Here is a 110,013-nt window from a genome sequence, read left to right on the forward strand (position 1 = left end):
CATTGTTAGTCTTCCAACTTTTTCTTTCTAAAGATGTTATATATCTCAATGTAAATTTTAGAACTGGCTTTTTTAATTTCTACAAAAAGACATGCTGGGATTTTGACAGGGATTACATTGAATCTATAGGTCAATTTGGGGAGAAGTGACACCTGAACAATATTGACTTTTGACATACGAATATGGTATGCTTCTCTAGTTATTTAGGTTTTTAATTTTTCCTAGCAATGTTTCATAGGTTTAACTGCCTAGGTATTTTCACTTTGCATGTTTAAATGTTGCATATTTTTAATGCAATTGATTGTTGACAGTATATATAAATAGCTGATCTTTGTGTTATCTTTATTACTCGTCTTGTGTTCTGCAACTATGTTAAATTAACTTATTAGTTCTAGTAACTTTTTTTAGATTCCACTGGATTTTTTTTTAGACAGTCAAGTTTATCCTCCAAACAAAAAGTTTTATATTCCTACTTTTACAATCTATATGCCTTTCATTTTTTCCCCTTTTCAATGGTTATTAACTTCCAATGAAATATTGAATACAGCGATACAGACGCTCCTGTACCATTCAAGGTGCAATTAGCTGTAGGGTTTGTTTTTGTTTTCATAGATATACCTTACCAGGATAAAGATAATCCCTTTTATTCTTAGTTTGGTGGGAAATTTTTATAAAAGATGAATGTTGGATTTTGTCAAATGCTTTTTCTCACCTGACCACTAATATCACTTGTCTTATTCTGTTTGGGCGGTTACAATAAAACGCCAGAGGCACACTTTTTCTCTTTTGTGGTGCTGGGGATTGAAACCAGGACCTCATGCATGCTAGACAAGCACTACCTTTGAGCCAGTTACCGAGGAGGCTGAGGCAGAAGGATCACAAGTTTAAACCTGGCCTTGACAACTTACTGATCTCCTGTCTCCAGACAAAAATTAGAAAAGGTTGGGAATATAGTTTAGTGGTAGACTGCTCTGGGGCTCCATCTCTAGTACTGGAAGAACAAAACTGAACAAAGCAAAACCAAACCAAACCAGAGGCTGAGTAGTATATAAACAAGAGATAACACATTTTCTAGAGTCCTAGAGATGAACAAGACTTGGTCTGGTGAAGGCCCACTCTCTGCTCATAGATGGAAGCTTTTAGCTGAGTCCTTACATGGAAGAGAAGGAAACTATTTGTGTGACCTTTAATAAAGGGCACCTGTTCTGTTCCTGAGGCTCCACCTTCATGATCTAAGCCTCTCCCAAAGGCCCCACCTCCCAATACCATCACACTGGTGATTAGATTTTAATGTAAGTCGGCAGACCCATTCAGACTATAGGGTCACTGCCACCCAAAGTGGCTATTGCCACCCTTATGGAATATACTGGCTCCTGTGGATTTTTGTTTTGTTTTCTATTTTGAGACAAGGTCTCACTAAATTGCTAAGGCTGATCACACTTGTGATCCTCCTGCCTCAGTCTTCCAGTGGCTGAAATTACAGTCATGCTCTACTACGACTGGCTGGCTCCTGTGAATTTTAAGGCCACTTTAGAGTCCAAGTGGGTTTGCCTATAGCCACCCCCTTCCCCACCAGTCTTTGCTAGCCAACCTTCTAGAAGCATAGGTTAAGAAACTGTTTTTGTTTTTTTTTTTTAATCCTCTCATATTTTACCTCTGCAGTTTCAGGGTGATTAGCAACTAAAGACACAAAAATTGTTTCTTTGGTACAAACAGGTTTGACAATACTTTTATTCTCAAATTTAGTATCTAAATTTACTGAGTTTGTGAAAGTCTCTTGACATAAAATAGATAACATGCATAATAACTTTTAGTAATACTGAGATTGAAACTGTTTTGTCTATGCTGCATCATAGCTGAAACTATCATTAGAAAGGTAGAACAATAAGTGTGGATAACATGAGGAGAAGGAAAATGCAGATATGTTCTTTTATTCATTCTTGCCTGGTCATTAAGTGAAAGTCAAATTCTGGTTTTCATTTGTTTCTGGTAAATACTTAGGAATACAAATGCAATTTTTTACTGGCAAAAAGAAAAAAGGTCTGTGGGCTAAATTACTTCTGAAAACTATTTACATAATGATTTCCTATTTGATACCTTTATTTTCTTTGTGCAAATTTTACAAATTTTAGTTAGTTACTTAAACAAACTTCTGCCAGAAACCAAGACAAGATCGTTAATCTCATCTGCCAACAGGGAAGCAACATAAGAAATTGAAATTTCCCTTCTTAAGGCAACAGTCAGGTAAATACATTAAGCAGTCTGCTAAACCATCTTCTCCAATCTAAGCAGGATAACTAAAGATATTTGCTGAATTTTAATGTCTCAAATTCTTGTTTTGACATCCCATCTTCAGGGCATCATGTTTTGTAAACAGTCTGAACTCAAGTAAAACATTATCTCTTTGAGATTTAGAATTTCTCTCAAGAAAACATGTAAATTTTAGTAGCCAGATCATTTTCATCTTTGCAGATTACAGAAGTAGAAATGAAGCTAGTGCTTTAATAATGCTTTTAATTATGTCCAATCTATTTACTAATGTGAGAATTTGCTGAAGAATTGAATAATATATTGCTACCTAATACGCATAGACTTTTACTCTCTCTCACTATTGGATCAACATTCACTAAACCGTGCAATGATGTCAAAGTAGGATTTTGCAGTATATTTTGTTTGCCTTAGCCAACTTTTAATCTAAACTATTGGGGGAAAGTCAGCACTCATCCAATATGTCTGCATGCTTTTGACTAGTTAACATGTTAAGAAAGGGCTGTGTTGTCCAACTATTAGATAAGCTTTCTGGCAAAGAAAAAATATTTGTCTATGAATCTGTGGGTGAAATGTTTCCAAAAAGAAATTATAAATGGCTCCTATTTTAGGTCTCTTCTATTATGAATGACAGGTTTAACATTCTTAGAACCTTAAGAATATAATGACTACGTCTTTAAAAGCCTTTAGGGATTACTGTACATTAATGAATCAGAGTCAGTAAATTATCTAAAATTAATCTTTCTAAACAGATTTGCACCCTTTTCAATTTGAAAGCTAACTTCTGAGTCTCCACTTCAGCAACTCATATCTGAAGAGCCTACATCTGTAAAAACATTTCTAATGAAAATACTGACAACCCCCAGAGAAGCAAATAAAATGAGATTTAAGTATATAGCAGCTTTTCCACAGTTACATTCCTAACAATAGTGGATTCTAATTTGATGCCAAACAGAGGTTATATAACAAAATCAGAGAGCATGATCAATCTAGTTCTTTTGATCTCAGTGAAAAATTGAGGTACTTAAGTAGTTCTGTCTCTATTTTCCCATTTTCATCAAGATGGATGAGTTACATCTTTGTCTTCCAAATCATGGAAGCAGAGGGTCTACTGGTTACCAAGAAATATCACTGTTCTCTAGAGCAGGTAACAGAAAAAGAACACTGTAGAGTCTGGGTTGCCAGGGCAATACTGTAACTGCCAAAATACAAATATCAAAGAAGGATTTAAATTTTCATGTCACAATTAAAAATTACTCAACTCAGACTTCAGTCAACGTTCTCAAATACACTAACAATGCCACAACCAACAGTGGCACTACCTACCACCAACAAAAGATACTAAGCCTCATTTAATTTCAGACTTGGTTAAAGGTGCTACACACATGTAATGAAGCATCTTTGACACCATCTTCAGGTTGGCCTGACAGGCAACCCTTTGTACAGAAAATATTCAGCATGAAAATGCTGGGTAGGCGGAGTTGAGGCAAGGTTTAAATCAACTTTCTTTCCCATTGTGGTAAAACATACAATGTTAAAGTTATTTTTTTAACCATGTTAAGTGTATAATTCAGTGGCCTTAAGTACAAACAGTGTTTTGCAGCCAGTTCTATCCATAACCCAGAACATTTTCATCATGCCAGATAATCAGTACCCACTAAGCAGTAACTCCCCGACTCCCCACCCGCTGGTAACCTCTATTCCATTTTCTGTCTCTATGAATTTAAAGCAAAATAATTCAAAAAAGCAAGATAATCTAACAGAACCCCTTACATTCAAAAAGATGTGACCAGTCATAACACAAATTCATAAACCTATCAGTGAGGCCAGGAAGCCTATTTGTCCTAGCACCCCAGTCATCAAAAATTTTTGTCTATTTTGACAGGCAGACCATAGATGATCTTTTATTTATTTCTTTATGAATTTACTAGATACTGTCATACCTGTTTGGGTTTTACATACACTGATTCAACGGCCTCAGGATTAAAAATTGTCCAAAAGACATTGTGCCCATAACTGAATGTACATGCACTTTTTTCTTGTCATTATTCCTTAAATGATGCAGTATAACTTTTTACATAGCATTTACACTGTATTAGGTATTATAAGTTTCTTTTTAAGAGATGACTTAAAATATATGGGAGGATGTGTGTAAGTTATATAAAAATACTGCATCATTTTATATAATGGACTTGACTATTTGTGGACTAATCCCCCATGAACACTGAGGGACAACTGTACTGAGTGCCTACACGTGGCAGGCACTATCTTAGTTCTAGAATACAGCACAAAGCAAGACTTGGTCTCTGCCCTCACAGGACTTGCGTTCTGGTCAACTGTTTCCTATTACCCACAAACTCTCTAAAATGTGGAAAAAGTATGCAATTTTGATAAGATACCAATGGCATGGCATTTGCTTTGTATCAGCAATACATTTCCAGCATCAGATGTCTCAGAAATGTTACAGCAGAAGTTTATCTACTTTTCACTATTATTTTTGACCAACACTTTCGCAAGTGATAGATAAAACAGTTGAGCCTATTTTTAATTGATGGTACATGTTATGACCTTATGTTGGCCTTGCAGATCTATTTAATTCAACATCTGAAAATCATATAAATTTAAAAATATGAAAAAGTTATATAAAATATTATATAGTATAGAAACTAGTAAAATTATACTTTTCTTTTGGATTCCTTTTATATGAAATGTCTAAAATAGGCAAACCCATAGAGACAGAAAGTAGCTTAGTGGTTACTAGAAATAGAAGTAGGAAAAATGGGGAGTTACTGCTAATGAGTACAGAGGATTTATTTTGGAGTGATGAAAATATTTTAGTGGTAATAGTGGTAATAGTGAACAACCTAGTGAACATACAAAAAATGAAAGTATACAAAAATACTTAAAATAGTGATTTTAAGTGGTATATAAATTATAACAACGTTTTAAAAAATCATATTAAGTAGCCAGTGAACTAGACATGATAGTAGTGAAACCATGTTTTTAAAGTCCACATATAAGCTACCAGATGGCCTGACCTATAGACTGTAAGAACCAGGTGAGTGCATTCTGAATTGGCTGCAGACAACTAATATGTACTAGAACGGTCTGTGAATTCAGATTCAGGCTGGGAAGTATCTGCATGGGGCAATATGTAGGGGAGAAAAATTGTCTCATTAGGCTAGACTGCCGCCTCCTCAGTTTATGCAGAGCCCCTATATATATTTAAACCATACACAAACACCCACATCTGCTTGCAGCAACACTGAACTCAAATCCAGACAGAAATTGGTGGATATCCTGTGAAGGAACTCTTAGTTTAATGTGGACATAGCACTGTTTACACTTTGCAGACACGATACACCTCCTCCCATGTAGTACATGCCAGCCTTAGATGTGGTAACTTACAGATTTTATACATGAAAAATAATCATAGAAATTTTAAAGGCGAATTTTATTTACCTTAAAATATATGATAAAAGGTCTCCTGTTACATGTAGTACTTAAGAAATTTGTTTACCACCTCCCTATCCAGTGTGGGTCATACTTGTTAACACTCAGGCATTGACAGCAATTTGGTGTAAAATTGTAAAATGCCACTTACAACTAGAATGGCTATCGCTGGAAAACTGCAAAAGGTTTTTATAAATTTCAGACACTCCTAATTTTAAGACATATAATAAGTATCTGTAATGTAATTACTTAAGAATAAACAAAAATACAGTGAGTTGAAACAGGAACAGCCAAGCACTTTTCCCAGTGTATTTAGAAACAAAATCAAGACTACTCAAGAGTTTAAAGGTGCATACAATTATGATTTTATTTGTTAAATTACAATAGCCAAAAGATGGCTTTACAGAAGGCAAAATAAACCACATGTACACTTTAGAAAAGTCCTTTTTGTTTCTTTAAATCTAAGGCCCCCTCTAGTGTTTGAAAAGTTACAAGCATCACACAATACAAATGAAGGGTAAACATTCAACAGTATTTACCAAGACCTTTCAAAACAAAAAATACTTTGTTCCATTTATGTGGCCCCAAAATCAATGAGAGAAAATATCTAACCATAATTAATATTTCAAATTCCTGCTATGATTGATTCATTATTCTCTCATTCAGTAACTTCTTTTATTTATGGCTGGGTTGTTTTTAGAACATTAATACACTGTTAAAAAGGGGGAAAATCTAATATGCATATGGACTTTAATTTCTCAAACAAGAAATGTACTTTGTTGAAATCACAGAAAAGTAATGTTATCAAATGGCTGATTCTGCTTTTACTGAATATTGGTAAATAATATATACTTCCTAGAGTATATACTTATTATCTGGCAATCAGAATTTTTAAACTACTTAAGACCCAACCTAGTCTGTGAATTTGCTAGCAAATCTTTTCAGTACTGTGTAAAAGAAGGTGGACAGTGTTGCTTTAAGGGCATATGTTGGCTCTGAAGAATATGGTGTAAAGGAACTCTTAAAAATTTATACAGACATGACACTACATAAATCCAATGACTTAATCTCATGTGCTTTTGAAAAACTGATTAAAATTAGAGGGAGTAAAAAATAGTTTAGTTTCACTGTTTTTATAGCTAAAATATTTGTGTCTGTTTCCATATTCTATTAGAGAAGACTTAACAGCTCATATTTCTATCCCTGGAAAATAAAATCTCTAACAAAAGAAAATAGTGCAATCTTGAGCAGGAGACTGACAGAGAAAAATAGCTATTACTTCATGTTCTTAGATGTTGAATACACTGAAAACTTGAAAATTCAATAGTTCAAACAAGTTTAATCATTACTAACTGTATTTAAACAAATGAATAATGTCACCCAATATGTCATATGGCTTCTCGGCACTGATAGCACTTGTTTTCAAATTTGTCATTTGCAGATATTACAAGTTAAGAAAAAATGGTCATCTAAAATGACCTACATTTACAAATGCCTCAACTTTTAAGATATTTACATTCAAATTGGAACAGGACACAGCATTGTTAAAGTGCAATGTATACTCTTTTGGCGCATTATGAAAAAAATATATATATAAAACTGGAAATTACTGCAGTCATTTCTCCAAGAACAAACTTAGTGAAAAGCTGTTTTGAAAGTTAGCCATCAGATTATAAACTGAGAAACACTGAAAAGTCATTTAAAATGACTATATAAAATGCAATTACAAATAAAACCAGTATGGGAGAGGTAGCATAAAGTTAGTTAAACCAAATAAATACTATACAGTAATATACAAAAATTATGCTTATAAAAATTGAAAATAGCATTTTAAAATACCAATTTTCCTCACTTTTGAGGATTTTACAATGAAATTAAAATTTAGAACTGGAGTCTTTATAAAGATTTTCCAAATGTTATTAATTACTGGCATTGTTTTTAGCCAGAACCTCTCTGATCTGTCGGTCGAGTTCACTTATTATTCGATCTTCATGATTATACACACCCGTTCTCATCAAAGTATCCCTTTCTTCTATTAGACGAGTCAAATAATCATCCAAACCTTCTTCCAGCATAGAGCCATGTGGAACATCCATTTTTCCACTTGCAATCTCTTTGGAATCCTGGTACTGTTTTTGTTCTTGTTGTCTTAACCTGAGAAGTCAAGAACAAATGCTACTCTAGAAGGCAAAAAATAGTTTCAATTTCCTTAACAGCACTATTTAAAAACAAGATGATTCAATGATAAAGCTTTAGTAATAATTTTAGAAAGAAAACAAAAATCAATGTATCAGCCAGGGGTGGAGGCGCATACCTATAATCCCATTGGTTTGGGAGGCTGAGGCAGGAGAATCTCAGGTTCAAAGCCAGCCTCAGCAAAAAGCAAGATGTTAAGCACTCAGTGAGACACTGTCTCTAAATAAAATACAAAACAGGGTTGGGGATGTGGCTCAGTGATCAAGTGCCCCTGAGTTCAATCCTCGGTATCAAAAAAAAGAAAAGAAAAAAAAAAAAAAACAATGTATCATTTGGCTAGTCAGAGTTAACATATTTATAAAAGGCAGTTTAAAAAAACAAGTTTCAAATTCTAGAAATCTTACAGCTGTATAAAAAACAATCTGCAACAATCTCATCAAAATATAATCAAAATAAGTAACATTTTTCTGTATTTTTACTTTTAAAAATGTACATATGTACTTTAAAAATGTTTTCTAAAAAATTAACAATATATATGCAATGATGTATACTATTTTCCCCTTATTTTTATAGTGAATGTTTTTCTACATCATTAAGTTTTCTTCTAAATGGCTTAATAATGTTCCATCATCTAGATGTACCTTTAATCATCCTTTATTATCTTTAGATTGTAATTAAAGCTTTGTTGTTTGAATATTAAATTTTTCTCTAAATCCAATCAACAAAGTTATTTATACCAAACAGTTTTGGTGGATACGGCCGTGAATCAAGAAGAAAAGGCCATACTATCATTGAGCTTATATTTAATTACTCAGAAAGTTAAATTCTATAAATGTCAGATTCAAAGGACATATACACTTGAAAGTTCTATATGGATGTCTTCAAGTTATGTTTTTAATGACTTCATTTGGAGATGAGGACAGGAAGCAGATGCTGCTCTAGAATCTGGGTATTTCCAATAGAATACTGTTGATCACATTGCCTTGAAAATGGGGAGATAAGAGAGGGGAAAAAAAAAAACAAGGGGGAGAAATGAATTACAGTAGATGGGGTAGAGAGAGAAGATGGGAGGGGAGGGGAGAGGAGGGGGGATAGTAGAGGATAGGAAGGCAGCAGAATACAACAGACACTAGTATGGCAATATGTAAATCAGTGGATGTGTAACCGATGTGATTCTGCAATCTGTATACGGGGTAAAAATGGGAGTTTATAACCCACCTGAATCAAAGTGTGAAATATGATATGTCAAGAACTATGTAATGTTTTGAACAACCAATAATAAAAATTAAAAAAAAAAAAAGAAAATGGGGAGATAATAATAAACCAAATTTGGGTATGGGATATATTTTAATTTAGAATGTGTAGTTAAGATTCACTTTATAGTTCTCTAATAATTGGCTACAGAAGGTTGTAATTTCAACTATTCCTAAAATCCATCTTGATAAGATAAAGCAGTTAAATCTAAGTCTCTGCTGTGATACGATCTTCAGAATAAATAAGCCTAAAAGAAGCAAACCCACTTCTGAATTTGCACAAGGGGTTGGGGGGAGGGAGGAAACTGCTCTAAAAGAGCAAGAAGACTGGACTCCAGAGGACATGACAATGGGCAACAACTCTGAAACATGCAAATCCTACAGTTCCTCAGGAAAGAAAAGGAAACTGAAGTATACAGTCCAAGGACACCAAATATCTTCATCTGTTCTCACAGAAAAAGTCTAAATAGGGAGGGGCACTGTTAATAAATGATTAATGAGATACTGGTACAATTTTTTTTCCACTGATTTTGAGCAATGCATGTGGATGGGTAAGGGTAGACATCTGAACAGTTGTTTCCTCTATCTGAATTCTTATAGCCACCTTTGAGAAAGGAGTTCTTTAGGCAAATTAACAACACCCAATGCCACACTATGTACCACAAAATTTAACCACTTACCACTTCTGTTTATGAATAAAGGACAAATGCAATTTTTACAAAACTGATAGATTATCTCTATCAAATATTACTAAAATGAAAAAAAAACACAAATCATCAGTCATGATCATAATGGAATTTTAGAACTTTGTAGCTCAAGAAACCATGAAAATTGGAAACTTGGATAACATTTCTGACAAAAGTGCTATGTCTGGATTCCACTCACATACTTCCTGCCACAAAGAACCTTCTGCTTTGTAGACCTGCTCTGCTAGAAAGTTCCTTCTTGTATTGAACTTAGCATTTTCCTTTATACTTTTATTCTGCCCAAGAGGAAAATCCTACTTACCTCTTTCTAATATGGTAGCCTTCCAGATAATTGCCTAATAGTTCCCGTCTCCAAGTTTAGTACCCTTCACTCTTCTAACCAACTGGATGACATTACATAAAACTGCTTGCTACCCTGGCAACATTCCACTGGAAGATTTCTAGGTAGCTGATTTCCTTGAGAGTGTGTGTTACATTGGTAAACACCTTAAAGAGGATTTTTGCAGTGCTGAATACTGAACACTATTTCTCTTACTGATCTTTGGCAGCCAAGTCATACTGTTAGTAGTGGCCACTTAAATCCCCCTAGGCTTCCTCATATGAACTGTTTTACTGTCTTGCCTATCATTTAGGTGATTTTTCTTTTAATGTGTACAAAAGACTCAAGTCTCTAATATATTTAAATTGTTAATTTCCCTATATTCTAATTTATGAAGACATTAGTAATATTTAATTTGTTATGATTTTCAAACTTGATAGGCAAAAATGATATCTTCATGTAAGCCATTAAAACAGTGCTTAGCACATAGCAGCTTTTGGGTTCCATATTATACATGACAGTGAAGCTTTGGAAACAAGGATTATGTTATAGTTCATTAATCTACAACATCTTCCAAGTCTACAACATTGTAGACACAAAATAAATATTTGTTAACAAATCTATGTCAAAGACCATTGCACTATTTTCCCCATGAACATAGCTGTATCAAATCTATTTAGCTCTCGTATTGCCATTCATAGCACTAACACTTTAAAATTATTTTTGTGTGACTATTTCAAGATTATTGCTAACATTGACTAAAAGGAGTTTTTAAATATAAGACATTTCCAATTTAATTATTAACATCAGTGATATAATAGCTCTTATTTATTGAGTACTTACTGTGTGTCAGGAGCTGTTTTAAGTGCTTTATGTATGCTTGTCTCACTTTTTAAATCTTTAAGACAATACTTTGAGAAATCTATAATCCCCATTAAAGATGAAAGAAAATAAATACTTAAATAACCCTTTCAAGGTCATGAAGCTAGTAAATCTTAGAGCCAGAGTTCAAATCTTATTCAAGAGACAGTATTTTTAACTACTATTCTACACTGTTATTCTCTGTAGTATCATTTCATCTTAATCACAACTTTAACAGCGTTTCATGTTAAAAAAAAAAAGTTACTAAGCAGCAGCACAAAAACTATTTACAGTAGCTACCCCTTATTCACTGTTTCAGCTATCCATGGTCAACAATGGTCGGAAAATATTAAATGCAAGAGCCCAGAAATAAGTAATTCATAAGTTTTAAACTGCATACTATTCTGAGTAGCATGATAAAATCTCAGGCTATCCAGTTCATCTTGTCTAGGGACATGAATCATCCCTTAGTTCAGTTTTATTTACTACCTGCATATTACTATCCTTCCTAGCTGTCAGACCCACCATCATGGTAACCAGTATCTATGTTCAGTGAGTGCTACACATAAGCCTAGTTCTACCACAGTTCTCATGCTATCTACCTCACTTCATCTCATCACGTAGGCACCGCGTCACCCACATCATCACAAGAAGGATGAGTATAGTACAACAAGACACTTTGAGAATGAGATCACATTCACATAACTTTCATTATGGTATGCTATCACAATTGTTTTATTAGCTATTGTTAATCTCTTTACTAATTTATAAACCTTACTGTAAATATGCATAGGAAAAACAGTATATGTAGGGTTTTGTACTATCTGCTGCTTTAGGCATTTCCAGTGGGTGTGTCCTGGGATGTACATCACTTGGATAAGGGTACACTACTATATAGTCTCCCCTCCTACCCCATGTAGCTGTATAGTCTTTCTAGAGGGCAATTTGTGTAGGGGATGCTTTTTAGCTTAATCTATCTAGTACATTTATTTATTTATTTTAATATTTATTTTTTAGTTTTAGGTGGACACAATATCTTTTTTTAATGTGGTGCTGAGGATCGAACCCAGTGCCTCACGCATGCCAGGCGAGTGCGCTACCACTTGAGCCACATCCCGAGACCCATAGTGCATTTATGTTACAACACAGCACACTTTGTTGGCTTGGACTGCCAAAGCAAAATACCATTAGACTGAGTAGTTTCAAAAACAAATTTATTTTCTCACACTTCTAGACTAGAGTTTAGAAGTCCAAGATCAAATTGTCAGCATGGTTAGTTTCTAGGGGGCCACTTTCTTGCTTTGTCTTCATATAATACCAGGAGAGGGGGAGAAAAAGATCAAGCAAGCTCTCTAGTGTCTCTTCTTATCAGAGCATTAATTCCATTATGAGAGCCCCATCTCTAAATTCCATCAAATAGGAGGCTTAGGGCTTCAACATATGAATTTTGGGGGACACACTTATACACATGTATTTGATAAAAGTATCTATCCCATATCTTTATGTGTAAAAAATGCAATCACTACAGAAGTGGGTTCAGGGGTTTATTCAGAAGATAAATGAATAAATATCAATTTCAAAGGGTGAACTCTAAGTGTCAAGCTTATAGGGCTCAATCTGAACCACTGTTGTTTTCTTTTATTCAACAAATATTTATTTGATGTCTACAATGTTATAGACTTGAAAGATGTAAAACATTTGTGAATTATAACACCATCCTTGCCTTCCAAAAATTTGCCACCATATATATCATTGAAACCAAAGAAATGCTATGTACTATACACTGTTTTGGTGACTTAAAAATACGATTTTTGCCTGTCACTTTGAAGACCATACAAAATTTTATCTTACCAATGTCTTAATACACTTTATGTAGGATCTACTTTATTCTTGAGGAATCTAAAGTTATTTGGTTCCTGGACTGAATGACCCAATTAAAAAGTTATCCTATTAGAACTTTTGTTTTTGTAAGAGAAAAATAATCTTTTAATCATATACCTGTTCAATTCATTTCTTATATCCAACAATTCTTGTCGTTCAGTTTTTACCGTATCTTTTTCCTCAGCAGCCAGGTACCGCAGTCTCATCTGTTCCAATTCCTCTTGCTGTTTTTTAAGACGAGCCATTTGAGTTTCTTGTTCTCGCTTGAAAGAAACAAAGAAAGAAGCCAGACACCTAATATCAGGAATATATATATTTCATGTGACTTTCACTTGTGATTATAAACCAATTTGAGAATAATGCATGATGCAGTCATTCATTGCCAACTCTGAGTCATATACAATCTAGAAATGCTCACGTTCTTTCTAAATACCCTTGTATTTCTTTTTGTTATCGTAATAATTCATGGCTCAGTTGGTGAATGAGGTTAGCTGAATATCATAAATAAACAGGAGTTGAATTGCTACAGGGACCAGTGGTAAGATCAGTATCTTAGAAATGGTTAATTATACAAAGATGTACCTAAAAAAATTTAATAACTGTCCCTGATCATTAATTCCAGTCCCATCTCAGTTAATATGGCTTTCTACTCTTTTCTCTAGGCTCATACGGAAATCTATATACATAGATTTTTTCTTTTTAAACAAAAATGGAATGAAACAATATAACTCATCTTGTATATTTTTTTTAAAAAAAATTAATAATTCTTCCAGATGACTAGATAAAATATTTAATAAATATGTAACATTCCACAGAATGGATAGTCCATGACTTATTCCACCCATCTCTTAATAACAAACTTTCAGTACTACAAAAAATGATGCAATAAAATACCCTATCATCTAACATAGTTAGATCATAAATCTACATATTTCTTTAGAGACAAGTGCTTTTCCCTCTTAAACCTCAGGAAGGAGGGCTGGGTCAATAGGTATGGCTCATATTTTTTGTAGAAAATTTATTTACTGGATTATAACAAAGAACAGCCAGAGCACAAGTGTATGTTTTGCTAATTTTTCACAAAATGAGCCACTCACAAAATCACCATCCAAATGAAGAGAAGGCCAGAAGTCCCTCTGTGGTTTTCCTCCCTGTCACTCATCTCTCACACCTTCCCAAAGATAATTACTACCCTAATGCTAACATCACGTTTTGACTGCTTTGAGTTTTATATTGAATTATACCATATATATTACTTTGTGTTGGGCTATTTTCACTTAACATTGTTTTAAATTCATTTCTATTGTTCTGTACAATTGATATTCACAGTATTATGTAGCATTCCATTGATTAAATATATAATTTATTCACTGTAGTGCTTAAGAACATTTGGGAAGTTTCCAGTTTTGAATTACAAATAATACTGATGTGAAGATCACAATATGTGTTTTTTGACACACATGTTGTCTGCATTTCAGATTGGGTACATACCTAGATTCAAACTTGTGGGACAGAAGGCATGAAAATTTCAGCATTAGTGTATATTGCCAAATTGTCTCCAAAGTAGTCATGCCAATTAATATTTTCTATGAATGTTCAAGTGCTCCCTACTTTTGCCAACACTTGGTAATGTCTCTCTCTCTCCTTTTTTTTTTTTTTTCATTTATGTAGTGATAATTCACTGAGATTTTATCTTACATTTTTTCAAAGACCATTGAGATTGAACTCATTTTAGTAATTTTAATGGCATTTGAATATCTTTGTTTATAAAGTTCCTATACAAATGTCTGGCACTTTCCCTATTTGGTTGTCTATTTTGTGTTCTTTTCTGAGGCACTCGGGACAGAACTGAGAGCCTTGTACATTCTAGGCAAGTACTCTTAACACTAAGAATATACACTACTGGTGGAAATTGTTTTCCAAAATGGTTGAGCCAATTTTCAGTCAGCGAATATTAAGTGAAATTTAAAAAGTGAACATATGCTATTTCCAGCAATTTTTTTAAAATATAAACACTTTAACTCATATAAGAAATATTCAGTGTTATCTTAATATAAAAAAGCCTAGAAAAAACATTTGCATTAAAAGGCTGTATGAAATGTAGTATAATTAAATAGAATGATTCCAGAAAGATTAAAAACATGCAAAATTATGCATCAGTTACAGTATACTTTTAATATGTCTTGTATTATAAAATTAAAGGCAGATTTATATATAGTAAATAGTAAATTCAGGATAGTGGTCACCTCTGCAAAGGAAGAAGACACAGTTGAGAAAGGCAACAGAGAGCTTCCAAAACATTCATAATGCTCTCTTGCTTTAAGTAGAAGGTTGGTGGGGGAGGGCATAAGAATCCTGTCTTTGGAATGTATTTCTCTTAAGAAGTTAATTATATGAAAAGAAAGGGGGCTGGGGATGTGGCTCAAGCAGTAATGGGCTCGCCTGGCATGTGCGGGGCACAGGGTTCGATCCTCAGCACCACATAAAAATAAAATAAAGATGTTGTGTCCACTGAAAACTGAAAAATAAATATTAAAAAAAATTCTCTCTCTCTCTCTCTAAAAAAAAAAAAGGAAAGGAAAATATCTGGACAAATATACAAGAAATTATTATCTCTGTCTGAAGAGGAGATAAGAGTTTTGGTGACTTTTATTATGGTGCTGCAAAATTTATATTTTTAAAAATGAGCAAAAAGAATGACTGCAAGCAGCAAATGGAATAAAAGTCAATTATTTATAAATTTTTTTTTCACAAAACTTGAAGCATTTTTATTCTAATATGCACACACAAAAATCTTTCAAGTGCTCTGAATTTTTAATCAGGCATACAGTATTAATAATCATAATACATGCAAAAATTAGAGGTTAGTGAAAGAAACCCTCTCCAGGTGCTCTGGGTTAAAGGCTCCTCAATCAAGTGAGTATAATCTTTATTTTGCCTTGGCTGCCTATAAATCCAGAAAGGAGATGTAAACATACATACACTAGACTAAACAGCGGCTAAAAAGTGGCCACTACTTGCTCTCCCACTCACACATACCATGTAAGTCTGTGGGAAAAAACTTACAACTAAACTAAGGAACTCAAGTAAAGTTTTCTGAAAATAACCCAGAGCTGACAAGTCAGTAGGAGGGCCTGGATGGTTTCAAGACACAGTTTTTAACCAAGACTTGGACCTCCAACTGTTTTCTTAAACAAAGATTTACATCCTATCCTTGGCTAAATTACTTATAAATTAATCAAATTAATTACTCTGAGTGGATAAGCAGGAGGCTGGACAAGATAGTGCTGATGTCAGTCGATGAAGTCTGTGTTGTTTTAACTAAATATATCAGCTTAGTTTTAAACAGATCTACTGTGCACAAATATGGTAAAAGACCCACATCCTACCCAAAATCTTAGTTCTGTTTTCTGTCCTGAAAACAAACATACCTAGTTTTACTATACCTGACATAATAAAAATATTACATTTTCTGCAACAACAAATTCATATTTTATTAACAATGATTCGTTTATTTTAAAAAGTAGAGGCTTTTATTCTGCTTACAAAACCATATATTAATGTATCCAGAAATGTTTTTTAGGTTAATATGTAACTAGTTAGAATGTATGGACTAATGCAGATAATCAACTCAGGTATTTGTAGATCAATTTAAGCACTTGTTTGATTTTAAAATATTTCTAAGTCCATTTTTATAAAGAAAGAAAACTAAACTGCCCTCTAAATGTCTAACAAGTAGAACTTTTATCTTGGTCGCAAGATACCACACCCAGAATGTAAGGATATCATTTCCTTGTTTTCTAAATCAGGACTTATTTTATGTTATACTTATTTATATTTTACAGCTGCTGCTGTTCCAGTTACAAAAGAAAAGCTTCACAAAGCTTACAACTTGGAAACACAGACTTTTATGGTTATGAATCAGAAGGAAAATTTTTTCTAAATGATTAAAAGGTCATGATTTTTTAATTCACAAATTGACTATACTAGGTCACCTTTGAGTAATGGAAATCTCTGTTTAAACATTCTTTTGGCAATGGGCATCAAGAATTAGATCTTATTTCCAAGCTTTACCAGCTGGGTTTTGTCATTAACATTTATTAACAATCTAAGATATAGCTTTCACCGTCTAATCCGTATTACACAAATGTTTTGTATGGCCCTCCAGAGGGTTTTGATGTGACAAATTACTGGCAGAGATTATAGCCCCGTGGCTGTTCACCAGAGGCAATGTAAAATTAACATGGTACTAATCCAATTTAAACAAAAAGTTGCACAAACAGTTCTATGAACAAAAGCAGATAGACAATTCCAATTTTATATTCAAACACAATAAATGTATTTTAATACAAAATATCTAGGGAAAAATTTAAGTAATTTACACACATATGAAATGTGCCAATTTGATGAAGTTATTAATTTAATTTTCCAGAAGCAGAGGCAGTACACAATTCATTCTGGAAATCCTAAGGTGCATTACTTTTCTCCTTAGATTAATGATTCCTAGTGACCTAAACATTTGTTTACAATGTTGTTTCTAAAGCAGAAATTTTGTGGGATAAGGAATAAAACTGATCAATGAGAAAACAATTAAAAACATTGAACTCAAAGACTGAAACTGTTACTGTTATTTTCTTCCATGGAGTACTGGTATAAGTTTTGGAGAACCACTAATTTACATTGTTTTCTTTCCTTAATATATTTATAGTAACTGAGGAGAAAGAGGACATCTAAATTTTTGTGACATCCTCTCTCATTAGGAACAAATAGCTAAAAATTACCAGTGATTTTTGAGCTAGAGGGTAGAAAATAAATAGAATAAATAAAAATTGGACCAAAGGGAAAGATCTAGAAGATAACAAAATGTATAAGGATGCATATGTCGGAAAGGAGTTTTTGGCAGGGAGCCTTTCATACTAAATTTCCTTTTAAGAGAGACTACTACCTCAGTATCCCAGTGTAAAGTAAGCAAAGAGCCATGAATTTCAGTGATTCTACTCAAACATTATTTACTTATATTTTCAAAACTACCTCAGTGGTGAAACCAGTGTAATCTATAACATGTACATGTGAACAAGATTTAAAAATCCATTAAAGTAAAAAATTCTTGCATTGATATTTCTTAATAAGAAATGTCAAATTATGAATGAAATTGTTCAATACTATTAATGATTATTCATTTCTCCAAAGGAAATACCTTAACACCTAATACTGTTCAAACTATTTTAGTAATGCCTTATAATTAATTACCATTGTATTAGTCCCTTATTCACTACTCAACTTCAATGGCAGAGACTATCTTCTGCATCTTCCCTATCCACTCTGTTTTAAAATTAGAAATTATTTCCTATGGTAAGTATTATTTCAAACATCTTCTCCTTAAGATGTTTGTCCTTTAGGTTTGAGTGGCAAATGAAGGGATAACTTACTTGTTTTTAATCACACATGCTAACACCATCCTATTATATTCTTGTTAAATAACAATCCTTCCAGCAGAGCTTTAAGTTCCAAATGGGAGACAACAGCTATATCCATCACATCAAGCACTGTGCAAGGTCCATGTGAGACTCTCAATAAGCACTTGTTGAATGAATGATGAAAGGAAATGAACAAAGGAATTACCTATATTTGTTCTTTAGACTTAATATATATCCTTCTATATTCAAACATCAGGAAATTCACCTAATGACACTCTTGCATATCTACACATTTAGACCCCAACATGGTTTTTTCTTCTTAAGTTTTCTGTAGAACATCTATCAAAACTACCATCCAAACTACTGTTATTACTCAAACTATATCCTACCCCATTTTCTTATCATATTGTAAAACAACATCCTCTGTTCTCCATACATAGTATTGTTAATGCCTATCATTTCTTTGAATAGCTACTTGATGACAAAGTCCTCTAATATTTGTTCTGTCCATCAATATCCAAAAGCTACCATGACTTAGGTCCCCATGGACTAAAAGCAAGACCACTGCAAAACAGATTTATGGCTCTCTCTTCTTTAACAATAATTACCATTTATTGAACCCATACTATGTTATCAAACACTGTATTAACTGTTTTTAAAGACTGCTAATTTAACTCTGTGAACAACCTATGAGAAAATTTCATTGAGGAGACTAATCAGAGACAATAAGTAATCTAAGTCACAGAGCTAGTAAGAGACAAAGCCATAGTTCACCCCAGCTCTGAACTCTGGGGCCATGTTTTTAACTACTATACATGCTGCTTCTGATAGATTTTGTATCCTGTTACTTTCACAGCTGTTCTCATCCTATATTACCTTGGTCCTAATTCCAAAAGGACTCCTCCTGATTATACTAGATGTGACCTAAATATCTTAGCATCATGACATTATACTAGCTTCTCCCTTAAACTCACTTCAGTTTTCACTATCAGAGCTAACAGTGGATACCATTTTCCTTGATAAGATATGCCAACTCATGACTACTTATGCTTCAATATTCTTGTCAGAAATCTGTCTTCCATGGCTCCTATAGACCAAGACATGATATTATGAAAGAGAAAGGGCCTAGATTCTAGTTAATGACTTCAATCCTAGCTCTATCACATAGTATCTGTGTGATCTTATATAATTCCAGGTCTCAGTTTCTTCATTTATAAAATCAGAATAATAGTACCTGCTACATATATCTTTGTCGTGATTACATTTAACACAGGGCATGTAGCCCTTAATAAATAAATACTAAATGCTCTACCATCATTATATTTACTGTCTCTAGTTGCTATATTCTTCATTAGCTTTCCATATTTCTCCTTAAACCTAGGAATTTTAGGGTCTATCAGCACAGCTTCAAATATCACCTCTGCAAAGGATTCCATCTTTTTTCTTAAGCCCATTCATACTCAACAATGGATGAGTATTTCTTACTGCTTGCAGAATTTTTCTGTGAAGATTAAAATGTCCACATTTGCAAATCTTATCTCCTTCCCATACTACAATTAGCATCTTAAGTTTTTAAGATGGAAACTCTTTCCAGACACTATAGCTTGCACTCTTGGCATTGTCTTTGGCAAGAATCTTCTTGTTGCATTCCTTCTTGTTATCACTTAAGTTCAAAGCCTTATTACCTGAAATAAATTCTAAAATGGGCCCTCCTGTTTTATAAGAACAGGCTTTGTTTCCCCGCTTCAGATGTTTTTGCTAAGATCATTCTATTCATTATATTTATATCCTTCCCCCTACTTTTTTAAGTCACATTCAATTTCTCTATTTAAATCCTAGCTACTCATCTCTTCAGGTCCTTGTCTACGAAACCATTCCTAAGTCCTATTTAAATAAATGTACTTTTACCTCTCTGAGTACTTTTTAAGATTTTTCTCAGGGATCTTACTATTGGGCCATAATGTTATAATTGTTTCTTCCTTAATATTAAATTCCAAGCTCCCTGAGGGAAAGACCTATGTCTTAATTATATCTTTGTATCTACTATTTATACCTTTATATATATGACTGCCTTTAATACAAAAGGTCTTCCGTACTACACACATAATGCCCATTTTTAGTCTTGTCAGCATTAAAATAATATATGTTGAGCACCCTAAATCTTTAAAAACCAAACTTCAACCTGAAAATTTTTCAGAACTAAGATAATACAGCTTGACAGTACTCTGTGAAGTTGGATATATATATATATATATATATATATATATATATTTGTAGTATTTGATAGTTATAGAGACATATTAAGAAAAATACAAACCTGAAAAACATTATATACCAAATGTCATTCAGTATAAAGCTAACATTAAAGAACAACAAATTTAGAATAAATTAATTATTACCGATCCTTAAAAGTTTTAGGTTAAGTAAACTTGATTCAAAGTAAGAATATTGCTCACATTTTCTTTAACCTTATGCATTTGAAGAAATTATCCCTAAAATTAAGAAATTAAGATTACTTTCTTATGAAGCTAACAGTACTTGTTGTCTATTAGCAGGAAGAAAATAGTATATAAGAATAATTTAGGAAACTACTACCAATTAAACCCTTAAAATTAGCAAAATTTCCCTATGATCCTGTTTCTTAACCAAAGTACTATAGGACTGATATTTTAAATATCTTGTAAGATTTGCAAAAATATTAAATGTAAGTTATCTTAAGTTGTCCCCTTCCCAAAAGCACTCCCAGAGAAAACATTAGGTAGTACTAAGGAGGAGTAAATCAAACTAAAAAAAGTATTCCCAATTTCTTCTGGAGATAAGCATAGTTGGCAATTAAAAATAAATAAGATTTAAAAGTTTCAGTTTATAGGCTTTTTCTTCCTTTGGAGATGACCCACATTCTCCCTTGAATGTGTATTCCTTGCTTCACCCTAAAAGCTTCTCTCTCTTGAAAGAGCCCACACTCTCCCTTGAAATGTGCCTCTGCTTTCCTAAATAAATCTCTATGTCTCCGAGGGGGAGGGGGGAGCTTCAGTTTTTAGTTATTGAGCACTTTAAATATAAAAGCCCCTAATCTCAAAAAAATAGTACTAGATATTCAAATGTAGACATCTGAACATAAAAGATGTTGCCAAACATACAAACTTGTAAAGAAATGAGAGGGAAAAAGACATAAAAAGAATAAGCTATAAACTACATACCTGTTTAAGTCTGGCAAGTTCTTTCAAAGCTCGTCCCCACTGCTGCTTGTAATGCAGTTTAGACTTGGTTGCAGATTCCAACTTTCTTTCAAGTTCAACCTAACAGTGATTAAAATCATATCAAGTGAAACACTATACCACTGTGTACAATCACTGAAAGATAATATATACAAAGAGTCTGGCTTAAGAAAAGAGTTTATATAGTGTAACATACGACATCATCTAAAACTGTTACATAATTTGCTATAAATATTATGGCACATGAACATTTTCTTGTTTAAAATATAGTCTTACTTTTATTGCCTTACAGCCTATACTAAAAAGAACTGAATTAGTTTTAACCTCCAGACGGTTACTATAACTGTATTTAAACATGTATATTACAATGAGTAAAAATTAGACTCATTTTTTTAATATAAAAAGCAATTCTAACTGTCCATATTCCAGTTTAGATAGCATTCTAAATCTTAGAAACCAAATATTCCTTTTGGATGCCTATTATTATGTGGAATTTGGTCTTATACTGAAGAGAGCCAGTAGAGATTTTTTTATATTTTGGCAAAACCACCAACACTGGAAATAGTGAAATATTTTATCACAAAGCAATACTAAGAAAGAGTATAAATCAAAAAAATTTTAAGAATGTTAAACCCAAGAGTAAGAAAAATGTTCCTTAGTAACACACATATAACTTTTATTTTCTATTTTTCCTCAAATATATAAAGAAAAACACTACAGTGATTCAATTTAAAAATATGGTTATTTATATTGCAGCAGGCAATCTGTTGTGCATGAACTGAAGCCAACTTGGCTAAGTTTTGGAATGTACTCACTCAGTGTTTCAAACCAAGTACCAAACAAATTCATGTAGCCAAAGAAAGTTTTACTATTAAGTGATAATGTAATAATCTGCTTGGATTTCAGTAAAACATTGTCACCCTGAACTGGTCAAAATTTTTTCTATGAAGTCTATTAGTTTTTTTCCATACATACAACTCCTAATGTTTCACAAAAAAACAAAAAACAAACAAAAATGCTATAAAAATTCCAACTTCATAAAATTCATATGAAAACAAAATGAAAGAAAAAGCAGACTGCCAAATTCCCTTCACAAAAAAGACCAACATTCTCTGCAGTAATATATGACCACATGAAGTCAAGGTCTTTTCTGCTTTACAAATCCTTAGTGCTTGGATTAGATGTGTTGACATTTCACAACTAGACTCAAGATTCTTAAGTTGAATAATATTGCTGAGATTATTGGAGATAATCTCTTCCACTTCTGCCCCAAAGATTTATACACATGACTTGGTAATTTAACAACAGGCCATATCTCAGAAGAATAGAAAAAAATCTTTTTATAGCTGTAGGATAAGAGTAATATTTGATAATAAAAGATCATGAATCTTAGACAAAGATCTAACATCCTGAATGGGTACAAGGATGAATTCCAATGGACCACTTCCACCTGAAAAAATTTGTCTGGGTAGGCTACCAGTTTTACCATAAATATTTTAAAAATTCACATTTGCATAGTTATTTATACTAACTTAAAACACATGTATGGTTGTACATATAACTTTTTTATTCTTGAATAAAATACCTGTAGCTAGCAAATCTGAGGCACAAACCTAATTAATTTCACCAAATCAGTGATTCCAAGCTTTTGCTTTTCTTTAAAGATATAGGTGCCTCCGTGATTCTAAATATATGGCCCCAATTCCAGAAAAATGCCCATAACCAAAATTTTATACAATTTCAGAGCATTCAAAGATCTTGAATTAAGAACCCTATTGTAAACAGATTTGAGACTTCTGGAAGGCTTTGTTTTTATTTTTTTTATCTAAGGTTTCCTTGGTCCATAACTGAGGTAATGTTCTCTTGAAAGGAAAATCTGGCTCAACACCTAGAGTCAATTCAGACATTACTGAAGACCAAATGCATAGACCAGTATTTACTGGTTCCAACTTCCTTGTTGATATTTCCACAATTCCAGCTCTCTACTAGAGGTATGACATTGTTTTTGTCTCTCATTTTCTATTCCCAGGTCCAATCTGTCACAAGGAACTACAGATTTCTTTCTTTGAATATTTTCAAATTTTATTCCTGGATATTCCTACTGCCACTTAGCCTACACTTGTCTCAACTCATCTTGACTAAATGAGAAAGATTTCTTATTTCCCAGCTTCAAATCTACCTACAAATACTGCAAGCCACTATAAGATCAACTGTCTATTAAAAAATCTACTATAGTCACTATTTGTCTATGGTATTAAACACACTTTTCTGCCTAGGACTCAAGGTACATCAAAATATAATTTCCATACTATCTGTTCACCTTCTAAGTATTCCTTCAAACCCTCTACTCCAACCAGGAGTTGTACCTTCCCCATCCTATCTCTTCCTGAGCCTACCAATTGCTTTCCTTCTCTTCTTGCCTAAATCTTAAGGCTCAACTCAAATTTCTACCTCTACATGAGGTTGTCTTAAAACTACTAGATAAAGAACATCAAATAGTTTCTTTTATGAATTGCAGAGTTCTATAACATTCCTCTGTAATCTGATCATTCATGGTCATTTACTCTCCTTAGTCATCTCTCTAATTACATAATAAATTAAAATGAATTTCCAAAAGAATAATACCCTTTCATTCTCTTTTATCTTTCCCATTTGCCTGAAGAGTGGGCATATAGTAGATAACAAATATTCTTGAATACACTACATAAATTTTAGACTAATTAAAAATCTCTACATTCTTTCAGTATGTCTTCTCTTTTCAACCTCATAATATTCTATTGTTATATGCATTCCATATTTTTAAAAATCCCAATTATTTTCAAACTATGTAAAGAACAATTTCTAGGTAAAAGAAAAATCAAACTATTATTTACTTCTTATATTATCAAAGTAATCAAGGATTGCATTTAGTAAAATTATATCTTTTTAAAATTTTTTTTAGTTGTAGATGACACAATCTTTATTTTTATTTATTTATTTTTATGTGGTGTTGAGGATCCAACTCAGGGCCTCATGCATGTGAGGCAAGTGCTCTACCACTGAGCCACAACCCCAGCCCCATAAAATTGTATCTTAATATTAATTAAGATACAATTAATTAATATTAATATTAAGATACAATTAATAAAATTGTATCTTAATATTAATATCTTAATGTTAAATTATTTTAGACTCTTTCACTAAAATTGGGAATATTTGTGTTATATTAAAAAGAAGAGGCAATCAGAAAAGAAAAAAGCTATCAATCAGACACAACTAGAAAGTACACAATAACTCAGATAGTTTTTCACTTAGGTCTTCTTTTTTGTGTTTTAATCTCTTTGTTACTATTTAAGAAATGAGATTCTGCCCTCTTCTGGCTCCAAAAAGATTTACAAAAAAAAAAAAAAATTCAGAAGCGTGGAAAAGTCTTGTTTTATAGGCATTATTAAGCATACTTGATGAATTAATTCATGAGGTCTAATGTAGAATTAGTTCAATTATGCATTTCTCTCTCAATAAGTTCATGGTACTGGTAACACTTTTAATATGTTTAATGATTTTTATCCTCTTAGTAAAAGAGTGTAGTTAGAAAAAGAATTTTAATTTTAAGAATCATTTAAAATTTATTTCTATGGGGTATATTATATGCAGTTCATATTCAGGGATGACTATCTGGTCTCTGAAATTCCTCAAGATAAAGTAGGTATCAAAAAATGTTTTCCATTTTACACATCTTGTAAGAACTGATGAGACAGTATCTAATAAGTATTTCAAATATTTCTGATGAATACTACTGGAAATACATCTTCATAAAGAAATTCTTTAATACTTGATTTTTTTTCAAAAGAGGGTGGGAAATATTGAGCTGGACTCAAGATCACTGGTAGAAAAATACAGACTGCCAAAAATAAAGGAAGCAGTTGTCCAAAATATTTAAGAAAAAAAATCTACCAGCTTTGCAATTAAATGAATGTGGGAATAAAAAGATCCAAAGACAACTTGGCCGCTGATCGGCTGCAGAAACTTTTAAGTTCAGAAACACTAGTAGAAAATAGCAGGGAAGGTGACCGACTTTAGTTTTGGACATTCTGGGTTATCTTATAGAGTTCTGACCTCAAAGGGTTCAATAGGTTGAAACTATTTTCCTAACAATTCTAGGACATTAGCTATCTTTTCCACTTACATTCTTTTATGAGTATACAGTGGAGTTTTCCAGAGGCTATATGTTGTATAATATAACAACAGATTGAATACAGAGCAGATATAACAATTCAGCTGTCTTCTATTATCCAGCTAACTAAAAAGATCAGTAAAAAGTAACACAATGTCACTCTTCTCACAAGCTTTTGTTTTAGAAAATAATTATTTTAAATGAAAATGATCTATGCTGCTAAAACAGGGTTTTTTAGATGAATAAATATTTTTAAACAATTCTAAATTTTAATTTTTAATACAGTAGTTACCAACACATACAAATTGCTTTGGAATCATCAATATTTTTTAATTATTAGCTATCTGTCGGTAGGTAAATTTTTTTTTTTTCTTAAAGATGTATAATGGGCCCTCAGTGCAAAAAGTTTGAGAACTGCAGTTCTAAGGCATTCATGAAAAGATTTTGAGTAGGCAATTCAGAGATAGGTCTTGTCCTCTTATACATATTTTCTACATGCTAGTTGAATCTTCTTTTTAAGTATAAAGATCAAGTTACTCTCCTACTTAAAACTCTTCAATGGTATCTCATTATTTAAATTTTATGTTTGTAAGTAAAAAATAAACAATATTCTAGGTTCTGTGTTATTTTGCAACTCTAAACTCATTTGATTCTTTTACCAACCTTATTAACACAATTTTAAAAGTATGGAAAAAAGTACAGAGAAGTAAAAGAATTTGCCCAAGGTGACACAGTTACCAAGGTGGCAGAACCAGATTGATGCAAATCTCTACTGAATTAAAAACAAAACTTACACTTCCCATGCCTTTACAACAAGTATTTTAAATCTCACTCTGTACACCGACTGTCCCCACCCCCAGTCCCCCACACTTTAGGCTGGACTTCTTCACTCAATGCAGGATAAGTCTCACCCCAATGTCTTTGCAGGTGTTCACTGGACACACTTCCCATACCTCTTTACTTTACTGGCTTCTCCTCTTCTCACAGATCAACATATATACCTTGTGAAAACCTAGGTTGTCTGTTGAACATTACACATTTTTAAATGCTTAGAGCCCATGTGTGGGAAAACCCAAATACAAATTAATGGTAGAATCTGGCTTCTAACCACGGAAAACAAAATAGGATCAATCCCTTCATCCAAACAGAGCTAGAATGCAGGTTCCATGAATACTCCTATCTAGGACACAGAATCTAGAGAGTAGTGATATACAGAATATTCACAACGGCAACCACAAAAAAGTTTTCAGCAAGCAGTATGATCTTGTAACATTGGTACACTTTATGCTTGAATATAGCCCTTGCTGCTCTGCCACTGACTTATTTTTAAAATGGACATGTTTCTTTCTCCTTTTCTCTCCCTGCTCTTTCCTAATCTCTCCCCCTCACTAATCTCAGGGGAAACAGGATTACCTTTCTTCCTCATCATACGCAAAGTTATCTGTCCTTCAGCACACACACACCACAGGAATGAAGTAATTTAGACTTTGGGGATGGTACCAGAAGATCTCAGAAATGACTATCTCCCAAATTAACAAGTGAATTACAACTCTCAACAGAGAACACTTGGAATGTAACCTTTAAATCAACTCTTTATAAGCCGCCTGCTCCCCTAGATGGGAGAATCACAGTCTCTGGGACAGGAATCCTCTGTGCATCTCCTTTGCTACCAAAGCAATAAACCTTCTTTTTCCTTTTTCTCAAAACTAGTCATCATTATTGGATTGTCTATGGGGATAAGGACCAAGCTTTTGGTAACAACATTAGAATGAGAAGATTCAGGATTCCATGACGAGAGAGTGATAGCAATTCCTAACAGGGGCATCCTAAGCAGACCATTTGAGACAGGAAAGATACTGACTGTGACTTGCTTCTTGTGACTTGCCCATATTGTGAGACTTGTTCTTCATTCACTTGACAGTTTGTGAATTTCTTTATTTCTAAAGTTAGTGCTGCTTGCAATCAAATATTCTAATTAGCATAAGCTATAACCGATGTAAACCAACAAATTAAAACAATGTCATATGCCTTGAATTCACTGATGTGTTATTTCATATTAGAACAATACAGTGAAACATTACATTGTATACACACATATTACTCACTAATTTTATAAACTGATTACTTGGATTAGTGTCAAATATTGACATGGGTACCTTTTCCAAGGTGAGAAGATTTATTTCAGACTGTAGATGGATTTCTGGTTTGTTGCTTTGCTGATCCTTGAACTGTTGAAAGTCTTTCTCCAAAATCTTATACTTATTTTCAGCATCATTAAGCTGTATTTAAGAAAAAGTATTTGTAGCCACTTAAAGACAATCATAAGCAAAGTTTAATATTATAGAATTCAATAATATTATAGAATTCAAGTGTCTTTTTCTCCTTATTCTAAAGCATATCCAGAGTAGAAAATTTGGAAAATACATAAAGTATAAGGAGGACAATGAACATCTTCAATAATTAAAAAAACTGTATATCAACAGATTAAAAACTTTTTATAAGTAAAAAATTAAGAATCAGAGGGCTAAATAACTGAAGCAATGCCAAAGAGCTAGTGAACTAATCAGTAGTGAAGGCAAAAATAGAATTCAGATCATTTCATTCCCCAGAATAAGACTATAACAAAAGCAGTCAATACTTGTAAATTAATAGAGAGGTGGGGGTTGCCTTAGCACTACAATTTCCCTATGAACAGTTTCAAAAATATGTTTAAAAATTGAGGGTGTAAAGATGTTCTTTTAAAATCTGAGTTTTTTAAAAAAAATTTTTAAAGCATTCCCCCCACTTTTTTTAACTTTTATTTTCTAAATTTATTTTTATGTGGTGCTGAAGACGAAGCCAGTGCCTCACACATGATGCTAGGCTCTACCACTGAGCTACAACCCCATCTCAAATCTGAGGTTTTGTAATTAAATGTAAATAATGATCATTAAAGTCATTTTGGGGAACAAACTAAATGACTCCATCATTAGATATAACCTATTATTTCTTTCTTCAGATTTAAGACACAACAGACATTGAAATACTGAGAAAATCTGTAGCAAAAATGGAACTCAAATCATCACTGATAAAATGTTCTAATCAGGACATATCCAGTATCTTTAGGTAATGAGTTGTTCCATACATGAATAGTTTCCATGTAACTGAAGTTTAACTCTTTCAACATCAAAAGTTGAATAGAAACATTGTAAAGTATCTCCCTCATTTTTTTGTTTTAAACAAAAAACATAATAAACTTAATACTACATTTGGTAGTTTCTTCACCATTCATGGTATTATCATAAATAGCTGTTGTTACTATCAGGTTGTAAATCAACAAACTATTAAAGCATGTTGGGTTCTTTTCCTGTTGCCAAGTAGTCCACCAATTACAATGATTTTGAGTTCTGGTACCTGCTTTTTTCCACTTAAACACAGATACTTTATCTTCAATAGCTCTCACTGGTAAGTGTGTTTAACTGACTCTTCTACCTGTCTATTTAGAATTGCATATTTAATATGTTACCTAGTCAGAGTGATATCCTAAAAAGTTTTCCTTGTACATAAGATGTGAAATGTATATAGTCCTGGACTTGACAATTTGAACATCCTGGAAATTTCCTGTTTACCCCCTCATTCTTAGAATACTGATTCGAGAACAGAGGTGTACCCTGAGTAATTTTTCCACAATATTAGTTCTTTCTATGAAGGATCCTCTTACAAAAAATGTAAACTAATTATACCTGTCTTGGACAGGGCACAGATGTACTTTCCAAGGACTTTCCTGATGATTCTAATATATAGTAAGAGCTTTTGTTCTAGACAGTTAAACATTCCTGATAAGTAGAAGAGAAGCATTACTGGTGAATCCTATAACAGCTGCCCACTTTTACAACTTTTTCACCTTTTAAATTAGAACTCCAAAGTAACAATCAAATTCATATTTACAACTACGTAAATAATGTATCTATAACTGATTCTGAGCTGCTATGGAAACTACTCTTCATGCTAGAATGTACTGAAGACTTTAAAGGCATCCCTCAAACATACTAATTTTTACTGAAAATTTCCAAGAAATATAAAACTTAATTTTCAATAGCTTAGTCTTTTTCTCTATAAATATTTATTGAGTTCCTGTCACTGGTGACAACTGACCTGGATTCCAGGCATACGTCTATAAATCAAAACAGTTTTTATGGAGCCAATAATCTGACAGTGATTAAATTATCATACTTATGAAAATCAGATCTGATATATAATAAAAAAATAGGAAAGTAATATTCCATTAGAACATATAACAAAAACTTGACCTAGATTGGGGAGTGGGGGTCAGTGAAGATAAGTGATACTTTAGATGAAATCTAGAGTTCATGGGGCCCAGAAAAAGCAGCACACATAAATATCTTACCAGGGAAGTAAGGATCAGTGTGGCAAGAAGGAACACAACAGAATTGAAAAATTAGTAGATGAGATTCAAGACAGGCTGGTACAAACTATGCAGATACTTGTGGGGCAACGTAATGATTCTGATCTTTATCCTATGAACAGTAAGGAAACACTGAAAGGTTTTAAAAAAGAAGGGTTTTATCATCCCCAAATTTCAAAACTATTCTGGCTGTCACATAAGATTAGATGAGCCCATCTCTGAAATACAGAACTCTTATAGGAAGAAGGTCAGGTATAAATGGGAAGATCATGTAGGATTTAAAACATCCTTTAGGGGCTGGGGATGTGGCTCAAGCGGTAGCGTGCTCGCCTGGCATGCGTGCGGCCCGGGTTCGATCCTCAGCACCACATACAAACAAAGATGTTGTGTCCGCCGAAAACTAAAATAAATAAATATTTAAAAAAAAAAAAAGAGTAAATGCTGAGGCTTGCAATTCTTTAAAAAAAAATAAATAAATAAAATAAAACATCCTTTAAGACATCCAAGTAGAGATGTCCAAAAGATAATGTAGTATATGAGACTCAAGGGTATAGGAAAGGTTTTGAATATAAATTTGAATGCCCCAAATGTACCTACAGATTGTCTCTGAAGTCAGATTATTTAGTAGAAAGTAAGTCCTGAGCTTGGACAATGTTCAACATTTAATAACTAGATAAAGAAAGATCAGCCTGAGAAACAGCTTTAAGGGACACCAGAAAAGTGGAGGAAAATAGAGTGGTGGTATAGAAGTCAGGAAGAGAACATATAAAAATAAGGACAGTAGTGTTGATCATGTTACTAAGTTTTAATAAGATGAGAAATGAGAAATGCCCACTAAACTTAGTGACTCATCCACCAGTGGCTTCTCTGACAAATGGGGACAGAAAGCCAAGTGGGATGCGTTAAGAGGTGAGGAAATGGAGAGGACATAGACAATTTATGAAGTCTGATTCTCAACTAAACTCTGTCCAGTGCCACATTAGTATCTACATTTACTAAGAGGAGATTTATCAGAAAATCATTTTATATTAGAAGTCACCCTAAAATACAGTAGTTCCTCACAAAGTTATAAAGTCAGGAAAAGTCTTCCAATATAGCCTTAGCTTTAACTCAGAAAAACAAGATCTAGGGCTGGGGATATGTAGCTTAGTGGTAAGAGTTTGCCTGGTGTGTGTGAGGTCCTGGGGTTCAACCCCTAGCACTACCAAAAAAAAAAAAAAAAAAGAAGAAGAGGAAGAAGAGGATGAGGAAGGAGGAGGAGGAGGAGAAAAACAAGATCCAACTTAAAGTAAATCTGAATCACAGTGTAATAAATATGATAAATAGCTCAAACCACAGTAAATGGTATCATTAGTGAGCTAATAAACGCTAAGTGTAAGATGATGACAACCTGCTGTTGAAGTCGGTGCTTATCCTCTTCTAGCTGCTTGATCTTTAACCTTTCCAGCTCTACTTGGTGAATACAGTCTTCTTTGGCCCTACGGACACAGTCCTGAAGTTCTTGCATGTTCCGTTCACGTTCTGATTGTAGTTCCTTTTTCTCTCTTTGAAGCTAAAAACAAAAGCATCTCTAAGAGGCTGGCCTGTTGGAAGCTGCATTATACTGTTGGATAGTCTATTATCCATATATTTAGTCAAATGTTCAGAATATTTATAAATCATCTCTTTTAGTTATCAATTAATGTTTATACTGATTTTATAATTTTTGATCATCATTTAATACTAATAAGTAAATAAAAAATCCTTATACAATTTGTATAAATTCAGCTGACAAGGCCCTAAGCACTTACAATTCCCACTGGAATAAAGTCCTATTTTATTATATAAACAAATGTGCTCAAATTTAATTTCCTTTATTAACAACTTCAGACTCCCTGCCTAATCACTCAGAGGATATATTTAAAATTAAACAACTACAAACAAAGATGTTGTGTCAGCCAAAAACTGAAAAAATTAATATTAAAAAATTCTCTCTCTCTCTCTCTCTCTCTCTCTCCCTCTCTCTTTAAAAAAAAAATTAAATTAAATTAAACAACTAAATCATCAGGAAATTACAGAAACTATATAATGGCAAGGTTAGGGTAATTTGCTAAGAAAATTTTAAGAAACACTATGGTTAGAGAAGGGACACACAAATTTAATGGGAGAAAATTCTAATCATTTTTCAAGGGTAAAACTTAGTTAAGATCTAAGAAAAGCTAATTTAGCATAATACTAACACAAGCTCTCATGCTTCCTTGGGATATAATCTTTAATGGACAATAAAGAGGAAAATTCCCTTCTCTCTGGAAAAAAAATTAGAATTATATGCTCCCATTTTATGCTACATTTTCTTTTTCTAGGCAGTGTAACTATCCATTCCTTCTACATAATTTTAACCAAAAACCTTCAATATTGAAGAAGTCAGCTAAAGTTGAGTAAAATAGTTAACTAGTTCAAGTCACACTTTTGTATCAGTTCCTAACATTCTAACACATCAAACATTCTTTACCTAGGTGAAGTTTTCCCCACAATGTCTGAAGAACAATTTCCATGAAATATAGTAAGTATAGAGCAAAAATAAGTAAATGGTATGAATTTCATAGACTATGAAATAAGAATATACGATAGATGAATGAAATACCTCTGTTTCTGCACTGGCAAGCTGTTGTTCTCGTTTTTCTAAGTCAATTAGGGTTTTTTGAAGTTTTCCTTCTAAAATGCTATATTCAGCCACCTAAAATACAGTTAAAGAAAAGTTACCTTAACACTCTCTCCACATTCAAAGCACACACAAATTAAAAAATACATATCGTTTCACTGAAATACAATCCGAAAATAGGAAATAGTCAAACTACAGGAACCAATCCAAAGCAGAAATTTCTTCTACCCTAAGAAGGGGAGACCATTTTGTTTATGTTTGCATATCTACAGTGGTATTCAGTTTCACAAGGAAGCCCACTCTTCTACTGGGCAAAACCAGACTACTAGTAAAATCTTGTGCTCAGTCAAAACCTAATTCCTTAAAATCTTCTAGTGTTCCTTTGAAGCCCTCTCCACGTATACTCTCTTGTCTTAGAACTAATCCATTTGCTAGTGAGATCAGCTAGTAAGGTACACAAGTTAGTTATATTCATTCAAATCTGACTTTTTATTACATTCTAGTCAAAGTTCCTGATTAGGCCCCTGGACTAGTACCAATTTCTTTAGAGATAAAGACTACCTTTAAGGAAAGTCCTGTTCAGGATAAGAGGCCTACCTGCTTGACCTATACAGGATGCAGGATTCTCCTGGTTTTTCTTCAATTTAGGCTGATTACTTTTTATGAGAATTTTCAAAACCAATTTTTCTCCTCTTTTACTAACTAGTATCCAGGTCTAAAGCCCCATCCCAATCTTCTCTTTCTAGTTGACAATAAATCCCTGATTTGACACTCCTTAGAAGCCTACCCTTTAATCCTATTTTTCTATCCTTGGAAAGAGAAAAGAAAATGTTTCAACACACATTTGAGCATGGGGACAGCCATCATCATACATCTCTTCCTAGTTTTTTTTTTTTTCTTTTCCAAGATAAATACAAGTTTCAACAATTATTCATAGGTTATAATTTCTACATTATCTACTATCTTGAATTTAATGCAGAGTTGAGGTTCTTTTTTTTTTTTTTTTTTTTTTTTTGGTAGGGGGGTACCAGGGATTGAGCTCAGGGTCACTCAACCAATAAGTGACATCCCCAGCCCTATTTTATATTTTATTTACAGACAGGGTCTCACTGAGTTGCTTAGTGCTTAGCTGTTGCTGAGGCTGGCTTTGGACTTGAGATCCTCCTGCCTCAGCCTCCTAAACTGCTAGGATTACAGGCATGCACTAGTGTGCCCACTTCAAAGTTCTCTACTAAGTACTAAATGTGATATACAGATGTAACATCACTAGTTCAGAGACCAAAGACCATGTATTGCTAAAGACTAGGTTGACCCTTATGCATGGTGGCACACACCTGTAATCCCAGTGAATCGGTAGGCTGAGGCAGGAGTTCTGCAAGTTTGAGGCCAGCCTCAGCAAATTAGCAAAGCATTATCTATGCAACTTAGTGAAATCCTGTTTGTTTCAAAATAAAAAATAAAAAGGGCTGGGGATATAGCTCAGTAGTAAAGTGTCCCTGGGTTTGATCCCTTGTACAAGATTAAAAAAAAAAAAAAAAAAAAAAAAGACTAGGACAACCAAAGTCGGTTGACTTATCTAAAATTGCCTTTGCTAATTAAAGATCTCAGTTACACTGTTAATTAATATCAAAAAGTTCCTAGTGCTTGTTTGTAAATCTGGCACAAGCACAAGCACACTCATTGTCCAAATGACTCTCTTAAACTAACTGCAGAATGTGACACCTTCATTTAATGATTTAGGCCTAATAAACCAAAGCATCAGGATTATTTCTATATTAACTCTGTGAACTCTACCTAAAAATATGTTAAGCATGTCTTCCATTCTTCACCAAATCATTAATACAAATACCTAAATATTTGTTTTTCAGAGTGTTGTCTCAGGATGCCTTCTCTTGCACAACATAACCTCACGGATGATCTCATCTTCCTACTACCATCACATACACCAAGAACTTCCAAATTACATTACAAAATCAAACCTCCCTCCTGAATTTCAGTTTTACAGACCTAAATACCTGTTGAATATATCAATATTTTTCTTATATCTTAAACTCAAAAATGTATAAAAACCTGAAATCATAATCTTTTTAACTAATATTTATTGTATATCTAGCATATGTAGGGCAAAATAAAATTGAGTGGAAATGATATTCTAAAAATGATATTCTCAGGGAAGGCAAACTATATGTAAGTGTGTGAATATTTAATATAAGTTTAATAATATGCTATTAAAAATAAATCAGAATTGAGAAGACAGTTATAGAGAGATAGAAGAGGGACACTACCTTAGATAAGGTACAGAGAAGACCTCACTGAGATTATTCTAAGCAGACATCAAAATTATCTTTGAAAGAAGAGAATCCATAGATCCTGATGAGAGGGGTGGCTTAGCATGTTTGAAGAATTACAAGGAAGCCAGTAACAAGACTAACCGGAGGTGGAAAAGGAAGCTAGGGTACAGATCACATAAGGCCTTGGAGGTCCTGGTAAGAACTCTTTTAAGTTTTATTGTAAAGTGTGAATGTCAGTAGGATGAGTTTCGAACAGAGGAGTATATAATTCTGTCTTAAATTCTAAAAGCTGTACTCTTGTGCCAGGATAGATAAAATAAGGATTAGGGGCCAGGAATAAATGAGAGCTACCAATGTTAAAAAGTAACTAGTATTCTTAGAAGCAAGGCCATGATGGCTTAAACTAGGGAAACAGTGATGGAGGTGATTGTAAATGGTTACTTTGCACAATACATTCTGAATGTGTAGCCAACAGGATTTGCTAACAAACTAAATGTTCAATAAAATAGTCAAAAGTTACTTGGTTTGTAGCCTAAACAGTTAACTAAAAGTTTTGTCATTTATTAAGATGGAGAATCAACAGGAGCAAATTTACGGAGGACATAAGATAAAAACTTTAATTTTAGACATATTAAATTTGAGATGCATACTAGACAGCAAACTGGCAATATAGTGAAGGCAGTCATGTAATGAGCTGCACAGTCCAGGAAAGAAGCTGGAGATGGAAGCAGAGGGGAGGGGGTGGGTGTGTATAATGTATATGATTTGATGTATGCAATGCTGATAGAGTGGAGAGCAAAACAATATTTAGAAGTTGACTCTAACATGAAAATTGGGAAGGGGAGATAAATCAGCAGAATATAGGAGAGTACAATCAAGAAAGACAAGTAGAGGAAGCATTTAAGAATGGAAGAGATGAAACTGGATGTTATTTGGTAAGAGAAAAATTGTGTGAACTGATTAGAGAATGAATTCACTGAAGAAGAAAGGATTGTAGAGCAGCACCAAAGACCCCTCAGTTAGGCTTGAGGATGTAAACCATTAACATCATCTCTTCTCCACCCATTCCTTCTTCTCCATAATCCTATAGCTGTTATCTTACAGTCTTCATTTTCATTTATAAATAGTTCTCCCATTTTCCCAGAATTTAGTTTCACATTCCTTTGTTCCATCCACTATTCTTTCATCAGAATGACTGTTTGAAATAAAAAATGTGATCATGTCATTTCTTTATATAAAAATTTTCATTAAAAAAAAAGTTTCTCAAATTGCTACCTTGAGAAAGGTTCAGATCATCATCTGAACCACTGAATATGAAAAATTAAGTAATTATCTTCTCTTGTCTTCTAAAACAGTCTACCAGCCTAGATGCACAAGAGAAAGTTAATTCATTACCGACAACATATGCCTAAGGACATGAGGGTTTCATTCTCTCAGAGAACCCTGACTGGAAAAGCCTATAGTTGGATGTGGGGAGAGGGAAGGACAGGTTGAAGGGTCAAGATCTAAATGATCTTATTTTCTACTTCTACTACACACTATTTTCTAAATGCAGACCCTATTTCAAACTTTTCTGCCTTTGTTCAAGGGAATGTCTCTATTTGGAATGCCCTTTGGGTCCACTTGGTGATATCTACTAAATTTCACCAAAGTGAAAACATGATCTTAAACACTTAAGTCATATGCTCCCTTATGTATGAATGATGTACTCCTTTGTGAGTACATGATAACTATCTTTAGTCACATGTAAGAGTTAAACACTATCTCAGCTGTTTCAAAAGGCAGAATAGGAACCAAGTGTGCATATAACTCCTTCAGGTAAACTTTCAAAACATTAATGAAGTAAAACATTGTCTCAAAAAAACCGTAGTTGAAAAAATAAAAATAAATTAATAGAAAGGGTTCAATCATTATGGACATAAACAAATGTTATAGTGAGAGTCTCACAGAATTTGGCTTCAAAAAATTTCATCACACTGAAGAAAAAATTGTTTCTCTCTATTGACTTGAATTTTAAAGACCACATCATATGTTAACACATCCTAGTTCACAATATTCTTTCAATATAGGGCACTTTAAGATAAAATATTCAATAAAGTACTTAGTCTCAAAATGCACTTAGGTTGAAAGAACATGGTAAATTCAAATCTACCTTTTCAATGACTAATATCAATTAGTTCAATTATTTATTAAGCAAGCATCATGTTTTCTGACTAGAGTTACTAATGGGCCAGGAGATCAGTAATTCAAGCTGAAATGGTCAAAATAGTTATATACAAGGAAACCAAATAAAAACTTCAACTAAAAAGATCATTTTGTCATTATTACCAAATGACAATGAACTTGCCTTTTAAACTTCTTTTTTTATTGCAACAAAAAGTCCAATTATGGCTTTTGACAAATAATAACAATTTTATTAACTTTTCAAATTGGTTTATCATTTGACTTTTACAAACCTCAATACAAAAAAAAATTTTAATATAGAAAAAAATGATTCAAGAATCAACCTGCTTAAGCTTATGAAGACAAACAACAATAAGTGTTGGCGAGGATGTGGGGGAAAAAGGTACACTCATACATTGCTGGTGGGACTGCAAACTGATGCAACCAATTTGGAAAGCAGTATGGAGATTCCTTGGAAAACTCGGAATGGAACCACCATTTGGCCCAGCTATTCTTCTTCTCGGACTATACCCAAAGGACTTAAAAACAGCATACTATAGGGACACAGCCACATCAATGTTTATAGCAGCACAATTCACAATAGTTAAAACTGTGGAGCCAACCTAGATGTCCTTCAGTGAATGAATGGATAAAAAAAATGTGGCATATATACACAATGGAATTTTAATCAGCATTAAAAAAGAACAAAACCATGGCATTTGCAGGTAAGTAGATGGTGTTGGAGAAGATAATGCTAAGTGAAGTCAGCCAATCCAAAAAAAAAAAAACAAATGCTGAATGATTTCTCTGATATAAGGAGGTTGACACATAGTGGGGTAGAGAGGGAGAGCGTGGGAGGAATAGATGAATTCTAGAGAGGGAAGAGGGGTAGGAGGGTAAGGAAGAGGGCAGGGGATTAGCAAGGATGGTGGAATGCGATGGACATCAATATACAAAATACATGTTATGAAGACTTGAATTGGGTATCAACATACTATATATACAAACAGAGATACAAAAATTGCGGTGTATATGTGTACTAAGAATTGTAATGCAAAAAAAAAAAAAAAAGTAGAGGGAAGTGAAAGGAGGGAAAGGCAGGGGATGTGGGGATAAGAAAGGTAGTAGAATAAAACAGACATTATTACTTTATGTGTATATGTGACTGTATGACCAACATGATCCTACAATATGGATACTCAGAAAAATGAGAAATTATATCCCCTCTATGTATGATATATCAAAGTATATAAGTATATTCTACTGACATGTTTAACTAATTTAAACAAATAAAAAATTAATTAAAAAAAAGAAATTAAAAGAGACCAATAGGATGGAGGAAAAAGGATTGGAGTGAGGTAAGAAGAGAGGTTACTGGGGTACTGGAAAGTGAAACTGATCAAATTACATTTTTTATGTATGCAAAAATATGTCACAATGATACCCATCATTCTGTATAACAAATATGTACCAATAAAATTTGTGAAAATTCCAAAAAATAAAAAAAATAATTAACCTGCTTAGTTTTTAAAGGATAGTGAAAATTTCAAAACATTAAAATATTGTCTAGTTCCCTTTGATTTAATTAGTATAACATGAGTTCTGTACCTATTATTTAATATGAAACTCATATTTATATTAATTATAATTAATCATAATTATAATTATAATTAAGTAATATGAAACTCATATTAAGTAATAAAAAACTAGTCTAGTATTTAAAATATATGTGAAGGATTTTAATTCTCATTTTTGTTATCTAAACATTACCTTAAAATGGAGTTTCTGAAGTAGCCTTCTCTTCTTTTAGCTTTTTTCAAACTTTGTTATTCAAATTTCTAATGACTGAGAATTAAGTTAGAAAAAGCTGAAATGGTATTTTGAAAGTCAAAGGCCCAGAGGACTCTGTTTCCCCAAGAGTTCTCCTCTATAAACCCAGATTGAACAATAGGCAGCACAGGACTATGATCCCTAAGAGACAGGAGGCAAACCCTACAATAATTATAGTTTACTGTCTGGGGGCAGTTTCTGGACTGAAGCTCAAGAAAGGGCAACACCTGCCATCTTGCTGAGTAGAGGAAAGAGACTGCAAAGGCAGAGGCAACTGGAATTTGTGAGAAGAGGAAGATGCAGAGAGAGTAAACAAAGGAGACCTGCAGAGTCATCCCCTGAAACCTGAGGTCGTGTACTGATTAACCACTTATGAGAGTATTTTTGAAATCTTAATGTTGAAATATTTGAAAAAAGTCTCACTGTCAGGGTTGTTTCATTAAATAACTTGAGTGTAAATGGACAAATACTGAACTTCTGCTACTGGCATAAGATTGGACAGTCTGACGATATCCTTTTTTAAGATGTGGTTTAGTTCATGATTTATTTCTAAAAATAGCTCAAAAGTTTTAGAGGCTTTTAATTAACTTTCAGGTTATAATATAATTTTTACATACACTTTTAAATGTGCTATTTTCTTTTTCATAAAGAGGCATGCTTTTTCTCTAAAGTATTCATTTTATACAATTTATATATATTTTTGAATTGGTAGTACCTATGTAAATTTCAAAATCCAAAAAGTACAAACATCTTACAGTGAAAAGCCTCCCTCCTGCCCTAACATATTCATTAATTTCTTCCATTCAACACATACCAAGGATAATTAATTTATTCCTTTCAAATATTATCCTCAATGTAGATGCAAGATATTATCACTAATATTCTTACTTCTCCCCTTCAATTGTAATTGAAATTATTACCTTTTTTTTCACTAGTGATTCTCTTTCTCGGTCCCTTTTTTTCCATTCCTCTGCAAGAGCCTGCATATGAGCCAATTCTTTCTGCTTTAGCTACAAAAAGAAAAATCAAGTCACCTCAATAACCTCCAAATATTTAAATGAATCAATTGTTCTAAGTTAACTAATACTGATCAATAATTTATTCATTTATTTTTGCCACAGGCATTTTATATATTATTAAAAAAACAAGCCATGCACAGAGGTGCATGCCTGTAATTCCAATGGCTCAGGAGGATATGAGCTCCAATCCTGCCTCAGCAATAGCAAGGTGCTAAGCAACTCAATGAGACCTACAAAATATGCTTGAGGCATGTAATATCCATATCAGTAAAGTATAAAGTAACATGAGTTCTGTTTCCTAACCCTTGTCTGGAGACTGAAGGTACCACATTCTGGGTATATTAAATAAGAATTTGAGATTAAAGGAATAACTGTAATTCTTAACTTTGCCCAACAATAACAGACAAAACTGAGTTACATCCTTCTGAGTAGCCTCTGCCAAACTGTTCAACTATGTTTTTATTCTCAAACTTTCTGTAAAGAGTAGGACATTGTTGGCATTCAAATAAACTATGAAACATCAAGAGAAAATCCTGCCTTAGAAAGAGAAAAATATACTAGGCACACAAAAAACATTTTTAAGTAAAATTTACAAAGCAACCTGATTTTCAAAAATGTCTTCTTGCATCTCCTTCCACATTTCTAGCTCAAGTGCTGCTTTGTATTCTAAGGTTTCACGTGGCTCTGTCTGGATCTCTGAATTACAAGGTGCTGGAGGAAGAGAAGATGGCTTCTGTTGTACAGCAGATAAAACCTAAAGTATAAATGAAAAGCACATTTCAACAAACAAAAGTATAAATATTAGATCTGTTTCAAGGAGTAACATGACAACACTCAATTATATTTACCTGAGATGAATCAGAGACAAAAATTTCACGCATTTTTACTAGTCCATAATCTTCTAGAGTCACTGTGTAAGACAGATCTACTATTCTATTATTTGATCTACAAATGAAACAAGAAATATTTTTAACTTTGTGAACACTTTTGTATAACTTTTCTTTTTATTACCCCAGAGCTGCAGTGTTGAGGAATAAGTAACATTTCTTAAACCCGACTCTATTTCTGCTGAAACTGCAGCAGCCTCTAGGAGCTTTAAGATCTTCTGTATTTGTGATTTTACTGGATCATCACAAACATCCTACTAAATACCTACCTATATTACTACAAAATGACTTAAACAAATGCACACTGTTATTGAAAAATTGAATATAAAAGGCAAAATTTTAATAAATCTTACTGTCCACTGTAGATATATATACAAACATATACACTAACAGTTCGTCCTTTTTTCCTATTTTCACGTCATAAACCTTAATTCAAAAATGTGTGATTTAAAAAAAATGTGTGATTTTTATTTTTATTTTAGGATCAAACCCAAGACCTTGCACATTCTACAACTGAGCTATGTCCCCAGCTACAACTTTTGTATTCTAAGGTTTCATGTGGCTTTGTCTGGATCTCTGAAGGACAAGGTGCTAGAGGGTTTTTAAAGATGGGTTTGTGGGTTTTACTGCCTAAATGAATTTATGCAGTACAATATATTTAATAGTTCTCCTATTCTTTTTTTAAAAAATATTTTTTAGTAGTTGATGGACCTTTATTTCTTTGTATGTGGTGCTGAGAATCGAACCCAGTGCGTCACACATGCTAGACAAGCGCGCTACCACTGAGCCACAACCCCAGCCCATCCTATTCTTGATTATATAATTTACTCTGAAATCTTCTATCTACTTTTCCTGGGATATACACATTCATATAAATCTTTTTTTTTTTTCTTTTCACTAATGGGTTTTGAACTCAGGGACATTCTATCAGTAACTGACATCCCCAGCCCTTTTTATTTTTGAGACAAGTTTTGCTGTTACAGAGGCTGGCCTCAAACTTGTGATCCTTCTGCTTCAGCCTCCCAAGTAGTTGAGATCACAGGCATGCACCACCACACAGGGCATGTACAAATTTTTTACAGGATATAATCACTATTTATTCTAGGTTAATTTCCAGAAGTATATATTATTTGGGCCATAATGAGTTCTCCTCTGTATTAAAGAGCTGTAGGTAATATTTATCATTAAATAATAAAAAATAAGGCAACACATTAAAGAGAAATAAATTGTTGCTTTTGGGTACTAGGAATTGAACCCAGGGGTACTTAATCACTGAGTCACATCACCAGCCCTTTTTATTTTTTATTTTACTTTATTTTTTTTGTGGTACTGGTGATTGTACCAAGGGCCTTGTACATGCGAGGTAAACACTCTACCAACTGAGCTATATCCCCAGTCCCTTAATTTTTATTTTGAGATAGGGTCTCACTAAGTTGCTTAGGCCTTCACTAATTTGCTAAGGCTGACTTTGAACTTGCTGAGATCCTCCTACCTCAGCCTCCCAACTCACTAGGATTACAGGCGTGCGCCACCACTCCAGGCTGAAAAATAAAACTAATAATCAAAACACATGGTTTTTCCCTAACTCAAATATACCAGTCCAAAGAAAACTTTAATGAATCTCATACAATTAGAATTCTTAATTAGCCAACTTTTAAATTTTCTTCTCACAAATCTTAGAAAAAATTAATAAAGTAAAATGAACCACTATTGTATCTGAGAGAAACTCCTGAGCATATCTGAAGTTCTCACTTAGGTAAATTTGCAAAAACTTCTCTGTCTACAAAGCAGGACAATAAAAGCAATATTCAAAACAGGCAGACAACATTACAATAGCTACTATTATTAAAAGAACACTAATTTTTAAAAGAGATTTTTCCAGTAATAGGACTCAAAACAAACAGAATTGTTAACTATTTGATTCTCCAAGACACCTGTTCCACACCTTCCAAGTGAATAAGATTTTGCTAAATCTTTCAGCCTCTGGAAGTAGCTACAGATGGGGAGATATAAAAAAAGAAATTTCAAGATCTCAGATTTTTACAGTCATTTCCTTTTTCTTTCTCATTATGCTTTAAAAACAAAGAAAAATAGTGTATAATGTTAAGCTGAATATAATTTTTATTAATTAAAAAATAATTCAATAAATATGTTGGTTAAAATATGTGAAATAATCAATTTTTTTATTTTGACAATGAAATTCAGGGCAAAAAAAAAATTACTTTGTGGTTCTGGGGATTGAACTCAGGCCTTCACACATGCTAGCTATAGAGCTAAATATCTTCAGGCTTATTTTAAAAATTGCCTCTGACAAGAGGAGGAAATAAAACGGATACAAATAGTAAAAGAAGTCATCAAATGACCAGCTTGCAGATAATAGGATACTATACTTAAAAGGTCAAAAAAAAACTCCACCAGAAGACTTATACAGGTAATAAAGAAATCCAGCAAAAGAGCAGGAGATCAAATGAAAACAGAAAATAACAATATCTTTTCTATACACCAATAATGAACCTGCTGAAAAAAAAATTCAGGAAAATAATTATATTCACAATATCCTCAAACAATAAACCCAAACAAATATTAAAAAAAAAAAAACCAAAAAACCAAAACCTAGGAATAAATCTAACCAAAAAGATAAAAGACAACAATGATGAAAATCAGAAAACACTGAGAAAAGAAATAGGAGAAGACACTCGAAGACAGAAAGACCTCCTATGTTAATGGAGAAGCAGAATTAATATTGTTTAAATGGCCATATTGCCAGACATGGTAGTACACACCTGTAATCCCAGCAGTTGGGAAGAACCCCTGGGTTCATTCCCCAGTACCAAAAAAAAAAAAAAAAGGCCATATTACCAAAAACGATCTTCAAAGCAATCCCCACCAAAATACCAATGATATTCTTTAGAAAACTAGAAAAAAAAGAATTTCTAAGATTCATATAAAAGAATTAAAGACCCAAAATAGCTAAAGCAATTCTGAACATAAAGAACAATGATGCAGACATGATAGTACTAGCCAGAATATATAAAGATCTCAAAAAAAAAAAAAAAAAAAAAAACACCCAAATAACCCAAGCAGTAAATTAGCAAATGGACTAGATATTTCTCAAAAAAATTCAAATGGCCAACAAATATATGAAAAAATGTTCAAGATCTTTAGCAATTAGGGAAATGCAAATCAAAACTACACTGAGATTTCATCTCACTACAGTAAGAATGGCAATCATCAACAATACAAGCAATAAATGCTGGCAAGCATATGGGAAAAAGGAACATTTATACATTGCTGGTAGGACTGTAAAATGTACAACTATGGAAATCTGTAGGGAGCTTCCCTAAAAGACTAGAAACAGAAGTGCTATATGAACCAATTACACCTCTTGTTGGCATTTTCCAAAGGAAAGTCAGCATACTACAGCAATGCATGCATACCTATGCTAATAGCAGCACAATTTACAATAGCCAAGTTATAGAACCAGCCTAGGTGTCCATCAACAGATGAATGGATAAAGAAAATATGGGACATGTATACAACAGAGTTTTATTTAGCCATAAAGAAGAAAAAATTATGTCATTTGCTGAAAAATGGATGGTACTGAAGAGCATAATGTTGAACGAAATAAGCCAGACTCAAAAAAGTAAAGGGTCATATGTTCTCTCTCACATGTATAAGCTAGAGAAAAGAAAAAAAGTTTAAAAAAAAGAAAAGAAAAAGAAGAAGAAACCTAATGAACATATAAAGGATACTAGCAGAGTTGACAAAGGGGATCCAGAGGAAGGCAGAGGAATGAAATTTATCAAGTTACATTTTGTGCATGTAAGAATGTAAGAATGAATCCCACTCATTTATAATCATAAAAAACTAATAAAAATGAATAAATCTGAAAAAATCACCTCTAAGTGCTAACATATGTAATATCCTCAAAATACTGTACACATACATTATAAACTCAACCTTAAATAACAAAATAAGATTCTGAATTTAAAACTTTAAAGAGGGGGAAAATGTAGCAGTCTCAATAAGAATTAGACTACTATAGTAGTGAAGAATTTTTAATTTTGTGAAGGAAAATGAGCAGTAGAAAGCTAAGCAATCAAGTAAATACATACCCCACATTTCAAAGAAAAAAGATGAGCAAAAAGAGGATATGAAAGGATAAAGTTGTGGCCCATTAACCGTAAACATCACATGATTAAAAGGAAAGTGAAAATCAATTGTGTGAGATGCATTACCCTTGTGCTGCTATAATAGGCACACTTTCACTATAAGTTTGACGCCAACACTGTTCACCATTAGAACCTAAAAAACGAGTTTTTTCTGAAGACAAGACGTTAGAAAGTTGGATTCTTGCGATTCCCAGGAGTAAATCTTTACTCATTTTATCCTTGTGCCATAATTCAACCAGCAATGGAATCCTAAAGAAGAGAGAAACATGAGTTCATACCTATCAATTCTAAAGTCTTTTCTGAACTAAAATTATAAATGCCCTTAATGTAATCAAAGATGTTTTGTTCCCTGAAAAGTCATCTAACACAGTTGTTAAATTAAAGGCTCCATTCCACAAGTAACAAATATGAAATACAATTATGTTTTCTATTAGGCAATAAAGAAAAGTCTTTCACACACTATCCCAAAATGGTTAGATATTGTATCTATCCTTCATTCTTCTTGTAAAAATAATGTATAAATTTGGATTGTGAAACTCAGAAAATATAGATTTCATAGATCTCATTTTTTCACAAATTTCAGATAACTAGATTACAAACCTCCAAAAAAGCAAATAAAACACTATAGTTATTCAGTGACTCAATAATCTAAGTAAATAACTAAGAGTACTTAGTTATTTATCAAAGTTATTTATCAAACTAAGTATTCTTAGTTATTTATCAAAGTTCTTAGTTATTTAACAAAGTTCAAATATCTAAATTCAAGCAAATAAGATATGAAAATCTAAAAACGAGGCCCTAGGCAACTGAGTAAAACTGCCTCACAATAAAAATAAAAAAGGGCTGGCAATGTAGCTCAATGGTAAAGCACCCTAGGGGTTCAACCCTCAGTATCAAATAAATAAATAGACCAACCAACAATATAAAAGTGATGTAGAAGCACAAATGTCACAAAAATTATCTGTAAGTGTGTCTCTTGATTCTCAAATGCATAAACTTCTATGGATTTAAATCTATATAAATTCCTTTCCTTGATAAGATACAAATTTTCTAGAGTTGACTTTTCAATAAGAAAATGCAGTGTATACACTACCTTAAGAAGGTATCTTGCAGCTGATAAGGCATAGTTGCAAAATCAAATGCACAATAAGATTGGGGAAGAAAAACTTCCATGTTTTTCCGAACTTCTACAGGAGGATTAGTCATAATAGGAGCTGCACTTCCAAAGAAAGGGTATGAATACCTAGAATTTTAAAAATATAAAGTCTTACTGTATAATCTACAGATATAACACTTATAATTTGATTGAAAAATATAATATGAATACTTAGAGAAAGCAGAATTTTTTAAAATTAAAAAACAGTAGGAATATGGAGTTCCCATTTGCCTTAAGTTCCTTGTGGGCATGCATCCTTTTTCATCTCTGCATTTCCGGGAACAAACAAGCAGTTTGTCATTTAATAAACACTCAGGAAATACTTGCAAATTTTAATTTCTAAACCTACTTTTCTTCATATAATGATGTCCTGGTCTTTTTTGGGCTAAAAAGCCCTTAGTCAACTGCAAAAGGGATACATTAATAGTAATTTATCTTTGAACAGAGAATCAGGATAAAAACAACTCAACTTATGGATAAATCAACAAGTGACCTAACACTATTCTTCCTCGTGTCACAAAACCATACTATGGTAAGCCAGGGGTGGTAGTGCAAGCCTTTCATCCTAGCTACTCAAGAAGCTGAGACTGGAGGATCTCAAGTTTGAGGCCAGCCTCGGTGACTTAGCAAGACCCTGTCACAAAACAAAGGACTGGGGTGTAGCTCAGAGACAGAACACTCCTAGGTTCATTCCCTAGTACTCTAAGAATGGCTGAATACCAAATAAATAAAACCACACTAGGTTAAAAGTAAGAATGCCTGAACATACTCTGCATTTAAAGCTAAATATGATATTATAATTTTATCCTGTATGTTGTTACTCATACATGAAAGTAAAATTTAAACCTTACTAGAAAAAAAATTACTTTTCATACAAAAAGATCCTGTGCATTCACACAATTCTTATATAATTATATTCCCTGAAGTCAATTCACCTCAGAGAGTTCATACCCTAGATTTTCAACTACTACACCACACTATAGGTATAGGATCTAGTGATTAAAGAATTAAAAAAAAAAAAATCCAGATTGAAGAAAGTCCTGCAGGTTAAACGTTTTGAAAAACCAATCTTACTTCATAAATTCTATTACACAGTTGCAAACCACAATTTCATAGTAATGCAGAGCATGACAAAACATGTATCAAAAAATTAAATGGTAATTTACAAAGTGCCTTAAAATGAATCAAAGACTGAACAAGCATCTAGTGAATTTATGTAGAGTATAAAAATGGGTTGTAGCTATTTACTTCCTGCTTAGAATATTATTTCTCCTTTACCAAGTGAATGACTACTCTCCCTTATATTTTGACTTATCTGTGAATCTGTCTTCTGACTAAATTGCTCTGTTTATGTGGCTCTTTTTATGTACCTATAATACCAGGTGCACTGTTGGCATATTATAGGCACTTTATAATTAAACAAATGGTCCTGATCACAAGAATAAAAGCAAAAATTAACATTAGTGCTTTCACAGTGGATTTGTACAATGCTCGCTGTCATAGCATTTAATTTTGTTCCTGTTTCTATGCTCCTGGTCATATTCCTATACAGACATACAAAGAACAGATGAGTTCTCAGTGATAGGACTGAACAGAAAAAAAGACAAACTAGAAAACAAGTAATGACGTGAACACCCATAATTCCAACAACTCAGGGGGTTGAAGCAAGAAGATCATAATTCAAGGCCAGTCTGGGCAATTTAGCAAGGTCCTAAGCAACTTAGCAACACCCTGACTCAGAAGAGAAAATAAAAAAGACTGGGAGTAAAGCTTAGTGGTAAAATATCCCTGGGTTCAATCCCAGCATCAACAAATAAATAAATAATTCTATTTCTAAAATAGAGAAAACAAACTCTTTGACAAAGGCTATCTTGAGAAAATTCTTCTCAATCTTCAATTCCAAATAAAAACATCTTAGAAACAATGGTCAGCATTTAACATGTAAACTGCAGAATTTATGCTGAGATGGAAAAAAAGCTTTCATTCTATTCTATGAATTCTTTTCACAATCCAAGCTATGTCCCTTTGATTCCATCTATTATTCATGCCAAATTATGGAGGATTTGAAAACAAATTGAGAAGGAATCAAGTAATTGAAAAATCTGATACAAGTATGGGTTGCCTTATGCTCTTAAAAAATCGTGTACGGGGGCTGGGGCTGGGGCTCAGCGGTATAGCACTCACCTAGTACACGCGAGGCGCTGATTTTGATTCTTAGCACCACATAAGAATAAATAAATAAAACAAAGATTTTAAAAATTGTATTTTTTTAAGCATGTACGCCTCAAATAACAGCAGGAAGGAATAGGTAGTTGCTGAGATTTGTAGGTATGGCAGTCCAAGATGACTGATAGATCTCACTTCACTTACAGAAAGACAATAATTATATTTCAAATGCTAATGCTTGCTTCAAAGAAATTTATAAGGAAACACTACTCCAAACAATTCTCGTATTACATTTAATTTATACCTCAGTCACAAAAACCTATGAAAATGTAACATTATTAGAAACAAAATATTGCAGGCTTGGACGTAGCTCAGTGGTAAAGAGCACTTGCCTAGGATGTGAAGGACCTTGGGTTTGATCCTCGTAGCATAAAACAAACAAACAAGAAAACTGTAAAGTCATTTATTTAGCTAACTAATTACATATATTGTGAGTACATTTCACTTCCAGCTCACTAAGTGTGGTTTTTAGATTAGACCTATGAAAGACAGATAGGAATAAAACTCTCACTATAACATAACTTTATACAAAAATCAGATACTATACTACCATTATTTTTTCCAGGAAACAAATAAAACCAAACCAAACGAAACTTTAAATTTCAAGAGCCATTCTATTTAAAATAGCACCATCAATAAATTATCAATACCTACATATTACACCAGAACAGGTAAGACTGTTACCTCTCACACAACGAAAGTCACTCTGGTTTAAGTTTAAAATCATTAGAATACAGCCTTATCCCCCACTTCACTGATTTAACAAAAGTTATAATTTCTTTCATAACATTTTTCTCCCTACAACTCCCCAAATAGAGGAAATGCATTCCTCCTCAAACAAAATCAATTCACACCTTAATATACAGTTGATTGGGAAACCAGTTTCCAAGCCATGGACACTCCTTAAGTCTATTGAAAAGCAAAAATGATGTGATGTTGCTGGAACAGCAATCTTCTGTCCCGAAGCTGTTTCTGAAGCATTGGTTATAGCCACTGGCTGGGTCAGTGGAACAGGTACACAAGAACTAATGCCTAAAATGAACATAAAATTAAGGAAAAAAATGTTGTTCAGATCATTTAAAGCTATCATCTCATTTACCTTCAAGCAAAGAATCTGACTATTTTGTTTTATGAACATATGAATGAGGTGTAAGTATCTTAAAAGTGGCTTACCCAAAATTACCTAAGCTTTTATTTCCCATTCTAGGATTATACTAAGAAAGAGCTTGCTCTAAACAAATGTGGCAGAACATTAAAACACACAGAACTGAAGCAGTAATGACTGACTGCCGCCTAGAAAGCACCAACTTATTTCTAACAGGTAGCTGCAAAGAAATGAGCATTTGAAGGGTGCTACTTGAGATTTACTATGTATATAAAATCACATCATTTTTTACAATGCAGTTGTAGTTATTTTAGACTTGGGCTGGGGTTGTAGCTAGAGCACTTGCCTAGCATATGTGAGGCACTGGGTTTGATTCTCAGCATCACATATAAATAAAAAATTTTTTTTTAAATTTTTTTTTTTTAAAAAAGCTAAAACTTGAAATGACAGAAATATCTAGTCTAATCCTACTATGGACAGTGATGTTTAATGAGTGGTCCAAGTCATATAGCTACTTGGTAAGAGCTAAACCATGCACCCAAGACTCTGAACTTCTAATCCACCACAGCTTGTATTACTAATGGTAACTGTAGACCCTTATGCAATGGATGGAAAAATTTTATAAAACTAGATACATGTATTCTCAGATCCTGTCTTTATAATCAAAAAGTTTATGGGGGGGGGGGGGCTGGGGTTATGACTCAGTGGTAGGGCACTCACCTAGCGAGGCCCTGGGTTTGATCCTTAGCACCACATAAAAATAAATAAATAAAATAAAGGTATTGTGTCCAACTACAACTAAAAAATAAATTAAAAAAAAAAAAAAAAAACAGTTTACTTAAGAGGTGGTTAAAGGCTCTTTTCTCTAAAAATTCCAGTGAATAAGAGTTTTAACACTATAAAAATCTACTTGAAAGAACAATATTCTTTAATTTCTTTTGAGTAGGCAATTTTCCAATGTGAAAGTAAAATGAAAAATTCTATTAATTTAGCAAACTATTACAAAGTTAAATAGATTGCAATTACTTTTTTTTTTATTTGTTCTTTTCAGATACACATGACAGTAGAGTGTACTCTGAGGTTGCAATTACTTTAAATTAAAATTTTTGATATTACCACATATTATTAATGATTATTTAAGAATTCCACAATCTGGGGATGGGAATGTTGCTCAGTACTAGAGTAACTGCCTAGCATGTGCAAGGCCAGAGGTTCAATCTCCAGCACTACAAAAACGAACAAACTCAAACCTCCACAATTTTCATTGGAAACCCATGAAAGTTCTCACAGCAATATATTGATAACATGTCCATAAAATACAACACCTAAAAGATGTGTGAAAATAATATCTTACTCTTCAGATGTGGTTTTATATCCTTATCATACTGTAAGCTTTCCACTTCACTTTCTGTTGCATCATCTTTGGTTGGAGGGGTCTGGTTGTGAGGTGAAACAGGGGATCTGCATGGTGATTTTGGTCCAGTAAGTGTCTTCTCCTTTATAGGGGTTAAAACTCTCTTCTTTGAATGCTCTGATTCATGTCCACTCTGGGTCTTTAATTCAATTAAAGACTAGAAACAATTTTTAAACAAAGTATAATTTGCAAAATAGTTTCCTTCATAATAAAGCCTTGTTTAAAAGTATATATACATATAAATATATAAATGAGCTTCCTTTCCCAATTTGGATATTCCTAGTCTATTTTTCTTCACAATTAGCAAATTTCCTTACAGTATCTAAGACCAGAAAAAGGAGGACAAACAGAAGGAAATATAATATCCAGAGCTGAGTAACAAATGCATTCTAATGGGTAAGAAGAGATATTTGAGAATAAAATTCAGGCCTGGATGACCCTGGGAATAATTATTTCTACCAAGGCAGTATAATGGAGGGCTATACCCTTAAGGAGGAAAAAAATGTCTAGTATGGTTTTCTTTCCTTTGCTCCACTCCCCTCTGAAAATGTCTGTATGTGCATACAAATAAGTATACTCTTTTCCCTTACTATACAAACCCTTAGAAAACATAAAAATAATTTTAGCTCTAGTGTGTGTATATATACATATTTAACTCATTTCAGTTTTTCTATCTTTAATTCACAACCTACAAATAGATTGATTCTTTGAAAGACTCACATTAAAGTTGATTCAGTAGATAGATACAACTAAAAAAAATACATTCAAATAAATGCCCACCTCTATTGTAGAAAGTGCCTACAATACCAGGACTACAAAGCACTAAAAAATCAGTATCAACAAAAAAGACACCTCTAATGCATATTCACAGAACCCAAGTCTCAATATGTTCTCTTTTACCAGATTTTCCTTTCTGTTATAGCAAATGGATATGCTGGTTGGGGGCAAATGATTCTCAATAGGAACCAAAGGCCAAGAAGGCTCTGAAAAAGTTACTTATAAAGTAGAAGCCACTGCACTTTTCTGAAAGGTTTATTCAGAAAGCACGTATCATATCACGTAGGCCACTAATTCAGAACAAAAGTATTCTTATGCCAGTTAACTCTTTTCAGATTTAACTTTTATCATCATGAATGACATTGGAGAATCTGGGGGAATGGGATCACTACTTGCCTGTGAATCGATGCCTTCTCTCTGCAGAGCCACAGATACTCCCACAGTTGGGGCTAGCTCCAGAGGAATAGGTGCCAGTTTTTGTTTGGCTCGGTTTGGAGGGTCAAGGGTAAAAGCACCCTCAATTGTAACTGGGTGATGGTTGATTTCTGTACTGCCTTTTTTCAGTAGGCCACTTAAAGGTATTTCTGTACTTCCAAGTGACTGGTCTCCACAGCAGAGATGGATCTAATATGAACAGGAAAAACAAAATGGGGATTTAACTGTCTCCTTTCTCCTAACTACCATATAAACAAAAAGTTAATGCAAAAGCCAGGAGCGGTGGCACATGCCTGTAATCCCAACAGGTCAGGAGACTAAGTCAGGAGGATCACAAGTTCAAAGCCAGCCTCAGCAAAAGCAAGGCACTAAGCAACTCAGTGAGACTCTGTCTCTGAATAAAATACAAAATAAGGCTGGGGATTTGGCCCAATACCCCTGAGTTCAATCCCCAGTACCAAAAAAAAAAAAGAGTAATAAAAGTTAATGCAGGTTAACTCTTCATGAAGTAATGAATTCTCACAAGATTGTTAAAACTGGTCATAAAGTAAATACACCACAGTGAATCCCACATCATGTACAACCACAAGGATGGGGTCCTAATTAGAATAAGGTATATTCCATGCTTGCATAAATAGATCAAAATGGATTTTACTGCCATATATAACAAAAAAGAACCAATAAAAAATAAAAATAAATTTAAAAACATGATAAAACATACATAAAGTTTACTAGTAACTCAGTAACAATTATTATCTCTTTCATTTCTTCTTTTAATTATGGTTACTTTGGTATTTGACTATCCTACTTTACTCATGCAAATTATATAGTAAAAATGTGTATGTGAATTTAAATAGAAAATAGATACTTGAAATACTTTTTCCTATTTCTACTTTAACTTAAGATAAAGTTCTAAAAATAAGGCATCAGATCAAGCTTGATTTGAAATTTAAAAATCTCAAATAATTTTGTTTTTCTTCACTCCTAAAATAACTTAAGTGATTCTTTTTCTTTTTTCTTGCTTTTTGAACTTTTATTTTATAAAACAGACGACTGAATAGTTAAAGGTAAAAGAATACCTCAAGGATAGAAGGTACTGTTGATCAATGAAAGCTAATCAAAAGTTCAAAATTATCACCTTTTGAAAACTATAAAATAAATACTGTCCTTGGTACATGTTGTATAACTATTATTTTCCCTTACTATATTAAATCCTTGGAAAACAGAATTCTGAAGAGAAATAAGCAATTACTACATAAAAATATTTTTAATATCAGCAATGATAAAGACCTATGAATTAGTCTTTTGGAGTTTTTTGATTTTTTGGGGTTTTTTTTTGGTTCTGGGGATTGAACTCAGGGGTAGTTGATTACTGAGCTAAATCCCCAGCCTTATTTTGTATTTTATTCAGAGATAGGGTCTCACTGAGTTCCTTAGCACCTACCTTTTGCTAAGGCTGGCTTTGAACTTGGGATCCTCCTATCTCAGCCTCCCAAGTTGCTGGGATACAGGCGTGTGCCAACGCGCCCGGCTCTGAATTAGTCTTAATGTTAGTAGGTGTACTATTTAAAGGAACAGAGACAAAGTATTTTTATAACTTAAATGTCCTCTATTAAAAGCAAATTAATATATAAATCAATACATTTGATAAGGATTGATACAGTAGATAAAGAACAAGATTTCAACTGCTTTATCCTGAATCTCATTACTTTATATAGTCTTCCATTTTCTAGATGCCTTGGGTTTAGCAGAATCATTTTTAAAATTTAGTACTACTGCTAGACACAGTGGCACACGCCTAGAGTCCCAGCAACTTCAGAGGCTGAGGCAAAAGGATCCCAAGTTCCAAGTTTGAGACCAGTCTCAGCAACTTAGCAAGACCCTGAGCAATTTAGCAAGACACTGTCTCAAAATGAAAAATAAAAAGGGCTGGGGATGGTGCTCAGTAGTAAAGCAATCCTGGGTTTCATCTCCAGTCCCCCACCCCAATTCTTTTTTAATTTAGTAGTACTAAAATTTCTTAATTCCTCTTCTTACCTCCTGCCCAAAGGTAAAAGCAAAATCTAATGACTGAAATTACTTTAAATTATCTCTGATTTTAATAGCATTAAAGTAAATTCTGAAATCCAAATAAAGTGATAACACTGCAGCCCACACCTGTCATCTCCACTAACAATAAAAGAAATCTTGCTTGTGGCCATAGTTCTAGGCTCTAGGTACAGCTTTTTGCTATACTGAAAATATATACACTCTTCCCTCAATAAGTGATTAATTGTTATCTCCTAAAATTCTGGAGTAACTATAATTTCAATGACATCATAACTTAGATAATACCTAAAAAATTAAAATTTATGGCAGAAATACTATGCTATTGAATAGGATAGGAAATGCTTTAAAAACCATCTGCAGTAAAAAAACCAATTGTTTGTAGTGCTTACCTGTAATTTAGACTGAAGAGTCAGATAAACACGAAGTATTTCTATACTGCTACGTATGCGAACAGATGCTCTCTCTGGCTCAAAGTTTGGGTTGATCAAATCGTTGAAGGGTTCATTTGTAACATCATTTCCCAGCAAAGAATAGTAAAAGAAAAACTCAGGCTGCCTTTCTGGAAGTTTCATGGTACATGGAATTAACTAAACATTAAGGGGGGAAAAAAGAATTATTTTTAAACTTTCAACATGTGTCTGACACTCCTAAAATATTTACTAAAATGTTGATTTTTTAATAAAGTCTTAAATTACCCATTTAAAAATTCTAAATCTGTGCCAAATTATTAATTTCTACTAATTTTTAAAGGATCATCTTAGAAAAGCAAAGACTTAATGACTTCTAGTAGATTTAGGCTGTTTTAAAATTTTCATTTTTTTCAACTAATCCATGAATGAATGTGTTGAAAGTTCTTTCTAGAAGAAAGGTCAAATATTTTAAACTAAACTTTCTTTTTTTTTTTTTTAATTTTTTATTGTGGGTTGTTCAAAACATTACAAATTTCTTGACATATCATATTCCACACTTTGATTCAAGTGGGTTATGAACTCCCACCTTCACCCCATACACAGATTGCAGAATCACATCAGTTACACATCCATTGATTTACATATTGCCATACTAGTGTCTGTTGTGCTCCCCTGCCTTTCCCATCCTCCACCCTCCCCCCTCCCCACCTCTCCCCTCCCCTCCCCTCCTCTCTCTCTACCCCCTCCACTGTATAACCCTGAGGGTCTCCTTCCATTACCATGCAATTTCCCTTCTCTCTCCCTTTCCCTCCCACCTCTCATCCCTGTTAAATGTTAATCATCTTCTCCTGCTCTTCTTCCCTACTCTGATCTTAGTTACTCTCCTTATATCAAAGAAGACATTTGGCATTTGTTTTTTAGGGATTGGCTAGCTTCACTTAGCATAATCTGCTCTAATGCCATCCATTTCCCTGTAAATTCTATGATTTTGTCATTTTTTTAATGCAGAGTAATACTCCATTGTGTATAAATGCCACATTTTTTTTTATCCATTCGTCTATTGAAGGGCATCTAGGTTGGTTCCACAGTCTTGCTATTGTGAACTGTGCTGCTATGAACATCGATGTAGCAGTGTCCCTGTAGCATGCTCTTTTTAGGTCTTTAGGGAATAGACCAAGAAGGGGAATAGCTGGGTCAAATGGTGGCTCCATTCCCAGCTTTCCAAGAAATCTCCATACTGCTTTCCAAATTGGCTGCACCAATCTGCAGTCCCACCAGCAATGTACAAGTGTACCCTTTTCCCCACATCCTCGCCAGCACTTGTTGTTGTTTGACTTCATAATGGCTGCCAATCTTACTGGAGTGAGATGGTATCTTAGGGTGGTTTTGATTTGCATTTCTCTGACTGCTAGAGATGGTGAGCATTTTTTCATGTACTTGTTGATTGACTGTATGTCCTCCTCTGAGAAGTGTCTGTTCAGGTCCTTGGCCCATTTGTTGATTGGGTTGTTTGTTCTCTTATTGTCTAATTTTTTGAGTTCTTTGTATACTCTGGATATTAGGGCTCTATCTGAAGTGTGAGGAGTAAAAATTTGTTCCCAGGGTGTAGGCTCCCTATTTACCTCTCTTATTGTTTCTTTTGCTGAGAAAAAACTTTTTAGTTTGAGTAAGTCCCATTTGTTGATTCTAGTTATTAACTTTTGTGCTATGGGTGTCCTATTGAGGAATTTGGAGCCCGACCCCACAGTATGTAGATCGTAGCCAACTTTTTCTTCTATCAGACGGCGCGTCTCTGATTTGATATCAAGCTCCTTGATCCATTTTGAATTCACTTTTGTGCATGGCGAGAGAAAGGGATTCAGTTTCATTTTGTTGCATATGGATTTCCAGTTTTCCCAGCACCATTTGTTGAAGATGCTATCCTTTCTCCATTGCATGCTTTTAGCCCCTTTATCAAATATAAGATAGTTGTAGTTTTGTGGATTGGTTTCTGTGTCCTCTATTCTGTACCATTGGTCCACCCGCCTGTTTTGGTACCAGTACCATGCTGTTTTTGTTACTATTGCTCTGTAGTATAGTTTGAAGTCTGGTATCGCTATACCGCCTGATTCACACTTCCTGCTTAGTACTGTTTTTGCTATTCTGGGTCTTTTATTTTTCCATATGAATTTCATGATTGCTTTCTCTATTTCTACAAGAAATGCCGTTGGGATTTTGATTGGAATTGCATTAAACCTATAGAGAACTTTTGGTAATATCGCCATTTTGATGATGTTAGTTCTGCCTATCCATGAACAGGGTATATTTTTCCATCTTCTAAGATCTTCTTCTATTTCTCTCTTTAGGGTTCTGTAGTTTTCATTGTATAAGTCTTTCACCTCTTTTGTTAGGTTGATTCCCAAGTATTTTATTTTTTTTTGAAGATATTTTGAACGGAGTGGTTGTCCTCATTTCCATTTCAGAGGATTTGTCGCTGATATGCAGGAATGCCTTTGATTTATGCGTGTTGATTTTATATCATGCCACTTTGCTGAATTCATTTATTAGCTCTAATAGTTTCTTTGTAGAGCCTTTTGGGTCTGCTAGGTATAGAATCATATCATCTGCAAATAGTGATAATTTAAGTTCTTCTTTTCCTATTTTGATGCCTTTAATTTCTTTCGTCTGTCTAATTGCTCTGGCCAGTGTTTCGAGAACTATGTTGAACAGAAGTGGAGAGAGAGGGCATCCCTGTCTTGTTCCAGATTTTAGAGGGAATGCCTTCAGTTTTTCTCCATTCAGAATGATGCTAGCCTGAGGCTTAGCATAGATTGCTTTTACAATATTGAGGTATGTTCCTGTTATCCCTAGTTTTTCTAGAGTTTTGAACATAAAGGGATGCTGTACTTTGTCGAATGCTTTTTCCGCATCTATCGAGATGATCATATGGCTCTTATTTTTAAGTCTATTGATGTGGTGAATAACATTTATTGATTTCCGTATATTGAACCAGCCTTGCATCCCAGGGATGAATCCTACTTGATCATGGTGTACAATTTTTTTGATATGTAAACTAAACTTTCTTTATTTTCATTTACTTTATTTCATCTTATCCTATTCCACCAATAGAGGCTCCACTTATAAGAAAATATTTATTTTTAAATCTTAATTCAGGTTATTTAAATAACACTTTACACTAGGTCTCTGAATTAAAAAACAAAAAACTGATCTATGAATTAACAGCTACAAAAAAATATATACCTTTTGTTCTAGGAGTGTTATTTCTTAGAGTTGCTAGTTTCATGGCAACAGATGACTAAAAGATGTGATTCCTGTCCTATAAAGTATAAAATATCTGCAGACAGACTCCAATCTTCACTAGAACAATGTTAAATAATCAACTATAAATATTTAATGTATCCATCAAAAGGAGATGACTTTAAATAGGTGGCATACAGTATGGCTGCTAAATGATAATACTGACATAAAACTTACCCAAGACATTACTTGGTTTAAAAAGTTACTGTATAGTTCATACAGTTTGTGAAAATAACAACTTACAGTAGCAGAATGTGTTTGTGTGTGTGGATGTGTATATGGAGGGAAGGAGAGGGAGAAATGGAGATAGAGAACTTAGCACAACTATCACTTATAACACATATAAACACAAATTCTGGATTCAGACCTCAACCCCCAATTCTGTCTGGTTCCATCAATAACTTGTTGCAAAACCTTAAAATTACTTAATTCCTCTGTGCTTCCATTTTCTTTTTGTTGGAAGGATTATAAGAGATAATACATGTTCCATGCTAGTTGTTATTATATGAAAATGGAAAAATATTTGGGGAAAAATGCATTGCCCATAACAATGATTAGAGACTTATTTTCTTCCATAATCAGAAAGCAATAAAAATGTTAAGAAACAAAGATGGCCTTTATATATTTCATAGTACAATTAACTTTAATTCCCACTATGGAAAAGATTCTTTTAAAAATTTTTTATTACCTTGGAATATAGAGACTATGGCAGTTTTTAGCCTTACTTTACATACTTAAGAAAGAAGTAAGGTTATCACCATCCATTCTTGCTGCAAACTCAAACCTCTATTCTACTACATATAATTTTTTTAAGTAACATGTTCTCAATCACTGATTTGCATCTGAAAAGGTATGTTTATCTCTATATGCTTTCTCACATTGCCTTTGTCTCAGCTGAGAAGAAAAAAACTAAGTGGCTAGTTTTATCCCAGACAACAATAATGTAACCATTAAGCAGCCAAATTCCCAAATTTTCCCCTGATCCCAGCCTCAGGAAACCACTAATAGACTTTTATACACATATTTATATTTATATATTTTAGTTGTCAATGAGCCTTTATTTTATTTATTATATGTAGTGCTGAAAATCAAACTGAGTGCCTCACACATGCTAGGCAAGCACTCTACTACTGAGCCACAACCCCAGCCCCAACTAATTTGCTTTTGGTCACTAGGAATTTTTGCCTTTATTCTGGATATTCACATAAGGTGAATCATAATCATCTGACATGTGGACAAGAGTGTCCTGATGCAATTAATAAAAAAAGACAATGGACCTTCCTCACAATCAAGGTGGCACATTAAGCTGAGGCAATCCACAGCAGAACTTTATGAGAAGAAAAATAAAGAAACGGATGGAAAAAAAAAAAGTACATGTGTCAATGAGGAAATGACAATACCAAATGAGAGGAAAAAGAGTAAACATCCAAAGAATGCATGTATTAAAAATCCTTTTAGTAGTGGCCATGAATTTAGTGTGACAAACATGTTTCCTAAGAAGAACTGTAACTAAGCAATCTTGAAAGTTAAATAAAAATGCAATCACCAATTGCATATTTCACCTGTGAATGTAGATTATGTGGGCATTTTGTAGCTTTAAGAAAATAAATAATGGGCTGGGGTTGTGGCTCAGCAGTAGAGCGCTCACCTGGCACATGCGAGGAGGCCCTGGGTTCAGCACTACATATAAATAAAATAAAGGCACTGTGTTCAACTACAACTAAAAAATAAATATCTTTTAAAAAGAAAGTAAATAATAAAAATTTTAGTCATAAGCCAAATTCCCAATTTAAAATATATTAATTTATTTCAGGTGCTATAAACCAACACAATGTCAAGAAAAGTACACTTGTTCATAAGAAGGGCAAAAGAAAAATAGTTAATTTTGTATTAAGTCAATCTACCACAACAATCCTGGCATATTCCTGCTGAGTGTGTCAAGACTGCAAGACCTTGACCAGTCTTACCTAAGCTGCTTCCCATGGATATAGCTGGTAGCCCAGGGAAATAAGGTAACACATCTTCCTGGACTAAGGCCAGGGCTGCTTACCACTTATAATAATGGTGGTGCATTCCCCAAAATCATTTTCCTCAGCTGTGACAAAAATCAATGTGTGCCTCTCTGTATAACCCCCATGGGACTTCGGGTAAAGGGAACTGAAGAAAATGTAGCTACATTCTTGTTGCTTGCTTGCTTTAAAGTAATAAAGTCCTTTGATTTTTAACCCAAGAATCTAATATCTTTTGTCAGCATCCATGAAAGTAACAGGATAATTTGTTAGCTTATAAGCAAGGTAAAAAATAATCCCAGACATGACAAGCATTAAATACTAATGAGACAAAGTGTTTCCTGACCCTGCACATGTCTCCAGCTAGCACATTATTTAAAAAGTATATTTAAATGGATTCTGCTGTTAGGTATAACTAAAAAGAACCAATAAATTTTTTAAAATTTTCAAAAAAAAAAAAAAAAAAGCAAATTTAAGAAATCCTTTTGTCAATACTTACAATGACATACAATACAATGGCAAACAATGTATACTGATGATCATTTTCTAAATCTAATATATCTTATTGTAACAAGATATTGAAATCTATTCTTTTCCAAAAGCAAAAATGTTTTATGAAATGAAAAAAAAAAAAAAAAAACATTTGTTTTACATGTTTTAAAAGACTACTTGCAAATCTTTTTAACGCCTAAAGGTAGGATTTTTAAAATAAAATGGTTTTCAAATTCTGCACAAATCACTAATCTCAGGGAACATCTCACCTGCTCCAACTGGGTGGCAAACGCTATGGTCACTGACAGAATAAAGGAGTCAGTACAATACTCTGCTGGTCCAATCTGATGGTACCCTCCCTCTTCATTCAGCACTGCTACAATGTCCTTCGGGTCAAGTCCAGACAGGCTAGCAGGTACTTTACAAAGAAAAACACGATTAAACTGGCTTATACTTTGCCATAAACCATTATAAGATTTTAAAAGCTAATTATATTTTTAAATTTACTTGGCAATTTTCATGGATACAGTTAATATCTCAAATAGTTTTCTTTAATTTCTTATAAACTTTCCAAAGAAACCTTATTTTTTCATTATTTTTATTGGTTCATAATAGTTAATAATATTAGGGTGCATTTTGATATAATTATAAATGCATGGAATATAATTTACTCCAATTCAGTCCCCAGTATTACCCATCCCTCCCCACCACCATTTCCTTTCCTCTAGTCTAGTGATCTTTATTTACATTTTTTAAATTAGTATCTGTGGATATACATAATGGTGAGTTTCATTGTAGTATATTCATATACATACACTGGAAAATTAGTTCATGTTCATTCCAACATTTTTCCCTTATCCTGTCCCTCTTCCTTCCCCCACAATCCCCTTCTTCTACACTCTCGATTTTTCTTTTGCCAGAATTCCTGCCCACCCCCCTCCCTTATTTTAGAATATCTTTGACATAACAAAGATTCAACCTTTGACTTTCTGGGTCAGATTTATTTCATGTAGCATTATGGTCATCAGTTTCATCCATTTACCAGCAAATGACATAATTTCATTCTTTTTAATGGCTCACTAATACTCCATTGAGTACATATACCATATTTTCTTTATCCATTCATCCTTTCACCCCCATTGAAAGGCACCTAGGTTGGTTCCATAGTTTGGCTATTGTGAGCTGTGCTGCTATAAATACTGATGTGGCTGTGTCCCTATACTATACTGATTTGAGAGATTTGGGAAATATACTAAGGAGTGAGATAGCTGGGTCATGTGGTGGTTCCATTCCTAATTTTTTGAGGAACCTCCATACTGCCTTCCAGACTGGTTACACTAATTTGCAGTCCTACCAACAATGAATGAGTGTATTTTTCCTCCACATCCTCGCTAACATGTGGCTGGCCTTGAACTTGTGATCCCTTCTGCCTTAGTCTCTTTACATTTTTTAAATTTTGTGGAGAATTACATCTATTGATTGCTATATGCTGAACCAACCTTGCATCTCTGGAATGAAACCCACTTGATTATGATGCACTAATTTTTAATGGGTTTTTGTATGGCTTGCCAATATTTTATTAAGAATTTTGCATCTATGTTCATCAGGGATATCGGCCTGAGACTTTCTTTCCTTGATGTGTTTTTGTCTGGTTTTGATATCAGGATGACATAAGCTTCATAGAATAAAGCAGTGTTTCCTTCTTGAAAAAACCTTATTTAATTTTATTCTTTCTATACATAAAATATTATTTCAGAATTTGGTTTTAATATTTTAAAGAACTTCAATTGCATAAACCACACACAAAGGCATATAACATAAGTTTCCTAATGAACCTAAATTGAAAAGAAAAGAATAAGCTAGATTTGGCTAAGAAGAGAAAGGTGACTGAAAAACAGAATATGAGAGTGAAAAATACGTTCTAGATGGAGGAACAATATGTACAAAGACACAGAAGCAAGAGAAAGTATGTAGTTAAAGAATCACAAGATATAATGTGCTGGATTAGGAAAGTGAGCACTGATGTATAAAAAGAGTGGCTGGAGAGACAAGCAGAAGCTATACTATGAAGGGTTTTCCTAAATACTACATCAAAACATGGAAAGTTTTATAAAAATAAAGGGAAAACCACAAAATAGCTTTGAGAAGAGACTAATATAATCAAATAGGCCTTAGTATGAAAAGACTACACTGGTCAAGAGTTTTTCAAATTGATTTAAAGAAAAAGACATACAACTAAAAGAACAAACACTATCCAATGTTGGGGAAAATGCAGGAAAATGGACACTCTCAACCAGCATATACTAGTACAACCTATTGGAAGGGTAATGTATCAGTGATTATCAAAATTATATATATATTCCTATTCCATAACAAGCAATCCCTCTTGTAGAGTTAATCCTAAGAACATGTGCTTACTGTAGCATAGCTGAAAATAGTAAGTGTTAAGAATAGGGCTGGGTATGTGGCTCAAGCGGTAGCACGCTCGCCTGGCATGCACCGGGCGCTGGGTTCGATCCTCAGCATCACATAAAAATAAAATAAAATAAAGATGTGTCCACTGAAAACTAAAACATAAATTTTTTTTTAAAAAAATCTCTCTCTCTTAAAAAAAAAAAAAGAATAGAGATATTTAAGTCACATAAACCAAAGTTCCAAATTAATTGTTATTTACAAGTTATATTGAAAAATGATATGATCTCTTTTAGTCTCCATTTTTCCTTCTGCAAAATTTTTATATGGTTCTAAAGATCAAATACTGAAAGCAAAACACTTAGCACAATATCTGACACATGTAATAAAGGTAGCTATTACATGATAAGGTCAGCAGAGCTTAGAAGTTCAAATAATAACTATGAGAGGTTTCTCACTGTCCGGAAAAAGTTACAAATATGGAAAGAGAGAAAATGAGCAATATACTTTGTGGTGCAGGAATAAAATTAAAAAGTGTCAGTGTGAACTCTGTTTAATATCTATGGATAAATATAGATGAAAAGGTTTCCATGTATTATGTTTGAGTATGTCACCTCCATGATTTGAGAGTTAAAACATAATGGCTGGGCTGGTGATGTGGCACTCGCCTGGCATGTGCGGGGCACTGAGTTCGATCCTCAGCACCACATAAAAATAAAATAAAGATGTTGTATCCACCGAAAACTAAAATAAAAATAAAATATTAAAAAATTCTCTCTCTCTTTAAAAAAAAACATAATGGCCAATGTGATAGTTTAAGAGGTAGGGTCTTTAAGAGGCGATTAGGTCAGGATGGTTTTTTCCCATGAATGGGATTAGAAACCTTTTTAAAAAGGTCCTCTCTTGCCTTTTGGCCTTCTGCCATGCGAAGATACGTTTATAAGGCCCTCACCATATGCCAGTGCTTTGATTCTGGATTTTCCAGCCTCCAGAACTCTGAGAAATAAATTTCTGTTCTTTATAAATTACCCAATCTGTGGAATTCTAACAATACAAAAAGGAATAAAGATAAATGTATGTATGTATTTATTTGAGACATACATAGGTACACACATTCCCTAATTTTGGTTACGGGATCTTGACTTCTAAAAACTGTTTGCTAAAAGGAAAGAGGGCTCCACAGATAAATAGTTGAATACCCAACCGACACAGGAAACACACAAAATAAGCCTAGAATAATCTCCTGTGTCAGAAAATATAAAAAAGCTCAAAGAATAATGAAAAGAGTCAAAAGGGGAAAAGCAGCTTGAAAGGGCTGCCCCAAACTGGGACACAGATAAGAAATAAAATGATAAATAAAAAAGAAAACTATAAATCCATACTGTTATAAATAAATGAATAAAGTAAAGTTCTATTGAGGATTGGGGTATTTTCATAACTTCACAATTTTGCCTACAAAAGATTTATTAACTACAAAGGAAAAAAGTATGAGTTTATAGTTGAGAACACTGACACACATATTAACCAAGTAATCAAAGTGAGCACCATCAGTAACAGGACCAATAAAACTGTGCATTACCTAATAAGATGAAATGAGAAAAACATGATATTCTTGCCAAAGACATGTAACCTAAATCTCAAATCAGATAAATTCAAGTCAAGGGACATTCTGGAAATTAACTAGCCATATCTTCAAAATTTGAAGTTCATTAAAAGATGAAGGATCTACTTCAGATTAAAGCAGAATACACAGCCATGTCAAGTAAATGAAATACCAGATTCTAAACTAAATCCTCATCCTAAAAATGACATTACTGATACAACTGGTAAAATGTAAGCGAATTATACAGTAGTAATATATCAATGTTTCATTAATGTAATAAGGTTACATGGTGTTAATGTTTCAAAGTTAATTTCCCAATTTTGATGAACATATCATGATTATGTAGGAGAAATGTATGAATGTTGTAACGAACATGTCTGGCTTTCAGTAAAAAACTGCAAAGCATACTAAAAGCCAAAAAAAAAAGAAAAAGGTCTAAAAAGACTAAATAAGCATCAGAACTAAAGTTACATATGACAGGAATATTAGAATTATAAGAACAGGAATTTTTTTTAAAAATATGATTAATATGTTAAGGCTTTACTGGAAAAAGCAGACAAAATACAGAGACAGATAAAGTAGGCAAAGATGAAATGTGTAACAAAGAGAAATGCAAGAAATCAAAAATACAACAGAAATGAAGAATGCTTTTGGTGTGTTCTTTAGTGACTAGACATGACTCAACAAAGAATCTCAGAACTTGAGGATATGACAAGAGAAACTTCCCAAACTGGAAATCAAAGAGATAAATACTGAGGGAAAAAGAGAGAGAGAGAGAGAGAGAGAGAGAGAGAGAGAGAGAGAGAGAGAGAGAGAGAACACATCCAAGAACTGTATGACAACTTTAAAAGGCACAACACACATGACAGAAATACTAGAAAAAGAATAAACAGAAAGAAACAGAAGCAATATTAAAGCATCTGAGAATTTCCCCAAATTGATGCCAAACACCAAGTCCTCAATGTAGAAAGCTAACAGAACACCAAGGAGGAAGAAAAAATACATAAAATAAAACAAAAACAAATAAAAAAGAATCTGAACCACTCCAGCTTGGCATGTCCTACTCAAATATCAGAAAGAATCTTGATAGAAGCTAACCTTACAAGAAAACCTTGAGGAGCAGAGATAAGAATTCTATCCAACTTTTCGGAAACCATGTAAGCAAGAAGAGAGTGGAACAAAACAGGGCAATGAAAGAAAATTTCACCAACCTTGAATTCTATATATGGTAAAATTAGCCTTCTAAAGTGTAAAGAAAATACTTTCTCAGACAAACAAATATTGAAGGACTTTATTGCCCATAGACATGCCATGCAAGAAATGTTAAAAAGAAGTTCTTAAGCCTGGTGCAGTGGCACATGCATGTTGTAATCCCAGCAGGTATGAAGGCTGAGGCAGATGATAGCAAGTTCAAAACCAGTCTCAGCAATTCAGAGAGACCCTGTCTCAAAATAATTTTTTTTTTTTTTTAAATGCTGAAGGTGTGACTCAGGGTTAAATGCTCCAGCTTCAATTCCTGTAACTAAAAAAAAAAAAGTTGTTCTTAAGAGACAGGGAAAATGACAAGGATCAGCAGAATCTTGGACCAACAAAAAGAAATGATAAGCTTTAGAAAATAAATGATGATAAAATAAAAACTTTTTTATTCTTGATTCATTTTGTTTATTCAAAATAAAATATAATCCTAGCAACAATTTATTCAATTACGTATGGTTACATGTTTATGTATATACTTACAAAGACATGACATTACACCAAAGACACAAAGGGATAGGAGAGAAGGATTAGTTTTGTTTTGTGGCTATAAGTTACTTAACTACCCACAAAGTGACATAGTGTAAAATGAAAATAGATTTGGACTAGTCATAAATCCAATGGCAACAAGTGAAAAGAGTTCATAAAAAATTAATTAAAAAAAAAACAGAAGAATAAGTGATACACTAAGAAAGGAGAGAAAATTAAGTTGTATAAAATTAAAGCCAAAAAAAGGAAGAGAAAGAGTAAAAACAAAACTGAAACCAGGGTAATAAATCAAACACACAACAAATGTGGTCAATATTTAAACCAACTGTACCAGTAATCTCTTTGAATGTCAATGGTCTAAATGCACCAATTAAAAATAGATGGTCATGGGCTGGGGTTGTAGCTCAGTGGTAGAGTGCTTGCCTAGCATGTGTGGGGTACTGGGTTAAATTCTCAGCACCACATATAAATAAATAAATAAATAAAGGTTCATCAATTACTAATAAAATTAAAAAAAAAATAGATGGTCACAATAGATTAAAAAATAATGCCCAATTATATATTGTCCACTTTAGGGCTGGGGTTGTGGCTCAGTGGCAGGGCACTTGCCTAGCATGTGTGAGGCACTGGGTTCGATTCTCAGCACCACATATCAATAAATAAAATAAAGGTCCACTGACAACTAAAAAAAATTATTTTTTTTAAAGAGAGAGTGAGAGAGAGAGAGAGAATTTTAATATTTATTTTTTTTTTTTTAGTATTTTGGCGGACACAGCATCTTTGTTTGTATGTGGTGCTGAGGATCGAACCCGGGCCGCACGCATGCCAGGCAAGCTCACTCACTACCGCTTGAACCACATCCCCAGCCCAAAAAAAAATTATTAAAAAAAAAAAATAAATCCACTTTAAATACAAAGATAAATTAGATTAACTATAAAGTAGCTGAGAAAGACATACCATGCTAACACTAATAAAAATAAAATGAAGTATTTATATTAATTTCACACAAAGCAGACTTCAAACCAAGCAAAGTTATCAGGGACAAACAGGGACACTGCATGATAATAAAGGGATTCCTTCTTCAAGACATAACAATCTTGAATATGTATGCACCTAATACTACAGCATCAAAATATATGCGACAAAAACTGACAAAAATGCAAAGAGAAACAGTTGAATCCACTAACATAGCTGGAGTCTTATTAAACACCGCACTCTCATAAATGGACACATCCAAAAAATACAAAATCAGGAAAAACATAGGTGAACTTATCAACACCAAAAATCTACTGGACATAATGAATATCTACAGATGACTTCATCTACCCATAACCAAATACACATTCTTCTCAAGCTCACATGAAATACTCACCAAGACAGACAATATTCTGGGCCATAATATATACTTTAACAAATTCAAAAGAATACAAGTCATACAATGTCTGCTCTTAGGCTACACGGAGTTAAACCAGAAATCAATAACAAAAAAGATAGCTGAAAAATCCCCAAATAATTGGATTAAACAACATAATTCTAAATAACACACAAGTCAAAGAAGAAATCAAGAGAAATATAAAAATATCTTGAACTAAATGAAAATGAAAACACAATTCATTAAGAGTTGTAGGATGCAATATTATATGTATTGCATCCATTCAATACATATAATAGAAAAGAAGGTCTTAAACCACTCATCTAAGCTTCCACCTTAGAAAATTAGAAAAAGAATGGCAAATTAAGACCAAAGACTATAGTAGAAAGTAATAAAAAAAATCACAACAAATCAATGAAATTGACAGAAAATCAAGAGAAAAATCACCAAAACAAAAGCTGATTGTCTAAAAAGATTAAAATTAATAGCCTCTGGCCAGGCTAAATAAGGAAGAAAAAAGGTGAAAGGACACATATTACTAATATCAGAAATGAAAAATAGGACATCACTACAAATCCTATGGATGTTAAAAGGAAAATATAGAATGCTATGAACAAGTCCATGTACACAAATGTGAAAATCCAGATGAAAGAAACAACATGCTAAAACTCACACAAAAAGAAACAAATTGAACAGGACTAACAACAGGAGAAAAACTGAACCAATAATTTACAGCCTTCCAAAATAGAAAACAGGTCCATATAGGTTATACTAGTGAATTCAACCAAAAATTTAAGGAAGAAACGATACCAATTCTCTACAATCTCTTCCAGAAAATGCAAACTGAAAAACCATTTCCTAACTCATACTACAAAAAAAAAAAAAAAGAGAGAGAGAGAAACTACAGACCAATATTCCTCATAAGCATACATGCAAAAATCTTCAACAAAATATTAGTATATTGAATCCAACATGGATTAAAAAAATATGTATCATGATCAAGTGGGATTTATCTCAGGCACACAAAGTTTACTTTTACTATCAAAAATCAATTATTGTAGGGGCTGGGGGTTGTGGCTCAGTGGTAGAGTGCTTGCCTAGCAGGTGTGATGCACTGGGTTCAATCTTCAGCACCACATAAAAATAAACAAATAAAGGTATTGTGTCCATATACAACTAAAAAAATTTTTTTTAAATCAACTATTGTAATTCATGACATCAATAAACTGAAGAAGAAAAATCACACAATCATATCAATATATGCAGAAAGCACATATGACAAGACCTAACACCAATTCATGATAGTGAAAACAAACAAAACCCTCTCAACTAGAATCACAGGGAAAATTCCTCAACTTAATAAAGAATATCAATAAAAAACCTACAGCTAATATCATACTAGTTTTCACTAAGATCAGATATGACACAAATATCCTCCCATTACTCCTTTTCAATATCTTACTTGGAAGTCCTTGCTCGTATAATAGAACCAGAAAAGGAAATAAAAGTACACAGATTAAAAAGAAATAAAATAGCCTTTTCTTTAAATGACATTAGGTAGGAAATTAGCACATGGAAAGAGTTGACGAAGCTGGGCAGGGTGGTGCACACATTTAAGCCTAGCAGCTCTGGAGGCTGAGGTAGGCAGATCACAAGTTCAAGATCATCCTCAGTCCCTAAGCAACTTGTTAAGAACCTGTCTCAAAAATAAAAAAGAAAAACAAAAAACTAGAAAATTTAAAAAAGATCTGACCAAAAAAAGAGAAATCATTCTGTAGCTAATAAGAGTTTATAGGAAATGGCAGGATAGAAAGTTAACATGAAAGTCAATGGCTTCCCTATATAGCACAATAAACAAAATAAAAATGTTACGATTTACATTAATATCTGCCAAAAAATGAAGTACTTAGCTATAAATCTAACAAGATGTATACAAGATTTGTATGAAGAAAAAGACAAAATTCTGATTAAAAAATCAAGGGACTAAATAAATGGAGAGATTCATGGAGAGAAAGATTCAATATTTCCTATTAGTCCATTCTTCCCAACTTGATTTATAGATCCACTGTAAACCTAATAAAAAGAGAAGCAAATTATTTTAATACTGACAAACTAATTCTAAAGTTGTATATTGAGGGGTAAAAGACATAGAACAACCAATGCAACACAGAACTACCTGACTTCAAGTCTTACTTACTATAAAGTAATAGTAATCAAGACTGTGGAATTGGGGCTAGGGTGGTGATTCAGTGGTAAAGTGCTTGCCTACCATGTGTGAGGCACTGGGTTCGATTCTCACCACTGCATATAAATAAATAAAATAAAGGTCTATTGACAAAAAATATTTTTAAAAACAGACTGTGGAATTAACAAATCTAATGATGGAGCAGAATAGAGAGTCTAGAAAATACATGCACATAAACACAATCAACTGATTTTTGACAAAGGAGCAAAGACAATACAATGGCTGAACAAATGGATATCCAGATACAAAAAAATAAAACACAGACAGATCTACACCCTTCACAAAAATTAACTTAAAATCAAAGACCTAAACGTAAAATGCAAAAACCATACAACTCCTGGAAGATAACATAAGAGAAACCTACATAGCCTTGGATATGGCAATAATTTTTCAGATATACCAACAATGGCACAATCTATGAGTGATATAACTGATCAGCTACACTTCATTAAAATTAAAAAGTTAGGCCTTGTGAAAGACAATGTCAGCAGATTAAAAAGACAAGCCACAGACTGAGAAAATATATATGCCAAAGACACATTTAATAAGACAGCCAAAATATACAAAGAACCTATAAAACTCAATAATAACATAAACAAGTGGATTAAAAATTGGACCAAAGGGGTTGGGATTGTGGTTCAGTGACAGAGCGCTTGCCTTGCACGTATGAGGCACTGGGTTCAATCCTCAGCACCACATAAAAATAAATAGTGAAATAAAGGCATTGTGTCCATCTAAAAAAAAAATTTTTTTTAATTGGACCTAAGACCTGAAAACACACCTAATGAAAGAAGATATACAGATGGCAGGTAAGCATATATAAATATGCTCACCATTATATATCATTAAGAAATGCAAATTAAAACAACAATGAGATAGCACTGTACACCTATTATAATGGCCAAAATTGAATACACTAACAACAGTGAATGTTGGCTAGATTATGGAGCAACAGGAACTATCATTCATTGCTGCTGGAAATGTAAGATGATACAGCCACTTTGGAAGACAGTTTAGGGATTTCTTAAACATAATCTTACCACATAATTCAGCAATCAAACTCTCTGGTAAATACCCAAATGAACTGAAAACATATTCACAAAAAAAAACTGCAAACAAATATTTATAGCAGCTTTATTCAAAACTTCAAAAGTTAGAAGCAACCAGAATTTCCTTTAATAGTCAAAACGATATACAAACTGTAGTTTATATAGACAATGGAATGTTATTCAGCCCTAAAAATTAAAAAAAAAAAATGAGTTATCAAGCTCTACAAAGACATGGAGGAACCTTACATGAGCTTAAGTTATTGAAGTTATTAAAGGAAAGGAGCCACTCTGAAAAAGACTACATACTGTGTGATTCCAACTATATGATATTCTGAAAGAGGCAAAATTTTGGAGATAGTAACAAAAGATCAGTAACAGTCTATTTTCTCTTGCTTTAATTAAACACTTTGGAGACTAAATAATTTATAAAGAAATTTATTTTTTATTGTTCTGGTAGCTAGAAAAATCAGAGGGTGAGTGGCCTTATTGAATAAAGACCTTCTTACTAATAAGGACTCTACAGAGTCCCAGGTGGTACAGGGCATCACATGGTAAGGGAGCTCATGGCAGCCGAACTGGCTTTAATAATAGACCTACTCCCCTGAAACCCATGAACATGTTATCCATGAACAGAATTATACCATTCATAATGGCAAGACCCTCATGACATAATCAGATCCCAAAGATACCAACATATGAATTTTGGGGGATACAACCAAACCACTGCCAGGGACTTTGTGGGAGGAAGGGGTGAACAGACAGAGCACAGAGCACAGCGTGGTAAAACTATTTTGCATGATACTATGGTGGATACACGACATTAACACATTTATCAAAACCTATAGACTGTACAACACCAAGAATGAATTCAAATGTAAACTATGTATTTTTGGTGATAATGATGTGCCAATGTAGGCACATCAATTGTAAAAACACCACTCTGGTACTAAGTTGACAGATGTTGACCTGTAAGGGGCAGGAAATACATGGAACTCTCTCTATTCTCTAATTTTGCTATAAAACTAAAACTTCTCTTTAAAAAAATTATAAATTAAAAAGAAAAATATATGAAGGTTTTGTTAAACTACAGTTGAATTAGTGAACAGAATAGCATGGGCATTTTGGAGGCTTTCCTGCATTCATCCTAGAAAGAAAATTTTCCTAAATTGTGAATTTCTAAAAATATAACATTCTTCTTTGTTTTACTATATATCAAATAAGGAAAAGAAAAGGTTTTTGTGTTTCTAAGAATTGTAAACAAGAGCTAAGGGCAACAAATGCCACATGTGTAAATGGTGAAAGCGTTCCTGCACCCGCTGTCTGACAGGGTCACAGCGTGGGGGACGCTGAGGCAAGGCCACACCATCTGGAAACTGGAACCATTAGGAATGTTAAGTGTTTTGTTTATGATACTCATGATATGGATAACAGGGCATACGTCAATCAATAATAAAAGTACGTATTGCCTGAGATTGCAGGAAAATTCCCAGAATGAGACTAAGGATACAATTGAGACATGCCATGAGGTGCATTTCAATCTCTCTCAGGATACAAACAATGGTATTATTCCTCAAGCTTAAACAACAAGAAATATTTATCCCATGGTTAACAATTTACACTAGCCCCCCTCCAAACCCCATCCTAAAGCCACAACCTGTACAACAGCCTAGCTACAGAAAAACAATTGCTATGCCAACAGTACAAGGACTACCGTATGTAGCTTATAGTATCCTCCTAGAAGACAAGAGGCTAATAAAAATACATTCCTGCAACCAATAGACCCTCCTTTGCTTTACGCGGAAACTTAAGATGAAAATGGAAAACACATAGTTAATATAAATGACAAATGGGTTGAGGTGTAAAGCCTGCCCTTTAGTTAAAGATTACAAAGACATAAGAATTGGTGTGCTTTGACCAAGGATCAAGGAAGTTCTTTAAGAAAGTAGTTGAATAAGTCATATGAAAAAAGGAAATTACCTTGGAAATTAAAAATAGAATAATGTAAAATTAACATAGATATCTTTTAGAGGCACTTCAGAGTAGTAGGCTTTTAAATAATAGACTTTCACTACTTTAAGTGTGTTTTCCTGTGATTTTAGTTTAGAAGTAAGAAAGCTTACCAATAATCATAAGTATGCTTTAAAGTTAAAGGTTAATGAAATAATTATAGGTATGCTTTAAAGTTAGAAGTGAATAATAGGTCAGGAGTCATGTAGTCTAGTTGTGTTGCCTAGCAACTTGTGATTGAGGTAAAAAACCTAAAAGCATAATCATGATTGGCTAAGGTTACAGAAAAATATTTTAAACAACATACTTTAATATCTTTGATAATCAATGTATGTCAGAAAAGATTGTAACTCTTGAAAATTATGTAAATCAAAAAAGTTTCGGGCTTTGAAGCTATCCATTAACTACCTGAAAAAAAAAAAAAAAAACCTGTAAAAAGGTATAAAAATAAAGGCTCCTCCAGGGGCAGCAGAGATTTCTTCTGAAGACTGCTCTTTTTTTTTTTTTTTTTTAAGAGAGAGAGAGAGAATTTTTTTAATATTTATTTTTCAGTTTTTGGCGGACACAACATCTTTGTTTGTATGTGGTGCTGAGGATCAAACCCCAGCCACAGGCATGCCAGGCAAGCGCGCTACCACTTGAGCCACATCCCCAGCCCCACGAAGACTGCTCTTAACTTGCAACCTATCGTCCAGACTCTTCTTTCGCCAACGCCACTCCTCCTTCAGGACCCCTGAAACCCACTCCCACCCCCCGCACCCGGGGCTAGACCTCAGCGTATAACAATATTTGATGCACTAGAATAAAATCAGCTTATACCACCCTATGATGGCCCCACTTGCCCCCATCCCCCTGTGACCCCTCCCACCAAAAGTTCCAGTCCATAGTTTAACTTCTCATAGAATGCCTTGTAAGATTATGCACAAACCTTTTCCATCTCGAGGTGGGGCTCCCTTTGCTTTAAAACCATCCACTGGTGCCTTTGTATCGGTCTCCAAAGCGATGCTTATCTGTATCTCAGACTTGAACTTGGTGTATTTATTACTCAGTAACTGGTACCATTTTGGTGCCTAATGAATAACCAACAAAGCAGAAAACATCTTTAATAGCTAACAGAGGAAAATACTTATTAGAAATGTTCCTTAAGGGTTAAGTAAGAGCTGGGTACAGTAGCACAAGCCTGTAATCCTAACTATTTGGGAAGAGGAGACAGGAGGATGGGGCATTTAAGGCCAACCTGGGAAACACAGCAACATCCTATTCAAAACAAAAAAAATCCATTTGTGTTCAATGAACCAAAGAGCATTCTGCTGTCATGTATAACTGATTAGAATAAATAAATAAGTAAATAAATTTGAAAAAAGAAAATAATAATATTAATAATAAAAGAAAAGGTAAATTTCCTAGGTTTTTTTTTTAGCACTTTTCTCCTCTTTAGAAAAAAATTTGTTTCACATTGTCTTCAAAAGGAAATTATTCCTACTTAGGAAGTCAGCAACTGAATTTCCCTTTGAAAAAAACTACTTAAAAGTTTTGATTATCTTCTTTGCTTGAATTCTTATGCTTCAACAGATAAAGTATTAAAGGAAGAAACATAATATCATTTATTTCTATCTTTAGCCTTGTATCTCAATCTCACTTAGTCCTTTATATAACAAAAGACTTAATTTTCTGTTCCATAACTCCTCCTGTTTCATACTTTTTATTGTATCTTTTCTTCCTGCCACATTGCTACTTTGATCTGCTTATATCAAATAAGGAAAAAAAATCCTTACTGTTAATAATAAAGACATTTACAAAATACTAAAGTAAAGGCCTAATCCTAGTGTTCTCATTATTAACCATGTGCTTGACTGATATTAAAACAAACAAAAAAGGCTTCTCACAGAATAAAAGAATCTTAAATTACCTAAAAATCTCCCCTAAAGCAAGATCAGAAATTCTAGTACCAAAACCAGCCTGAAAAATGTCATAGCTCAGAACAATGCTTACCAATTTTTGGTGCCTAATGAATAAGGGGTACCATTTCAGCACTAGGAAACAACATTCTTACTCTGAACATTGTTATAAAAAGGCATAGTAAACTGGCGCTTACACCGATCAATCCAAAATTGGCTATTTTATATCCAAATTATGTTTGATAAGAAAAACAGGATTAACTAGGACATAAATTGTTTTAAAAACCTACAACATAGTTTCTTAAAGATAAAAATGCATAACATAGTTTGTTGCTATATTTACAGATATTTTCTAATTCTAAATATAAACCTTACAACTATTTTTAATCACTTCTAGAATTTACATTTTTCTAATATACAACTCAGAACAACAAATCTGAATTTTTCTATGTTTAGTTTTACTTGTAGAGCATCAATTCATTTTGATCTTCAAATATTTTTCTAGCCAAATTCAAATATTTCTGCTAACAGAAGAGATTAAGCAAGAATTTGGTTTCTATAAAACGAATACAATTTTCAGCCATTTCCCCTTAACTTTGATGATAAATATGTGGACAAACTGTTCTAAAAAACAACATAAAGGGATGAGGAAAATCAAGAGCACTTAAGAGGCATGATCTCTTTCCTTAGCCACCTTCTTCCTAAGAGAGTTTATTTTCACTTAAAAAGCATTTTAAAATTTCAGTTCTTTATGAATGATTCCAAATTTGAGCTGGGCCCACTGCTTCATTTGCAAATATCATGGTTATCAGCGGCAAAAATGTTAAAAACAAAAATTTGTCTTCACAGAATGTGATCTTAAGAATGAAGGGGGAAAAAAGAATGGAAGAGTTTAAAGTGAAAGAGAAAATTTTTTTAAATGTTTATTTTTCTTCAACTGTGACTAAACAAAAACATCCAAAAAATAAAAACCTGAAATTTTCTGAAGTCAATCACATACAAAAAGATTGGAGAACACATAAAAAGACCTAAGAAACATGTTCAATAATAAAAAGTACTAACTTTCTAAAAAGTATTGCCTTAGGGAGAAGAGGTACTGGTTGTTTATTTCAATAAAGTTAACTTACTCTGACTTAGGACAAGTTACTTTACCTCTCGGTACTCAGTTTCCTCATTTATAATATGGGGAAAATAATGTCATAGGATTGTTCTGATGTTACCATTTAAAATACTATGAAAATTTCCTGGCACGTTAAAAAAAAAAATTCTATTTCTTGTAGATAATGAGGGACATAAGAATTATTTATAGCAGCCTGAAAGAGACTAATAAAGATGATAATTTAAACTGAAAATAACTTAAGTAAATATACTCAATGTTACATAACCAATACCACTACCCCTGGAGTAAGAATTTGCAAGGAACAAGAAGCAGGGAAACCAATTAGGAAGTTATTATGAAAGCCAAAATGAGAAATTATGGTGGCTTAAATTGGGGTGGCAGTAGTAAAAATGCAAAATAGTAGATCAAGAGGGAAAAAAAAAAAACAACTGGAAAGTGTCAAGGAAGACATATATATATTTCTAAATTGTACATCTTGAAGGAATGTGGTGATGAGTCACTGAAGCAAGGAACCCTGGAACAGGACCACCTTTGAAATGAAAGCTCAGGAGGTGAAAATGTTAAGCTTGAAGTAAGAGCTACTTGCATATAGTTTTGAGCTTAGAGACAAGTTTGAGAAATTTAGTTCAAAGAGATGATTAAAAGGTTGAAATTTTCTAAGTCAAATTTATAAGCTAAAACACAAGAACTGTAACACTACTAACTCAAGGACATAATTCATGGCCTTGTATGGTCTAGTACACCATGTTCTTTTCATTAATCCACATCTTTTCAAAGTAATCAACTGTCTAACATACACCATCAAAAGGGCAATACCTGTTTTGTTTCTTGAGCAGTTCTTAAGTCCAGAACAATATAACCTATAGTTTCCTTGGCTGAAGATAAAGGATCCAGGGCAAAACACTGGAGTTTGATAGGCGTACGCTGTAGCCTGTAACATAACAATTTATGTGATATTTTTTTTCCTGTAATGTACAATTTACTTTTAAAAAATAAAAATTATTTTAAAAACCAAAAAAAAAAAATTATGTGATAATACATTGGGTTTTTTTTCTTAATATTGAACTGACTTCCTATTAGCCTTGAAAAGATTATCTATTATTATCCAGATAATTATAATTTATTAGACCAGGTATATCTATCTATTTATTTATATATATATATACTTTTTATGTATATCTCTGTGTGGGTGTATATATATTTAAACATATACATATTTATCATGTATATCTGTGTCTCTCTGTGTATATTTGTATACACACACATACACATACACACACACACGCTTTTGTGTGTATGTGAATGATGACGGTACTGTGGATTGAACCCAGGAATGCTCTATCACGGAGTTACATCCCCAGTCCTTTTATTTTTAGGAGGGACCTCACTAAGTTACCCAGGCTTGCCTTGAACTTTTGATCCTCCTGCTTCAGTCTCCTGAGTCACTGGGATTACAGGTCTGCACCACTATGCCCTGCTCTATTCTTTATTTTTTTTAAAGTTTTCAACCAAAAAGAACTATTAATTATACTTATATAATTAATATAAACTATTAATTATACTTATATACCAACTAATATATACAACATCAAAATTTTAGTCACTTATCCAAGAGATTATCATTCTAGGTCAATGTTTCTTAAGCTTCTGTAATGTATGATACCTTCTGAAAGTCAAAAATTATCATGAATCTTCAGAACTAATTTTAAATTTTCTTTATCATACCCCATTGTCAAATACAAAATAATGTACATACATGCTTACAGCTTTTTTATTGCTAAAAATAGTAAACACTATAAAATCAAACTACTAAATTTTAAATCAATTAAAAAGTTAACACAACATATGACAACAGTCTGTAGCCATTATATTGATTGCTATAGCATGAGCTCTTTTTCAGTCTGGAACTCCTAGACTTGCTCATACATTAAAGTGAATAGATTTTATCATCACTTTTGTCTGGTAGAAATACTATTTAATGACTGCACTTATAAATTCAATTTATCTCCAGTCAGCAGGGGTTGGTGGTGCATGCCTGTAATCCCAGGGACTCAAGTGGCTGAGGTAGGAAGATTGAAAGTTCGAGGTCAGCCTCAGCAACTTAATGAGGCCCTTAGCAACTTAGTGAGACTCTGTCTTAAAATAAAAAATAAAAAGGGCTGGGGGGATGAGGTTCAAGTGCTTACTCTTGAAAAAGGGCCTCTGGGTTCAATCCCAATAAATAAATAAACAAACATCTCTGGTACTTTCTCAACCTACAACAATCAAACTGGTAATACTTGGTGCTAGCACAATTACAAATGTGGATCCTGACATCTCACAGAACTCTTGACTAAGCAGATATCCTAGATGCTGTGAAAGGATATACAACATTTTGATATTCTCTAAGAACTTAATATCTCTTTTTAAAATATTTTTTTAGATGTTGATGGACCTTTATTTTATTCATTTATTTATATGCAGTGCTGAGAATTGAACCCAGTGTCTCACACATGCTAGGCAAGCACTCTACCACTGAGGCACAACCCCAGCCCCTTAATATCCCTTTAAATAAATCCATGGACTGATCTAGTAAATAGATGAGTAAATAAATTTTTGTAAATTTATTTACAAAAGTAAATAAATTTCTCCTTGCTTTCCTTTTACTGTTAACTTTCTATTTTGACAAGATTTAGTACTGAGAAAGAACAAGTATTGAAGTGATTGTGCTTCCCAGAAGGAAATATATTTTCAGTTCTTTAATGAAGTATTGCTGTTCTTGACTGTTTCTGGTCAGAGTTCATGAAAGAATAAGATGCTATAACCTTAAGTTCATTTTATACACTTAACAAAGTGTCTACAATCAAATATAAAATTAATTAAAAAGAGCCCCTTATATCATTTCTTTCACAATTTTTTATTGGATCAGGTAAATACATAATAAACTAATAAGCTATGATGAACTCCAACTAATATTTGGAAGGCATTATTAAGGTACTTCCAGAATATCTAATTCCTCACACATTAGAAGGGAAAAAGCTAAGTTTAATGTAGTGGTTAAAAGCCTAGGCTCTGGAGATTGGGATCTACCATTATCCAACTGACAAACTCTGGGCAAATTATTTAACCTCTCAGGCCTCAGTTTCCTCATCTATAACACTGGAGAAATAATAATGTCAACTTCATATAGTTCTTCTAATATGTAAATGAGTTATTATTGCAAAGTATGATGAACCTTTCCTGGTACATTACAAAACAATAGACATGATTATTATTAAAACCTAATAAGATACATATTTCATAAGAATCTGAAAGAGACAGACAAAGATGCTAACTTAAATTGAAAATAACAGTTACCTGTGTTGATGAAGTACTTTCCTATCAATTTCCCATGCTAACTCAGTGGCAAACTCTGGCTGGTCAGTATGGTCCACAGGATCAGTAGCCAGCTGTTCTCCATCAAACTTTGCTTCTACTACAAGCATATGCTTTGGACGTTTGGGGAAATGGCGACCTGAAGAGAAAAGACTACACAGATTAATTGGAAGTGTACAAAAATCAAATAAGATCATTTAGCACGTGTTTTTAAAATTGACATATGTTAAGGGTGGCTGACTTATACATTTGCAAAAACTATCTCAATAATACATAAACTCTTTCATAACTCATAAGAAACGTGAATCAAATTGAAAGCTATAACTTACAAAATAGTGTTTCTCAAACATTAATGTGCATATAAATCACCTGGGGATCATGTTAAAATGTACACTTGTTGACAAAACTCAGTCCTTGTCCCCAATTCCAATTCAATAATGAGGACAGTTTTGAGAAACAGGGAACTGAACGTTTATTACTTCACTAGCAAAGGAGAAACACAGGGACTCCTGTCCCAAAGGCTGTGATTCTGTCCATCAGCAGGAACAGAGGACTTTTTTAGAGGTGACTCAAAGGCTACATTCCATGTGTTCTCTGTCTGAAGTTGTAATTCACTTGTTCATTTGGGAGACAGCCATTTCTGAGATCTTCTGGTTCCATCCCCAAAATCTGGATCACTTCATTCCTATGGTGTGTGTGTGTGTGTGTGTGTGTGTGTGTACTCAAGGACAGATAACTCTGCCTAGGATGGGGAAGAAAGGTACTCCTGTTTCCCCTGAGATTAGAGATGGGGAGAGTTTAGGAAGGAGCAGGGAGAGAAGAAGAGAAAGAAACATGTCCATTTTAAAAATAAGTTGCACTGGGAGAGCAGCAAGGGTTATATTCAAAGCATTAAGTGGACCACCATCACAGACTCTGGTTGAGTTAGTCTAGTTGGGCCTGAGAACCTGCATTTCTAACAGGATCCTGGATAACCTCGATGTTGCGTTGGTTCACACTTTGAGTAGTAATGATCTCAACAACATTTAGAATTTAAGACTTATATAGTAGTGTTATATAACTATAACACTACTATATAAGTACTTTATAAAGAAGTCATCTGAAGAGTTGAGAAATAAGCAAAAACAAATTTAAAATTTGTTTTTATTTTCCTGTGTCTTAATTTTCCTGTCAACTCATTTAAGAATAATCACGAAATTAGCTAAAGCAAAATAAGCACTGGTATTCATTCTATTCTCAAAGACTACATTATTATCATGAAATATTTAAAAATTTTATCTACACATCAATTTCATTTGCACTGCCTTACCTCATTTCTTCCTTTACTGAAGGCATATTCAGAGCCAGATATCAAATAGCAGGCTGAAAAAAAAGTAAAATAGAATACCTGCCTTCAAGGAAATGAAGGTCTCAAATGAGAGTTTAAACAAACTTGAAACACTCAAACCAGAAAGCTGAAGAATCCAAGGAAGAATCCTTAAGAATCTCAAAGTAGGGCTGGGGTTGTGGCTCAGTGATAGAGCACTTGCCTAGCATGTGAGGCACTGGGTTCAATTCCCAATACCACATATAAATAAATGAATAAAATAAAGGTTTATCAACATCTAAAAAAAATTTTTAAAAAAAAGAATCTACACTAGGTCAAGTAGTCCTCTTGTTTATAATCTACTATAAATAAATCCTTATTGCTACTCATCCTGGCTTGAGCTGCCTGGTTAGGAGGGATTAAGTTGCCTAGAAGGACCTGGATTATAAACCTGTGCAGTTCAGGGCTGGGGATGTGGCTCAAGCGGTAGCGCGCTCGCCTGGCATGCGTGCGGCCCGGGTTCGATCCTTAGCACCACATACAAACAAAGATGTTGTGTCCACCAAAAACTGAAAAATAAATATTGAAATTCTCTCTCTCTCTCTTTTTAAAAAATAAAAAAAAAAAAAACCTGTGCAGTTCAGCCGAAGGCTCTCTGTTGAGACTCCTTATTAGGCCTCTTTAAACATGTGGCCTGGTTCTTCTGATTAGCACTCAGAGGCATCTCTCTGGACCTCATTTTCTGTTACTCTAAAAGATCATTATGTTTCCCAAATGAAATGAACTTCATATACATTAAATAACTTATATGTTCCGTCAGACTATCATACTAATAATCTCCAATAAGCTTGAGAACAAAGAATATTCAGTGGAACAAAAAGATGCCTGCCTCATCCCTCAATGTATTTGTTTCAGAAACATTGCCTTTCATCCGTGGGATCTGGCTTAAATATTTCTCATGGTAGAAATTCAATTATTTTGTTTTGAAAAATGGCATTTCTAAAATTGTAGCCAAGAAACTACAAGCAGTTCAATTAAGGGCAGAGAATATATAAAATTGAAAAGGTAGGCAAAAGTTCTACCACATAGTGCCATGTTTGCTATACTCAAAAGTATAGATACTATCCTTCAGGACACTGAAGAATTTTAAGACAGATTTGCATATCAGAAAGATAATTGCCAAAAAATCAAGAGACTATAGATGTTTCTGGAAAAGAAGGAAACAAGTCCTTAATCTAGGTACCCACCGTGGAAATCATTCATTCAAAAGCTTGTATGTACCGTCTATTATTATTTAGAAAATAAAATCAATTAACAGTTGGTGGTCATTTGGAAGTTAGGAATGGGAAAGGAATCAAGGATGATTTAAGATTTGAGCTACAGTGTGGCTAGGAAGAATAGAAATATAAACACAAAACAGGAACTATTTTGTAAGGAAGATCACATAACAGTTTTATATGTGTTTGTAGTAACAACCTGACATCCCTGACTCCAAGTTATCTTCCAAAACTGAACTTAAAGCAATTTCCTGCTTAGAACTATATGCTGCCAAACTATTTCTTGGAATATTAATTCTAAATTCCTTGATTTTCAAGATCCTTCAAAGTCTATGCCTGCTAGCTATACAAGTATTTCTTACCATGATATTCATAAATATTCACATTCCTTATCCCTGTTCTTCTTGCTGTCTTCTTCAACAATCCTCCCACTGTGTTCATCCTCATGTTGGCCTGGTTGTCCAGTCTCCTGGAATGACTTTCTTCTACCCTCACCTACCTAGAGCTTACTTATTACTCAAGGCACTACTACTACCTTCATCCACTACTTCTACCTTCAAACCTATATTTACAGTCCATATCACATGCTTTATTTTAATAACAGTTTTACTGAGATAAAATTCACATATCCTATAGTTCACACATTTCAATTCAATTCAATGTATATTAGGATATTCATAGATATGTGCAAATACTATCACAGTCAATTTTAGAATACTTATGTCCCTCAAAAAAAAAAAACTTGTGTATCCTTTAATCATCATCCCCTAGTCCTCCTTTGGCCCATATCACATGTTCTTAATATAATATTATGTTCAAACATATTACCTGCACATTAACTTGATATCCCCAAGTAGATAGGTCATCCTCAAGGGGAAGGAATTATATTACATTTGTTTCTTAAAGCACAGGGCACAGTTTTAAGTCTAAAAGTTTTTGTTAAACAAATGACGAGGCAATTTCAGTCCCATGTTTTTAAACAATAATCTAACAGTTAATATTGTCCCAACACTTTATAGCTTTTGGTCCCTCTACTGTTCCAAACTCAAAAATTACATTTACACCGTTTCCTGGTCTCTGACCCCTAAAAGAGAATCAGGCTGCTACAAAATACCCTCTTGTGAAGAATAAAAATATCCAGGCACACCTCTGGTTCAGCTCTCAAGGAGTCTAAAACAGGATGATTGCAAGTTCAAGGCCAGCCTCCAAATGAGCAATGCCCTAAGCAATTTGGTGAAAACTCGTATTCAAAATAAAAAGGGTAGGGGTGCAGCTCAGTGGTAAAGCATCCCTGTATTCAACCCCAGACTTCCCCCCACCAAAAAAAAAAAAAAGATTTTTGTTATCATGGTATACATAACCTGTCCCAATTTACCTATAAACTCCTATAAACTTGCAATCTGCTTTCCAACCACACTGAATTTAAGCAGCATTTATTAAATGAATTTAAGGAGGGCAAAACATACCTTGCTTTTCCATAATGTAAATGCTCTTTGCTCTTTCCTTGACTCAGAATGCTCACCCTTACTTTTCTCACCTGTTAAAATCTTAAACATCTCTTACAGATAAGTCTTAAATCAAAATATGCCACCTCCTCCGGTAAACCTTCCCCCAGCTTCCCCAGAGGCGGACATTCCCATTTCCACATCTCAAAGAATTATGTGACACAGTCTCCATTATACACTTTGAGCTTTTAGACCCAGAACTATCTTATTCGTGCATTGCCAGCCCGGTATCTAGCATTCAATGAGTCTCCAATAAACAACTGTCATTCATTCAACAAACAAAACTTAAAAGAACATGTAATATGCCGTCTTAACAACGATAATCCCTCAGGTTCTCAATCAAGACTTGTAAAGGCACAGTCTCTGCAATAATTATGAAAAGGTAGGAAGCCTATATTCACGTCAATGGCAAAGTTCTTACAAATGGCATTACCTGGAGACTGCTGAACAGAACATGCTTTCCAGGCACGCTTTCTCCTCATATATAAAAGCCATCGACAAGCTGCTTCCGATGGAAATCGGTTTTTTCTACATTCTCTGGGGCTACGACTAGTCTGGCTAAATATCACTTATCTCTAATAGCTCTCATACTCTCGAGAGATTTTTAAATCAATTGCCTACTAGACTTTGCTACGTACAACTTTGAGCAAGTCTTTGGGGACCACAAAAGCAAAGATGAAAAGGTTCTTAAGGTTAACAAATACTCGGTCCCACAATACTCTTTTAGAATTCAGGAATCAGCAGTTGCAAAAGCAAGTGGGAGGCCGCTCACCTTCTAGGATGGACACGACGATGAGCAGTTGGTCGGACTTGGAGACCATGGTCGCTGTTGGCGGCCGGGGGCGGGGTCTGCTAGGAGCAAGAGGGTCCGGGTGAGTTGCGGGTAGTCGGCGACCCCGGGAAGGGCCCCCACTACTCGCCCGTGTCCCGGGCGCCAGGACCCCGCTCCGCGGCCCGGACGCGCCGCCGCCGGCAGCGCGCCGGGATCCCCTGCCCCAGGTCGCCAGCCCAGGACCTGACCCTGCCCTGACTTGAGGGAAATTCTGCTCTGCAGTCCCGCCCGGCCCAGTCTGCAGGTAGAGGCGAACCCGCCGCCCCGGGACCTTTTGCCGCCTCCTTAGCCGCTTTTCAAACGCCCGGGCGCCGCAGCGGACGCCACCGCGCCCCTCTTCCGCCTAGCAACCAGGCCCGCAGGCCCAGTGCCTGGGGAAGCTGGAGGACAAAGGGCGATAGAGACCAAGGCAGTCGAGGATAGAACGCCCCTCGTTCCGCTTCACCTCCCGCCCTTTAACGTTCCGTTGCAGAACCCTAGGGAAAAGACTGGCTTACTGACTCACAGCGCCCCCTACTTGCGAGATGGAGAGAGGCATGCAATTTAATAAGAACGAGCTGCGCAGGCGCACTACTGCTGTGAATGCTTCCTGATGTTACGTAGGGCACTTTAAGTAGTGTGAGGGAAGCGTATGCTCCGCTTTGTGCCGCAGCCACAATGGCAGAAATATTTCCTTGGGAATTAAAATTTTAAAACTAGCTGTTTCTCAGGCACTGATGTTAACTCTGCCTGAAAAGCCAAATCAGAGAAAAATGACTTAAGTCTGAACTTTTAAAATCTTTAAATAACCCTCTCGGGCCTCCTCAAGCTTCTGCCCTTTGAAAATAATGTTAATACGGTAGCTACTGTAACCTTTGGCGCTGACGTCAACTCTCCGAGAATTTCCTGTACCTTAGAAATCTCCTTAAAAACAAAAACATTGTCACGTGGGCAAGAAAATTAAAGGTATAGGTTCCACCCCCTGACCACAAAGCAACTAGCAAAATCAAGACCAAAAATTTAGGCGTGGAAATACTGTCTGCTCCATCCTTCTTAAATGGTCCTGGGAAAACTGGATAGCCATCTGTAGAAAAATGAAACTGGACCCTGTCTCTCACCTTGCACAAAACTCAAATTGATCAAAAACGAAGGAATTAGACTAGAAATGCTAGAAGAAAACATAGGGTCAACACTCCATCATATAAGTATTGGCACTCGCTGCCTTAAGAAGACCCCCAAAAAACAAAAGAATAAAACCAAGAATTAGTAAGTGGGATGTCATCAAACTAAAAACCTATTGCACAGCAAAGACACCTTTAAAAACAGAGAGCCTACAGAATGGGAGAAAATCTTGGCCAGCTACTCTTCTGATAGGTAATTAATAACCAGAATAAACAAATAACTCAATACCAAAAAACCAATAACACAATCAACAAATGGTCAAAAGAACTAAACAAACTTCTCAGAAGAGGAACTACAGATGGCCATTAAATACATTTTTTAAAAATTCGTCATCTCTAGCAATCAGGAAAATGCAAATCAAAACCACACTAAGATTTCATCTCACTCCAGTTAGAGTGGCAATGATCAAGAATACTAACAACAATAAATACTGGAGAGGTTGTGGGGGAAAAGGTACACTTGTGCATTGTTAATGTGAAAGCAGTATGGAAATTCCTCAGAAATCGAGGCATGGAACCACCATATGATCCAGCTACTCCACTCTTCAGTATTTTTACCAAAATACAAAATCGGCATACTACACTAATACAGCCACTCAATATTTATAGCAACAGAATTGACAATAGCTAAATTATGGAATCAACCCAGATGCCTGTCAATAGAAGAATGGATTAAGAAATTGTGGTGTGTGTGTGTGTGTGTGTGTGTGTGTGTGTGTGCGCGCGCGCGCATGCGTGTACACAATGGAAAAAGAATGAAATTATGGCATCTGCTGATAAATGGATGGAAATGGAGAATACCACACTAAGTGAGAAAAGCCAAACTCAGAAACTCAAAGGTCAAATTTTTTCTCACATACGTGGAAACTAGAGTAAAATAAAGGAGAAAAAGATCATATAGAACCAGTTGAATATAAATTAATAGACAAGCCTAAAGTCTAGAGGAATAGAGAAAAGAGAATGGGAGACTGCAGGTGGAGGTGAGGATCATTGACTGACATTGAATTCCATGTATGTATGAGTTTGTCCAGATGAACTCAACTACGATGTATAACTATAAAGCTCTAATAGATGAGAGGAAGAGAAAGAGGAAGAAGAAGAAAGAAGGAACAAAGAAGGGCTCAGTGATACACACCTGTAATCCCAGCGGCTTGGGAGGCTGAGACAGAAGGATCAGGAGTTCAAAGCAAGCCTCAGCAAAAGTGAGGCACTAAGCAACTCAGTGTGATCTTTTCTCTAAATAAAATACAAAATAGGGGTGGGGATGTGGCTCAATGGTTGAGTGCACCTGAGTTCAATCCCTGGTACTCATCCACAAAAAAAGCATATATGGGCTGATTGAGGATGTGGCTCAGTTGTAGAATGCTTGCTTGCCTGGTATGCAAGATTAGAAACATTTTTAAGGTTAGCTGGCTTAAAACCTAAAAAATCAAATTGAAATCTAATTGGGTGTAGCTACTGTGGATTATTTTTTTAAGAGAGAGAGAGAGAATTTTTTTTAATATTTATTTTTTTAGTTATCGGCAGACACAACATCTTTTGTTTGTATGTGGTGCTGAGGATCGAACCCGGGCTGCACGCATGCCAGGTGAGCGCGCTACCGCTTGAGCCACATCCCCAGCCCTGTGGATTATTTTTAACATTAAATTCTGTAATTATTCTGCTTCAGTATGTACCTTTAAAATATAAAGACTTAAAATATCTTAAAACATTACTTAACCACAATTCCATTCTTACACCGAAATTAACACTATTCCTTAATACCAATAAATATGTACTGTTCAAACCTCTGATTGTCTAATAATTGTTTTCACAGAGAAAATATATGAAGTAGCTGAGTTAAGGAAGCAAGAGATGGTGCCTTCAAGTCTGTTCTCTACTACTGCTTTCTTGTTCTAGAAACCTAGATGTTGTTGTTTTGAGAACAAATATTTCCGGGGATTGTTATTTTCTTCTCCTGCTTCTTTTTTCTCATCTTTGTGCCCCCCAAAAAGAGACTGGCTATATTACTTCTAAGGTCCTTTCAGGGTCCTTTAGACTTTCCCCAAATGAGGTACTATTCAATATAAAATCAATATAATGATCTACTTTGGGTTCATCATTGAACAATGTATTTTTTTATGTTTTGTAGTTGTAGATGGACAGCATGCCTTTATTTTATTTGTTTACTTTTATGTGGTGCTGCAGATCGAACCCAGTGTCTCACACGTGCGAGGCAAATGCTCTGTCACTGAGCTTCAGCCCCAGCTCCTGATGTCTTTCTTTTGCGAAAGATATCAAGTGTACTTAGATAGGTAGAATAGTATAATCAGCCTCCAAGTACCCAGAACCCAGCTTCAATAATCATCAACTCAAAACCAGTCACCTTCATCAATTGCATTATTTTGAAGGAAATCCCTAACATCATCATATTAATTCGGATCTTTTAATATGTACCTCTTAAAGATTTTAAAATTTTAAAATATTAAGTATTTGACCAAGATTACATCATTATACCTAAAAATTAACCATAATTCCTTAATATAACATATTGTTCAAATTTCTCTAATTGTTTAATAATTATTTTGGGTTGGTTTGTTCAAAACAAGCTCTGAAACACAATGCATTTGCTTGACATCTCTCTTGTCTCTTTTAACCTATAGATATTTTTTCCCCTTGTAGTTCTTTATTGAAGAAACCGTATCCTTAGTGTTTGCCAAATTTCGTTGACATGATACCAGTGTTATTTAACATAACCTCTGCTGAGATAGCTAATCAACATGTCCATATTGGTAAAACTTAGATAAGACTAGGAAATAAATTAACAACAAGGAAAGTACAAAGAGTGGTACAAAACAGTGCTTTGCATTAAAACTGTAGACAGAGGGAGGCCCAAGCAATGAGACCAAAGGTTTCTAATGGAAAAGTACCCCAGGAGATCAGGGTTGGGGCTTTGCCATTTACAAGCTGGGTGACCTTAGGCAAATCACTTTATCTCTTTCGGCCCTGGAGCTATAAAATAATAGCATACTTCTTAACTCAGGGCTTAAATGTAGTAAATGATTTTGAGTTATCTCTTTATATGAATAATCTCAGGCCTTAAGTAGTAACTACAAAAGAACCAAGAGTGCTTATCAATACATCTTGCTGTTTTGCTTTAGGATATCCAATTTAAAACCTAGATTACAAACCATTACAGCACACTAGAGAATAATCATAAATCATAAAAATCTGATGAATCATTAAAATAAGATGGTACAGCGCTTGCATAGAATGTGTGAGGCCATGGGTTATTCCCAGCACCACTGAAAAACAAAAACAAAAAAATATGAATTAAGAAACTTTTTCACATAGTAAAATTTTGACATGGCTCTCTTTATACAGATTTCCTTCCCAAACAAGATTATTTCTAAAATCATCTCATCAGAGGTACTGAAAAGTCATCAACTTAATTTGCAGGGTATTTTTTTATAGACTGTACAAAATTAATTATTTTAAATTTCCCATCTAGAAATGGAATTAAAATTCTATCATCATCTATATCTGTTATTCCATAATCTAATTTCTTTTCATATGCTATATTAAGCATCAGTAACTTCAGTTCTAGCATAAATCTTCACATTTTAGCTTAAACTCATGAGGGAAAATTTTATTATGGGTTTATAAAGTACCAATTATTGTTTCAAAATACATAAGAAAAACTAATAGTATATGTAATTTTTATCTATTAGATGATGTGAGATTCATTGCCCTATAAACCTATAAGCATGCAAATTCAAACTGAATTCATTCAGTCAACATAATAGCTAATCAAATTAGAACTATTTCTATAAGAACAAAACAAAGCATTTAGATTCCTTTTAAGCTTTTCTTTTTCTGTAGCTATTTCACTTTTTGGAGAAACAATTTACTTTGTATTGCCGCTATATTTTTTTTTGCTTATCAACAAATTCTGCCCAAGTGTAATGGTATGTGCCTACAATCCCAGCAGCTCCGGAGGCTGAGAGAGGAGGATCACTTCCAGGCCAGCTTCAGCAACTTAGCATGACCCTGTCTCAAAATAAAAAATAAAAAAGGCTGAGGACACGGCTCAATGGTTAAGCACCCTTGGGTTCAATCCCTGCCATGAAAAAAATAAATAAAAGAAAAAGAAAAGAAGAGAGAGAGAGAGAGAGAGAGAGAGAGAGAGAAACAGCATCCATGGCCAACCACTGAGATACCTACCATGCATTGGACTGTGCTTATATGCTTCTTTCCCCTGTATGTACACAGACTCATACACATGTTTAGTAAAATTTAAAGCAAAGCCCCAGGGCAAACAAAATTATCATATTTATTGAATAACTGCTGTTTGTAAATCATATTCCAGACTCTGATCTTCAAGAAGTGCTTAGAAAACAGCTTCTCTTTAAAAGGAAGAATAAGAGTAAAACTTGTAAGTAATACTTACTGCTTAGTACCAAGATAACTTAGCCCTTTCAATCCAGGATCTGATATAATTAAACTTGACAATTAATTTGGGTGCCTTTAATCTCTTGAAGAAGAGCCGTGAACATCTACTGTAAGAGAGACAGTATATAGCCCACTATCAGAAAGTCATACACAGCTGAATTCCCAGTTCCATGACTTATTGTGACTTGGCCGAGTATTTACTCTCTGAGTCTTATTTAAAAAAAAAAATCTATAAAATAGTTTTAATAGTCCTTAACTCATACGGTTTCTGTGAGGATTAATTGGGATTGTTTCTGTGAGGGTCCTAGGCCATGATGAAATCTCTGACTGTAGTACTGTTTTTATTGTTATTGGAGAGGGACCATTTGTTTTGGTATTAGTTAAAGTAGTCGGATTCTTTGTATTCCCTCACCTTGGCCTATACTTACACCCTAGAAGTTATATCCCCTAAATAGCCCCTCTTCCTGACTTTCATGAAAGACTACAGCAGAACCTCCCAAAGTCAAACACACCTGCAGGTCAGATACAGGTGCTGGAAAAAAGTGATGTGGGCTGGGCAGGATCTGTGTAGAAGTGGAAGACCACATCTTCCTAAGGGGCAATCCTTCTCTACTGCAGCTCCCAGGCAGTGAAAGCCAGGATTTCTGAATTTTTATACAAAGCTAGAAGTACAGATTGCCATATGAACTCACCAACTTTTAAATGCTGGTAAAAGAATTTCAGTTTTAAAAACAATACTCCATACAGGTTAGTATCCTTAGCCCAAGTTCACTGAGGTAGTTATAGTAAGTGTTACTGAAGGGCAGAAAAAAGAGAGCAGTTAGGAAAAGAGAAAGCATTGCCTAAAACTAGGAAGAAAAGGGAAGAATGAGAGTGTGGTGGAGACTTCTATTCTACTTTGTGGCAGAACCATGGGGAGAGGCCAGAACAGCTACCAGACCCATGGAATTTCTACCAAAGTGATCTTGGGGCCCAATTTTTCATCCTTGGCACAGATTCCTATGCCTTAGTTTGACACAGAATCAACAAACTCAATAGACTTCAAGAAATCAGGTTGGCTTGGATATTGGAAAGCTTATGAGTGACCAGCAAAGCAAAACCTGGCAAGGTCTCCTCCATATTTGTTCTATTTGAGAATGCCAGAACCTTTGAACAATACTATGTGTGTGGAGGGGAAACCCCAATGATGATCAAGATTAAATTTTCTGTTAACTGGAGCTTGGAATTGAGAACATATAGCTAGGCCAGGAAACTAGAGTAGAAATAGAGCACATTACTATTGTGGAGTAACAATGTTAATCAAAGGTAATAAATGGTAACTATTAAAAGTTTGGTTTTTATTTAAAACAAATATGAAACCATTATATGGATATAGTAAACATTTGCATGATTTTTAGAGATGAGATATAATACCTTAAGGGAATTTCTTTGATTACATCTTCAATCTTCACCCTACCAAACCCTGTCTATGTCAACCCTGCCCTCTTCGGAAGGGGTCACTTGGTGGGCCTTTAAGAAGCTCATCACCTACATTCTTAAGCCAGATTCATATTTAAAGCTGTTTAGAATAGTCAAAGGAAATAATAGTATGTCTAACAGGAAATGATGTCTTATGTCCACATGATAATCCATGGGGTTGGAGAAGATTGAAATTATTATCCTAATTACATGTTGAAATCAATCATTGTTTTATAATGTTCGCGTAGACATTATAGTTATTCCAGATGTATTCTTGGGGTGTTAATAATCACTAAGAGGCCCCTTATAATTGCTGAGGATGGTAACAAAATATTTATGCTCTATAAATTGTTAGGGATGTTACTTTTTTTTTTTAAACAAAGAAAATGTTCGAGAGAGAACTGAACACAAGGCAAAACCAGTGATTTTTAAGTTTTTGGCTAAAATGTTCATCATCAACATTGACTGGCTTATCATAACATTAACCAGAAACATATACTATTCCAAAAATTGGTAAATGTAAATTCTATGATGTTAAAAATGTTTTATTTATTATCATATATCTTTAAGTGTCTTGAATAAATTTGTAGTAAAGACTTTGTAAATTCTTATCTGATAAATAAAAAAGCTAAATTTACAATGTTAGAAATATTGCTTCACTAGTGATAGACAGTGATATGGATGTAATGCTTATATGTGTAGAGTAATAATTAGATGCAGATCAAAAAAATGTTGCTGTGAGATAGGATCATTCCAACTGCTTGTGAGAAAATCACCAGCCATTCTCTGATACATTGATGAAAACACTGTAATCAGTTTAATTTCAGAAGTTTTTAATAACATCAGAAGAAATTGTTTATTGAACTAGAAGAGAAGAAAGTTGACAGTGGTGCTTTGGGAAAAGGCTTGAAGGTTAAGATGGCCATTAACAGATGGTGTTGTAGGGATGTCAGGAATGAGGGCAAGGAGGTGAACTTCGTAAAGTACTGTATGTCTATTCTACAAATGTTAAGAGGGAACAAGGAAAAATTGAAGGAAAATAGGAAACAGAGAGAGATATAATATTAAACTTCTGTGTTACTTTAGTGTTCTTCCTTGGCTGTCCCACAAGAAGCCTGACAATCAAAGAGGATCACTCCATTAGGGAGCAAGCTGGGGACTGGAAGAAAAGAAAGCAAGCAAAAAAGGGAAATTAAAGATTTTGACTTCTGCAGATTTTAAACCAATACCCATGGATATAATGAGAAATATTTTATAAATAGATCTCTTAAAGGTAAGTATTCATCAGTTAATTCTAATAATTCTTATTTATGTAAATGAACATTGTATAAAGACATAGGATACTATAAGTGTCTGCCATCCAGTGTTTATGAACAAATTGTTATCGCTATCAAGGAATATCAACACACCAAAATTATGTCTAATCAGCAAAGTCAAGTTAAAAATATATTTTATTATTTGTTATTTTCCTGTTGGAAAATTTTAGCAATGTTTAGATACAGTGCATCTCAAACCTTTATTGAAATTAACATGTCATTATGCTGCTAGCACAAGGGCCAATGAAATACAGTCTATTAATCAAGTTCCATTGAGGGGCACTTGTTTGTTTTACTCTCTATCCCCAGGATCTATGATAGGGTTGTGACACGATAGGCATTAGATATATTTAATAGGTGAGTGGAAAAACAATAATAGATTTTAACCCTTAAAAGGACAAGAAACCTAACTTGACATGATATGTTTGTGTAATATCTTCTATTACAAATTTATTAAAATAGTAAATCATTTTTAGGAACAGTCACTTCTTCAAAATGTTACAGTATAATTTTGTTATTTTTGGATACTTTTGTCAAACTCTTAGGCTTCAATTTTTTGAATGTAGAAATTAGAAGTTTTTAAAGCCTGTCTATTTTTTAAAAACTGGACCAACAGAACCATCTGGCAAGATTCCCAAGAGTTTCTTCAAATTTCAAATACCAAAATCCACATAGCTATCTATCCTGAAAAAAAGAAAAATTGACCTCTGAGCTTACACAAGGGAATGGAATAAATTTATCGTATATCTATTTTCAGTAGTGTTCACTGGTAATTTTTTTAATTAAAGTAAGCTTCCAAGTTTCAGTAAAGCTGAGCAGACTTTTAAGGGCTTGAATTTGCTTCCATTTAAAGGGTATTAAATGGTATAACAAATGCATCTCTCAATGGACCCAGTTATCGTCCCATCCAAATCATCAGCTGAACACACTTCTAAGAGTAGCTCTCAGGGAGCACTCATTTTACACACTTAGCCAGGTAGTCAGGTTTCTCTTCTTATCCTTTCCCTCAGAGTGTTTCTGCCATGATCAATTAGCTCTCTCCCTTCCCAGCCTGGTTCTCATGAGTCTGGGTCCCTAATATTTGCATTTTGATACGAAAAGGTGGAACTTCATAGCAATTTATTGTATTCATTAATGTCAAATGCATCTAAATCAAGCATACTTTAATCTGATACCCGATAGAAAGACAAAATTATTCAAATAGTTTTACTCTCCCCATTAATCCCTTAGATAAATCAACCATAGCTATTTTCGAAGACAATAACATAGTCAGATATATTTACTTCCATTAATATTTCACTCATTGAGATTAACTTGTTTGCAAAATCTTCCTACCAAAACAAAAGTATCATTGGATTGAAATATTTTAGATTTCTGAATGTAGAAACCATGAATTGGCTCATATTATTTGTTTAGCCCTTATGATACTACTTTTAATTCTAAAATCTCCAACATGAAACTCTACATACAAAAAGAAAAGAGTTGACTGAGTGCATTTTCCCTTAGTTTAAGAGCTTTCTCTTTTGGTGTAGCTATTTTTTTTCCTGCTCTCTTGCATCAATGAAATTGAAACCAATTTAAATCTAGATGATCAATATTCAGCTAGCTTGAATACTTTATTCTCTCTGTAGCCACATGCTATTATAATATGTAAGAATGTATGAATCTAGGAAATTAAATATAAGTAAATAATGGAAGATGGCTGGGAAAATGCCTATGGATCTAAAGTCTGCAAAATAAATACTGCTGAGTTTAAAGGAGAGAAAGTAGAAACTCCAAAATAAGCATGTTTGAAGGGCAGAAGATTTGCTATTAAAGTGTAACACAGATGTTCAAAATTATCTTGGAATCTAAGTAATTTAAATAAAAACACACACTTTCAATGCAGTTGCATTTCTCTCAGAAAATCTTGTGATTACCTTGCATCTGTTTTTCTACACCTTTTTTGTGTGTTTGTTTTGTTTTTGTTTTCGGTACCAGGGATTGAACCCAGGGGCACTTAACCTCTGAGCTACATCCCCAGCCCACTTTACTTTTTATTTTGAGACAGGGTCCCATAAGTTGCTTAGGGCCTCACTAAGCTGCTGAGGCTAACTTTGAACTCAGATTCCTCCTGCTTCAGCCTCCCAAGCTTCTGGAATTATAGATGTGCGTCAATTTGCCCAGCAATTTCAAATCTTTTTAAAAAGGAACTCTGGGGCTAAGGTGGCTCAGTGTTAAAACACTTGTCTAGCAAGCATGAGGCCCTGGGTTCTTTCCCTAATACTATAAAAATAAATAAATAAGGAACTCATCTTTATCTTCATAGTTTTACTTCTATGCTTCTATTTTTATAAATTAATGTTGTCATTTTTAAGTATTTCAATAAACTTTAAGGAATGAATGATTCAAAAGGTTCCACTTAAAAGCACAGATATTATTCTCTAGTTGTTAGAATTATTGAAATATTTCTTCAATGCATTTCTTCAATTTGATGATGTGATATATAAATTATTCACAAAGAAATGTATTTTAATTACTTCTTATCAGCATTGATATTTTAAGATTAGATCCCAAGGACATTACAGGTAAAATGTAGTTTAAGCACAAATCCTATTGTTGAGATTTGCTTTAAGATCTTTGGCATTTTGTGATTGCTGAAAGCCTTTATCTCCTATAACCTAACCATATAAGTATGCTGTATTTAATGGAAATCTTTAGAATTAATATTTAAGATGCTATTTAAAGCAATTAACTTAAATTGATAGTTATACAGACTAAGACAACTTCTCTTTTCCTAATCATTCCTAACTAAGAAGAAAAAGAGTTCACACAAAAATCATGGTGTGATATGATAAACCTGTATTTTGAAGAATACTTCAATATTATCTATTATCAGTATTAGTATGCTGGTGACTGAAAGAAAGGAAAAATTTTTACCCCACCTGACTTACAGAATAAGGAAATGTTTGCCCTTGATACTTAAGAAATAGGAAGGCTGTAGGCTTGGTGCAGTCCCTGCAGGTCCCTCATTTGTGCCCTCCTCTCTGAGTTGTTTCATTGTGTGGTTAGCTTCCTCACTGGGGAGAGTGAGGGAATTTCACACTGGCCCTTATGCTCATTTCTGACCTAATCTTATGGCCAGGGGAATGCCAGAGCAGACTCACCTAACCCTAATTTCTAAACTACTCATTAGGGCAGGGGGTTGAGATTACCCTTAACTTAATCAGACCCAGCTCTGAAGCTGGAGATGAAGTCACCATACCCTAAGGTACATAGGTTGTGGAGACAGGAAGAAAGTTAGGATACAACGAGGGAGGTGGGGAGGGGGGTTAGAGGCTGAGCCTCATTAACAATGTTTTGCAGAATTTAGTAAAGTTTTTTTTTAAATCAGTAGAAGCTTGTGATTTTGATCTAAATATGCAATAAAAGGCAACAAAATATTGCAGAACAGTAATTATCAAAGTAGGGGATATCAGAAACATCTGTATTTTTATTCAAGTGAAATTCCCCTCCTCATTTAGATTTATAACTACGAGTTCCTTCTCCCATTGAAAACTAGTCATAGAAACCTTGTTGGATCCTTCAGGAATGACAGGGTTAAAAAGATTGAGAACTATTGCCATAGAAAATGCTTTGTAATGTAAAAGACCAAAATAAATGACTGGAAAGGAAAAAATAATGTATCTGGAGATTGATATTTCATCCTGGTTTCAGTCTCTTTTCACATGTTCTGTGATAAAAGGTATTGTTTTTTAAATCACTTCAAGAAAAAAAAATTAGTTAACCTGGTGCTAAGGAAATCAACCAGACCTGTTATGCTTTGTTGACCCTGAACCACACCTCAGATGGTTTCATTTGGTGGGGAACAGCTCAGTGCTAACAGGCTGTCTTTTCCTTACAGGAGAGCAAAAGACATTCCTCAAAAGCCATGGCTTACAGTTGGCTCTATTTGGGGTGGTAAGGACTTCAACCTCAAAATATTTGAATATTTTTTTCCATGAACTATTTTACATTTTTTTTCAAATTTTAAAATATAAATCCCATGTAAAAAAATTAAGAACAGGTAGAAAATTATAAAGAATACAATTTAAAAACCTTTATCCTCCAGCTAAAGGACTATTGATAATATGATAACATTGTCTTCCAATTATGTATGAATCAATTATATATTTGTATAATGTTTTTAAATATTAGTGTGTCGCTGGGCATGGTGGCACACACCTGTTTAATCCCAATGGCTTGGGAGGCTGAAGCACGAGGATGACAATTTCAAAGCCAATCTCAGCAACTTAGGCTCTAAGCAACTTGGCGAGACACTCTCTTAAAAAATAAAAGGGCTGGAGATGTAGCTCAGTGGTGAAATGCCCCTGGGTTCAATCCCCAGTACCAAAAATAAATAAATAAGTAAATAAATAATATTTTTTTTACCAGAAACCCTGTTTTGCATCCTGCTCTTTTCATTGAAATTACCATTAGCATTTCCCCCTTATGTTAATAGTTTTTCTAAGACCATGACATAGTTACACAAATAGATTGTTTGACCAATCCTGAGCGATATTTTACTCTTTGAGGTAAAATATTTTATAACTCCAGAATATCCAACACAAACAGAGTCCTAGCCCCCTATTTGAGATATCCAAGCCCTGAAGTTGGCAATCAATGAGAATTCCAGCAGAGGAGAAAGGAATGAAACTCCAAACTGTAAAACGAAAGTGTGACAAAGAAATCAGCTTGGGGAAGAATTATGAGTCAGGTATGGGATTTCCTGGGTTTTTTAATCTAAGGCAAAAATGTTGTTTTGTCTGTATGTGTTGACTCTAAACTGTTTATTAACTGCTCCTATATTAAGATGAGGGCCTTACTAATGTTAGGGTTAGTACTGAAGTCGAAGAAGAAGGATGCAGAAAGTAAAGTCCTGCCCTGGGGGTAGATCTTTGCTGAGATGCTCCTTGTGGCAGTTTTCAGAATTAAAGTGGAAGGCAGTTCCTCCCCGCTTTGCCTCCTCATAGGCTCCCGTGGAAAAGGCACATCACCTGGGGAAGTAGATCATGGCTCTGGGAAACAAGCCTTGACCACAGTACTGAGAGTGGTAGCTCAGGGAGGAAATAGAAGTGACATTGCTCCAAAGAGTCCCCGTTACTGCACAATTCAAGACCAGTATTACTGCTTATCCTGCATAGTAGAAAAGCATTTCTTAGACTTCACATCCTTTGTAAAGCACCTTCATAATTTTGCCATATCTGCTTCCCACCTGTGCTATCATTAATATTTTCCTTTGAATTGAATCATTTTAACATAAATCTTTCATATTATATAAAATCATACTACTTACTATTTTAATTGGAAAACAGTATCACTTAACACAAATGGAAATGCAAGTTAACTTCATGAATAAAAAAATAAAGAGAACAATAATAAGACAAATTAGTTGAGGCTAGATGTTGTTGATTTCCAAAGGCTCTTGAGCTTTCAGCCTGATTTCTGTTTGTTTAAGAAAAGGAAAGATGTTCAAATGATGTTTTCCTTAATATGTTAATGTATTGAATTACAGCAATTGATTTTCTAGCATTTATTTATTTATTATTTATATATAACAGCGGAATTAATTACAATTCTTATTACATATATAAAACACAATTTTTCATATCTCTGGTTGTATAAATAGTATATTCACACCAATCTGTGTCTTCATACATGTACTTTAGATAATAATGATCATTAATTACCCCATGCCCCCTCCCTTTCCCTCCCACCCCTCTGTCCTATCTAGAGTTCATCTATTCCTCCCATGCTCCCTCTCCCTGTCCCAGTATACTTTTTGCCCAAGAATTCTCTATGGTCTCATGGCAAGGGACAACTAAAAGTCAAACAAGAAATCTTCCAGCTTTTTGGTTCAAGGAATCAAGAAATAGACTTGCAAAGAATCTACATTATAAGAAGAGAAATCCTGGGAAAGAATAAGTAATAAAAGCCTCCAAATCTACATATACTCTCACCCAAAGCCTTGACCAACTGTTGAACTGCATATACATGGGAAAGATTCTAGGGAGGTCAATGATAAATAGCAGCTATAAGACTAAAAGATCTGGGCAAGGATTTTAAATGTTGTCTATTCTATGGAACACAGTTTGGAGTTTGAGCTCAGCCAAGTTAACTACTTGCTTAAGCAAAAATAAACATTCTTCAAAGAAAAAAGAAAAGGAAAGAAGGGGTGGGGGCAGGAATTAATAAGTGTTAAAAGCATTACTGACAAACCCAAGACTGTCTAAGGACTTCTTCAGAATTGCAAGGAAATTAAATCACTTTCACTATGTGGTTCAGTGTTATTTATATCACCTAACTTCCTGTCTAGTGGTGAACACCCCTCTGCAACCAGAAGAGGCTGCCCTATGTAAAGGGAGAGGGAGCAGCCCCGGGTATTGTCCTAGGACAGCCTTAAGAGCTATTCAGGAATTGAGGAGTTACCTCACTCTATAACTGGATACTATATTGGTCAGGCTGTGCTCACACATCTGGTGAGCTCTCCTGTTATGGAATGGATTGTGTGTCCCCAAAATTCTTGTGTTAAAATCCTAATGCCCAGTACCTCAGACTGTGACTATTTGGAGAAAGAGATTTTGAAAAGAGATAATGAAATCAAAATGAGGTCATTAGGATGGTCCCTAATCCAGTATGTGTAGTGTTCTTAAAAGAGATTAAGACACAGAAGGAAGAGACATGACGAAAATCTATAAATCAAAAATCTATAAACAAGAGAAGTCTTGGAAGAAAACAAGCCCCTGGCACCTTGATCATGAACCTCTAACCTCCAGAATTGTAAGAAAATTAATTTCTGTTGTTTAAGCCCCTCAGTCTGTGGCACTTTGTAATGGCAGCCCTAGCTAAAACATGTGCATGGAACAAAATTCAGAAGAGACAGATTTTGTATAATTGCTTTGGTCTAGTTCCTGAAGTGTTCTGGAGGCTCTAAAATCTACAGTTGAAAAACCAGCCTCTACCTCAGAGCAAAGCCTGTCCAAGGAAGGGACATGATCTTTGTCCTTGGAAAGACCCACAGATCACTCCTAGGCACATTCCCACCCTGCTAAGTTGTTTATCTACAAATAATAGGAGAGATCTGCTGTGCCAGGTGTCCCTGACTCAGTCAGGCTAGGTGGGGATCTATAGCAACCCCCTAGTAGCCACCAATCAGCATGAGACAGGGAAATACCTGGGATGCCAGATGACCCTCCCAGTAGTTTATGGTGGTTGATAACGTGTTGGGAAACCATGTAGTTCAGCACGAACACCCCTCTTGGCTTAAACCAATCAGTTCAAATTGGTTACTACAGTCTTGTAGTAGTAACCAATCGCCCCTACCCAACTTGTTCCCGCCAGTGAATGTGCTAATCATGTTTTAGAGTTGTTATTTGATTTTCCCTCGGTGTGAGATGATTTGCTAAGAAATGCTATGATGTATGTGAGGTTCCTGCCTTCTCCAAAGAAGTATAAAACTGCTGCAAACCCTGGGTTCGAGGCCTCTCAGCGTCACCAGTTGCTGTGTGTGCGTGCGGAGGACGGAGCTAGCTCGCAATAAACACCTCTTTGTTGCTTACATCAAACTTGGGTCTCTGGTGGTCTTTTGGGGGTCCCAAATTCGAGTATAACACGGTCTGTGTGGAGATTGTTTGGACTTGGTGTCTTAGTGGTAATGAGTATTTCTAAGGCCCTTAATGGAAATTCTGTATGGAGGGACACCCTGTAACTGCATACAAAAGGCAGTTGTTCAAGTCAAGTGATTAAAGGCAATCCTGTTGGCATCAAAATGTAGGAACTTTAGTAATGGAAGCAACCCAGGGTTAAAAATGGAACCATGCATCTTACTGATAATGCCTTCAAAGGTGTGGCCCTTGCCACAAAAAATGCTTATCAAAAAATGATGCCCCCAGAAAACCATAAAATTAACCATTATTGAGATGTTAATTGGTTTGTTTCCACCTGATAAACATCTGTCCCATTTTGCAAACTGAAAAGTGAGACCAGTCCAGGAACCTTCAGGGGTAGTTTGCCGGACTACAGCAGTAGCAAGCTTCTGACATGGAACCTGATCTCTCCAGGAATGTCTCCCTCTAGCTTCCTTTGAATTGGAAGGACAGTCAAGTTAATAGTTTTGTCAATAACACAATCAAAGACTTATCTATACTCTGTTACTTGAAATTCCTTGAGAACTGAGATAGTGCAGGACAGTACCTTGGAGATGCTGCTGCATGACCTAGGTGGTACAGCCGTGCAGGGAGAAATATCCACTTGGGCTCATGCCTGGGCTAGAGCCCTTCACACAAATCTGTAATTATGTTAGTCATTTTTCTTTTTAATTGTTGTTTGTTTTTCTTACTAAGCCCTACTGAGGCCAAGAATTATATTGTTGACTACATTTTACTCAGCATCTAGCAGGGTTTGTGAAACAGTATAAGATCAATAAAATGTTTTTAAAGCAATGACTAGGAGCTAAAGGCATAAGCTTTGGATATAGAACTAGATATAAATCCCTGTCATGTCACTCACAAGCTCTGTGACCTTGGGCAAGTAACTTAACCTTACTAGGCCTCAATTTCCTAATTAGTAAAATGGTTTTAGTAATAACTACTTCATAGTGTTCTTTAAGGATTTAAAGAACTAGCATAGCATCTGGCATAAAGTCCCTACTAATATTAATATCATTATAATAATTTGCTCTAAGACAACAGAAAAACTGAATGTTTCTTTTAATTGACAGTGAATGGACTATTGTTTGGGTAAACGGAGATAATGTATGTCAGTGCATTTTCTATGTTTTTCACTGAATGCTATATAGATTCCCACTTAAAAAAATATTTTACCACCAAAACACATGGTTGGAAATACATATGATGTTTGGCTGCAATAGTTATCCACAGTGTTAGTTGCAGAGCAGGCTGAACAAATGTTAGCTGCAGGGTGGGCTGAACAATGGACCCTCACCCTCTCCCATCTGGTTCCTTATCGCTTGTTTGCCTCAAGGCTGAACACTCAACCCCACTCATGGTTGAACACTCGACCCCCACCTGTCTGGTGCCAGGGAAACCCACTAGTGACCCTGCCCTGTCTGCCTGAAGGCAGAAGATGACACCTTTAGCAACTACTGTAAGGATCTAATCACTGTACGCCAACCAGGCAGCTTGAGACCCAAAGACCCATTAGATTTTGGCTATAAAAACTCTCTCCTGTCCCCCCCCGCCTCGTTTTCGCTCCCCCCTCTCTTTCTTCTCTCTCATCTCTCTCTCTCTCTCTCTCTCTCCCTCTCTCTCTTCTCTCTCTTACTTTGCTCTCTCCCTGTCTCTTCTCTCCCTGCTCTCTCTCCCTCTCTCTTCTCTTTCCCTGTTTTCTCTCTCTCTCTCTCTCTCTCTCTCTCTCTCTCTCTCTCTCTCTCTCTCTCTTTCTCCTCCTTCCCTGTTAATAAACACTGCCGCAATAAAGATCTCTTGGTCACTCCAAGTGTCGTGATCACTTTCCTTTCACAAATTTTAATTTTAGAATCTTAGTGTTCAAATACAGTCAACCTATTTTATGCATAATCTGAATAGTTCATTATGTAGACCAATCCAAACATTCATTAACAGTGTTCTAAGTGTTCTATTATCAGGCTGGAAATGTAACTCAGTGATGGAAAGCATGTTTAACATGTGCAAAGTTCTGGGTTCAATCCCCAGCAAACACACACATACACACCACACACACACACACACACACACACGATCTATTACAGGATTAAAAGTATTTTAGCAAATGAAGACTATTTGCTGCGGTACACACCTATGATTCCAGAAACTCAGGAGGCTGAGATAAGAGGATTAGAAGTTCAAGGGCAACCTGAACAATTTAGTGAGACCCTGCCTCAAAATAAAAAATACATACTTCAGTGTTGGGTACCTCTGGGTTCACTCTCCAGTACTTAAAGGAAAAAAAAAAAAAAAGACTACTATGCATTTAACAGAGCATTCTGTGTCTTTACTATTAAAGGTTATATTGATAATATCAAAGGTAATAGGATAATGACATTAATACAAATAATTAGGAAAGTTTCAAATTATTACTGATTTATATAAACACCTAATGGAATCCTTTTGTAAAGAAAAATACATGCTGCAAATCTTTTAATCATCTGGAAGCAAATGATACTTTGGAATCATTGTAAAGGGTTGTAGTTAAAAAGGAAGCCTTACAAAATTTGAAGTGCTAGTGTAGCTCTAGAGTTATATGTAATGACAGCCAAGTTCCCATTTTGATTGTTATTTTTACAGAAAAAAATAAAGATTTTATAAAAACATGATTTTATCTAGGAATCAAACTGTTACAAAGTGTCATCTTTATACTTTTGATTATTTATCATATATGGGTCAAAAAAATTTATGTTCAGCCATGATAAGAAATTCACACCCGCATAGATACCTACACTGTACATGCAAACACATAATCACTTATTTTGAGTGGAGATTCACTATACTTCATGACAACTACCAACCATGTCTTTGTTTTCAAATAAGTTCTCTCAGAATTCCCAGAGTTTATAATATTTCTTCAAGGCACTGCTTTATTTTAAATAAATTGTGTCACACACTTGTAGATATTTTTAGCTCACTTTCTTAAAGCCTCACAAAGCAGTAAAAACAAATATTCATCATATATGCTATGATGGAATACAAGAATGTGAGATAAGGCCCCTGCTCAGAAGGAGTTTACGATCTAATTAGAATTATCCTCTTAAAACAAGGAGTAAATGTACAAAGAAGACAGGATTTTATATACATAAAAGTCACATTTTATTCTGATTTGATACAAAGGCTTGACACCTTCCACCTTATCTGTAAGAGGAAGAAAAAATTCACGCTTTATTTTTAATTTTGCATTACTTGTGTCTTGACCTGGATTCTATGCCTTCTAAGAGCAGAGTATACTTTGTGTCACAGACATACACATTCAGTAAAGAGATCATTCCTTCTACTCAAGGGAGGAGAAGAAAGCCAAATTATAGAATATGGTTTCTTTCTTCTTGAGATACGATCTTTTTATAGATCCTAAAGTTTAAGAAATTCTGTTTTAAATCTGTTTATTGGTGACCTAGAATTGGAGCCTAAATATTTATTCACTGTTTTTATATATAAAATACCTGAATCCTCAATGAATTTAAAAAAATTTATTGTATGTATTGGAAATAAACCAACACAAAATTAACTAAATATATACACAATGGCAGTAAATCTACATATGTTATATCTGATCTCTCTATATTTTTGTTCTGGAAAACAAGGGAGGGAGGAACCTACTTATTTTCTAGGTTCTGAGAGAATTAGGAGAGCTTCTCTTTGCCTGAACATAACGTTCTTTAAAGCCCCCTGGAGGAAGGCAAAACCTGGAGATGGGTTGAGTAGGTGTCTGAATTCATGATGTTCTCCAGGAAACAATGGAAAAGCACTAATTTGGGGTGGTTTGCTCTCCCCAGAGTGATTTGGAGTACTTAATTAGAGTATAACTGGGGACACAGGTGGCTCCACATTTTCACGAAGGAGCATGCTGTTGTGCTAATTTACTTCCTTTCTTTTCTGTGACAAAGACAGTAGACATCATCTACTGCCATTTTAGAGTGCAGTAAAAGAATTCATGTTACTAAATTCAAGATGTTACTAAAAACTAAAAACACTACACACGTATATAGAAATTAATTTTGTATATTCTTTGGTTTGCTTTGATTTTCACTGACAAATAATCCATTCTATCAGATAATGACTATAAAAATAAGTGCCTTTTTATAACTCATCTTGAAAAGATCTTTTGAAAATAAACAGAGGAGTGTTTTGAATCATTCTGTCCTAGCAATATTTTTTTCTCAGGAGAATTCTAGTAATTTGCCATCCAGGGATAGGATTTATAATTGGGGCTTCCGAATATAAATGGTATAATAGATTTTTAAGTCAATGAAAAAAAACATGCTGTATAGAAATATGGGAAAATGATAAAGTTCATACAAATGGCCAACAGGTAAACAAAAATATGCTAAAGATTTATATGTATATATGAATATAAACTATTTGTAAGTTTTGGAAATACATGGTTTGACTCAGGCTAGAAGCTCTCTCTATCTATCTATCTATCTATCTATCTATCTATCTATCTATCTATGCCCCTCCCCACACTGCCCCGGGGAATGAACCCATGCTTTATCAGTGAGCTACATCCCTAGTCCTTTATTCCTTAATTTTTTATTTTGAGACTGGGTCTCACTAAATTGAGTTGGCCTCAAACTTATGATCTTCCTGCCTCAGCCTCCTAAATTGCTGGAATTACAGGCATGTGCCACCATGCCTGGCAAGCTTAAGATTTAAAGAAATTTAAAAAGATAAAATTTTCACCTATAAGTGTTTTTGTTGTTCTGTGTATTTATTCATTACATTGGTTTAGTGAGTTGGTTAGGAAATGCAGACTTTTCATTCAAAATAAAGTTGGTTTTTAGTATTAAGAATTGAAATCAGAAGCTGGGGATGTGGCTCAAGCCGTAGCACGCTCTCCTGGCATGCTGCGGCCTGGGTTCGATCCTCAGCACCACATACAAATAAAGATGTTGTGTCCGCTGAAAACTAAAAAAATAAAAAATAAATATTAAAAAAAATTCTCTCTCTCTCTCTTAAAAAAAAAAAAGAATTGAACTCAGGTCCTTGTACACACTAGATATGTGCTCTGTCACTGTGCTACATACTCAGCCCTAAATGAAGATTCTTTTGTAATGTTGGTTGGCGTATAGATTGGTACAAACATCTTGGGGGGAAACTTGGCAAAATATAGCAACCTCAGAAAAATACATAAGATATAACTTAATTACACTATAGTACTAGTAATTTATGTCAAGGAGATAACAGAAATACTCAAGAATATTTTATATATAAAATTTGCATATCAAACCAAGAAATTAGAGTAATTTCTAATGAGCATAAAAAACACTAATGTTTGCTCGGTACAGGACTCATAAATTAGTTATGGTATAACCATGGAATGGAACACTATGAAGCCATCAAAATGATTATTTAGGTTAATATTTGACATGGAAAAAAATGTATAGAACACAATACAGATGTTACAAAACATATTAGATTAAGACATATGTTGTATTATCCTAATTTTATGAACCTATATGTTGAAATATGCCTGAAAGTATGCTACCCAAAATATTTGCAGTGATTATTTTTGTGGTGAAATTTGTGTCATTCTTTTAAAATAATATTGTGAATATGTTTCTGCAATTGCTTAAAAATATTACAAGGAGCACATTTTACTTTTATAGTTAAAACAAAAGGTAGTTGATCTGCCTTCATTTTCTGAAGTAACATTTCCTTTTTTATGACAGTGGGGACTTTTTTTAAAAAATTGGAAAACACCTCAGTTCCTTTACATTCTGCAGAGGAACATATGTGTTATAATTATTCAGTATTTTTAGTAAGTCAGTGTGAGTCTTTTGTATTTGAAGCTTTGTCTGACTAAGAGTAACCAGTTAAACAGGTGTGCTAGGCGGGGTAGACCATCTGTTTTTCTTTGTAGAATTTTTTTTTTTGAAGGGATGAAAAAGGATTTAAAAAAATCTATCCTCATTGACTGAAAAGCTAGAAAAAGAAAATTAATACTTTCCCAACAATCCAGTAATACCTTCTGTTGTTATTTCCAGCAAATGTATATAGAAACTACCAACAACTATGCACAAAGTTTTGGAAATACATGCTTTGACTCAGGCAAGAGTCTCAATGTGTACTTGCCAAAAAGATGTTAATTAGTACCTGAGGCTAAAGTGGAAACAGCCATAAACATTAAGTTCTTTTCAGAAATTCCTACTTACTTCAATTAAAGCTTTGTTTTGTGCAAGAAAGGTTTGAGACTCTCTTGAGTCTGAAGTAAAGGAAGCCACTTCCTGTTCTGTTTTATTATTCTCTTTTGCATGAAGAGAAAATTACATTTGAGTCTCTAACAGGGAAGTTGGTAAGATTTCACAAAAGTGTTATATTTGCTCTTTGTCTCTGAAAGTTTTATTTATGTAGTGCTGGGTATTGAACCCACAGCCTACACACTACTGCCAGGAAGTGCTTACCACTGGCTACATCCCCAGCTCTATATTTGTTCTTAAAAAGGACCACAGAGAACCAGGCATGGTGGTCTACACCCAAAATCCCAGCAACTCAGAAGGCTGAGATAGGAGGATCATAAGTTAGTGACCACCATCAGCAATTTAGCAAGGTCCTGCCTCAAAATTAAAAATTTTTAAAAAGTCTTGGAGATGTAGCTCCGAGATAGGATTTCCCTGGTTTTAATCCCTAGTACCAAAACAAATAAAAAAACCTTCCAACCTCCATATAAATGGTTATAGAAACTTTACTCACAATTAACTAAGTGAATGCATAAACTAACTGTGGTGCATCCATATAATGATTAAAAAAAAGCTATCAAATTTTGAAAAGATAGGGGGAACCTTGAATGCATATCTTAAATGCACATCCGAAAAAGCTACATACCCTTATGATTTTAACTGCCTGACATGTTGGAAAAGGTGAAAGTATGGAAATGGTAAAAAGGTCAATGGTTGCCAGGCACTTAGGGTGGGTTAGGTAAGGAAGGAATGGATGGATAGGTGGACCACACAGTAGTTTTTAGGACAATGAAACTATTCTGTATGGATCTTAATGTTGGATACATGCCATTATGCATTTGTCAAAACCCCTAAAACGTACAACACAAAGAGGTTAACCCGGTTTTAAACTATGGACTCTAGCTAATAATAATGTATAAATATTGGTTCATTAAATGTACTGTGCTAATGACAGATGTAAAACATTGGAGAAACTCTAGGCCTATGACTAAGCCCAGAAGGTTTTCTGGTGCAGGCCAATTGCTGCAGGATGCAGGGCTCATCTAAAAGACAGCTTTGGTTTAATGCTCTGCTTTGGTCTACCAAAACTTTGATTCAGACCCATGCTATAGCCTGAGACTTCTAACCAATGTTCTTTCCTTATTTCTTAATTTTCCATGAGGTTTAGGCCCACACTGTGTGTTGGTGGCTCTCTGTGCCTACTGTTACTTCCTCCCCTTTATCCTTTACCTACTTCCCCTAATCTATTTTTTGCATATCTAATATCATTTGGCATCTGCTTCTCATAGGACCTGAACAACCACAAAAACCCTCCAACATGTAGTCATTTTTAGCCTTGAAGTATAATTGTGCCAGTGAAGATTATAATGCTTACACCTTTGCTTTTGTAAATTTAACCCTGATATATATGAATTGCATAATTCTTTCTGTGAAGATAGATTTGCATGCCTTGTATAACTTTTAATTTAGGGAATAATTTGGGCTGGTTGTGGTTCATCATACAGTTTCAAAATAGACATTAAATCTTTGGAAGTTAAGTGTTTCTCTCCTTTTCATTGGTATGAGGAACAGAAGTATGAGAGAGATTTCAGTATTTGTTTTTTCACCTGTGCCACAAGGTGAGAAACATCCCATCCATATAAAAATAAATTCCCTTAATTACAAAAGTCATACTTTTTAACATTTTTTAAAAGTTTTTAATTTTGAAACAATTGTAGATTCACAGCAAGTTATAATAATAGTACAGAGGTACCCCATGCATAGGCAATTCAGCTTCCACTCAATAGTAACAAAGAACATAGACTTTTTTAAAAATGTATTTAGTTTTTAGTGGTAGTTGGAAACAATATCTTTATTTTATTTATTTATTTTTATGTGGTACTGAGGATCGAACCCAGGGCTTCGCACGTGCTAGGCAAGTGCTCTACTGCTAAGCCACAACCCCAGCCTCAGAACATTGACTTTTTATACAACAAATGTTTCAAGCTTTAGTCAATGGCCAACTTATTTTTAGATAAGAAAACCAGATACTTTTCAATAATTTTAACAGTACTCTGAATCCACTCCATTCATCTAATGAAATTTTGGCTTTTTGGCATGAATCAGAATCAGTTGGAGTGCATGTTAAAGATTATTGGATTTCTACCCTAGAATCTCAGATTCAGTACATTTGAGTTGGAGCCCTAGAAGTTGCAGCTATAATGAAGGGACCACACATTGAGAACAGAGAATGAAAACCACATCGCCTATGGCTGAAAAATTTCATATATTTAGAATATGAGGGAAAGCAACTCAGAACTAATTTGAGAGTGGAAACACAACTGGTAAAAGTACTCATTTATTATCTCTATATGTGTGACAGAAACATTTTAAGAACAACCAAGTCTGTCCAGGGTAGGAAGGTTGTATCTTAAATTAAATTCCTGGAGAATGGTCAATCTGTAATGTACTATAACCAGAAGGGGTCATACACATGACATTCACGATTGAGAATAAATAGTTATGTCTTTGTTACACTTCATTTGCATATATCAGTGCCATTTATCTGGCAAACTTATGATCTACTTAGAAATTGTACTTTTAATATATATATGAATAAAAATAGCATTATGGACTATATGCATGTGAATAGCATATGAGTTTTGTTTATCCTGTCTTAGAGCTGGGTCAACTCTAATGACTCAGAGAATATAACATTTCTGGACTTGCAAGTACCGGTACTTCTAAGGGCTTATTGTGATTGTCGACCTGGACACATCCCTCTATCTCCCATACATATGGCAATAAAACCACTGTTTATGCATCCTGAAAAATAATCCACTTTTAAACATATGGATTGTTAAACTTATTTTCCAAACTTCAAAGAAGACACCATGATGTTTGCATGGTAATTACCAATGCCGGTATGGTCAAATGCTGCGAGGATTCTGAGGTTTTTGGTAGCTCACAAATATATGCTGCCACACTTTCCCGAATACTGGAAGAAAAGATAAGACTCCTGGATCAGAGATGAAGGACAGCAATAGCAGGAGCCAGAGTGTCAGAATTTTGTTCTGGTTCCCTGAACACCAACTCTCACAGGACAACACAAATGGGGCTGGATGACAGCTGTAACACACTGTTGGTTGCATTATAGGAAAAGACCCTGAGCTTGGAGGGCCAGACTATTTGATGATGGGCAGGGAGGCACTGTCTTTGTCATCCTAGATATTTAAGCATGCCTGCCCACTGCTCTGGAGGCTGATACTGTGTCTTCTAGGACTGGAAGTGAACCTGCCCTTTACTCTGAAGGACAACATTTTCTCTGTTTTTTTTCCACATCAGTTTACTGTAAAAACATCCTTGAGATTATCCAGAACAAAGAGCAGTTGCACTATGTGCAGAAATGTGAAAGGTACATGTAGAACTGTCTCCCAACAAGCAGACTGTAAATTGCAACAATTATTAGTCCTGAAAACATTAACAGATTAATGGTTTTCTTCTAGAAATCTCATCCCTCCACGGTCCTATTCATATAAATTCAAATTAGATAAAACCTA

The 110,013-nt window shown here is 34.2% G+C and overlaps 1 protein-coding gene across 4 annotated transcripts; it reads right to left on the reverse strand.

Moving 5' to 3' along the window:
* Positions 1-6,062: 6,062 nt before the first annotated feature.
* On the reverse strand, positions 6,063-84,656 carry Cep120 (centrosomal protein 120). Of its 4 annotated transcripts, XM_046460167.2 has the most exons (21): positions 84,499-84,655; positions 84,168-84,244; positions 79,290-79,446; positions 76,770-76,884; positions 73,864-74,005; positions 60,774-60,922; positions 54,686-54,883; positions 52,209-52,436; positions 50,976-51,192; positions 49,371-49,548; positions 46,228-46,377; positions 45,201-45,383; positions 40,924-41,020; positions 40,677-40,829; positions 39,977-40,066; positions 32,755-32,847; positions 31,522-31,683; positions 27,883-28,005; positions 21,556-21,654; positions 13,056-13,201; positions 6,063-7,875 (listed from the first exon to the last, which is right to left on the reverse strand). In XM_046460167.2, the coding sequence occupies exons 2-21, from the start codon at positions 84,214-84,216 to the stop codon at positions 7,641-7,643; spliced, it is 2,964 nt and encodes a 987-aa protein (XP_046316123.1). In that variant the 5' UTR covers positions 84,217-84,244; positions 84,499-84,655; the 3' UTR covers positions 6,063-7,640. The 4 variants fall into 4 exon arrangements, with proteins under 4 accessions (XP_046316123.1, XP_058440186.1, XP_046316124.1 ...); XM_058584203.1 differs by lacking the exon at positions 84,499-84,655 and having other exon boundaries at positions 84,168-84,432; XM_046460168.2 differs by lacking the exons at positions 84,168-84,244; positions 84,499-84,655 and adding an exon at positions 80,617-80,669.
* Positions 84,657-110,013: the final 25,357 nt, after the last annotated feature.

The sequence above is a fragment of the Marmota monax genome, unplaced genomic scaffold (assembly GCF_021218885.2).
Source record: "Marmota monax isolate L192 unplaced genomic scaffold, Marmota_monax_Labrador192_F-V1.1 WCK01_AAM20220418_F8-fsc00006, whole genome shotgun sequence".
NCBI classification, from domain to species: domain Eukaryota; kingdom Metazoa; phylum Chordata; class Mammalia; order Rodentia; family Sciuridae; genus Marmota; species Marmota monax.

What these genes read in the sequence shown, in the direction of transcription:
- Cep120 (XM_046460167.2), bottom strand. Translation starts at nt 84,216, where the DNA reads ATGGTCTCCAAGTCCGACCAACTGCTCATCGTCGTGTCCATCCTAGAA. An exon ending in TTGTCTCTGATTCATCTCAG is followed by an intron (nt 40,830 to 40,923) that starts GTAAATATAATT and finishes TTTATACTTTAG; the next exon opens with GTTTTATCTGCTGTACAACA. An exon ending in ATAAGAAATGAATTGAACAG is followed by an intron (nt 7,876 to 13,055) that starts GTATATGATTAA and finishes TTGACTTCTCAG; the next exon opens with GTTAAGACAACAAGAACAAA.